The sequence below is a fragment of the Dama dama genome, chromosome 33 (assembly GCF_033118175.1).
Source record: "Dama dama isolate Ldn47 chromosome 33, ASM3311817v1, whole genome shotgun sequence".
In the NCBI taxonomy this organism is placed as follows: Eukaryota; Metazoa; Chordata; class Mammalia; order Artiodactyla; family Cervidae; genus Dama; species Dama dama.
The window spans coordinates 71671813-71815667 of record NC_083713.1 but is presented as its reverse complement, the minus strand read 5'-3'; the positions used below and the strand labels follow the sequence as shown (position 1 = coordinate 71815667).

Sequence of the window (143855 nt, the reverse complement as noted above, 5' to 3'; positions counted from 1 at the left end):
AAAGACACCCTATGGAATGGAAGGAAATGTTTGTAAACCACATATCCAGTTAGGCATGAATACCCAAGATACACAAGGATATCATACAACTCAATAACAAAACACCAAGATAACCCAACTTTGTCAAATGAGCAAAGGACCCAAACAGACACTTTTCCAAAGAAGATACACAAATGTCCAACAGGTACATGTTCAACATCACTAATCATCAGGAAAATGCAAATAAGATGAGACTATCACCTCACACCTGTTAGAATGGCTATTATCAAAGAGACAAGTCCTGGCAAGAAGGTAGAAAAAAGGAAACACTGTGCTGGAAATGCAAACTGGTGCAGTCACTATGGAAAACAGTACGGAGGTTTCCTCAAAACCTGAGGAATTATCACATGATCCAGCACTCTCACATCTGGGTATATACGCAAAGGGAATGAAATCATTATTTTGAAGAGTTAGATGTACTCCCATGTTCACTGCAGCTTTATTCACAATATCCAAGGGTATGAAAATACTCTGTGTCCACTGACAGATGAAAGGATAAAGAAGATGTGGCATATACATACATACATACATAATGCAATATTATTCAGTGTTAAAGAAGAAGGTAATCCTGCCAATTTGTGACAACATGTATGAACTTGGATGGCACTATGTTAAGTAAAATAAGCCAAAGATAGATACTGCAAGGTATCATTTACATACACATTCAGAAGGAAAAAAAGTCCAATTCTGAGAAATAGAGAGTTGAAAAACGGTTTTTCAGGGGCTGGGGGTGGGGGGTGGTGGTGGTAAGGAGAAGTTGGTAAAAGGGTACAAACTTTCAATTATAGAATGAATAAGGTCTGAGGCTTTAACGTAAAATAAGGTGATTATACTTGAAATTTGCTGAGAGAGCAGAACTTAAATGTTTCACCAATAAAAAAGGCAGCTCTGTGAAGTGATGGATATTAATTAACTCAATGACAGAATCCTTTCACGATGTGTACACACGTCAAATCATCACATTATGTACTTTAAAAGCTTATAATTTTATGTATAAAATTATATCCATATCATATACATGTCAATTATGCCTCAATAAATCTGAAAAAAACACAAAACAAAAACAAAGCTATTTTAGGATTCACAGCAGGCCACAATGGGTGGATATTTAAATTCCAAACCTAAACATCAAGAGAGAAACTGGGAAGCAGAAGTCAGTTCAGATGGAGATTTCATTCTCAGAGGTCCTGAGCATCTTTGGGATCTACATCCTTTGGGGCATGCAAAGACAGATAGGTCCATGCCACATGTGAGATAAATTCCTTAGACCCTTCACTAAGATTCTGAAGGCTTGAGTAGATATAATATTCCCATTTTATTTGAACCTGAATTAAAGGTGACAATGAAACCATTTAAGTACCAGGAGTCAAAACTAGAATTAGAATGGATTAACTCCTGATTGCAAGTTTTGACTCTGGGGGGATTGACCTGAACATAAACTATAAACTATCTGCATCAGGTTATCTCAAACTGTGTTTACTCCCAAGTTTCTGGTTCTGATTTAATTTATCAAGTATGTAAAGTCTGTTACTGTTACACATTTGAAAATAACACACTCAAATGTGGCTTATTCTCTTTCATAACTGGAGACCTACTTTCCAAGCCATCTTCAATCTGAGAACTCTCAGGAAATTGGCAACTTGAGAATTAATTCTCCTTACCTGATGTTGGCTCCACAGTAAAGGCCTGATGAGGATGGACCACAGTGACATGAAATTCAAAATCCACAGGGCAACTGCACCACAAAGGAATCACGTAGCTTTTGCTGCAAAAAAAGAAGAAGAAAACCGTATAATATTATTTTTCTTTATAACTAGCTCTTTTGGTATCAAAGAATACTCAGGTTATGTAATAAACAACCACAACCACGAGGAGAGTCAACCCTCACACACTCATTCCCTGGTGACAGCTAGCCGATAGCACCTTCTGGGTGCTATGGCAGGGTCATGTTTCAGAGAGCCTGAGCCTATCCTGATGGCAAAGTGAAATGACCCTTTTGCAGTAGTAGTTTTGGGGATACAGTAGATTTCAAATACGGTTTGAAAAATGATGCCAGGAGTATTTTTACTTGGCTTTAAATTCATTATTTGGAAATATTCCAAATATAAAGAAAATATTGAAAATAATAAAAGAAAGATCCCTTTAGCCACTACCAAGCTCTATAAAATCTGCTTTGGGCAAACCAATGTCTTACTTTAACAGATATAAAACATGCAGAACAGTTGAAGCTCCCTGTCTACCCCTCCTTGGTCCTCTGCTCCTTCTTGCCTCCCCAGGGGTGACCTTTACCTGCATTCACCATCATTCCCATGGATTTTAGAAATATCACCACATACGTATGTGCCCATAAAATGTATCCTATTTATCACTTGTTTTCAATTATACTGTTCTAAAACATGCTAGTTTTGCCCAGCATTACGCTTTTGAGATTGATCCATGATGACACTTGAAGTTCTGTTCATTTGTTTTAACCAGCGATAAGTAGTTGGTTGTTGGCCGACATCACCTTTCTCTGCTCTCGTGCTGAGAGGTGTATAGGTTGCTCGTGCCTTTTCACTGCTTCAGTGTGGTGATGACAGCCCTTCAGGGGACCCCTTATGCGTGTGGGCCAGAGCTGCTAAGCTGCTCTAGCTGTGACTGAGAAATGGAATTACTGGCTAGCAGTAAAGTGAAACCATCAGCTTTGCAAGGTACGGCCTAAGTGCCCTCCGAAGCACTTGAACCAATTGATCCTCCCATGAGCAGCATCTAATTACCAACACAGGATTCTCAGACTTCTTCCAGCTTGATGGGGGTGAAATAGTATGTCACTTTATTTTCATTTCTTTGAGGTTGATCCCACTCATTTTACCCATTGGGTTTCCTCTTCTATGAATTGCTTGGGTGTATTCTTTGCCCATTTTTCTACTGGATTGTTCTATTCTCTTATTAACTTGGAAATTTTAGATACTAATGTTTTCAATTACATCTATTGATATAAATTCAAGATAAGGGTCATTATACAGAGCAATCACTTCAGCCAACAGTGAGATGAATACTTCATAGCTTTTTTATTTTTTAAACCAATTCATAAATTCTATCCTAAATCAGGCTCTACTAGAAGTATCAGTCCATCCATCTTAACTGTATGAGATGCTTTCTAATTCTGAAATACAGAGTACCTAAAAGTCATGATGTTTTTCGGGGTAATTCAACCTAACCACCCTCAGGCCCCACTGAGCATCAGGTATTTTACAGCACTGGGCAGATAAAACTAACATTACAAATTACATGTCTCTCAAGATGATAAATGACACTGCCCAAACCTGGTCCCTGAAGATGAGGTCAGTGACTTACAAAGTACCTGGGCTGTGTGGGCCTCCAGTCCGTATCCCCAGGGGTCTGCTCAGAGTTACCCCAGCAGCTGCTCAGGGATCCTCTGCTAAAAGTTGAATGTTTACATTTTCCTGAACTAAAACAAACAAACAGAGACTGGCAGTGCTTTTTATATTTACCCAATCTGTAGCTAACTTCAGAGCTCTGATAATTCCCATAGAAAAGGTGTCAGAGTATTTGTTTAATGATGATTACATGAAGCCAAGTTCCTGATGCATTAATCAGTCGGAAAAACAAACAATTCCTTAAGGGCACAAAATTCCAAGTGGCTTGATTCAGGAGACACAGCAGTGGCAGGAATAAGGCAGTGGAAAAACTGAACTTGGCTTTCATCGTTGCTGTTCATACTATGAATGTCAAATTATGTGACTGGTTTCCTTCATCATAAGCCAACGGCGATCTGCATTAATTTGGGTTAAGAGAAATTCTGGCAAATAGGAAGCTGAGTTTATTTAGAAGTTTTCCATATGTGAAGAAACAGAATCCCATTAGATTCTGGGGACTTTAAAAATTCTCAACTAAATTCCATTGCTAAAATACAATAAAAAGTGACCGGCAGTGAAGAAACATGAATAAATATACATATCCTATGCCTATGAATCCTCAGACACAAATAGGAGCCTGAATTAGAGTTCTTCTATGATTTATAGAAAGTAGCCAATTAAAATATTAAAGCAGAACTTTCCTGGTGGGACAGTGGTTGGGAGCTCTCCTGCCACCGCAGGGGGTCATAGGTTTGATCCCTGGTCCAGGAGGATTCCATACGCCACGGGGCAGCTGGGTCTGTATGTTGTGGGTGCTGAGGCCCGTGTGTCCAAGAGCTTGTATATCACAAAAGAGACTGCCCTCCCCATCCCCACCACCCATCCCTGCTCTCTGCAATTAGCAGGGGGCCTGCATGCAGTGGCGAGGGCCCAGCGCAGCCAAAATAAAGATAAATAAATAATATTTAAAAAAATTAAAGCAGATAGAAATTAATACTCTTCAAGTAATGACAACTTTTATCCCTGCTACTTTATTATTTACACATTTAATCAAATACACTAAGGCTATGTATAAAAATATATTAAGCACTTGAAAAGACTTGTGACTTATTTTTGATAAAATCCAACTCAAACTTTTTAAATACCAGTCTTATGATCATGTACAAACTCTGTGCCTGTTAGAAGAAAAGAGTACCCATTTGCCTCACAGAAAGTAAATATTATAAAATAATATAAACTCAAATTTCTTTCTTGTCCCTTTTCTAAATAAATGCTAGAAGAGGGCCAGACACTGCATTAATTTCCAGTAAATTATATAACATTTGTTTCTACTTTACTCTGATGTTATTTTCATCATTTACCCTAAAATCTACCACTGTTAGCCAGGAGTAATCAACAATTTCCTGAGAGAATGTACAATCTTGTGAACTTATTGGGGATGACATAAAAGCAAATTTCTTCTCTAATTAAAACCCTCCATGTTTAGAGAGTGGACTGAGTGAGCCATCTTGACATAAATAGTACTGGATCCCTTTTTGGAGAATGAAGGTTGACTGATAATGTCACCAACAGGGACTGTATGGGGCTTTCCTGGAACAGACTCCCCGCCCTGACCCCCATGTCCTCTACCCGCCTCTTCACTGCAGAAAAACTGTGGTCTCCTAGACCTCCCCTGAGTTCCAAAGAGTCAATTTAATCAGAGAATGAGAAAATCGAGAAAGAAAGGAAAACCATCAGACAAGACAAAATTCTAATACTTTAGCCATTAGACAAAGTCAAGGACCTTCAGTCCCTCCTCAAGGGCCATAGATAATATTCTGGGCCACATCCTTTGAGCTGTCTTGTAGCTACTGAGATTCCCACCAGGTGGGAGAAGTTGCCAGTATGCTACCCACAAGCATGTAGACTCCAGACTGGTTGGGACCAAAAGGTTGACGATGCTGACTACTGATAACCTCACCACAGTCCAATCAGAAGAATGTCCGTGAGCTGACCACACACCCCACTACCCTCTTTTCTCACTCTGCCTTTAAAAACCTTTCCCTGAAACCTTTCAAGGAGTACAGGCCCTTTAAGCACTAGGTGTCTAGACTCCTTCCTGGGTGCCTGCAGTTAACACTGCACTTTCCTTCACCACGACCTGCTGTCATTAGGATGGCTTTGCTGCAAACGGGCAAGCGGACCCAAGCATGATTCAGTAACAGTAAAAAGCAAGACAGACGCTAACTTATTACAAGATGCTGGATTCAGAGGGCACAATAAATTAATCATCAGCTATTACATGTCACTTGTAACCATCAAGATAAAGGGAAGCCTCTTCACAGAGACATATGTAAAATTTAAACCATAATGTAGACTATGTAAACATGTCAATTTAGCAGGACTTTTCCCTTGTCAATTACTCACTGATACAGGAATCACTGAGAGATCCAAAGCTGTGGACAGCAATGATGTATTTGCATGAGACCCACTCCTTTTCAAATGTACAGAAGATTCATGAGAAAATTGAATCTGAGTGAGCTCATCTATACTGGGACTTCCCTGGCGGTCCAGGGGTTAAGAATCTGCCTTCAATGCAGTAGACATGGGTTTGATTCTTGGCTGGGGAACTAAGATCCCACATGCTGGGGGCAGCTAAGCCCATGTGCTGCATCTGAGCCTGTGGGCCTCAACTACCGGGCCCATGCACTCTGGGGTCCCCGCACCATAACTAGAGAGAAGACTCTGTGCCGCAACTGAGAGCCTGAGTGTCTCAACCAAGAGCTGGCAAAAATAAATACATAGATATGAAAACAAACCCATTTTTTCCTACTGAGAGGTGGATCCCCGGACTCCTTCCCTGGGATCTGGGCTCTCTGGCCACTCAGCTCCCGGGGAGCAGTGGAAATAATGATGCTGCACTGCTTTCCTAAGGTCATACCCAGGAGACTGGCATCCCTCGGTCCTCCTGGGTGCTCACCGTGTTGCCAGGTTGGCAGGAAGTGCAAGCAGCCTTCGGAGAGACCCATGCAGAGAGAACTGAGGCTCCCAGCCCTGCACCCGGCTCAGCCCAGGAAACAGCCAGCATGCGAGTGGACCATCCTGGGAAGTGGATCCCTTGGCTTGGCTAAGCAGCCTCAGCTGACTTTGCACAAAGGAGGACAACTTTCTCCATCAAGGAACCTTCAAAATGTAGATCCGGGAGCAAAACAAATGAACTGCTGTTACTTTAAGCCGCTGCTTCTAGGGTGGTTTGTTAGACAGCAGGAAGGAAAAACCAGATCCAGACAGCACTCTCTCCTCCTCACCTCATTTCTCCTTTAGTGAATGACAGCCTTTACCCCATTCCCGGTGGGAATCTTAGCTTGGGCATTTTAAAGTCTTCACACGTCCCAGCCATGTGCTTGTGCCTCAGCCAGCCTGGGAGGTAAGCACTATTATTCTGCCCATTTCATAGATAAATAAACCGACCAGTGTGGGGCTGTCCAAGGACATACGGTTAATAAGAGATGAGGCTGGAATGGTGAGGATCAGAAGGTGGCAGAGCAGAAGGACATGCGCTCATCTTCTCCTGAGAACTCCAAAATTACAACTTGCTGCTGAACAACCACTGACAGGAGGATGTTGGATCACACCAAAAAAAGATACTCCATGTCCAAGGGCAAAGGAGAAGCCCCAGCAAGAAAGCAGGAGGGGCAAAATTGCATTTAGAATCAAACTCCATACCTGCCAGAGATGCTTGGACGGCTCAAACAAAACCTTGTGCACACCAGGAGACCCCACAGAGACTGAGCCAGACCTGCCTGCATGTCTGAGCGTCCCCTGCGGAGGGATGGGTCAGCAGTGGCCTGGCAGGTGCTCTGGGTACAGCAGACCTGAGTGTGGCATAAGCCCTCTTAGAGGAGGTTGCTATTAACCCCACCATAGAGCCACCAGAACTTACCCAGGACTAGGGAAACAGACTCTTGGAGGGCCCAGCCAAAACCTGTGTGCACCAGGACCCAGGAGAAAGCAGCAGTGACCCCACGAGAGACTGACCCAGACTTGCCTGTGAGTGTCCAGGAGTCTCCGGCAGGGGCGTGGGTTGGCGGTGACCTGCTGCAGGCTCAGAGGCACTGAGCGTGGCAGTGCACAGGACCTTTTCAAGGACGTCGCCATTATCTTCATTACCTCCGCCATAGTTTGATCCCAGGTCAAACAACAGGGAAGGAACATAGTCCCACCCATCCACAGAAAACTGGACTAAAGATTTACTGGGCATGGCTCCGCCCATCAGAACCAAGAACCAGTTTCCCCCAGAGTCAGTCTCCCCCATCAGGAAGCTTCCATAAGCCTCTTATCCTCATCCCTCAGAGGGCAGACAGAATGAAAACCACAATCACAGAAAACTGATCACATGGACCACAGCCTTGTCTGACTCAAGGAAACTATAAGCCATGCCGGGTAGGGCCACCCAAGACAGATGGGTCACGGTGGAGAGTTCTGACAAAATGTGCTCCACTGGAGAAGGGAATGGCAAACCATTTCAGCACTCTTGCCTTGAGAACCCCATGAACAGTATGAAAAGGCAAAAAGATATAACACTGAAAGATGAACTACCCAGGTCGGTAGGTACCCAATATGCTACTGGAGAAGAGTGGAGAAACAACTCCAGGAAGAATGAAGAGGTGGAGCCAAAGCAAAAACAACGCCCAGTTGTGGATGCGACTGGTGATGGAAGTAAAAATCCAATGCTGTAAAGAACAGTAATCCATAGGAACTGTTAGGTCCATGAATCAAGGCAAATTGGAAGTGGGCAAACAGGAGATGGCAAGAGTAAACACCGAAATTTTAGGAATCAGTGAACTAACATGGACTGGAATGGATGAATTTAACTCAGATGACCATTATATCTACTACTGTGGGCAAGAATCCCTTAGAAGAAATGGAGTAGTCAACCAAAGAGTCCAAAATGCAGTACTTGGGTGCAATCTCAAAAACAACAGAATGATCTCTATTTATTTCCGAGGCAAACCATTCAATATCACAGCAATCCAAGTCTATGCCCCAACCACTAATGCTGAAGAAGTGGAAGTTGAACGGTTCTATGAAGACCTACAAGACCTTTTAGAATTAACACCCAAAAAAGATGTCCTTTTCCTTATAGGGGACTGGAATGCAAAAGTAGAAAGTCAAGAGATACCTGGAGTAATAGGCAAGTTTGGCCTTGGAATACAGAATGAAGCAGGGCAAAGGCTAATAGAGTTTTGCCAAGAGAATGCACTGGTCATAGTAAACACCCTCTTCCAACAACACAAGAGAGGACTCTACAAACGGACATCACCAGATGGTCAATACCGAAATCAAGTTGATTATATCCTTTGCAGCCCAAAGATGGAGAAGCTCTATGCTGTCAGCAAAAACAAGACTGGGAGCTGACTGGGGTTAAGATCATGAACTCCTTATTGCCAAATTCAGACTTAAATTGTAGAAAGTAGGGAAAACCACTAGACCATTCAGGTATGACCTAATTCAAATCCCTTATGATTATACAGTGGAAGTGAGAAATAGATTCAAGGGATTAGATCTGATAGACAGAGTGCCTAAAGAACTACGGGTGTAGGTTTGTACCACTGTATAGGAAGCAGTGATCAAGACCATCCCCAAGAAAAAGAAATGCAAAAATGCAAAATGGTTGTCTGAGGAGGACTTACAAATAGCTGAGAAAAGAAGAGTAGCTAAAGGCAAAAGAGAAAAGGAAAGATATACCCATTTGAATGAAGAGTTCCACAGAATAGCAAGGAGAGATAAGAAAGCCTTCCTCAGTGATCAATGCAAAGAAATATAGAGGAAAATAATAGAATGGGAAAGACTAGAGATCTCTTCAAGAAAATTAGAGATACCAAGGGAATATTTCATGCAAAGATGGGCACAATAAAGGACAGAAACGGTATGGACCTAACAGAAGCAGAAGATATTAAGAAGAGGTGGCAAGAATACACAGAAAAACTACACTAAAAAGATCTTTATGACCCAGATAACCGTGATGGTGTGATCATTCACCTAGAGCCAGACATCCTGGGATGAGAAGTCAAGTGGGCCTTAGAAAGCATCACGGTGAACAAAGCTAGTGGAGGTGACGGAATTTCAGCTGAGCTATTTCAAATCCTAAAAGATGATGCTGTGAAAGTGCTGCACTCAATATGCCAGCAAATTTGGAAAATTCAGCAGTGGCCACAGGACTGAAAAAGGTCAGTTTTCATTCCAATCCCAAAGAAAGGCAATGCCAAAGAATGTTCAAACTATTGCACAATTGCACTCATCTCACACGCTAGCAAAGTAATGCTCAAAATTCTCCAAGCCAGGCTGCAACAGTATGTGAACCGTGAACTTCCAGATGTTCAAGCTAGATTTAGAAAAGGCAGAGGAACCAGAGATCAAATTGCCAACATCTGTTGGATCATCCAAAAAGCAAAAGAGTTCCAGAAAAACATCTGCTTTATTTACTATGCCAAAGCCTTTGACTGTGTGGATCACAACAAACTGTGGAAAATTCTTAAAGAGATCAGAATACCAGACCACCTGACCTGCCTCCTGAGAAATCTGTATGCAGGTCAAGAAGCATCAGTTAGAATAGGACATGGAACAACAGGCTGGTTCCAAATTGGGAAAGGAGTATGTCAAGGCTATATATTGTCACCCTGCTTATTTAACTTACATGCAAATGTCAGGCTGGATGAAGCACAAGCTGGAATCAAGACTGCCAGAAGAAATAGTAATAACCTCAGATACGCAGATAACACCACCCGTGGCAGAAAATGAAGAACTAAAGAGCCTCTTGATGAAAGTGAAAGAGGAGAGTGAAAAAATTGGCTTAAAACTCAACATTCAGAAAACTAAGATCACAGAATCAGTCCCATCACTTCATGGCAAATGGATGGGGAAACAATAGAAACAGTGAGAGACTTTATTTTCTTAGGCTCCAAAATCATTGCAGATGGTGACTGCAGCCATGAAATTAAAAGACACTTGCTCCTTGGAAAAAAAGCTGTGACCAACCTAGACAGCATATTAAAAAGCATAGACATTAATTTGCCAACAAAGGTCCATGTACTCAACGCTATGGTTTTTCCAGTAGCTTTGTATGGATGTGAGAGTTGGACTATAAAGAAAGTTGAGCACCAAAGAACTGATGCTTTTGAACTGTGGTGTTGGAGAAAACTCTTGAGTGTCCCCTGGACTGCAAGGAGATCCAACCAGTCCATCCTAAAGGAAATCAGTTCTGAATATTCATTGGAAGGACTGAGGCTGAAGCTAAAACTCTTAAGACATTGGCCACCTGATGCGAAGAACTGACTCCTTGGGAAAAGACCCTGATGCTGGGAAAGATTGAGGGCAGGAGGAGAAGGGGATGACAGGATAAGATGGTTGGATGGCATCACTGACACAGTGGACATGAGTTTGAGCAAGCGCCTCGAGTTGGTGATGGACAGGGAGGCCTGGCGTGCTGCAGGCCATGGGGTCACGACTGACTGATGAACTGACTGAGGGGGTAATGAAAGCAGGACCCCAGGACCCAAACTCTTCACTGCCATACTGTGTCCCGCTCCTCAGTCTCTAACAACCACAAAAAACTAAGACATCACACTGTTCACACCGACAGCTTCTTCCCCATGGATTTTCTCTTCAAAACTGATCCATCTGGGCTTTATTCGCTAAGCTTTTTGAAAGGCAAGTTCTTCAATTAGTTCATCATCAAGAAAGGCTTTTTCTCAATTGTTACCAACCTCCCCTCAAGTCCTGGCATGCATGTAGAGAGAAAGGGGTGGGGGTGTCTGAGGACTGCCCAGTTAGTTTCCTTCAAGCCTGAGGTGTAAATTGCTGTATTCAGAAGATGACCAACAAAAATAGAAAGAAATCAGACAAAATGATTAGTTTCTCAATAAGCCAGATCCCCAGATGAATGTGCCACAATTTGAAAAGATATGAAGAGTGCAGAGTAAATTATGTTTCCAATTTCAAAGTATGCCCTTGCATCTCAGATAATTTATGTTCCTGTGAACTTTCATATGCTGCTTATCTCACTTTCAAAGACACAATTAACTGGGCCTGGGGCCTCAAACCAGAAGCACAGTGGACCCAGGATCTTTAATGACATAGTCAAATAAGGACAAACATAAATTTACATAAAGAAATGGTCACTTAACAGGCATCTAATTTTTTTTTTTTTTTTTGCCTTTACAGAATTACACACCATCCTTACTTTAGACTCAGCTTAGACCAATATTGGGCTTCCCAGGTGGTGCTGGTGGTAAAGAAACCACTTGCCAATGCAGGAGACATAAGAGACATGGGTTCAAACCCTGGGTGGGGAAGATCCCCTGGAGGAGGGCATGACAACCCACTCCAGTATTCTTGCCTGGAGAATCCCATGGACAGAGGAGGCTGGTGGGGTCAGGGAGGTTTGGTGCTTTTTCTCTTGCTGCTGTGACGGTCAAGTTCCTTTCTTGCCCTTAATTCAGTTTCTTCCCCAACCCCACTTAGTTCTCCCCACTGGTAAAATTTCACATCCATCCCAGTAGTTTAGGAAAAGATGGAATTCTGAAAACACTAGGGGACAACAGAAATATTATTAAATGAGGTCCCCTTGCATACTTAGTTAAGGAAGTTAAGATATTTCTCTGGGGGTGGGGCGGGGAAGGGAACTGAATTTCGAAGAAGTTAGAGGTGACCTGATGACATGTTACCTGTCATCCACAGAGGCAATATGTACCCAATTCATATTTCTAAATACCTTTTTTAGAAAATGTATATACCATAAAATTTACCCATTCCTAAGGGTACAGTTTGGGCTTCCCCTGGTGGCTCAGTGGTAAAGAATCTGCCTGCAAAGTAGAAGACCCAGGTTTGATCCCTGGGTTGGGACGTTCCCAAGGAGGGCATGGCAACCCACTCCAGGACTCTTGCCTGGAGAATTCCATGGACAGAGGAGCATGCTGGGCTACAGGCCATGGGGTCGCACAGAGTTGGACACGCCTGAGGTGATGAAGCAGCAGAAAGGGCACAGTTGAGTGGAACTGGGGACATTCACACTGTTGTACAACCATCACCAACGTCCTTCTCCAGAACTTCTATCACTTGCAAAATTGGAACTCTGCCCCCATTAAACTGTAAGCCCATCCCCTAGCCTCTGGTACCCACCCTTCTGCTCTCTGTCCCTAAACATGATGAGTCTGAGTACCTGCTCTGAGTGGAATCACACAGTACGAAAGACCTTTTAAAAACTAAAGGATAACTTCACTTAAACATGAAAATAGTAATAGAAATAATACATTGTATAGAAAATAGCATCTACAACTCACTAGAGGTACAGATAATGTGGGGTAAGGGATGAAATTCAGGGCTGCTCATCCTAGTCACGGCAGGTCCCTGGTTGCTAGCTACTCTAAATATTTTGACAAGCATTGAATAATCACATTCTAGGGAATTCTCTGGTGGTCCAGTGCTTATGACTCTGTGCTCTCATAAGACACATGGCATGACCAAAAAAAAAATCACACTCTAGACACCATGCCATCCACAATATTTACCTTTGCCTCTTCCAGGAGTATACGCTGAAACTCTTTAGGCTGTATTCTTAAACACTAGAGCTGGGAGCTAATCTATGAATAGTTTTCATAACAATATTTTAAAGTTTCTTACTGTTAGTCCATGATACGAGGTTGGTAGTTTCATTTAAGCCATATAATGTATCTATTAAATTTAATGTATTATTCCAAGAATTTATACAAAAACTAGAAAGCCCTAAACAAAAAAAGTACTCCACCTTTTACCACTGCCCCTGATACACACATTCCTAAACTGACCATCTGTTGGTGTTGCTCCAATCCTTAGTACCGTGCAAACCAAGGGTAATTTTCCAAATCAAATTTGCACAAAATCCAAGGGAGAAAAGCAGAGTATTACAGTTTTCAAGCTAAGCTCTAATAAGGTCAATACTGCTTTCCTAAATTTTGTTTTTCAGCCTTTTGATGACTTTCTCCAGGAGTCAAAAGTCTGGGATTCAACATTTTGTGAGAAAAACTTGAAAAAAAAAAAAAAGAATGAAACAAAGTAATTTAGGCCTTCTATTGAAAGCTCTCTTTGGGACTTCCCTGGTGATCCAGTGGTTAAGAATCCACCTTCCAATGTAGGGGACACGGGCTCAATCCCTGGTCCAGGAACTAAGATCACACCTTCCTCAGGGCAACTAAGCCCACGCACCATGACTACTGAAGCCTGAGCGCCTACAGCCCGTGCTCGGCAACAAGAGAAGCCACTGCAGTGAGAAGCCCGTGTCCCACAACTAGAGAGGACCCTAGGAGACTCTCAGGTAAGCTCGTCTATAGCGCTCCAGCCAACTGGTCAACCGAATCAGCGTGGTGCTAGGAGGGTCAGGTGGTGCCACGTGGAGAGGACAGCTAGCCAGTCGACTGGACTTGCTCCAGATTTCAGCCAGTTACTCAGTGTGAGACAGGCACTGCCAGGGAAACTGCACAGTGAGATGATTTAAGGTGCATCTTTCTAGGGTCACGGAAACAGGGAAGATGTACCATTTCAATACCTCTCACAAGCATGTGTTCATTTACTATGTGTGCAGGAAGAGTAGCACTGTATCTGATCCACAACACTCCCTAAGAAACGAACTGATGGCTAGGGTTACCCAGTTATAGAGCAGTTTCAACATCTGAAGGCGAAAGACAGCTGAAAGGCCTCTGCATCCCATGGCTGGATGTTGGATAGAAACTGGAATGCTACTTTTTGCTATTTACAGAAGCTGTCAAAACACAGTTCACCAGATTTTAAACCACCACAGTTGTTTATAGGTAGCTGGCAAATGTCCATGTGGGATTTTATCTCAGCGAGGAAAATTTACAACTATCAAATCCAGCCCATGAGAACGTAGTTGATGAATAGATACAAGTCTGCCTCTTGACCTTCTGAAAAGTGGATTGAGGTGCCATCCAATCCTCAGAAAGGCTGGACCTAGACCACACCTGCTTCTGCCCAGAAGCAACCTCAGAGCAAACTTAGGATATTAAATGAAAATCCTACAACTTCTGGCAACTTGGTCTAAATTGATTATATATATATATATATATATATATATATAAAGAGAACATATATTCTTCTGAATCTACTTTCTGCTAAATTTTTGTCTTCCCATCACCTTTGACCTTCCCCATAATGTGCAGTATTTTTTTTTCTGTAGCTATAGAAAGAATTGTTTTACTCTGACATTTAAACACATAAATGTCATTGGAATATAGGCTCCTCTGTCCGTGGAATTCTCCAGGCAAGAACACTGGAGTGGGTAGCCATTCCTTTCTCCAGGAAATCCTCCTGACCCAGGAATTGAACCCCAGTACCCCACACTGCGGCAGATTCTCTACCGTCTGAGCCAGGGAAGCCCTATGTATAAAACAGATAACTAATATGGACCTGCTTTGTGGCCAGGAAACTACTCAATGCTCTGTGATGGCCTACATGGGAACAGAATCTAAAAGCGGATATATGTAGACATATAACTGATTCCCTTCACTGTACAGCTGAAACTAACACAATCGTGTAAATCAGGTGTACTCCAATACACTTTTTTAAAATAAAAATAAATAAATAAACATATAAATGATACTGGAACCCTCGGACATTGCTGATAAGAATGAAAAATGGTGCAGTCATTTGGAAGACAGTGTGGCAGCTTCTCAGAATGTTAAACATAGAGTTACTGTTACAGCCGAGCAATTCTGTTCCCAGGTGTGCAGCCAACAGAAATGAAAACACTCATCTGCATAAAAACAAATGCATGTTTATAGCTGCACTATTCAAACTGGCCAAAAAGCGGGAACAGCTCAGTGTCCACCAACTGATGAGCAGATAATAAAATACGGTTTGTCCGTATAGTAGAATATTATTTGGCACGAAAAAGGAATGAAGTCCTGATATGTGCTACAAGCTGGATGCAAACTGAAAACATTATGCTAAGTGAAAGACGTCAGTCACCAAAGGCCATAAGACATGTGATCCCATTTTTATGAGATGTCCAGAATAAGCACATTTATAGCAACAGAAAGTAAATCAGAGTTTACTTAAGGCTGTGAAGTTTGAGGGAGAAACGAGGAGGTGGAGGGTTCTTTTCAGGCAATAAAAATAGCCTAGAATTGTGGTGATGGCTGATACATACTAAAAACCGCTGAATTGTATGTTGTAAATTAGTACATTTTATGATATGCAAATTCTATCTCAATAAAACTTAAAAAAATATACACACCAAGAGAGGGTGGGGAGGATACATTAGGAATTTGGGGGTAAAAGATACACGCTACTATATATAAAATAGATAATGACAAAGATCTACTGTATAGTGCAGGGAACTATACTCAATATTTTATAATAACCCATATGGGGAAAGAATATATAAATATATATATGTATAACTGAATCACTTTCCTGTACACCTAAAACTAACACAACATTGTAAATCAACTATCATCTGATAAAAAAGAAAACAATTTAAAATACACACACACACACACACACACACACACAACATGCCAAGAGAAAGAAGCTCTTAGCCCTAGAACCTACAGCTACCCCTCACTCCTCCCTGCCTGCCCCACCCTGGCCCCTCTCCCCAGCTCACGCGTAGTTCCTGACAGGTTGTTTCGGGGGCTTCCCACAACCCCTCTGCCATCAGCCCAATCCCCGAGCCTTGGAAACCCACCTTCAGCTTGGCTGCCAGCCTCCCCACCCCAAGCCTCTCACAGCAATTTCTCTGTAAGTTGTCCACCTTTGTTAAAGCGTGAGCCAAACTGTCTGGTCTCATCTGCGCATCAGCTGGGCAAAAACCTCCTTGGCGATGACTGTCAACTTTCAGGGCTGCGCAGCCATTGCCAAGCAGAGCCTGCACGGTGCTGTCTCCTTCCCAGTTTCTTTACTGAGGGTCCCCACAGGCCGGGCAGGTGACACTGCGTGGAGAGGTGGCCGGGGTCGCAGCGGGGAGAGGTGGGGACTGTGGCACCTGGCAGAGGCACGGCCCCCGGGAGGGGCAGCGTCCATGCTGTCCCTGCTGGGCTGATGGCGATCAGGTAGGAATCTGTGCCTGGTACTGCTGGAGCTTCCTTTTTTAAAAACACACACACACACAAAACACCAAAAAGTGGAAATCTAAATTTCACGTGAAATCCTCTGATTTTTCAACACTGGCAACTAACTGAAATTTTTAAAATTTATGTTAAAGAAGGATAGTTGATATACTATGTTGTGTTAATTTCCACTCTACAGCAAACTGACTCAGTTAAACAGGAAAGTGAAAGTCACTCAGTTGTGTCTGACTCTTTGTGACCCCATGGACTGTATCCTGCCAGGTTCCTCTGTCCATGGAATTCTCCAGGCAGGAATACTACAGTGGGTTGCCGTGCCCTCTTCTGTCTATGTGTATACATATATCTGAATCACTTTGCTATGCCCCAAAAGTAAACACAGCATTATAACACAACTAAACTTCAATAAAATAAAGAATTGTCTATTTGTGAGATGAGATTCATGTATCCTCAGTACTACCATTGTGCCGGGCACCCAGTAGGCATTCTATAAAGGTTTGTTGAATGAATGAATGGATGTTGAATAAAGAACCTACCCAAATAATACCTTCAACCCTTCAGTTCAGTTCAGTTCAGTCGCTCAGTCGTGTCCAACTCTTTGCGACCCCATGAACCACAGTACGCCAGGCCTCCCTGTCCATCACCAATTCCCAGAGTCTACCTAAACCCATGTCCATTGAGTTAGTGATGCCATCCAACTACCTCATCGTCTGTCATCCCCTTCTCCTCCTGCCCTCAATCTTTCCCAGCATCACGGTCTTTTCAAATGAGTCAGCTCTTTGCATCAGGTGGCCAAAGTATTGGAGTTTCAGCTTCAACATCAGTCCTTTCAAAGAACACCCAGGACTGATCTCCTTTAGGATGGACTGGTTGGATCTCCTTGCAGTCCAAGGGACTCTCACGAGTCTTCTCCAACACCACAGTTCAAAAGCATCAATTCTTCCGCGCTCAGCTTTTTTTATAGACCAACTCTCACATCCATACATAACTACTAGAAAAACCATAGCCTTGACTAAACAGACCTTTGTTGGCAAAGTAATGTCTGCTTTTTAATATGCTGTCTAGGTTGGTCATAACTTTACTTCCAAGGAGTGTCTTTTAATTTCATGGCTGCAATCACCATCTGCAGTGATTTTGGAGCCCCCAAAAATAAAGTCAGCCACTGTTCCCCATCTATCTGCCATGAAGTGAAGGGACCAGATGCCATGACAGCATAAAATTAACAGAGGATATTTCAGGAGAAAATCCTTTCAAATACTCACCCTATCCTACCCTGGGCTGCTACCAGACAATATGGATTGAATGTGGTGTGGGCAGCTTGTGTCATTAAAAGTTGGGGGAAAGCCATTAAGTCAAAAGCATCAAGTCTGGGAAAGGTGTTGTTGGCTAGAAACAAAATAGCACTCTTATGTTTTGAAATATTTATGAAATTATCAAGGTGTTACACACAGTAACTCAAGTTTTATAAACTGTTTAGCTGAAATTTTCATTCTGATGACAAATGAAGGGCATGATGTATAAAGCTCCTTGAGAGAAGCCTCCAGGGAAGTAAGCAGATTTGTGTGTTTAGAACCAAGGCTGAGCTTCCCTGGTGGTCCAGGGGTTAAGACTCTACACTTCCACTGCAGGGGGTGCCAGTTCGATTCCTGGTCCAGGAAGTTCCACATGCAGTATGGTGTGGTCAAAAAAAAAAAAAAACCAAGGCTGAAGTCTGCATCCTTTCCTTCTGTCTATGCACCAGTGCTCTCAACCTGGATAGCCTGGCTTATGGTCCAAACAAGGAGTGATGTGTGGAGCGAGAGGGAGAGAGAGAGGGAGGAAGGCAGATGAACTAGGAAATCAGTTGTTTCCACCACTTTGGTTTTGGTTGAAAATTGCCATTCACCCATTTAAAAGAAATAGCTATGTTTGGCGTCAAAATGCATAGAGTGAGTGGGGGGTGAGCAGTCTTGCCAGGAGGGGGTTCACAAACTCTGTTAGCCCCTTAGGGTCCCTACATAGACCAATTAGTGATGAGGAGGGGCCAGTGAAGACAAAGTAGATGAGGGGAGGGAAGAAGTGCTGGGAAAAAGTTCTGGCTGAGCATTGTGGGGGAAAATGGAGACGAGAAGAGCCAGGGGCCAAGAATATACATCACCCAAATGTAAAGGTCTAATAACACCCACCATGGGCAATGACGCAGGAGAAAAGGGAGTGTGTCTAAGGGGCACACCCATATCGGAGAACAATTTGGCATTAAAAGGTGACACTGAAGCAATGTGGACTGGCAATTACGCATCTAGGTGCACAGTGTAGAAAACTCTGGAACACACCCCAGACCATGCACAAGGATATACAACAGCAGAGCTGGTCACAGCAAAAAAAAAAAAAAAAAAAAGACAAAAAAGTAGTGGCAATAATCCACAGGTCTGTTAGCAGTGAGAAGATTTTTAACATTGCCATAAACACACAGAGCAGTGAACTACGCCGGCTCTGGGTTAACGTGACTGGACCACGAGAACATAATGTTGGATCAAAAAAGCAAGTTACAAGAGAACTGATGCAGAGTATGACTTCATTTATATAAAGATCAGGGACATCCCCAGTGGTCCAGTGGCTAAGAGTCCGTGCTTTCATGGCAGGGGACCTGGGTTCGATCCCTGGTCAGGGAACTAGATCCCACATGCTGAAAGGAAGATCAAAGATCCTGTACAACACAATAAAGACCTGGCAGAGCCAAAAAGAAAAAAGATCAAACACTGGCAGAGCCATACCACTTGTTATGTAGGGGTGCCCGTGGATGTGTCGAAACTACTAAAATAAATCAGAAAAATGATTGCCACAAAATTCAGACCAGTGGTTATAAAGTTACTGGTAGTGCTTTATGTCTTAATGTCTTAAAATCAATTTTCAATATATTATCATTCTTCAAACTGTGCATATTATTATATATTCTTTTGTATGTGTTATTTATTGATACTTCTTAAAGAGTTGTTTTCAAAAAATAAGTAAAGCGAGATGGTGAGTCAGAAGCCCATGGGAAGCCTCTGGGCAGGGGGCAGGGTCTCACATCAGCTGAACCAAGGCAACTGTTCCGGATCTAAATGGTGAGTTTCACTCAAAGGGCCTGAAGCTCATACACCCTGGTCACCCCCTCCCACCACAAAAAGCCTCAGTTGCTGCCTCTTTCCTCTGCTACTGGGTCTTCAGCAACTTGTATCCCCTTGCTCAGTGCTGCCTATGGGCACCTGAACATGCTCTGACCCCCCCACACAGGCTGGAGCCCACAGTCTTTGCTTACTCTCTGTCCTTAGATCAAGAGGCGTCTAGGGGCCTCCCTGGTTATCCAGTGGCTGGGACTCCTCACTCCCAATGCAGGGAGCCCAGGTTCAATCCTTGGTAGGGGAACTAGATTCCACATGCATGCTGCTACTAGGAGTTCACAGGTCTCAACTAAAGATCCTGCATGCTGCAACAAAGACCAAGGATCCCACATGCCACAACTAAGACCAGTTGCAGCCAAAAAAGAAAAAAAAAAGAGGTGCCTAGTATCTGCTAGCTACAGGCTGGGTTCATCACCTGCAAGACATGATCCATGATCTGTTGCCACCATGCTTTTGTACACCTGGTTTCCCTGCCTGGACGCCATCCTCACGGCCTACCCCATGGTGTCCTCTGAGGATAACTGGATGCCCCCCACCTCATGCGGGAGGACTTTCCTCATCCCCCCAATCACTTCTGTACTCCCTCTTCTGGACCCACACAGAAGCCCTTGTGTGCCTCGATGACAACACTTAGCAAGTGGTGTAATTTCTTAATGACATGGTTCTGTCCCCGTTAGACTTTAAGACCTTCGGAATGAGAGCTTTTGTCTATCGGTCTTTTTACATAGGTGATACTCAAAACATCGCCCAAGCAGGACTTCACCGGCAGTACACAGCCAGCATGGATACAAAACTGGAGCCAGGACCGGCAGGTCTCACCGCATCCACACTGCTAGGTATTAACAACTTGGTTACTGCATTACTGGAGGTGAGGGGTGGCAGAAGGGGCGCCAGGCAGCTGAGCTGGGGGGACAGGGACAGGACAGTGTGCATTTCTCAACCAGTACAGGAATATTTCAACATTTAACAAATTTTAACAACTGGTGTGGCCATTATATCTCAATGTCTAACTGCTCGACATTCATCTTCTTTATGTCTCTAGAGACACATGGCACTGTGTCTGGTAGTAGGTATTCAATAAATATTTACTGGAAAAACAAGAAGCATCTTAAAGTACACCTAAGTCATCAACTACTTTCCCAGCAAGGAGAAAGGACTTGAGATTTGGCTTCCATTGCGACCGTCTACTGCCTTTGCCTTCTCTGCTGCCAATCTAGCTAAAAACAGGTAAATGTCTGGGCATGAGACGCAAGCTGGTCCAACAGCGTTCAATCCAGTCCTGAGACTCCCATGTGAACACTCACAGCCTCACGGCCCCTCCACCCGCCCCTGTTGTCCATAGTGTCTGGACCTCCTGGCAGCTGTCTTGCCCCATGCAGGGGAGCCTGTTGAGAAAGAAGCCTGCGCAGGGCAGTGAAACCAAGACATGGAAAGGCTCAGGTTTCCCCAGCCTTTGTTAAACCTCTAGACCCAGTCACCCCTGAAGATCCACCTTGTTCCTTGCAGGTTGATGACCTAATACACTCCTTTCCCGCTTAACGATATTTTGACTTGAGTGGGTTTGTTTGTTTCCTCTTTTTAATTTTGGTTTTTTGGTTTTTGAGGTTTTGTTTTTTTTTTTTTTTGTCGTTGCAACTACAAGTCCAGTCTAATTCATCTAGGAGGAAACCTTTCCATTAGGAAAAATAGAAATCTAAATTTTTACATATGTGAGTCTATCTTTTCACATCCCATGACACTTCGGTAATTCATTTTGATAACTTACCTTTCACCAAGTAGAACATTTGATAGATTTATAAATGAGGGAAAGTCCAGTGTGTTCATGACAGGATAGGCATGAATGGGAATAAGCAAAGTCTCATCTCCCTAAAATTAACAAGAAAAAAGTCAAGTTAACCACGCTTAAGACTATAATTTTCAAAGATGAATTCGTAGATCCTTTATTTCTTGTCCTGTTTTCTATCATTAAAAAATATTTCCAGAAAAAAAGGGAAAAAATTTCCTTAAAAAAAAAACCTGAGTGCTTAAATATAACATTTGAGATATTGGCTTTTCTTAGTTATAAACAAAGTAGAGAACATTTTAAGTATATTTCATTGAAATTACATTCAATATTATTCAGGAAAGCTAAAGATAATCATATGATGACTTCATATAGAGATGAAGACAGTAATGTGTTTCTATTTCAGAATATTATAGAGGAAACAGTCTTGCATGGCCTGAGATAAAGAAAAGCCAGCACAGAATCAGCTGATCCAGACAGCACTGAACAGCAAACTGGACCAGCCAGAGGCACAGAGCCCTGCTTCTAGACCCACACAGCGCACGTCCTTGAGTAAGACTTCTGACCTCCCCACAGCTCATGTCTTCTTTTGCTTTCAACTGGGGATAATTCCACCTTTCTTCAAAGGTACTTTTGAGAATGAGAGCAGATGATGGCCTTAAAAAGTTCAAAGAGCCATACAAGTAGGAGGCACTACTAGCTTTGCTACTAATGACATGGTTCTGTCCCCGTTAGACTTTAAGACCTTCGGAATGAGAGCTTTTGTCTATCGGTCTTTTTACATAGGTGATACTCAAAACATGGCCCAAGCAGGACTTAGGGACTTTTCTTCTTGGTACAGAATATTCCTTCTGAAAGCAATATTCTGGTCTCATCTTTAGTTCCCTCTCCCTTCTTAAAAGCTGAAATTTGCTTATTGCTAAAGCATACTCTTCCACTTTAGTTTTGCAAAGTTAAATTTCGTTACCCTTGGGGCTTCTCAACTTGTAAGGGCCAGGCATGGAAGTCAGAGCAGGGGGCAGGAGGTGGGGTGAGCGCCAGCTTTGAGGGGGGGACTGGACAGCATGTGGACCTGGGGCCTGGGGGCCAAGGATGAATTAGGTGACCTGGGAGAGGCTCACAGAGCACAGCCTCTGCGGTCGGGCCACACAGGCCCCCTTCTCCCTGCAGACCCCCAGGGCTGCCTCGGGGGACGTCAGCCGTTAGTCCTAGGTGTTCATAATCACAGCTCAGGGTTGTTGCTGATTTTCTCGCCTAGCACTTAAAGGATAATGTTTAAGTTATTTGAAAAGCGTTCAGTAACTCCCAGGGCCACAAGATAAATTAGGTTTTTAGGCCAGGAAAAGTGAGAACAAGCAGTATCTCTGGCTCTGCCCCAGTGCTCAGCAACCTGAGGCTTCCGCAGCTGGGACCCACATCACTGGACAAGGACCCCCAAGCCACTCAGGTCGCTGCCTGAGGCACTGGGCTGAGAAACTTTACACTTGTAATTCCATCTCTTTCTTCTACTCTTGAAGATATACGTTTTGATACCATCCCACCCCCCCAGAATTTAACTTTAAGGCACTTACCTTACAGTGGACGCGGATGCAATCATAATAGTATCGCCACTCATCTGGAGAAAACGTAACGGTGATCCTGAGAGATAAGCCAGGGACAAGGCGTTGCTCCTGGAAGACAAGGGGGCTCTTGTCGGGAGACCCCAGAGACCACAGGAGCAGCACCATGGGCAACACACCACGTACCGTCCCAGACAGACCCCCCACACGGAAAGTGACATCCAACAGTGAACATCGAGGGAGGACAGCTCACCCAGGGACACTTACCTTTTTCACATACTTGACCTGAAAGTATTTGGTTTGCGGGGGTAAAATATGAACATGTATGTCTTCATTGCAAATATTGACCAGATGCTGGAGATAAAAAGAAGCATTCACATGAACACACTGCTTTATCTACCTGCATAGATATTTATACCCCACCTTCTTCCTAAAGGGAGGTGGAGATACGGTATGCTTTTATTTTTATTATTAAAAATTATTTTTTAAATTTTACATTGAAATAGTTGACTTATAATGTTCTATTAGTTTCACATGTACAACAAAGCTATTGAGTTATACATATATCCATTCTTTTTCAGACTTCTTTTCCATTTAAGTTATTACAGAACATTGAGAAGCGTTTCCTATGCTCTACAGTAAGTCTCTGTTGATTATATATTTTATAGGAGTGCATATATGTCAATCTCAAACTCCTAATTTATCCCTTCCCCTCAACCTTCCCCTTTGATAACCATAAATTTGCTTTCTGAGCCTGTTTCTGTTTTGTAAATAAGTTCATTTGTATCATTTTTTAAGATTCCACATATACATGATATCATATGGTATTTGTCTCTCTATCCATCTTACTTCACTTAGTATGATACTAAGTTCATCCATATTGCTGCAAATGGCATTATTTCATTATTACTCTAGGAGGTGAGTCCAAAAAGATCTTGCTGCGACTTATGTCAAAGAATGTTCTGCCTACGTTTTCCTCTAAGAGTTTTTATAGTATCCAGTCTTACATTTAGATCTTTAACCCACTTTGAGTGTATTTTTTGCATATGGTATATGTTCTACTTTCATTCTTTTCAATGTAGCTCTCCGGTTTTCCTAGCACTACTTACTGAAGAGACTGTCCTTCCCTCCATTGTGTATTCTTGCCTCTTCTGTCATAGATTGACCATAAGTGTGTACGCTTATTTCTGGGCTTTCTCTCCTGTTTCATTGATTTGTGTGTCTGTTTTAGTGTCAGTACCATACTGTTTTGATTTCTGTAGCTTTGTAGTTTAGTCTGAAGTCAGGAAACCTGATTTGTCCCATTCTGTTTTTCCTTTCTTAAGATTGTTTTGGCTATGGTGCACTTTTAAACTTTTTAAGTGATTTAAAATCTATCATATACTACTTAGCAGCTCAATTCCAGAAAAATAAATGACCCAATCAAAAAATGGGCCAAAGAACTAAACAGACATTTCTCCAAAGAAGACATACAGATGGCTAACAAACACATGAAAAGATGCTCAACATCACTCATTATTAGAGAAATGCAAATCAAAACCACAATGAGGTACCATTACACGCCAGTCAGGATGGCTGCTATCCAAAAGTCAACAAGCAATAAATGCTGGAGAGGGTGTGGAGAAAAGGGAACCCTCTTACACTGTTGGTGGGAATGCAAACTAGTTCAGCCACTATGGAAAACAGTGTGGAGGTTTCTTAAAAAACTGGAAATAGAACTGCCATATGACCCAGCAATCCCACTTCTGGGCATACACACTGAGGAAACCAGATCTGAAAGAGACACGTGCACCCCAATGTTCATCGCAGCACTGTTTATAATAGCCAGGACATGGAAGCAACCTAGATGCCCATCAGCAGATGAATGGATAAGGAAGCTGTGGTACATATACACCATGGAATATTACTCAGCCATTAAAAAGAATTCATTTGAACCAGTCCTAATGAGATGGATGAAGCTGGAGCCCCTTATACAGAGCGAAGTAAGCCAGAAAGATAAAGAACATTACAGCATACTGACACATGTATATGGAATTTAGAAAGGTGATAACGATAACCCTATATGCAGAACAGAAAAAGAGACACAGAAATACAGAACAGACTTTTGAACTTTGTGGGAGAATGTGAGGGTGGGATATTTCAAAAGAACAGCATGTATACTATCTATGGTGAAACAGATCACCAGCCCAGGTGGGATGCACGAGACAAGTGCTCCGGCCTGGTGCACTGGGAAGACCCAGAGGAATCGGGTGGAGAGGGAGGTGGGAGGGGGGATCGGGATTGGGAATACATGTAAATCCATGGCTGATTCATATCAATGTATGACAAAACCCACTGGAAAAAAAAAATAATAATAATAAAAATTAAAAAAAAAAAAAACAAAAGTCTACAAGCAATAAATGCTGGAGAGGGTGTGGAGAAAAGGGAACCCTCTTACACTATTGGTGGGAATGCAAACTAGTTCAGCCACTATGGAAAACAGTGTGGAGATTTCTTAAAAAACTGGAAATAGAACTGCCATATGACCCAGCAATCCCACTTCTGGGCATACACACTGAGGAAACCAGATCTGAAAGAGACACGTGCACCCCAGTGTTCATCGCAGCACTGTTTATAATAGCCAGGACATGGAAGCAACCTAGATGCCCATCAGCAGATGAATGGATAAGGAAGCTGTGGTACATATACACCATGGAATATTACTCAGCCATTAAAAAGAATTCATTTGAACCAGTCCTAATGAGATGGATGAAGCTGGAGCCCCTTATACAGAGTGAAGTAAGCCAGAAAGATAAAGAACATTACAGCATACTAACACATATATATGGAATTTAGAAAGATGGTAACGATAACCCTATATGCAAAACAGAAAAAGAGACACAGAAATACAGAACAGACTTTTGAACTCTGTGGGAGAATGTGAGGGTGGGATGTTTCAAAAGAACAGCATGTATACTATCTATGGTGAAACAGATCACCAGCCCAGGTGGGATGCATGAGACAAGTGGTCCGGCCTGGTGCACTGGGAAGACCCAGAGGAATCAGGTGGAGAGGGAGGTGGGAGCGGGGATCGGGATGGGGAATACGTGTAAATCCATGGCTGATTCATATCAATGTATGACAAAACCCACTGAAATGTTAAGTGATTGGCCTCCAACTAATAAAAAAAATAAATAAATAAATAAATAGAAAAAAAAATAAAAAATAAAAAAAATCTATCATATACTACTTAGAGAATCATGAAATAGATACAACAAATACCATTGATAGAATAATGAAATATGCCCATGTGAATCAGCCCAGCCTAAGACTTTTCCAGAGCTGCAACCCCAGGTGCCCCTGTGTGTGACCTAGCACACTCCCCTCCTCCCATCCTGACCAGTCACTATGTACCTTTTTGTTGAACTCAACTCACTCCTGTGATTCAGCTAAGCTAAGAAGCCAGTCACCTGCTCATCCTCAGTTTCTCTAATTACATGCCACTTGTCCTGGGGACCTGGTGACACTTATGCTTGACTGCATAAGTCAAAACATCAGGAAGAGGAGTGTGGAGAGGATGGCCCTCCATTCATCCCTGGGGTTAATAAAACAGAACACAAAGTCAGGAGTTCTCTCCTGGAGTCAGGAGCAGGCCCTCCTTTGAGACAGGACAACCTGCTTGGTAAGTTAAGTGGGTGTCTGAGTAGGGATGTTTTTCCTTTCTCTACATGAAAGGGGAGCAAGGACTCTAGGTTCTGGGATCTGGCCTTCACTTGGGCAAGAGAACAGTTAAGAGGCCCTTGATTTTCAATGTCCAGACCAGAGGCTGGGTGTACCACATGGCCCACTGTCCAATGCCTCAAATTCACTGAGTCTCTAAGTTAGACTTAAGATATAATCTCTTGATGAAACGACATCAAGGCTTGCATCGGTTAAAAGTTCTCATTGGTCATCTGTGAATATTCTTAAAGTGACTCTGTTTTGGCATATTTTTTTTGACTATAGTTGATTTACAATACTGTGTTAGTTTCAAGTGTCAAATTCAAGTTTCAGATTCTTTCCCAGCATAGGTTATTACAAGATACTAAATATAGTTCCCCATGCTATACAGTCAGCGCTGTTGTTTATCTGTTTTATATATAATAGTGTCTGTCTGTTAATCCCAAACTCCTAATTTATCTCTCGCCTCTTTCCCCTTTGGTTAAGTATAAGTTTGTTTTCTTGGTCTGTGAATCTGTTTCTGTTTTGTAAATAAGTTCATTTGCAGTATTTTTTTTTTTTGATTCCACATATAAGTGATATCATATAATATCTGTCTTTCTCTGTCTGACTTACTTCACTGAGTATGACAATCTCTGGTCCATCTCTGTCGCGGCAAACCTAAGTGTCCATCAATAGATGAATGGATAAAGAAAGTGTGGTACATACATACAACGGAATATTACTCAGCCATAAAAAGAATGATATATTGCCATGTGCAGCAACATGGCATATCGTTTTAATACAGGAGAAGCCTGAAAAAGAAAAAAAAAAGCTGCCAAGATCTCTCTTGACCTACAAGGAGCCTGGCAAACAAGAGTCTTGGTGAAGGTGTGGGCTCTGGAGTCTCCTGACCCCAAGAGTGGTCCTTCCAGGAGACTCTATGTACATATCGGGACAGTTCAATGCCCAAACTTCATTTCCTACCTTCTTTTATTTTTATAGTTTGTCAGCAGGTCAGTTTGATTTCTTGTCAAAACAAAAAAAAATTTATATATATATATATATATGCTTTCAGGGCTAAAATGGCATTCTGGCCTTTTCATTTATAACTAACACTGAGGGGAAAATAACCATCACTGAAAGGGGAAAAAAAGGACTTCCTTTGTGGTATAGTGGATGAATCTGCCTGTCAATGCAGGGGGCGGAGTCCAATTTCCTGGTCCGGGAGGATCCTACCTGCTGTGGAACAACAAAGCCTGCGTGCTCCAACCACTGAGCCCACGCACCAGAGCCCACAGGCCACGACGCCTGAGCCTGCAAGCTGCAACCACGAAGCCCTGGAGCCTGGACTGTGCTCCATCGCGGGAGAAGCCGCCGCGATGAGGGGCCGGGGCAGAGCAACTGCAGAGGAGCCCCTGCTCACCTTAGGAGAGAAAGCCCACACAGAACGACGGAGAGCCAGCACGGCCAAAAATACAACAAATAAGTAAAGTTTAAAAAAAAAGAAAAGGGAAATAATGGTGTCTCCTCAGGCCCATATTGACTCTAGGGTGAGACTCAGCCCTTGCTTCAGTGTTTCAGAATGGGCCCCCACGACCAACACACAGGGAACCAGCCACCGGGTACCAGGCAGTCACAGGCTGAAGAGCTGTTACTCTCGGGTCAGGGGGGACTTCGCAGGGACTGCTCACGGCTCCCCCACGTACACACTGCTCCTCACAGTCTCCCTTCCATCCCCTCCACGGGGCAGAGCAAACCCAGCCTCCAGTGAAGCGCTGGCTTTGGCGGGTAGGGTCCATAATCTTCAGTCCCAAGCGCTTACAGTATTTTCTAAACACATGTCGGCCTTCCCAAGTTGGGGTCCTTTTAATCCTTCCCCTCAGGGACACAGCTTCTCAGAGGTAAATACCTAACCACAGGCATCTGGGGGCAAAACACAAGCAGCTCTGTAAGTTCTTTAAAGCCGTTTGAGACAGGCTGGGATCTGGGACCTGGGACTCTGCTTTAGTGCTTGAGCCTGGACAAACGTCTCCCTGAGCAACAAAATACAAAGGGACCATAAGGAAAAAAAATTACTGCGAGCACGTGTTCAGCTCAGCTCAGCTCAGTCGCTCGGTTGTGTTTGACTCTTTGCGACCCCATGGCCTGCAAAACGCCAGGCTTCCCTTGTCCGTCACCAACACCCAAGGCTTGTGAGCATGTGAAGCTTGCCAGAATGTGTAGCTGGGGCAAACTATCTACAAAAAGACAAAAAACAAAACAAAACAAAACCCCAAACCCAACTGGCACTTCTGAAGTGCAGTCGTCCGTGCCAAGTCGCTTCAGTCCTGTCCGACTCTGTGGGACCCTATGGGCTGTAGCCCAGGCTCTTCTGTCCATGGGATTCTCCAGGCAAGAATACTGGAGTGGGTAGCCATTCTCTTCTGCAGGGGATCTTCCCGACCCAGGGATGGAACCCTGCTGCAGCAGGAGCCCCAGTAAAGCCCTGCCTGAATTTCTTGTGTGGCCTCAGATGGATAATGCATTTTACTTTAAAATTTTGCTCAGTAATGCATTTCTCCAAAATGGGAGAGTAAAATTGATGCTCCAGAAAGATATACTATGTTTACACTGGAGCTTCAGGTCCTGACCCTCACACACTGACTTGAAGCCATTGAGATATGTGGCCCTAGTTTGAGAAGCAAGATCCTGGGGCAGAGGGGTCTCTGAAAGCTGCGACAGGGAGTTGAAAACTAATACAATTATTTCAGAAAGCTGGGAAGGACTGTGACTCTACATAAGGCTGTGTATGCTGACAACTTTGTTTTGGGCTGGTCACAGTAACACTGATTGTCTCATCGGAAAATTGATTAATTATTTACTTAATAAACATAGTTTCCCAGACAAAATCTCTCCTCAGAGGGAAAGAGAACTTAAGAGGTCTTGGTTTGGAGAAAACTGGGAACCATTATTTCAACTTTTAAAGTAAATCGAAACATTGATTTCTATGTGAATCTAAGTAAAAGGTTTTAAAGCATTTAACCAGATCTGGATCAATCTCAAATGTTAATGAACAATTTATTGTGGTTTTAAACACACATTCAATCATTCCATTCTTGTGCAATTTGTACCATTTCCTATAACAAAACCAAGATAAAGTGCAGAGTTGAATTTCCCCCCTTGTTTGGCAAGAATCTCAAGGTAACTGCCTTAGGCTTCTGCTTAACTTTGCTGATAGAAATAGGAGGCTGGGTCTCCCAGAATGTTATTAAGATGAAATAATTTTGTACTTTTAACTGTTTGTTTTAATGTCTGATAGAAGCAGTGTGACTATTCAGACTTTACCTTGTATTTACTTGGAACTAGTGAGACTCCGCCAAGTCACTCTCTTCCAATAAAGTGAGTTCAATATCTTGACAAGTGTTTACTGAGTGTGTTCTGTGTGATAGGTATTGTGTTGTACATAAGACAGAGATGGATGTTCTTCAGCAGAATGAAGCTTTTACCCCCTCCCCAAACCCGAGGATCCAGGTAAAGCAGCCTGCACCCTGGACACCAAACCTGCCACATGCTTGCCCCCCGAGCCTCTCTCTGCGTCTCCCTCCACTCCCCGAGTGCCTGCTCCCCACCTCCCACTTTGCTTGGGCTATCCCAGATGGCTTCTTCGACATAAATCTTTGATGCAGTGTGACCAGTAAGCTCATGAAAAGATGCTGAACGCTATCAGTCACTAAGGAAATGCAAAAAGAACAACAGTGAGTGGTGAACTCAAAAAGACATAGCCACACCCCAACAACTGGAACATGTGAGTGTGACTTTATTTGGGAAAACAGTGACTGCAGGTGCTATTAAGTTAAGGACCTTGAGACGAGATCATCCTGGATTACCCGGCTGGTCCCTCAGTCCAATGACAAGCTTCCTTTCAGAGACAGAAGAGGAGACAAAGGGAGTGGGAGGAGAAGCCAGGTGAAGACGGAGGCCAAGGTTTCAGGTCATTAAGCCTCAAGACAAAGAGCACCCAGTGCCGCCAGAGCTGGGGAGAAGCGAGGAAAGAGTCCTCCCTAGAGCCTGTGAAAGGAGGGGGGCCCGGCTGACACCTTCAGTTTGGACTCCAGCCTCCAGAATGCGTTTCTGGTTTTCTAAGCCCCTAAATTCATGGTAATTTGTAAGGCAGCCACAGAAAACCAACATACCATACAACCTAATTCCACTTCTTAATACATACCCAAGAGAAATGAAAATATATCCACGCAAAAACATGTACACAAAGGTCCATGATGACATTATTCCTAATAGCCCCAAAGATAAAATCCAAATGTTCATCAACTGGCAGAACAGGGAAAATGTGAATGGTGTGAAGGTTCCTTAAAAAAAACTAAAACTAGAGCTACCATATGATCCTGCAATCCCACTCCTGTGAATATACCCAGAGAAAACCATAATCCAAAAGATACATGCACCCAATGTTCACAGCAGCACTGTCTACAATACAGAAGCTCTACACAGTCAGCAAAAACAAGACCGGGAGCTGACTGCGGCTCCGATCACGAATTCCTTATTGCCACATTCAGACTTAGATTGAAGAAAGTAGGGAAAACCACTAGGCCATTCACGTATGACCTAAATCAAATCCCTAATGATTATACAGTGGAAGTAACAAATTCAAGGGATTACATCTGATACACAGAGTCCCTGAAGAACTATGGACGGAGGTTCATGACACTGTACAGGAGGCGGTGGTCAAAACTATCCCCAAGAAAAAGAAATTAAAAAAGGCAAAATGGGTGTCTGAGGAGGCCTTACAAAGAGCTGTGAAAAGAGAAGTAAAAGGCAAAGGAGAAAAGGAAACATATATCCTTCTGAATGCAGAGTTTCAAAGAATAGCAAGGAGAGGTAAGATAGCTTTCCTAAGTGATCAATGCAAAGAAATAGAGGAAAACAATAGGATGGAAAAGACTAGAGATCTCTTCAAGAAAATTAGAGGTACCAAGGGAACATTTCACGCAAAGAAGAGCAAAATAAAGCAGAGAAATGCTATGGACCTAACAGAAGCAGAAAATAATAAGAGGTGGCAAGAATACACGGAAGAACTATACAAAAAAGATCTTAATGACCCAGATAACCATGATGGTGTGATCATTCACCTAGAGCCAGACATCCTGGAATGGGAAATCAAGTGGGCCTTAGAAAGCATCACAGTGAACAAAGCTAGTGGAGGTGATGGAATTTCAGCTGAGCTATTTCAAATCCTAAAATATGATGCTGTTAAAGTGCTGCACTCAATATACCAGCAAATTTGGAAAACTCAGCAGTGGTCAGAGGACTGAAAAAAGTCAGTTTTCATTCCAATCCCAAAGAAAGGCAATGCCAAAGAATGTTCAAACTACAATTGTGTACAAATGAGTACAAACACAATTGTACTCATCTCACATACCAGCAAAGTAATGCTCAAAATTCTCTAAGACAGGCTTCAACAGTACATGAACCGAGAACTTCCAGATATTCAAGCTGGATTTAGAAAAGGCAGAGGAACCAGAGATCAAATTGCCAATATCTGTTGGAGCATAGAAATTTAGATCATAGCAAGAAATTCGGATCAAAGAAAGAGAATTCCAGATAAACATCTACTTCTGCTTCATTGACTATGCTAAAGCCTTTGACGATGCAGATCACAACAAACTGCGGAAAATTCTTCAAGAGATGAGAATACCAGACCACCTTACCTGCCTCCTGAGAAATCTGTATGCAGGTCAAGAAGCATCAGTTAGAACTGAACATGGAACAATGGACTGGCTCCAAATTGAGAAAGGAGTAGGTCAAGGCTGTATATTGTCACCCTGCTTATTTAACTTATATACAGAGTACATCATGCAAAATGCTGAGCTGGATGAAGCACAAGCTGGAATCAAGATTGCTGGGAGAAATATCAATAACCTCAGATATGCAGATGACACCACCCTTATGGCAGAAAGCGAAGAGGAACTAGAGAGCCTCTTGATGAAAGTGAAAGAGGAGAGTGAAAAAGCTGGCTTAAAACTCAGCATTCAAAAAACAAAGATCATGGCATCCGGTCCCATCACTTCATGGCAAATAGATGGGGAGACAATGGAAACATTGAGAGACTTTATTTTTTTGGGCTCCAAAATCACTGCAGATGGTGACTGCAGGCATGAAATTAAAGGACCCTTGCTCCTTGGAAGAAAAGCTATGACCAATCTAGAAAGCATATTAAAAAGCAGAGACGTTACTTTGCTGACAAAGGTCCATTTAGCCAAAACTATGGATTTTCCAGTAATCATATATAGACATGAGAGTTGGACCATAAAGAAGGCCGAGTGCCAAAGAATTGATGCTTCTGAACTGTGGTGTTGGAGAAGACTCTTGAGAGTCCCTTGGAAAGCAAGGAAATCAAACCAGTCAATCCTAAAGGAAATCAGTCCTGAATATTCATTGGAAGTACTGATGTTGAAGCTGAAGCTCCAATACTTCGTCCACCTGATGCAAAGATCTGACTCACTAGAAAAGACCCTGATGCTGGGAAAGATTGAAGGCAGTTAAAGGCAGAAGGTGACGACAGAGGATGAGATGGTTGGATGGCATCACCGACTCAATGGACATGTGTTTGACAAAGTTCCAGAAGATGGCGAAGGGCAGGGAAGCCTGGTGTGCTGCCGTCTATGGGGTTGCAGAGTCAGATGTGACTGACTGAACAACAATAACAAAGGACATGAAGTAATCTGTCCATTGACAGAGGACTGAATAAAGACGTGGTACATCTACACAATGGAGTGTTTCTTAGTTATAAAAAAGCATTAATGCCACATAAATAGTGCCATATAAAATGCCATATAAAAAAGCACAGTGCCACATAAAAGGTGGCATTATGAAATGCCATTTCCAGCAACATGGATGGACCTAGAAATCATCATACTGAGTGAAGAAAGCCAGACAAAGAAAGAGAAATATTGGGTTGGCCATAAGTTCGTCTGAGTTCTTCTATAATGTATTCTGAAAAATTCAAATGAACTTTTTGGCCAGCTCAATATCATATGATATCATTTTTATGTGGAATCTAAAACACAAGTGAACTTATTTACAAAACAGAAATAGACTCACAGACACAGAATACAAATTTATGTTTACCAGAGAGAAAAAGCAGGGAGGGATAAATTAAATGTTTGGGATTAAAAGATACACACCACTGTGTATAACATAGATAACCAACCGGGACCTACTGCGTAGCACAGGGGAGTATACTCAGTATCTTGTAATAACCTATAATGGAAGAGAATGTAAATGAAGAATATACATATTTATATACAAAAATATACACATATAATTGAATCACTTTGCTGTACATTTGAAACTAATACAGCATTTTAAATCAATTATATGTCAATAAAAATTTAAAAAAATTTTTGAAAAGTGATATAACCATACAACAGAACATTATTTGCCCATAAAAAGGAATGAAGTACCTATTCATGCTACAAATTCAATGAGCCTGGGAAACATGCCGAATGAAAGAAGCCAGTTGCCAAAGACCACATGTTGTGTGATTCTATTTACCTGCAATGTTCAGAACAGGCAAATCTGTAACAATAGAATGTGGATCTGGCTGCTTAGGGTGGAGGTGGGGTGAGCAAAGGAATGAGAGTGAAGAGGGTTGGGAACAGGCAGTTAACTGTTCATTCATTGCAAACAACAATTATTTTAGATCCATTCTATCATCATCTAGGGGCTTCCCTGGTGGCTCAGTGGTAAAGAACCTGCCTGCCAATGCAGGAGGTGTGGGTTCGATCCCTGGGTCGAGTATTTCCCCTGGAGAAAGAAATGGCTACCCACTCCGGTATTCTTGCCTGGAAAAATCTCGTGGACTCCTCCCATGGAGGAGCATGGTGGGCTACTGTTCATGGGGCTGCAAGAGTGGGACATGACTAAACAACCCCAGCATCTAGACAGCAAACCTAATAACCAGGAAATGCAAGTTCCAAAATGAATGGTTAACCTTGGTCTGTGATGCTGTGTTCTAAGAAATGTGTCCTCGCAGACTGAGGGGTAAAGTTCCTAATCACAGTTTTAAATCCTGACCCTTTTCCTAAGAGGAGGTACTCGGCCCCTAACAGCTTCCTCCACTGATCCCTTCTCTCTCCTCCCTCTTCAATGCGTAAGGACTCAAGGAAGCTGCATTGTCTGTTGGCCGGGGCCTTGCTTTCTGACAGTTTTACCATCTGTCAGTCTCCCCACTCTGAGAATGAGTCTAATATGATCCACTTTAAGACACAGTTTTGGGGGCTGGGAGAAATAAGGCATTTGGGATTACCATATACTCATCACTATATATGAAACAGATAATCAAAAAGACCTACTGTATAGCACAGGGAGCTGTACTCAATATTTTGTAATAACCTATATAGGAAAAGAATCTCAAAAGGAATGCACTATATCTAAATGCAGTCTTGTAGTGGGAGGGGACATCACACACAAGCCAGTCTCAGGGCCTGTGTGAGACATCCCACATCCATCGACCTCACTCCAACACGTGCCCAGAGGCTGGCCTGGCTCGGTCCCTCGACGAGCTGGAGTAGTTCTAACATCTTACTCAGTGTGACTTTGGGGGATCACAGTGGGGGTCACCGAGATTGTGGAGCAGGTTTAAATGGTCAGGTCCCTTTTAACGGTGGGTTAGGAGTCCTGTAGTCAACCAAGCCCTCCCTAGTTGGGATATCTCAATCAAAAAAGGGGACCCAGCAAGGCCGGGACCTCTGTGATGGACAGCTGTCCCCACAGCTGCAGCCAGTCTGCAGGGCAGCCTTCACCTGTCCCTTCTGTGGAGGTCGGTGGAGCCGCCGTCCCAGCTCTGGCTGGAGTCTCTGGCCACAATGACTGATGTAGGCCTGGCCATCTGACCCAAGCAGGTGGAATGGAAGCCTTGCTGGACTGTCCTAAGAAAGGGACATCTCTCCCGCTGGTGCTGTTGGCTGGAGCAGGAGGGCACTGGTTGGGAGGAAGGCAGCCTAGAGTGAGTCTGTCTCATCACTGTGCTCTGGAGGCGAGTCTTTAACCTTACCGAATCACGGTTTTCTCATCTCTACAAAAAGAGTGACAATACAACCGCCACAAAGCTGGTGTAAGGACCAAACTGAAACACGTGAGACATGAGGCGTAGTTCCTGGCCCTCGAGGACCCCTGAGAAACAGCACCAGTTTGGAAAGAGTATTGGGAGGTGCCTTTGGCAGAGGGAGGAAACCTGTCCACGGAAACTGATGCAACTTTAAAATTTCTCCTCCTAGAACTACTGCCTTCACTATGGAAAACAGTGTGGAGATTTCTTAAAAACTGGAAATAGAACTGCCATATGACCCAGCAATCCCACTTCTGGGCATACACACTGAGGAAACCAGATCTGAAAGAGACACGTGCACCCCAATGTTCATCGCAGCACTGTTTATAATAGCCAGGACATGGAACCTAGATGGGCAACCTAGATGCCCATCAGCAGATGAATGGATAAGGAAGCTGTGGTACATATACACCATGGAATATTACTCAGCCATTAAAAAGAATTCATTTGAACCAGTCCTAATGAGATGGATGAAGCTGGAGCCCCTTATACAGAGTGAAGTAAGCCAGAACGATAAAGAACATTACAGCATACTAACACATATATATGGAATTTAGAAAGATGGTAATGATAACCCTATATGCAAAACAGAAAAAGAGACACAGAAGTACAGAATAGACTTTTGAACTCTGTGGGAGAAGGTGAGGGTGGGATGTTTCGAAAGAACAGCATGTATATTATCTATGGTGAAACAGATCACCAGCCCAGGTGAGATGCACGAGACAAGTGCTCGGGCCTGGTGCACTGGGAAGACCCAGAGGAATCAGGTGGAGAGGGAGGTGGGAGGGGGGATCGGGATGGGGAATACGTGTAAATCCATGGCTGATTCATATCAATGTATGACAAAACCCACTGAAAAAATAAATAAATAAATAAATAAAGGAGAAACTGGGGGAAAAAAAAAGAAAATAAATAAATAAATAAAAGGATTTGATGGGGTTAAAACTCAAAAAAAAAAAAAAAAGAACTACTGCCTTTCCTGGTCAAATTTACATCTTCTGTTGATTATGCTGCTCTTTAGATGAATGAGTACCATAAATGAGAATATTCATGTCATTTCATTATTGTAATTATCCCACTATCTACACAGGGGTTGGGGAGGGAAGGGTTGGGAATTTGGGATTAGCAGATGCAAACTATTACACATAAAATGGATACACAACAAGGTCCTACTATAGAACACAAAGAACTATATGCAATATTCTGTGACAAACCATAATGGAAAAGAATATAAAAAAGAATGTATATATGTATGTACGGGGCTTCCCTAGTGGCTCAGATGATAAAGAATCCACCTGCAATGCAGGACATCTGGATTTGATCCCTGGGTTGGGAAGATCCCCTGGAGAAGGAAATGGCTACCCATTCCAGTATTCTTGCCTGGAGAATCCCATGACCAGAGAAGCCTGGCGGGCTACAGTCCATGGGGTTGTAAAGAGCTGGACATGACTGAATGACTAAGCACGCACATATATAGGTATAACGGAAACACTCTGCTGTATACTTAAAACTAACACAACATTGTTATTCAACTATACTTCAAAGAAATTTTTAAATTAAAAAACAAAAAGGACCTACCAATATCTGCTGGTGTTGTTTTTCTACTTGATAGCCTCCAAAATGTAATATGCCAGGTTTTGCCTGTATGACCTTATTATTCAGAAGATTTGCAAAAACCTCTGTAAAAGCAATGCAGATAAGTATACCACAAGATGAGACAAAAAAATATTAAGCGAAAGAAGATCCTATCAACATGGACTCCCTTTAATTTAGGGTGTTTTATGCACATGAAAGTTTCAGACAGAGGATACAGCTGTCAACAATTAATGACTGTTCCACATGAACTGGACTGCTTCTCCCACTATTTTAACATTTTGCTTGGGAGATATTACCATCACGAGACAAATTCACATTTGTTTTTTATTATCTATTAAAATAACTTGCTCTGTACACATTGTGTAAAAGTCTTCATAATAAAACAAGCCTGTAAAGGACACACACTGTATAATACTGTGATTGTTATGTAATGAATGTCCACTTCAAAGAATGCAAACACCAAGTGTTTCATTTTATTGCTATGTATTTAACTGTTACTATTTGCTTTCCTCTGCATTGAATTATAGTGTGATACTGAGTAATCCTAAAGCTCTGAATAATTATCACTCTGGATGGTAATGTCTCAATTTGCTCTTGACATGTGAGTGTCTTTTTTTTTTTTTTTCCCCTAGTTTTGAGAACAAAGTGAGGACAGCTGGGCTCATAGAAGTGTCCAGGTCTACAAAACTCACCCCAGCTCCGCTGGGCTTCAAGCCCCTAGCTCTGCTGTGCTTCATGCCTGGCATTTGTTTATAATCTTCCATTGTTTCCATTTTGTAAAAATCAAGCCCAGGCCTGATTCTGACCAGCAAACTGCCTCCTCTGAAGTGAATGCACTGTCTAGTTTCTTACAGATGACAGCCTTTTCCCTTCAGCTGTACCCAGACCTCGTGAGTCACAGACACCCTGACCCCAGCCTCCACCCTCTGTGACTTTGTGTCCACTGAAGTGGGTGTGAAATGTTTGCTGTTTTTGTTCCTCCAGGGACGAGCAGTTACTGTTGTCAGCTTTGGGCCAAACTGAAGGGCTAGACTAGGGTAAGGATGGTGTCTCAGGGGGTTGTCTGGTAAATTTTTAAGTATTTTTTAAAATTTTATTTTTGTTTATTTGGCTGTGCCAGGGCTTAGTTGCAGCATGTGGGATCTAGCTCCTTGACCGGGGATCAAACCTGGGTTACCTGCACTGAGAGCTTTGAGTCTTAGCAACTGGACCACAGGGAAGTCCAATTTTTAAGTATTAAAATGAACATTACTTGGTAATGTTTTTTAATGCTGAGAGTTTTGGTTTTAGGCCCACAATACAGATGTAAAATGGGCATTGCCCTGTTAATACCCAGAAATGGTCAAGTACACTGATTTGCATTCAACGTGCTCTAAAGTAACAACAGAGCCACACCAAATGCTGCATGCCCCTCGTTTGCGATGGGCCTTGGATGGTGAGCAGGAAACAAGCTGGCTGAGACACAGAGATCTGGACGCCGGGTGGCTACAGCTGAGCGCCAACCCACCACTCAGCTGAGTCACCCTGGTGGATTCATCTGAGCTTTTGGAGTCTCAGCTTCCCCAGGAGTAAAATGGAAATAGACAGGATTGTGATGTTAAGGTGGATTCAGTGAGAATATAGGCAAAATGATTAGCCTTCTACACAAAAGCTATAGGATTTACCAGGCTTTCTAGGCTAAGGATGTGCACAGAAAAAGGCAAGAAGGTGTAAACGCAAGTGGCCTTGAAGGAACAGGAGTAACAGGTGTGGCTGGAAGTGGGGGACGGGAGGGGTGAGAATGGACAGTTTCAGATCCAGGCAAAGGGGGCCAAACGACAAGCAAAGGAACCGAAACTTTATTCTTTACACAAGAGGATCCCCTGAGAACATTCAAACAGGGTGGGGATAAGAGCCAGCCTGGATTCTAGAACAGAAAATGCTGGGGGGTGAAGGGTGGATGGGAGGAGAGCTAGGACTACAGTAGTCCTGGTGACCTTCTGAGGACAAAGTATGGCCATAGAGCAAAGACACTTGAGGAAGTGGAAGAAACAGAACTTGGCGATTAATTTTCGCCACAAAAGTCTACCAGTTAAGCGAATGGATCTAAATAGAACCATTGTTCATAATAATAAAAACTCTTACAAGCCTGTAAAACAATATAGATAAATCAGCACCCAAAATTCCATTATGCTTTCTGGACTTTGGATCCTCTGGGAAGACCTGAGTTATAAAGCAAACCTGTTTTCTAACCACTTACTTGACTCTAGGAGATGATTGGGTACTTCTTTTGGTCTCTTGGGTTCCTCCACTAGGTTCCTTAAAAGGAGGGGCGACACATTTTGAAATGGTTCTTCAGCATTCTTTACTTCTCTGCTGGGGGTTTTCACCGCTGCCATTTTATCATGAAAAATGGAGTCTTCTTTTTAAAGCCAAAGGTCATTTCCTGGGAAGAAAGCAGCAGTAGTATAATCATCCACAGAAAACCACACACCGTTGACAAATGTACCTCTTGCCACTGTGTGGTCTACTGTGGCTCAGGTCTTCCCCACCTCTCATCTCACTCCCGGCCACTCTGTGCCCACACAGGTTGTCCTGTTCATCTTGCGTCACACATCAACCGCAATGCCATGTTGTAACCGAAAGTCGGGTCCAGCTGTTCACTATTCAAAAGCCAATAAAGAGGCAAGGCTGGTGGAAAGGAAAGTTTCCTTTATTTTGGATGCCAGCAAACACGGGGTGCTGGACTTCTGTCGAAAGGATGACTTACCACCCCCCACAACTGACAACCAATGGACAAGACAAAGGAAGGGGGCTACAGACAGAAATAGCACAGTCAGCTCTAACAGTCATCTTGAAATTGGTCATGCAGTGATCTGACCAGTGTCATCCTGATTGGTGTAAGTAACAGTCAATCTTCAGTTCTAGTCGACTTGTTCCCTTTCTTTGAGGCCACTTCTCTGGAGGTGGCAGCTTATGTCACAGTCATGTACGGATGTGAAAGTTGAACCATAAAGAAGGCTGAGCCCTGAAGAACCGATGCTTTCAAATTGTCTGGAGAAGACTCTTGAGAGTCCCTTGGACAGCAAAGAGATCAAACCAATGAACCCTGAAGGAAATCAAGCCTGAATATTCATTGGAAGGACTGATGTTGAAGCTGAAACTCCAATACTATGGCCACCTGATGCAAAGAGCTGACTCATTAGAAAAGATTCTGATGCTGGGAAAGATTGAGGGCAGGAAGAGAAGGAGGTGATAGAGGATGAGATGGTTGGATGGTGTCATCAACTCAATAGATACGAGTTTGAGCAAACTCTGGGAGATGGTGAAGGACAGGGGAGCCTGGTGTGCTGCAGTCCATGGGGTCATGAAGAGCTGGACATGACTGAGCAACTGAACAATGAATGTCATAGCTACAGTCTGGTCGTCATAGAGCTAACTTCTTCCACCCGGTGGTGGTTTCAGTCTCTCTATCACAACTCCGAGGATATGGCTCAGATTACCTATAGCCCTCAAGAAGGAACTAAAGGTCCTTGACTTTGCTTACGGACTAAACTCTTATTATCTTGTCCTATTTAACTGCTCTCCTCTACTTTTGCGTTTTCTCACTTCTCTGATTGGACTTATTCTTTGGCTAAGTTTTCCCAGAGACAAAAGGCAGGCTGAGGACATGGAAGGAAGGATACAGGGTCCTGCTCTGTTTCAGCGTCACAGCTCAAAACTCTGCTGTGGTCCTTAATTCTCCTTAAAAGCTTTTCTCAAAATGTAGTCCTGATGCTTTCTGAGGCTCTCGTGGCCAGTGAAGTTTGCAAAATGTTGAAGTCAGCAGTTAAACAGGACTGTTTTTTTTTTTTTTCAAATTTGCTTGTGCTGGGTCTTCATTGTGGCTTGAAGCCTTCTCCAGTTACTGCATCTGGGCTTGGTTGCCCTGTAGCATATGGGGTCTTAGCTCCCTGATAAGAGATCAAACCCAAATCCCCTGCATTGGAAAGCAGACTCTTAAGCCCTGGACCACCAGGGAAGTCCCAAACCGGACTCTTCTTTATAAGATCTCTCCGAATCAGTTTCTTAGATGAATGTGACCATGAAACCCTTTAACACTGGGAGATACTGGCATAATGAGTCATCTTCCTGGGCCCCTCTGTGGGGAGAGGATGTGGAAAGCCACAGACCTCCTCCCCCGCCACTGGGGGCCTTCCTAAGAGCTCTGTTCTAGGACACCGGGTCCCAGCTCATGTCACACCTTTTGGCAGACTTGCCTTGGGAGTCTGATCCTGCCCTTCGATGTTCTTTAGCAATTGCTGTCTTTACTGCTCCTCTGGTGTTAATCACTTATTGCCTTGTGATGACACTTTACAAATCCCACAGGACTATATGTTCCAGAGCTAAGTCTCTAAACTTGGCGGCTGCTCTGTGAAGCCCCTGAAATTGGATGTAAAATCATATGTGGATTTTTACGTGCCTTTTTGTGTGTTTGAGAAGACTCATAGTTTTAGATTCCTTAAAGACTACAATATCAAGCAAAATACACTGACCATACCGAAGAAATGCTTAATAATCACTTTCTGAAACGAGTTTCTCCTTTCCCCTCACGGCCCAACCCCCTTCACTTGCACGGCTGAGGGTGCCCACTCCTCAGAACAGCCTCCATCTCGCCCGCCAACCCTTCCTTCAGCCTTCCTTCCTCCAGCCTTCCTTCCCCTCCAACCGTTCAACATCTACCCCGGTTCACTCTCCAGCCCTCTTCCTTCAACTTCCCTGCCTCTACTTCAGGGCGGCACATAGCTAAACGGTTGTCACCCGACTCCTATCCCAGGTCACTCACCTCCAAGGTGAACTGTCCCCCTCCGTCCCTGCTCCCCACCCCCTCCCCAGGTAACCTTGGTTTCGGGCCCCAAGCTCTGCGGAACAGTCCCTTCCACCCCTGCAAACGCCGGCTCCCCTCAGCGCCCATTTTTACTCCAGCCCCTGGCCGGAGCACGGTCTACCCCTGACCCAGGCGCCACCCCCATCCTCATTTCACCCCTTGGGCCCTACCTCCCCTCCGCCCCCGCCCAGGTTGACCTGCGGCTGGACACCCTCCGGGGGTTCAATTCGCTCCCTGCCCGCCTCCGCCCCGCCCCGCCCCAGCCTTAGGTCCCAGGCCGCTCAGCCCAGAGCGGCTTCCCCGGGCGGGAATCCCTTCCCGGAGCGTCGCCATGACGACGCGGACGCTCCCGGGGTCGCGGCCGGACGCGACCAAACCGCCTGGGACGGGGGGGGGACCCGGGCAGAGGTCTGAAAGTGGTGGGTCAGTTCTGGGGACTCAGAGCAGCCTCTGGAGTCTCTAGACATTATAATGTCATCCCAGACACCAATCCCAGTATCAGTCACAAATATTTCAGAATGTACCGCCAAAAGATAAGGAGCCCTTTTAAAAATATAACTGCAATCAGTACCTAAAACATTACGTAATTTCTTAGCAACTTCAAATACTTGGTACTCAATTTTCGTAAACGTCGTATTTTTTTTGAGTTTGAATCACAGTTCAAATAAAATCCACACATTATAATAAACTGATATGTCCTTTAGGCCCCTTTTTATGGGTAGATTCTCCCGCCATATCTTTTCGTTGTTGTTACAATTTGTTCATTGAAGAAACGGTTTCTGTCCTGATAATATGTGGGGATGATAAACCACAAAACCGGACCGGCTCCCCAGACCTGCTGCTCCGTTTCCTTCGGTCTGCTCACCCTCGGACATGATTCCTTACACTGATAGCCCAGGTTCCTCTTCCCAGGATCTGTCCTCGCCTCGCTCCCTCCATGCTTGAGGGGTCACTTGCGCGATGTTATTTGTTGCTTCATGTTGATAAGAGATTGCCATAGGAATCCAATAAGGATACCTGCCTTTCCCACACCTTCGTCACCTGTGCTGCATGTGTTGTTGTCCTGACCTCCAATATTCACCTTTCCCATCTTCCCATTCTTCAACTCCTCCTTTCTACCTTCCATCATCCCTGATTAAAAATAAAACATCTACCCATCTTTCAAGGCTCCCACTAGAGATGGTGTGTCCGCTATTGGCCCCTTAACCCTCCAGACCAGAAGGGTTGTTTCCTTTCTCTGGGCTCCCATTCAGTTTGTTCTGTCATCTTTGTCGCATTTTTTATATGATAAACCCATCATTATATGTGTGTTTTAAGCTCCAAAATTCTTTTTTTTTTCATTTATTTTTATTAGTTGGAGGCTGATTACTTTACAATATTGTAGTGGGTTTTGTCATACATTGACATGAATCAGCCATGGAGTCCAAAATTCTTAAGAGGCGAAGACTATGCCTTATCTTTGCATCTCCCACAGCCCTTGGAGCAGGCCTTTGTTCATAGTGATTACCCAGTAACTGTTGGCTAAGTGGGTAAAAGAAATTCACTTGTTTATGTTGTAGATTGCTTTAGTTCTTTCTGTTTTGTTGCCCCCAAAAGGTTGTCGGTTTCAGAACAAGTATTGTTTCCCATATCCTTCACTTTTCCACCTGAGCTCATGAAATGCTTATCTTCATACACTTTAAAAAATATGTATTTATTTATTTGGCTATGTCGGGTTTTAGTTGTGGCCCACGGCATCTTTCATTTTAGCCGGTGGGCTCCTCTCCCACTGTGGCGCACAGGCTTAGTTGCCCTGTGGTGTGTGGGATCGTAGTTCCCCACCAGGGATTGTACCTTCATCCCTTGCATTGGAAGGCAGATTCTTAACCACTGAGCCACCAGGGAAGTCCCTCTATACACTTTTTAATGGGTATTGGATAACATTTTTAAAATTTCCCCTTGTTTTTAAATAAATTTGCCAAATCCTCTATTTTATATGTTAAGATAGCTAGATATGGATATAGATATAACATGTAGGCCTATGTACAGTCAATTGGCCAAAAAATATTATTGTGCATATTTTTGTGCATATTATTATGCATGTTATTATGCATATTTTGTGCATATTATCTGCATATTATTGTGTAGTATTTACTATTGGTCATCTGCCTCCACCATCCTACAATCAGAACCCCAGCTTTGCTAAGGTTTCTCCCTAATCCCTCCTTCCCTAGATCCCACTTAGATTCTGATAAGTCTACACCAATCATGGAATTCCCAGTCCTCTTGCCCACGATTGATTTACGGTTGAGACTGTAACTCAATTCTGGCCACAGAGACATCAGTGGAGGGCTTCTGGGGGACCTTGGGAAAAGGCTTCCTTTCTCCTAAGAAAAGTGACAGACAGCACCTTTCTCTTGCCGGACAGTGTGGTGTTCAGAAGTGATTCCTTGGAAGTGCAGCAGCCTCAGGGCCATATGGAACCCTCATGAGAGGGTGACAGTGAAGGTGGTGAGGAGGATAGCAGAATAAGAAGAATTGAATGAGACCCCATTCTAGGACATAATCTCATCTCTTGACTGTTTGGCAACCAAATCACACTACTTTCTTTCCTTTGTTTTAAAAAGTTAATTAATTCATTTATTTTTGGCCATGCTGGATCTTCCTTGCTGCACGCAGGCTTTCTCCAGCTGTGGCGAGCAGGGGCTACTCTTTAGGCATAGTTGCGCAGGCTTCTCACTGGGGTAGCTTCTCTTGTGGTGCAGTGTGAGCTCAATAGTTGTGAGGCATGGGCTTAGTTGCCTTGCAGCATGTTGAATCTTTCTGGACCAGGGATCAAACCAGCGTTTCCTGCATAGACAGGCAGATAACCACTGGACCACCAGGGAGATCCCCATTACCTTTCAGCTAAAAACATTCTGACATACAATGATTCCTAAACACTCACTATTCAAAAGTGTAAACAGTAGCACAGAAACTTATTAGAAATGCAGAATTTCAGGTCACCTCAGAACTTCCAAATCAGAATCTGCATTTTAATAAGACCCCCCCCCCCCACCCCGACTCTGTGCCAAGAGATTCATGGACACATTCAAGTCTGGGAATCACTGAACTGATGCCCTACAATTCTAGCACTTCTAGATCATCAATTATATAGTCAATTCATTTATGTATTTCAGATTTATTTCACTTAGCATTTGCATTGAGCAGAATACAAGGGTATCCCAGCCTCTGCCCAACTTGTTGTTCAGTCGTTCAGTGGTTTAGCTGTGTCTGACTCTGTGACCCCATGGACTGCAAAACACCAGGCCTCCCTGTCCTTCACAATCTCCTGGAGCTTGCTCAAACTCTTGCAATGGAATAGGTATGACAGGAGGCATGGACGATTTTGCACAGGGGAGCCATAAATTTTCTTTCCTGAAATTCCTTGGTGGCTTGACATTGTACAGAAAACAAAACTCAGAATCCTTAACACAAACTTCAAGGTTCTGCAGGCCCTAACTGCCCAGTCCAGTCCTGCCTGAATTTCTGATCTCAAAGTTCATAAAAATAGAATAAAATGGCTATTGTTTCAAGCCTGCAAGCTCTGGAACAGATCTGGCTGCAGCAATAAATAATCGAAAACTTGGCTCAGTCCTGCTCAGCCCGAGAATCCCTTCCTTAGAGGGAGCTAAGCCAGCTTTTCCTGGCCTCCCTCACTTAATCAGGTCCCACCCCACCATCCTGTCTTCCAGCCCAGGGTTCTCTCCCTTTAGTGCATTTTTCATAGTGTGTGATTCTAAGACTGATGGCTTTCCACTTCTGACATCTGTCTTCCTAGACCATAAGTTCAATGAAGTTTGACTTGTTCATGACTGTATACGCATCACTTTGCACACTACCTGGTACAAGGTGGGACCTCCAATATATTCAGAGGATTAAGTAATTAATGAGTTATGCCAAGAGAGTTCTAAATTTATATATAATATCCATTTAGAGCATACATGTATGTTTGGAATATAGGCAATATATTCTTATGGTTCAAAATTCAAAAAGTAAAAAATGTCCCTCTTACTCCTATTCTTAAGCCACCAGTTTCCCTTTTCTAGAGGTAATCCATATTGCCAGATTCTATTTATCTGTCAAGGCATACACAGTGCACGCATGCATGCTTTGTCACTCAGTTGTGTCTGACCTTTTGCTACCCTATGGACTTAATCTGTCAGGCTCCTCAGTCTATGGAATTTTCCAGGCAAGAATACTGGTGCAGGTTGCCATTTCCTACTCCAGGGGATCTTCTTGACCCAGGGATCGAACACGCGTCTCCTGAGTCTCCTGCATTAGCAGGCAGATTCTTTTCCACTGAGCCACCTGGGAAGCCCATGCTATGCATACACAAGCAGTTATATGTATGCTTGTATTTGGAAGCAGTTCATCCCCTACTGAGAAGCCAAATTACTCATTCTTCTGTTTCCTTTTTTCCCCATTTACAAATAAATCTGAGTGATCATGAAACTATGCCACAGAGTTCACAGAAGTTGATAAGTAACAGAAATCCTTGAACTTGTCTCACAGAACAGATAAGGGAACAGTCTGTTAAAACACCTTGCTTCTGCCTTCATTGTAATCAGCCTTCATTGATTCTGTTTACTTTAGTTTCTTTTTTTCTTCCTCCTCCTCTTTCCTCCTTCCTTCCCTTCTTCCCTCCCTCGCTCCCTCTTCCTTCCTTCCTTCCTCCCTCCCTTCCTCTCTTTAATCACATGCGTTCCCAGTGTCACTGCCACAGTTACTTTACAAGACCCTGGAGTCAGCTCCTGTCCTGTGCGAGCCAGCTGGGGTTGCTTGGGACCACTGACCCTAAAACTGGGCCTGTGCAGATGTCCTATGAGTGGCCTTTTGTTTCTTGATAAGTGTTGCAAAAAATTTTCAGCCACTTGTCATTTGACTTTGCTGTTAATGGTTTTTGGCTTGAAGAATTAAAAAAAAATTTTTTTTATCTTGTATTCATTATGTACTGTGCATGAGTGCTAAGTCACCTCAGAAGTGTTAGAAGTGTTAGTCACTTAGTTGCGTCCAACTCTTTGCGACCCCATGGACTGCAGTCTGCCAGGCTCCTCTGTCCATGGGGTTCTCCAGGCAAGAATACTGAAGTGGGTGGCTATGCCCTCCTCCAGGGGATCTTCCCAACTCAGTGATTGAAGCTGTGTCTCTTATAGCTCCTGTATTGGCTGGAGGGTTTTTTACCATTAGCGCCACCTGGGAAGCCCACCATTAGGTATTGTTCCATAACAAATTACTCCCAAACTTAGTGACTTAAAATAACCACAATCACTTACTATCTCTCATGATTTCTGTGGGATAGGAGTTCAGACAGGGCATAGCAGAGATGGCTTGTTTTTTTGCTCCACAAAGTCTGGGACTTTAGTTGGAAGACCCCGAAACTGGGGAGGTGGAGCAGTTGGAAGGCATCAGCTGGCAGTTGCTGCTAAAGCTGCCAGCTGCAAGTGTAGATGAGGATCTTGGCCAGTATACCCACAAGTGGCCTTAACTTCCTCATGATATGGTCTCTGGATTCCAAGGGCAAGTATCCCAAGAGAAAGCCGGGTTTAAGCTGTATTTCCTTTTAAAAACTTTTAAAATTGAAGTATAGTTAATTTACATGTGTTAATTCAAGTATACAGCACAGTGACTCAGATATATGTGTGTATATATTATATACATACAGGCTTCCCAGGTTTCCCTGGTAGCTCAGCTGGTAAAGAATCCGCTTGCAATGCAGGAGACCCCAGTTCAATTCCTGGGTTGGGAAGACCCCCTGGAGAAGGGATAGGCTACCCACTCCAGTATTCTTGGGCTTCCCTGATGGCTCAGACAGTAAAAAAAATCCGCCTACAATGCGAGAGACCTGGATCCAATCCCTGGGTTGGGAAGATCCCCTGGAGGAGGGCAACCCACTCTAGTATTCTTGCCTGGAGTATCCCCATGGACAGAGGAGCCTGATGGGCTACAGTCCACTGGGTTGCAAAGAGTTGGACATGACTGAGCTACTAAGCGCAGCACAGTATAGGCTTCCCAGGAGGTGCTAGTGGTAAAGAGCCCACCTGCCAGGGCAGCAGATGTAAGAGACCCAGTTTCGATCCCTAGGTCAGGAAGATCCCTGGAGGAGGGCATGACAACCCACTCCAGAAGTCTTTTCCGGAGAACCCCATGGACAGAGGAACCTGGCAGGCTATGGTCCATAGGGTTGCAAAGAGTCAGACATGACTGAAGCAACTTAGCACGCATATATAAAGAATATATATATATATATATACTTTTTCAGATTTTTTTCCTTATAGGTTATTACAAGATATTGAATATACTTCTCTGTACTATACAGTAGGTTCTTGTTGGTTATCTGTTTTATATTTAGTAGCATATTTACTTTAATCTCAAACTCCTCATTTATCTATCCCCCACTCACTAGCCTTTTTGGCTACTATGTTTTCTATGTGGGTTTGTTTCTCTTTTGTAAATATATTCATTTGTATCATTATTTCACGTTCCACATATAAGTGATATCATATGATATTTGTTTTTCTCTGACTCACTTCGTTTAGCATGATTGTCTCTAGGTCCATCCATATTGCTGTAAATGGCATTATTTCATTCTTTTTTATGGCTAAATAATATTCCTCTATGTGTATATGTGTGTGTATATTTCACATCTTTCTTCATTCATCTGTCAATGGATATTTAGATGGCTTCCATGTCTTGGCTATCATAAACAGTGCTGCTATGAACATAGGGGAACATGTATATTTTCATTTTAATTTTGTCCAGATATATGCAAGGAGTGGAATTTCTTGATCAAATGGCAACTCTATTTTTAGTTTTTAAAGGAACCTTCATACTGTTCTCCACAGTAGCTGCATCAATTTACATTCTCATCAACCATGTAGGAGGGTTCCCTTTTCTCCACACCCTCTCCAACATTTTTTATTAATAGATGTTTTAATGCTGGCTGTTCTGACTGGTGTGAGGTGGTACCTCAAGTAGTTTTGATTTGCATTTCTCCAACAATTAGCCACATTGTATTTCCTTTTATGACCCAGCCTTGAAAGTTGTTCAGCATCACCTCCTTATTCTGTTGAGTCCATTACCAAGGTGCATTCAGGTGTAAGAAGAGGGAACATAGGTCCCACCTTTCCATGGAGATGGGCCAGCTTCTTAAGATCATTCTCTGTTCCTCTGGCCTCAACTGTGAATATTAGCCTATAGAACTACTGCTGCTGGCTTGCTATTGTGAGGCGAGCAGAAGTAACGCAGCTTAGATTAGGAATAGGCCTTCCTACTTGGTAAGATTATCAGGCCACCTGGATACAACCAATTAGCCAATTAGGACCAATTAGCTTTCACTTAATACTGACCGCTGGTTGTCAATTAGGAAATTAGGAACGGGGCGGAAACCCCCAGGAAAGTCCCGCGCGTGCGAAAGTATTGACCAATGAAATTGCTTTGCAAACGTGTAACCAATCTGCTTCTCACCCTATAAATTTGTGTAACAGCTTGGGCTCGGGGCTCTCTGACTCGCACCACTGTGTTGGTTGCGGGCGGAGAGCTGGCTCGAGTCAGTAATAAACTTCCCTTCCTGCAAGTTGCATTGTCTTGGAGGCCTTCTCTCTTCCCGCTCGGGGATTCGGACATCGGGCATAACATTTGGGGGCTCATCCGGGATCCCTTTACCAGGGGAAGAGAACACTTCCAGGACAGAGGGGAAGGATAGATAATAGCACCGGTGCTCAGGAAAACTCAGGGGACCCGAAAACCCAGCGCTGTGTTGTCAGCTGTCCGTGTGTTTGTCTTTGGCTCTCCGTGTTTGTGTGTGTGCCGGCATTGTCTCAGGCAGGACAGGAAGTCCAGAGTAATTCCGGGGCCCTGATGCAAAGCAGGAAGGTATCTGGCACAGGAAAAGCCCAGAGTAATTCCGGGGCCCTGCTATAAAGCAGGGAGGTATCTGGCACAGGAGAAAGCTTTCTCTAGCCGGCGTAAGGCTGAGGCCAGCGAGCGCGCTGGAAGGCAGCCGGCTCTGTGGGAAGGAGAGTTCCTCTCCTGATCCCGAGTCTGGTCTGGTCAGGGGGCCCGAAAACCCAGCGCTGTGTTGTCGGCCGACGTTTGTCTGTCTGTGTGTTTGTCTTCGGCTCTCCGTGTTTGTCCGTGTTTGTGTGTGTGCCGGCACTGTTTCTGGTCTCGTTCCTACTCTGACTCGAGTTTCAGTGAACAGGCGAATGGTTGTGGGTGCAACTGATGAGTCCTGGCCAGGGCTACACTCTGGCGGACTCTGAAGGCCCTACAATAAGTGAGCCTCAGTGACTAGAACCCAACCAGGTGAAACTCTCCTTTCACTATGATTGTCAGCAGCTGTTGCAGGAGCGAATTCTGGCAGAAGTGCGGAAACGCGTCCCAGGGGTCAACGGGAGGCCAACCGCCCAGCCTCATCTCGTGGACGAGGGGTTTCCTCTGTTGCGGTCTAACTGGGATTTTGAGCGAGCGGAAGGTAGGGAGCGTCTCCGAGTGTACCGCCAGACTCTGATGGCAGGCCTGTGGGCCGCAGCAAGAAAGCCGACAAATCTGGCAAAGGTAAATTTAGCAAGGCAAGAGCCCACTGAAAGCCCGGCAGCCTTCCTAGAGAGGCTGATGGAAGCTTTCAGGCAATATACACCTGTGGACCCCCAGGCTGAGGAGTCACGCGCTGCAGTTCTGTTAGCGTTTGTGAATCAGGCAGCCCCAGATATTAGGAGGAAATTACAAAAGATAGAGGGATTGGGAGAACAGATGACACAGGATTTATTGAAAACAGCTGAAAAGGTATTTAATAATAGGGAGACCCCAGAAGAAAGGGAAGAATGAATTCGACTGGAGGAAAGAGAATTAGCTGAGAAGATCAGGAAGGAAGATAGAGAATATAGAACAAGGGAAAACCGGAAGAACCAGAGGGAGCTAGCCCAGATTCTTTTTGCGGGGATAAGAGACGGAACAGAAGTGAGGGAACCTCAAGACCCCTGGACGGGAGAAAAACAGAAACCAAAAAGGCAGGCCCTAAAGAAAGATCAGTGCGCCTACTGCAAAGAACAGGGGCACTGGAAAAACGAGTGCCCTAAGAGGGACACGAGGAGAGGAACGACCCAGAGAGAGAAAATCTCCCCTAGAACTCGAGTTCTATATGCAGGGGGAAGACAGTGATTGGGGGAGTCAAGACTCGGCACCCCTCCCCGAGTCCTGGGTAACCATACATGTGGAGGGGAAACCCGTTGGCTTCATGGTAGATACTGGCGCCCAACACTCTGTTTTAAATAAAAAACTGGGACCAATGTCTAAGAAAACCAGCTTGGTGCAAGGAGCCACGGGGACAAAAAGATATTATTGGACCACAGAACGAAAAGTAGATCTGGGGACCCACCAGGTGTCCCATTCGTTTTTGGTGATACCAGAATGCCCAGCCCCTCTACTCGGAAGAGACTTGTTGACTAAAGTTAATGCTCAGATTCATTTTGACCCCGGGGGAATGTCAGTCATGGATGGACTTGGACAACCGATACATGTCTTGTCCCTAGCCTTAAGAGATGAATACAGACTTTTTGCGCCAAAGCCCTCAGAGACTATAGCACTAGATGTACAACCGTGGGTCCATAAATACCCATTGGCCTGGGCAGAAACGGCAGGAATGGGACTAGCCAAACAGAGACATCTGGTCGTCATTGGGCTAAAGGCCGGGGCAACTCCTGTGAGGGTGAGACAGTATCCCATGAGCCAGGAAGCTCGGCGGGAGATCACTCCCCACATTCGACGTCTCATGGATGCGGAATTCTCAAGCGGTGCCAATCCCCTTGGAACACACCCTTACTGCCGGTGAAGAAGCCAGGGGGGACAGATTACAGACCTGTCCAAGACCTGCGAGAAGTCAACAAACGGGTGAGTGACATACACCCCACTGTCCCTAACCCTTATACCCTCTTGAGCAATTTGCTGCCTGAGTACACTTGGTATACTGTGTTGGACTTGAAAGATGCCTTTTTCAGCCTACCCCTGGCGGCCCAGAGCCAGGAGATATTTGCTTTTGAGTGGACCGAGGGGGAAGGCCAACCGGTAATACAATTAACTTGGACCCACCTCCCACAGTCGTTCAAGAACTCCCCTACCTTGTTTAATTAGGCTCTGAGTGAGGACCTCTACGAATGTCGGACTCGCCATCCAGAGGTCATCCTGCTACAATATGTAGACGACCTTATGTTGGCTGGAACCACCGAGGAGGCATGCAACCATGCCACTGGGGACCTCTTACAGACCCTAGGCATCTTGGGGTATCGCGCTAGCACAAAGAAGGCACAAATAGCCTGGCAAGAGGTCACCTATTTGGGGTATAAGATCAGGCAGGGGAAAAGGTGGCTAACTCAGGCCATGAAGGAAACGATATTGCAGATACCAGAGCCCAAGACCCCCCGCCAGGTGAGAGAGTTTCTGGGGACTGTTGGATATTGCAGACTGTGGATCATGGGGTTTGCTGAGAAGGCCCGGCCCTTGTATGAGGGAAGTAAAGAGACCCCAAACTGGACTTGGACTGAGCCAATGAAACAGGCTTTCCAGACATTCAGACGGGCCCTACTAGAAGCCTCAGCCCTTGCCCTGCCTAACCCAAATAAGCCATTCCAGCTGTTTGTAGATGAAAAGCAAGGAATAGGAAAGGGGGTCTTGACCCAACAATGGGGACCGTGGAAACGGCCGGTGGCATACCTTTCGAAGCGATTAGACCCGGTGGCCTCTGGGTGGCCCCCTTGCCTCTGCATCATTGCAGCCACTGCCCTCCTCGTCTGCGATGCTGACAAGTTGACGTATGGACAGCAGCTCCTGGTTCACACCCCCCACACCACTGAAGGGGTTTTGAAGCAGCCACTGGGTAAGTGGATCTCCAATGCCCGCTTGACACATTACCAGGCTTTGCTGCTTGATGCCCCACGGGTGCGTTTTCAGACCCCTTGCTTCCTGAATCCGACCACGCTCCTACCCAACCCAGAGAAAGACCGTCCTCTCCATGATTGCAGTGAGATACTGGCTGAGGCCCTGGCGGCACGAAAAGACTTAACTGATGTACCCTTAGACAACAGTGAGCTAGTATGGTTCACGGATGGGAGTAGCTAAGTAAAAGATGGGCAAAGGAAAGTGGGAGCCGCTATAGTTGATGACTCAGGACAGACAATATGGGCTGAGACACTTCCCCCAAACACTTCTGCGCAAAAAGCAGAATTGATTGCCCTAATACAGGCTCTGGAGCTAGCCAAAGAGAAGAGAGTTACCATTTTTACTGACAGCTGATATGCTTTCAGCACTGCCCATATTCAAGGTCCTATATACCAAGAAAGGGGATTTCGGACAGCTGAGGGAAAGGAGGTCAAAAATTTGCCAGAGATTCACAGGCTCCTGGAAGCTGTCCAACTGCCCCTGGCAGTAGCAATAGTGCATGTCCCCGGTCACCAGAAGGGAGAAGACCCTAAGGCGCGGGGCAATCGTGCCGCTGATGCGGCCGCTCGAGAAGCGGCTACCCAGGACTATGCTGCCCCCATATTAGCCGTGGGACTTCCACCTCCTGGTATGGGGACCTTGCCACCAGTTCCCGAATATTCCCTCCCTGATCTCGCCTGGATCAACAAGGATACCACCCTCCAGAAAGATAACCAAGATGGATGGTACCGAGACCAAAACAACAACCTGATATTGCCTGCCACCCTGGGTGGTCACCTGTGTGAACACCTGCACACAACTACACACTTGGGAGAAAAAAAGACCCTAACACTTCTCCAGACAGCCTGCCTGAGGTTCCCTTGACAAAATGCAACTGTACGAGAGATAATTCGGGCTTGCAAAGCGTGCCAGCTAATGAGGGCAGAGAAGAAGCAGCACACGGGAACGAGGTACCGAGGGGAAGAGCCAGGGCAACACTGGGAGATAGATTTCACTGAGGTAAGGCCAGGCAAGTACGGGTATCGCTATCTGTTGGTTCTGGTAGATACCTTCTCGGGGTGAGTGGAAGGGAGATCTTAGAGGAGATGGTGCCTAGGTACGGGCTGCCGGTGACTATGGGCTCTGATAACGGACCTGCCTTTGCGAGCCAGATTGTACAAGGGCTGGCCCAAGCTCTGGGGACGAAATGGAAGTTACATTGTGAATATAATCCCCAGAGCTCAGGACAGGTTGAGAGAATGAATTGGACTCTAAAAGAAACTTTGACCAAGTTGGCAATAGAGACTGGCGGGGACTGGGTGACCCTCCTTCCCTTTGCACTCTTTCAGGCACGTAACACCCCTTATAAGCTGCCCTTTTGAGATTCTGTATGGAAGACCCCCTCCTGTGTGTCCTACATAACCATGTTTGGATGGAAAGGCCCTTATGTTGTTCTCCTTACCACTCCTACTGCTGTCAAGGTCGACGCGATTGGACCCTGGGTTCACTGCAATCAATGCAGCAAGCCACACCGGAAGAACAGGAAAAAGCGCGCCTTTGAAACTGAAACTCGTCTGCCGGGAGGTCTCCTAATTCTCCTGCTGATTATTGCAGGAGCTGAAGCTGCATAACCTCTTGTGATGGGCCCCGGGAATGGGACGTAGGAAACAGAGATTTGGTAGCCCTGAGTGTGGTGCAATCCCCAGGGCCAAGTACCTCAGATACGGGGGGAATTTAACCAAGCTTCACTATCTCTGCAAGGCCAAGGGCTTTCCTTCCTACGAGCTCAAAGAGAGAATGGGAAGCCCAGCAGAGATGGTTTGAATCTTGGTTTCAAACACTCCCCCTGGCTGACTACCTTAATTTCCACCCTCCTGGGTCCACTTATAGTGTCAGTGGCCCAAGATGGAAAAGAGGAAGATTCCTCTACTTGAACAACAGACAGGGGGGAATGTAAGGGGAGCAGAAGTAACGCAGCTTAGATTAGGAATAGGCCTTCCTATTTAGCTTTCACTTAAGACTGACCGCTGGTTGCCAATTAGGAAATTAGGAACGGGGCGGAAACCCCCAGGAAAGTCCCGCACGCTCGAAAGTATTGACCAATGAAATTGCTTTGCAAACATGTAACCAATCCGCTTTTCACCCTATAAATTTGTGTAACAGCTTGGGCTCCGGGCTCTCTGACTCGCACCACTGCGTTGGTTGCGGGCGGAGAGTCCTGGCTTAAGTCAGTAATAAACTTCCCTTCCTGCAAGTTGCATTGTCTTGGAAGCCTTCTCTCTTCCCGCTCAGGGATTCGGACACCGGGCATAACAGCTATCAGCCTGAGGTTCTCCAGATTAGAAGAGGGCAAAGCCAAGAGAACCACATGCAAACAGAACCCGAACTAGATTTGGTCCACCCTGAAGCAGGCTCTGTCTCTGAACTCAGTCATGGGAGCCAATACCCAGCCTTATTGCTGCTTTTTAGCCCCTTTGACCTGGTTTGACTATTATCTGCAGCCACATACATCTTAATTGGTTGGTACATCTAGACAATTTAATTGTGCTGAACTATTTTCAACCTCATGGCAATGCTGAAAGATTGGTATTATTTTTTCCATGATAAAAATGAGGAAATTGAGGCTTAAAGTGCTCGAGTAACTTGCCCAAGGTCACCCAGCTAATTGATGACTAAGTCAGGATTTGAATCCAATTTGCCTGTGGCCAACATTTTTTTTCTGTGTGCCAAGCCAAACTGCCTTAGTAGGCAGAAAAGTGGGGAAGCCTCTGGGAGGCCAGGGTGTACCTGACCTTTCTCTATTCCATCCAGTGAAGATAAGGCTTGAAGAGCACTAGCAACACTGTCTTTCAGATGTGGTTTTATTTGCTCTCTTTTATTTGATCTGTTTTAATGCTAATATTTCATACAAATATTTAAAAGGATGCTGACAAATGGAGGAGCAAAACAAAAGTAAAGTAAAAACAGCTTTCTTGAAAAAGCCAGCCCCCATTTCCAGAGTAAACAGTGAACCTGAGTCATAAAAACCTCATTAAAAAGTCAGTGTTATACCTTTGTACTTCAGCACTGAATAGGAAATCATGCTGGCCCCATTATTTATGGCTCATCAATAATGCATTAGCTTGACTCTCAGAAGCGCTCACACGCAGAAGAGAACAGACCTTTTTGTTTGGTTTATTGAGCAGCTGAAGGGGCAGAGCAAGTTCGTTTCATTGGTGTAGTCATTAGGGAAGGCTTAAACCTGGACCCCCAGGCATAGTCAACTCCTCACCCTCTCATCCCACCCTCAACCCCACCCCCAAAGCAGTCCTTGCAACTCAGGCATCACATCCCTGGGAAGCTTCCATAAGTCCATGCAGGGCTCTTTTTGTTACAAGTGGCAGAAAAGAATTCAAAGGTTAAAGAAACATTTTAAAAAAGTATCCATCTAAGAGAACTACACTCAATATCCTGTGACAAACCAAAATGGAGAAGAATATGGAAAAGAAACTGAGTCACTTTGTTGTATAGCAGAGATGAACACAATATAAGTCAACTATATTTCAATAAAATTTTAAAAATTAATGAAAATTATCTATGTAGCTATCTGCCGATCTGTTCATCTCTCTCTCCAGCTACCTGTCTATCTATCTATAATATTTATCTGCCTGCCTATCTATCTATGTATCTATTTATCCATCTGCATATCTGTCTATCCATCGAGGCTCCTGTCACGGCTACAAGCACGCACAACAGGATGGTTTCTCTGTCCTTGGATCTCTTCACAACATTTGAAAGCCTGCCATCATGCCATGAGCTTCAGCATCATCCACCATCATGTAGGTTTTTTTGGTGCCACTCCTAGGGCCCCGCTTCAGTTGTGTGCCCATCTGCCAACCACTCACTGTGGTCCGTTGGTGGGGGTGACTCTCCTTGCCTGGGTCTGGGTCATGTGCTCACACCTGAGCTGTTGGTGATGAAAGTCCCACCCAAACCACATGGTCTGAGAGTGGGGATGGATAAGGGAGCTCTTTGTCTCAGAAGAAGAGGTAATGTTGGCTGACCATATACAACCACAGGTTGAACCTTGTAAAATCATCAATATCCAAATGTATTGATAACTTACCTACAAAAACTATGACTGAAGGACTCGGCCTAATACATTAATCCTCAGGGCTTACTCTGATCCCTTAGTACAGGCTCCCATAGAATTTATCCCAATAGACCATACCTACCACACATACGGACACAGCTAAGTGACTAACAACAACCATACATTCTATGGTCGCTTACTCCAGTCAACCAGTAGGTTTGTTAAATGTGTGCTTGGGCGAACTTCTGAAGTCTTGACCACCTCAGTTGTCTTTCTGGGCCTCCTGGGAGGGGTGCAATCACAGGGCTTCATGCAAGCAATTTCCACAGGCCTGTATGGGTCTGGCATAGCATCTGAAACAGAGCAGATGCTCAATAAATAAGCACTGAATGGATGTGCTTAATTACTTTCTCCAACAAGTGTTTATTGCTATTGAAAACATGCAGGAGATTTTATATATATATATATATATATTCTAATTTCTTGTTGAAGTAGTTAACAATGTCTCCAGCCAAACAGGTAACCCTTCTCCACAAAATGAAGAAACTAATAAATCAGTGTTTTTACTGAGTGCACATGAAACCAGACTCTGATGTACATCACTGGCTTCTGAAGGCAAAGACAAGTAGAAATCTTACCCTTTCAGCCAGACAGACACAATCCATCACACACATGCTAATTGTCTTTACCAAAGGAAAAACAAAACTTCTCTAATCTTTTTGACAAGCTGGAAAATTACAACTTGGAGTCAAGCATGTAGGCTGAACTCCCACAGTATAAGGAAGACAGGGCACCATTCTCCTGGACAATCACGTTTCAAAGAGAAGGTTTCAAGATCTTCAAGAAAGATGGTCCTGGGATGCAAAACTGGCAAGAGGCTTATTTAGCTTTTATAAAGATTTACATACATCTCAGAGACAGAGGGGATTTATAAGTTTTCTAAGGGAAATGCTGGAGGAAAAGGGAGAGAAGAAAAGCTTTCTTTCTCTTTCAACACTAGGGAAATTTTTATATTTCATTTTGGTGGGTGGGGGGGGGGAGAGCGGGGAGAGAAATCTTATTCTTTCTCCCCTCCCAGATTCAATGACTGAAGCCTGAAATCAATCTGACAAGACAGATTAACAAGAGAAAAAGTTTTAATTGCCCAGATAGGCACAGAATTCCACAAGGAAACCAGAGTCCAGGAGGCAGCAGATGACTGAAGTATCTACACTGTCTTAGGCTAACAAAGAAGTGGTTTGGGGGTTTCTGGGTGGGGGAGGCGAGCTGGGAAGGAGATGGGGGAGCTGGATGGTAAAAGGGCTCCTCTTGTGTCCTGCTGTGCAGATTAGACTCTCACAGGTACAAAGAGCGGTTCTCTCCCTCTCCTCTCCTGTACAAATGAGTCCTTTTGTAAAGGAAATTTCCATTTCTTAAAAGCCTCCTATACAATGGGGCGCTTTTGTACTTTACATTTTGGCATCTCTGGGGAGGTGAAGAGCTTGTCCTGTACCTGCTGGTTCTCATTGCCTTTGGCTCAAAACAATACTTATGCCAAAGTGGCATCTTTTGGCTAACATTCAGTATTTAGCCATACATTCTGCCTCCCTGGGGTGATAAAGACTATCTGTATGCAGCAGTAGAGAACAAGTTACCCTGGAACCAAATACATGATCTCCCATCCTCAGGGTAACTTAAAATTTTTTACTGAAGTATAGTCCTGAATATTCATTGGAAGGACTGATGCTGAAGCTGAAGCTCCAATACTTTGGCCACTTGATGCAAAGAACTGACTCATAGGGAAGACCCTGATGCTGGGAAAGATTGAAGGCAGGAAGAGAAGGGGACGACAGAGGATGAGATAGTTGGATGGCATCACCAACATGAGCTTGAGCAAGCTCTGGGAGTTGGTGATGGACAGGGAAGCCTGGCATGCTGCAGTCTATGGGGTCACAAAGAGTTAGACATGACTGAGCGACTGAACTGAACTGACTGTTGATTTACAATGTTGTGCTATTAAACAGTTGCAAGTGTATACAAGGAGATTCAGTTGCATACATATAAACATATATATATATATATATATATATATATATATATATATATATATATATAGTAGTTTGTATTTGCTAACCCCAAACTCCTAATTTATCTCTCTACCACCCCTCCTCCCTTTTAGTAATCTTAAATTTGATCTCTGTGTCTGTGAGTCTTGTTTCTGTTTTGTAAATAAGTTCATTTGTTTCATTTTGTTAGATTCCACATATAGTGATATCATATGATATTTGTCTTTCTCTGTTTGACTTATTTCACTTATCATGATCATCTCTACGTTCATCCATGTTTCTGCAAATGGCATTATTTCATTCTTTTTATGGTTGAGTAATATTCCATTGTGTACATATACCATATCTTCTTTATCCAATCCTTTGTTGATGGACATTTAGGATGCTCTCACATCTTAGCTATTGTGACTGTGTGTTGCTGTGAGCATTAGGGTGCATTATCTTTTTGAATTAAAGTTTCAGGGTAACTTTTAAGTTACTGTTGTGAGAACATGACTTAGAGTGTTCGGGGTAGTCATGACTTAGTTTCCTATGCCCCACTACACCTACCTCTCCAGTGTAACTTGGAGAAAGGAATGAGGCTCAAGACCTGGGAAAGCATCAAAGTCAAAGAGACACCCCTCTCTCTTGCTCCTGGGAGTTATAATGAATTCAGAGGGTGGACATAGGTATTTCCCCACAGCCCCGCTAACAGTACTGGTATTAGTACTAGTACTAGGGGTCTCACGTGCTCCTCCAGGACCTTCCCACTCTCCCTCAAGAGTCAGAGTCTCTGTTGCCTCCCCTAGAACCGGGACTGGCTTTTATGATTATCTGGACAACAAAAAGCAGTAGAAAGCAGAACTGTATGCCCTTGAGGCTGGGTCATAAATCACGGTACACCTTCCACCTGCTCTCTCTTAGGACAAACACCTTTGGGATCACAGTTTAAGAAGCCCAGGCACCCTGAAGCTGCCTGGAGCTGGGGCCACGTGGAGCAAGCCCAGCCCCAGTCATCCAAGCGAGCACGTCTCCGGGTGACTCTGTCTGACTGCCACCACGTGAGATGCGCTAAACCAGGGAACTGTCGGCCGAGCCCAGCCAGCCCCCAGGACTGTGAAGTGATAGTAAATCATTGCTCTGATTTTCCATCACCAGTTTCAGGTGTAACGGACATAAGCGTGATGGAGAACTCAGGCTGGGAATCAAGAGACCAGAGTTTCAGTGCAAACAATCCTGTGTGATCTGCATTTCAGGCCCCACCCATCTTCATCTGTTCAGGTTTCTTCATCTGTTAAATGGGTAGAATGATATATCCTAGTGGGGTTATTCTCCTTTTGCCTCATCCCTCTCAAATCTCTTTTCTGCCTTCTCCACCCGGGAGGGAGGGTAAACTCTATGGACATAGAGAAATGCTATGGACAGTTTCTCCCCAATCTGTCTGTCTTGTCTCTGGCTTTGGGTTGGGTTCAGACAATGGAAGACATAGCCAGGAGATTCAGAGGGCAGAAGAGAGGTCAGGGTATTTATCCCAACACCTGACAGTTTTTCCATTTGTCTGTTTTTGGTTGTGCTATGCAGCATGTGGAATCTTGGTTCCTAAAGCAGGGATGGAACCTGCACCCCCTGCAGTGGAAACACAGAGTCTTAACCACTGGACCACCAGGGAAGTCCCAGACCGCGGTTTTGACAGAGGCTGCATTCCCCTCTGGTTAAGATCCTGTGGGTGGCTTCACTCCCAAGGATAACTCTTGCCTGCTTCAGGAGACACTGCTTTCTCTCTTTGTTCCTTGTTAAAGGAAAATTATCCTGACACTTATTAAAATGGTAAAGAAACCTTCATTCAAGACTGTTACAATAGGGGTGTTACAATAGAGGAGAGAACCAGGGCTCAACTCAGAATATAACAAGAAATAAAGGGGATTCGTAGCTATGGAGCAGGATGAGGGTGGCCGTGGATGGATGATGACTAAGAGGAGACATCAAGACAGGGAATTTTCTGCTAAACTGACTTAACACCCTTCTTGCTGAAGGCAGGACTGGATTAGACATCAAAGGCGGGAGACAAGGAACTTGAGATATCAAGGGAGAAGATTCTCACTAACCCATGTCAGGAGTGTTGCTGGGGCAGGCCAAAGACAGATGGGGCCAAGGTCAAAGCAGAAGAGGCGCAGAGGAGTCTGACCAGGCCTACTGCTGCTGACCCAGGCACCCACATGTCCCCTGCTGGTTCCCTGAGCCCCACCCATACCTCTGCATGGCATCTTCTCATTAAACTGTCAATGAAACCATGTGAGCAATGGAATCTTCCTCTCCTGCAGCCCCTGATCGCTGGTCCTACAGACCCCACGGAGCTGTTTCAAGGATCAAATGAAATGCTGCATGGAAAAGAGCTTTGGAGACACCGAGAGTAAGAAAGTCATCTTCAGGATTGAGAGACGTTCTAGCGCCATGCAAAGGACATGGGCCCGGGCTTTGGACTCAGTCCTGGGTTCAATCCAGGCCCGGCCCTTGTTGGCTGCATTGTGGAGGCAAATGGTTACCTTCCCCAAGCCTCAAGTTCCCATCTGGTTCATCAAGGAAAGTCAGTGTCTCTCAGACAGTCTTGGAGGATTAACTATGATGATACACCCAATTATTTAAAAACTCCCCAGCACATGGTGGGTATTAAATACATGGTTAGTTCCCCACATGCTTCCTTCCACCCTCTGAAATTGTGTTCTCAGGCAGGTTCTACAAAGCCACAGACAGCATCGATGGCTTCCCAACAGAGCATTTCAGATCCTTTTCTCAATATTCTGAGAGAGCCTCCTACTTAAGGAACAATGGCTTCCCACAGGCCAGAAATTGATTGAATTGCCCGGAACAGATGTCGTTTTGCTTTTTTCACTGGTGATCACAAGGCTCTGGTATAGAACACAGAATCCTTGATGCATTATTTTCTTTTTTTGTCTTTCCATCAAAAAGGCAATACATCCAGTCATTACAGAAACTATTCATGCAACACGAAAGTCTATATAGTAAAAATGGCATATCCTTACCACATGCACTTTTTCTAACGCACATTTAGGATGTCAGAGAAACTAGTTCATAACATTTTTCCAGCCTGAATCTTGAACCGATTGAGAAATACGAGGAAGACAGTGGGACCCAATATCACTTTTGTCGGTGATAATGGTCTCAGAGAATGTGGTTTATATTTGTGGACCAGAGGGGAGAAACCACCACTTGTCACTGACCATGCTTGATCAAGGCAGTCAGAACCTTGACTTCCAAGACAGCCTGGGCTGGGGCAATCCAGTTACAGGCTCTCTGCTGGTGGGAACGCTATGAAAAGAAAGGGTGAGTGTGTGTGTGTGTGTGTGTGTGTGTGTGTGTGTGTGTGTGCGCGCGCGCGCGCGCGTACATAAGGACTCATGTCAGTCCTTATGCCAAAGACAGCATTTAGGTAGAGCTCACTTCACTTCCATGTGTGGGGAAGAGGGTGAGGGAGAGGAGACATCAATGAGCTAATGAACTTCAAGTGCCTGAGAAAAAGATCCAGATAGAAGGAGACACAAAAGGAAAGGGGACCAGAGCAGAAAAAGAAAAAACTGGGTCTACAAAACCCTCTGAGGGTGCCTTGTACTGTACTGAGAAGCCAAAAGCCAACCTTCAGGAAATCCGATGAAGAAGGAAATGGCAACCCTCGCCAGTATTCTTGCCTGGAGAATCCCATGAACTGAGGAGCCAGGTGGGCTACTGTCCATGGCGTCGCAAGCTGTTGAGCGACTAAACAAGGAGATCTGAGCCCTAAGACTCAGGATGAGCAGCTGCTGGGCGCACTTGCCTAATACTGAAATAGCTTCCCGGGGAACCAGAAAGCACAAAAGCTCCAGCACAGCCCCAAACGCTGGGATGCACCGATGGTCCTCCTTGGTCTCACCTGATCATCAAAGGCTTCTCAGTGTGATGGAGCTCATGTGTGTGCAACTTTCTGGAAGGAGCGTAAATATCTAATAAGAAAGGGGAAAAAAAGTGAAAATCGGAAATGGAGCAGCTGCCCCCCCACCCCCCCCAATAGCGCCGTAGGGATTTAGCGAGCACCGGCTGTCACAGGGCACCGGTACAAACTTTTCACCCAGAAGGTGGGCATTATCAGATGTACTGTTCGGATGAGGACGCTGAGGTTCCAAAAGGTGGCCTCCTGCCCATCCTCACGCAGCGCAGCGGTGGCGGCGCTGCCCCGGGCCTTGGGGAGGGCTGTTTTAGTCCGCCGGGGTGTGGCAGTGGGGCCTGCCGAGCCTAGCCTGCGGGAGCCGCTCTAGGCCGCGCGTCCTCCCTCCACCTCCTCCGCAGCCGGCCTCCGCGCCGGCCCCCGCCAGCCGGCCAGCCCGCCGGGGTGGGTGGAGGAGCGCACGCCGAGCCGCGTCCTTGCCAACCCGCGGGGCGGCGTGGTGCGGGGCACGCGGTCAGAGGAGGCGCAGTCCCGGGCCCGCGCGGGTGGGGCCATGGCTCCCCCGGGCGCGGCGGCCAGCCGGGGTCCGAGAGGCGGCAGGGAGCGCTGAGTCCCGAGCGGCGGTGCGCGCGGGCAGGCGGCCGTCGGGGCGCCAGGGGAGCGCACGCGGCACCATGCGCCCCAGCCTGCCGCCACTGCCGGGGCTGCTGCTGCTCGCCTGCGCCGCGCACGCGGTGAGTACGCGCCCTTCCGCGGGTCCCCCTGGGGGTGAGGGGTGGAGGGGGCCCCCCAGATCTTCTGCTGGGCAGTGGGAGGCGTTCCTCCCCGTCCTTTCCCCACCACTATGATTTCTGTCTGCTCCTCTCCGGAGGGTCCTCTCCTCCGAAATAAAATCTGTATGTGCCCGGGCGCAGGCAGCGCTGAGATAACCCGCCTTGCCCTTCACCCCACCCGGGCGCTCCTGGGCGGAAATTCGGGAGCCGCTCCCGGTCAAGCCGTTTGTGTGCGGGCACTTTGCCTGCAGTGTTTCCTTGAAACCTCATCATCGACTTTCGAAGTTGCTATTTTCACCCTCACTTTGCGGACAAGGAAAGCGAGACTTGGAAAGACCAAAAAACTTGCCCCGAGAAAAGACAGCTGGAGCCCAGGCGGTCTGCCCCAGAGCCTTGCCATTTGCACGGACAGCGGCTGCGGATGGGGAGACCTCCGAAAGCTTTGGCTGTAACTGCCGCTTCCTCGTTGGTCTTGTGGGTTTGGCTCGGCAATGTCGGTGGGTCTGAGGACTTCTGGGAGCAGCTGGTCTCCCCAAAACAGGTCCAGGGAGGAACTGGCAGAGAAAAGGAAGGCAGCAGAGTGAGTGGCTTATGTTGCTTTCTCAGAAACTCCAGGGAGTCCTGGCCTCTGCCTGTGGGGTTTGTGAAAGAGGGCGGCTGCGCCCAGTGGGGAGAAGGAGCGGTGAGGAAGGGGCGCACAGATTCCAGAGCTTCCCCTTTCCACCAGCATTCCAAACAGGACCCCACCGCCTCAGTCCCAAGAAACTCCCCAGGGAAAGCACTTGGGAACTCAATTCTGAGCCTGAAGTCTCTGTCCTGGGCAAACCCTTCCTGCAAACCTGTCAGTGGCCCTCCAGTGGTCCTGGTTGGCTGTAAGAAAGACCTGCTTCCGGAGCTGGTGGGAGTGTTGGCACCAGGAGGCACAGCTCCTGTGTATCCAGGGTGGGCTTTGCGGCTCTCCTGTGCAGCTCACTGGTGTTAATAACTTGGAGCCTCCTGTCCTCAGCGCTGCAGTTGGAAGGTGCTAGGACAATAGCACCTGCTGGCAAGTCTGAGCTGCCACTTTGGGGAAATGCCACCTGAGACATGGGTACAGTTCAAAGCCAAATTCAGCCTCCAAGTGTGTTGTTATTTGGTGCCCAGAGCCAGGAGGCAGCCCTCTTAGTGACCTCGCCCCCCCACCCCCACCCCACCCTCCGCCAGCCTCCTTTTTAAGTATCTGCAGTAACACTGCGGTTGTCAGAAGAAATCACCAAGTGGCTGGGTCTTCAGGACTAAGGTTCAAAGTACATTTTAACCTCCAGCGTCATCTTAGGACTAAACCCAGGGGAAAATGAGAACCTTCCCTTGGTTCAGGTCTTCCATGTGCCTTGGAAGGATGCTTTATTATGCCCTGGTCCACTTTCCTCCTTTTACAGGGGAGCAAACTGGTACCCACAGAGAGCAGGGACCTGCTCCTTATCAGTAAGTTTGTGGCAGCTCCGGGACTGGAGCCCAGATCTCGCCATTCTCAACTGCCCAGGGCTCTGTCCGGGTTGTGGCTTGTCTTTGCTCGCATCTTCATCTACTCACGGACCACTTTATGTTCCTGCCAGGTGGTTTCCTGTGTGTAAGTCTTGGCTCTCTGGTGATTTTATGGGCTTATCCAGATCTGAGGTTCACACTTCTTGGCAGAGAACTCCTTCAACAAATAGGGATGGAATTGCCCTGCTTCGGTTGGAGGATTTCCCAGACTATGGAACCCTGCTTTTTTTCTGTTTGAGTGGTCAGACATTTGATCTTGAAACTGAAGGGCGTTCACACAATTCTGTATTTATTCTGTGCTTCCTCTTGAGGGAAATCATAGGCAGATTCCTAATTGGTGGTGGTGGGGGATCACTAAGGCCAAATTGCTTATTACTACTCTCCCCAACTCCCCACCTTTCCATACAGAGAGATGTAGGGAGGGTCCCTTGAAAGCGGACCAAAAAGTGCTGATGGCTGCTGGGGCAGGTTTTTGAGACCCCCATGAGAAGCTCTGGCCTCACCTCCCCTTCCTGTCCCCACCCATGTCTCTCATGAGGATTTTTACCTGGAACAGTATTGTCATTATTTCCCAGGGCACCTGTCCTTCCCGTCTTCCCCAATATGTTCACTTAGAGCTTGAACCTTGAGACTTAGTCGCACTCATCCTTCATCCTTAGAACCTGTCATATCAGAAGAAAGAGTCAATGACGTGTGTGTGGGCTGAATGAATGAATGAAGTGATGGTGCTATCCTTAGTGGCTGCCCTCAGCTGGGGCACTTTCATATAACAACAGGTAGTGAAGAATGACATCTTGCCAGCAATCATTGCTTACAAAATGGTACATAAATGTGCCAGGCAAAGTTGTAGTCTCTCAGGGGTGGGCTTTTAAATCCAGGGCATCTGGCCAACTGCCCGCCTGAGAACCTGAGTGAGTTAAGTGGGGTCCAAGGGGCTACTTTTTCCTTCAAGCAGGGTTTCTTAACTTTGACACTGTAATTCTGGGTATTAAATCTGAGCTTTCCACAAGGGATGCTGGGACAAGAGCTAGGCCCTCCCCTGGCATGGGAGGGAGCAAGAGGGTGGAGACAGTGGTTAGAGAGAGGGGAGCAGGGGGTGGGGGTGCCCAGTGCATTATATCTTCTCTCCAAGTTGTGCCAACAGAAAGTGTCTCCAGACATTGCCAACTGTCCTCTGGGAACAAAACTGCCCTGGTTGAGATCTACTGCCTTAAAAGTTATTATGTCTCAGGGGAAGTGTGTGAACAAGTTTTGTAATAGGTATCACTGGATGTTGGATTCAGGGTAGTGGGGTTGGTGACAGGGAATCTGAGCTGGAGACAGAAGCAGGTGTACCAGTGAAAACCCATCTCCGGATGAGACCTCTGTAGGGCATGGGTTCCTTTGGCTTCTCCACCCTCCCTTCCCACTTCCCCGTGTCCCTCTTCATTTCTTCTCGGTTGATGGCTCAGAAACACAAAAACTCTAAGGAGGGGCTCTGGCATGTGGTGGTCCCCACCCCTTTCTGGACTGCATCTGGACCCAGAGGTTGACAAGCTGAGTGAGCAGAATTTTAGGAAGGCCTGCAAGGTCACCAGAGGATCTGACTACTGATGCCTCTTAGAGAAAAGTCACTGGGAGCTTTGTATCCCTGAACAATATTCTGAGGTAGTATTGTGGATTTCTTTTTTGAGTTTTTGCTATTCCTAAAATTCATGTGACTGATGACCATGATGATGATGATGATGGTGGTGAAGGCTTCCCTCACTGAGTGCCTACTTCACACCAGATACTCTGCTAAGCTGTGCCTGGCATTACGTGACTTCTCTCACCAACAGTCATCATCCCCACTGTGCATGTGAAGAAACTGAGAGTCAGAAAGAGGTGAAACCGTTGGTCAAGTCACCCAGCTGGACATGATGGTGTGAGGACCCAAACCCAGCTGTTCTTAACCAGCACGTGCATCTGCTTCCAAAGAGAGGCCGCTCTGGTTTCTGGCTCCCAAGGCGCTGTCATGAAATCTCTCCCAAACCACAAAATGACAATAACTACAGTTTAATCTAATCACTTTATAAAAGACAAACCAAATACGGAATTACACACAGCATTTTATTGAGGGTGGCCAGAGATGAGCTTAGGGCCACAAATTCAAACAAACAGGAGAGATGCTTCCCACACTGTTTAGGGGAGTCCTTTAGACTTTGGCTCCCCCTTTAGGAGTTGCTACAGAGCTCCCCTCCTGTCCTGTCCCCCAGATCCCCTCCCTTGGCACTGGAGGGCACAGATCTCTTCCTGGCACCCCTTGTTGAAAGCCCAGACTCCACAACCAGGATTAGAGCTCTGCCCCTGGAGTGGCCCCTGGTTTGGCCCCTGCATCCCTGCCCTTAGCAAGCTGAGGTCACCACTGACCTTTGCTCGGGCTCTGGAACAGCCTGCAGCCCAAGGTAAGACCCACAACACTCAGATTCTATCTACTTGCTTACATGACAGAGTATGTAAGTATTCATGAGGATATGAGAAAGCAGGGATCTCTTGGGGCCCACTCAGCTTCAATATTCCATGTCTGAGAGAGTCCAAGGGGCGTCTGGGGAAGGGACCTCCCTGGTGGGTCATCTCCTGCTGGTTATGCTGCCAGGATTCCCGAGTTTTCCAGTCTTCTCCAGAATCACCGCATGCCCGACATCAACTTCCGTCTCTCTTGGCTCCCCGAGGCTCCCCTTGGAGTCTTCTGAGATTTCTGACCTTACCCCATCCTTTCATTTTCAATAGATGGGTTTACCTCCCATATCCCGAGAGTCGGAGAATGAACATCCCCTGAGCAGCCTCTTGCCCTCATAGATGAATCTAAGTTGTGCCCTCTTGTTCCTGGCATCCTGCCCTTCCCTTAACGTCGCTCGTAAGCCTGGAGGCTGGGTATCCCAGATCATGGTTGGCTGCCTGCTCCTCACCTTTCCTCTGACTTCTGAGAGAGTAAGTTCACTGACATCTCTTGTAAGGACCTTAATCCCATCAGATTTGGGCCCCACCCTGTGACCTCGTTTGACCTTAATGAACTCCTTCTGGGCACTGTCTGCTAACAGAGCCACACCCGAGGTTAGGGAGTCAATGTATTCTTTGAGGGACACAGGTATTCAGTCTGCATCACACCTGAATGGAACAGAGGCTTTGCTCCAGCCCCCTGCTCCTGACCTCTTCCCCCCACCATGCTCAGTGGCTTTTGTCCTGAGATGACACAGAGGTAGCCTTCTACCTCCTCCTCTTAACTGGGTTTTCCATCAGCTGGTCAACCGGCCCAAGCCCATCCAGCCAAGTGACAGAGGAACTCTACAGCTCTGGCCGTGGTTCCTCCGCTATCGCTCATGGCCAGCATTTTGGAAGATGCATCTATGATCCCTGCCTCCACCTCTGTCCGTTCCTCAGCCTGCAGCACCCTGGCTCCCACCCGTTCCCCACTCGCATCAGTCTCAACAGGCCCTGCGTTGTCCCACTTTCCCTAGACACCACGTGATCTCAGTCCCACCCAAGGGGACCACATGGTTGATGAGAGGTTGGACGTTATGACTAATGACATCAAGGCAGCGAGCACACATCGTGAGTGTTCTGGGCAAGGTGGGCAGGGCACCCACGGGACTCCAGCCTCTTAGAGACACTGGGTGCTGGGACACTCTGTCCCTTCCCCTCTTCCTCACCTGGGCGCCTGCCTTTCACAGGCTCGTGGTTCCCATTGCGCCTCAAACGAGGTTTTCACTCTTTCGTGGCTTCCCCGTGTCGCATGGGCCCTTCCTCTTGTGTGACCCCCTCCTTTTGCGTGGTCCCTCCTGCTCATCTTCCCAGCCTGCGCGGGGCGCTGTCTCAGGCACTGTCTCTGGCTCTTGCTCTCGTTAGCTGCTCCCTCTTCCCATGTGAGTTTCCTTGGCCATCTTAAGGTGACATAAATCCAACCTTAACCATGCTCATCTTGCTTCAGCTGCTGCCCAGCTCACACCTCTGGTCCCTGTTTTCCCTGCTGTTGGAGTTGTTGAGGTACCCAGAGCAGACACAGGAGCCACCCTGGCCCCTGTCCCATCTGCGCACCTCCCCTCTGCCAAGGGGATGACGTCGCGCCTACGCGGTGCAGTGCCTACCAGGGGTTTCTTGCCACTGCTTGTGGTCCGTGGTGACCTGGCCACTACCTTCCCCGCGTGCTCCCGCCACAGGCGCCTCTGGACCCCGTGGAGCCTGTGAGCTGCGGCAATAAGATCCGTGTCCGCTCACCTTCGATTGCAGGGCATCCTAGGGACCCAGTAAGTGTTAGATGACATTCTGGGTTTGGAACTGGTTGTAGGATTGAGTTCCCTCTTTATTTCTCACTGTGTAAACTTGACTAGTATCTCTCTTTTTTCCCCTGTGAAACTATTCCTTTCCAGTCTCAGATGGGCAGTTGACGAGCAAAGTGTGTTGAGTTTCTTCCCTTCCTTTGGAATATTCAGTAGTTTTTCATTGGAGAAGGCAATGGCAACCCACTCCAGTGCTCTTGTCTGGAAAATCCCATGGATGGAGGAGCCTGGTAGGCTGCAGTCCTTGGGGTCGCTAGGAGTTGGACACGACTGAGCGACTTCACATTCACTTTTCACTTTTATGCATTGGAGAAGGAAATGGCAACCCACTCCAGTGTTCTTGCCTGGAGAATCCTGGGGACGGGGGAGCCTGGTGGGCTGCCGGCTATGGGGTCCCACAGAGTCGGATACGGCTGAAGCAACTTAGCAACAGCAGCAGGTGAATAAAAGCTTTTTCACTCCTGAAAAGATTCAGAAGTTGACCTCCTTATATGTGCTTTCTCAGGAAGTTACTGTAGAATGTGCTTCTGAAGAACAAGGAAGCAAAGCCAAGAAAAAGACAGGGAATATAGGAAATGGAACTGTGACTGGGGGGGTGGGTGCTGGAGAGAGGCCCCCTAAAAGCACAGTCAGGTATCAGGCCCCATTGGCAGAGGTCTGTGGGAGAGAGGGATCCAGGGATAGAAAGAATAGACCTCTTGATAAATGTCTGTCAGGGCTGTTGGAGCATTTGGATAAATTAACCCGATCTACCTAGATAAACTAATCAAATGAAAACGCAAAGTAAATTGTTGACCACAGGAAAAACAAAATGTACAAGAAGAGACATAATCGTTTTACATGGCTAGACTCAGCAGTGAACGATATTTCATAGTCAAAGTAAGTCATTATAAATACAGACCATTCATTTAACTAAAAATTAAGAGAAGGATATATCAATATATTATATGGGGGGAGGGAAGTATATGTAGGGAGGTTTAAAAACATCTAAATCTTTCTCTTCCATAATAGAGAGTTTTGGATAATGTCTCAAATTGATAAACCAAGAAATAACAGTCTGAGATAATTTTGAAATACAGAGATAAAATGAAAATATACATCTAAAAAAAAAGAAAGTGGTTTTCTTTGGAGAGCAGGAAAAGGCTAGGCAAGGGAACTGCTGTTTTTCGCTGTAAGCACTTTAGTATTAGGAACAGTAAAAGAAAAAAAAAAGTACCTATCCAAATTTGATTTTTAAAAACTATTAAAAGGGACCTTTTCAAGACTAATAGCTCTTGCTTTGAGGAGTATTTTATATAAATTTTAGCAGCACCTTCACTTGTTTCTCCTGGGAATTTAGAGGAAAATTTTCAAGGGGTGAACTATAGAGCTTAGTCCGTTTTTGTCTTAAAAAGGTTTTTTTGGCTGTGCTGTCCAGCTTGTTCAATCTCTGACTAGGGATTGAACCTGCCCATGCCCTCGGCGGTGAAAACACAGAGTTCTAAGCACTGGATTGCCAGGAAATTCCCAATATTTCTAAATTTATTGATTATATAGAAACATGCACAAGCATACATACATTTGACTTCTAAATATCAGCTTCTTCTTTCCTCTAGGAAAACGTAGGTGATAAGGGGGCTTTTTTCCCCTTCATTCTCCCTCTGAGGCATCTAACAAGCTGTTGCTCCGTGAACACAATCTTCCCAGCCACTCCCAGCTACACTGATGGCCCCACTCTGTCACCGACACCACTGTCTGCAGGCCGCAGACACATCCGCAGACTCAGCCCTTTCAACAGAATGCTGTTGCTGTCACACAAACGGGGTGCACACGTTTATGCAGTTGACATGCCACCACACAAAATAATCTTGGTTTATTCAGTTTTAATGAAAGGATTAAGGGTAAACGAAATGTGGAATGACCTACTTCACACCCACTAAGATAGATATTGGAGCTTGCCAGGTTATGCTAGTGATAAAGAACCTGCCTGCCAAGGAAGGAGATGGAAAAGGCTCAGGTTTGATCCCTGGGATGGTAAGATCCCCGGAAGGAGGAAAAGGCAACCCCCTCCAGTATTCTTGCCTGGAAAATCTCACGGACAGAGGAGCCTGGCAGGCTACAGTCCATGGGGTCACAGAGAGTCATGACTAAAATGACTTAACACAGCACAGCACAGCACAATAGATATTATTAAAACAGGAGAATAAGGGTTGAGGATGACGACGTAGAGAAATTAGAACTCTGTGCATTGTTGGCAGGAAGGTAAAATGGTACAGGCTCATGTGGAAAACAGTGTGGTGGTCCCTTAAAAAAGTAAACATAGAATTACCATATGATCCAGCCATTTCGCTTCTGGATATGTACCTAGAAGAACTGAAAGCAGGGACTCAAAGAGATACGTGTACACCTCTGTTCTTGGCTGCATTATTCACAATAGCCAAGAGGTGGAAACACCCAAGTGATGAGTAGATGAACAAAGTGTGATCTGTCCATACAATGGAATAGTATTCATCCATATAAACCAATGAAATTCCAACAGATGCTACAACATGGATGTGAAATGAGACACAGAAGAGCAAATATTGTATAATGCCACTTACATGAAGTATCTAGAACAGACATATTCACAGAGTCAGAAAGTAGAAAAGAGGTTGCTGTTTAATTGGTACAGAGTTTCTGTTGGGCTGTACAAGTCCTGGAAATGGATAGGAGTGATCACTGTACAACTTTTCATTTAATACCACCGAATTGTACACTTAAACATGATCGAAATGGCCAATGGTATGTGTATTTTGCTACAACTTAAGAAATTTAGAACTAAAAGAAGCTGAACTATCCTCTAATGATTATTTTTCCATTGTTGTTGTTTAGTCGCTAAGTCACATCTGACTCTTTGTGACCCTAATAACTGCAGTGTGCCAGGCTTCCCTGTCCTTCACTATCTCCTGGAGTTTGCTCAAGCTTATGTCCATTGAGTCAATGGTGCTATTCACCCATCTCATCTTCTGTCACCCCCTTCTCCTCCTTCCCGCAATCTTTCACAGCATCAGGATCTTTTCCAGTGAGTCGACTCTTCCAATCAGATGGCCAAAGCATTGGAGCTTGATCATCAGTCCTTCTGATGAATATTCAAGGTTGATTTCCTTTAGGGTTGACTGGTTTGATCTCTTTGCTGTCCAAGAGACTCTCAAGAATCTTCTCCAGTACCACAATTCAAGGCCCCAGCCTTTGGCACTCAGTATTCTTTATGGTCCAATTCTCACATCTCACCTCTAGTCAAAAACCATAGCTTTGACTAGACAGACCTTTGTTGGCAAAGTGATGTCTCTGCTTTTTAATACACTGTCTAGGTTTGCCATAGCTTTCCTTCTAAGGAGCAAGGATCTTTTAACTTCATGGCTGCAGTCACCATCTGCAATGATTTTGGAGCCCAAGAAAAAACAAAATCTGTCACCACTTCTGCTTTTTCCCCATCTATTTGCCATGAAATAATGGAACTGGATGCCATGATCTTAGTTTTTTGAATGTTAAGTTTAAAGCCAGCATTTTCACTCTTCTCTTTCACCCTCATCAAGAAGCTCTTTAGTTCCTCTTCACTTTCGGTCATTAGAGTGGCATCACCTCCATATCTGAGATTGTTGATATTTCTCCCTGCAATCTTGATTCCAGTTTGTGATTCATTCATCCCAGCATTGTGAGTGATGTACTCTGCATAGAAGTTAAAAATAAGCAGGGTGACAATATACAGCCTTGATGCACTCCTTTCCCAATTTGGAATCAGTCTATTGTTCCCGAATGTCCAGTTCTAAGTTGCTTCTTGACCTGCATGTAGGTTTCTCAGGAAACTGGTATGGTGGTCTGGTATTCCCATCTCTAAGAATTTTCCAGTTTGTTGTGATCCACACAGTCAAAGGCTTTATTGTAGTCAGTGAAACAGAAATAGATGTTTTTCTGGAATTCCCTTGCTTTTTCGATGATCCAGTGAATGTTGGCAATTTGATCTCTGGTTCCTCTGCCTTTTCTAAATCCAGCTTATGCATCTGGAAGTTCTTGGTTCACGTACTGCTGAAGCCTAGCTTGAAAGATTTTGAGCATAACCTTGCTAGCATGTGAAATGAGTGCATATTTTTCCATAATCCTAGGGAAAAACATGAAGGAAGTTGAACCTTTCTTGGAGAGGATTCCCACCATAGGTGTTCCCTCATTCCTCATCTTGCTCCATCGCTTACAAGAGCCCTCTGTGCTAGAATGCCCCTTTCTTCAACCTCCAAGAATGCACTTTCAGGAAACACCACCCCCCACCCAGTCATCTATGCTGCATAACAATCACAAAAACTCAGTGGCATGTAGCAATGCATGTTTCTTTCTTTCTTGGTGTTTGCAAGTGAGCTAGGGCTTGACTGACCAACTATGATACTGACATTGATCCAGGCACTGTGCAGAACAAGTCTGCGACCCCGAAGACCCATCATGGTGCACTGTTACAGTCATGCCTTTCTCCCTCCCACCCTCAGCTTTCCTTCTCAGCTGACACATTAAGGTCCCAATCTCTATGATTTTACCACGGCAAGAATGTCATGTAAATGATGTGGAATCTAAAAAATGATACAAGTGAATGTATTTACAGGACAGAAACAGGCTCACAGGCATAGAAAACAAACATAGGGCTACCAGAGGGGAAATGTCGGTGGCAGTGGGGGTGATAGGTAAGACTTTGGGGTTAAAATATGCACACTACTGTATATAAAACAGGTAATCAGTGAGGACCCACTGTGGAGCGCCGGGAACTGTATTTAATACTGTGCTGTGGTAACCATGTGGGAAAAGAATCGGAAAAATGATGGATATGTGTATATGGGTAACGGAATCACTTTGCTATACACCCGAAACTCACACAACACTGTAAATCAGCTACACTCCAATATAAGATAAAAATTAAACTAAAAAAGAGCATTATATAAAGGAAATCATACTCTAACTGTTTGGGGTTGGCTTTTTTCATTGAGCATGCTTCTCTGGAGATTCATATAGGTTGGTCCATGTGTCACCACTTTGTTCCTTTTTATTGCTGAGGGCTTCCCTGTTGGCTCAGATGGTAAAAGAATCCTCCTGCGATGTGGGAGACCTGGGTTTGATCCCTGGGTTCCCTTAGAGGAGGGCATGGCAGACCCACTCCAGTATTCTTGCTTTGAGAATCCTCAGGGACAGAGGAGCCTGGCGGGCTACAGTCCATGGGGTCCCAAAGAGTCGGACTGGACTGAGAGACTAAACGCAGAATTTCATAGTATGGATGGTCCATGGTTCACCACTTACTCATTGAAAGGCATCTGGCTTGTTTGAGTTTTGACGTATTAGGAATAAAGCTGCTGTAAATATTAGTATACATATATTTTTGTGTGTGTGTGTGTGAACATAAGCTTTTACTTCTCCAGGATAAATGCCCAGGAGTGCAATGGTTGGATCACGTAATATTAATAGTTGCATGTTTAGCTTTTCTTTAAGACCCTGACAGCTTGTTTTCCAGAGTGGTTTTCTCATTTTACAATCCCACCAGGAATATGTGAGTGACCTAGTTTCACCACAGCCTTGCCAATGTTGTTGTGATTTTTTAATTTTAGATCTTCTAATAAGCATGTAGTGATATCACATTGCGATTTCACTTTGCATTTACCTAATAGCTAATAATGTTGAACATCATTTCATGTTCTTGTTTGCCATCTGTATATCTTCTGTGAAATGTCTCTTCATGCATTTTGCCTATCTTCTAGTTAGATTTTTAAAATTTGCTTACTATTGGGTTTTGAATGTTTTTTATATATTCTAGATATTAATCCTAATTTGTTAATTACAGATATTTTCTCCTAGTCTATAGCTTGTCTTTTCATCCTCTTAACAGGCTTTTCATGGAGCAAAAGTTTTTAGTTTCGATAAAGTCCAGTTTATCAGTTTTTCTTTTTATGGATCTTGCTTTTGGTGTCAAGTATAAAGCATCTTTTCCTTGCTCTGCATTTTGAAGATGTTCTCCTGTGCTTTTTTCTAAAAGTTTTAGTTGAATTTTTTGCACTCAAGTCCATCATTATTTTTAGGTAACTTTTATATAAGGTATGAGTCTTAGGTTTGTTTTGTTATCTATAGCTGTCCAATTACTGCAACACTGTTGCCTATTCTTCTGCTAATACCAAGTTCTTTTGACTACTATAGCTATGCAGCAAGTCTTTAAATTAGGTGAACTGATTTCTCCCAGTTATTTTTTTTTAATTAATAGAACTTATTTTGTTGAGAGGACCTAAGTTTATAGAAAAATTGTGCAGAAAGTGCAAAGAATGACCATATACCCCTCTCAACCCCTCCTCCCCAGTGTCTCTTGTTATTAATGTTTTGCATTAAAGTGGTGCATTGGTTATGGTTGGTGTACTAATATTGATACATTAATTAAAGTCTATAGCTTAAATTACTTTTTCTTACAAGTCTATTGCTATTGAAGTATGGTTGATGTATAATATCATATAGGTTACATATGTGTTACATATTATATGTTACATATAATATCATATAGGTTAGTGACTCACAATTTTTGAAGGTTATACTCCACTTATAGTTATTATAAAATATGGGCTGTATTCCCTGTGTTGTACAATGTATCCTTGCAGCTTATTTTATACCTAACAATTTGTGCCCCTTACTCCCTGGCCCTATTTTGTCCTTCTCCCGTTCCTCTTCCCGCTGGTAACTACAAGTTTGTTTCTGTATCTGTGGGACTTCCCTGATAGCTCAGTTGGTAAAGAACCCACCTGCAATGCAGGATACCCGGGTTCAATTCCTGGGTGGGGGAGATCCCCTGGAGAAGGGATAGAAGTCCGCTTCTTTTTTGCTACATTCACTATTCTGTTTTCCTCCTTTGGAATCTCTGTTGTCTGGCCCCATTCTTGCTCTCAGCGAGGCCTTACGTGCTAGAGTCAGCTTTGTGGTGCTGACTAGCGCTCTTGGTTTTGGGTTTTCAGGTTGGTACCCCGCCTCGACTGTGTGATGTGCTGCAGGTGCTGCGGGCGGAGAGGGACCAGTGCCTGCAGGAGCTCTCCCGGGAGAGCGTGGAGCATCCAGCCCCAGGTGCGTGCCTACCTGCATCCACTCTGGGATGTGCGCGTGTCCAGTTCCACTGGGTTGGTGGGAGGTAGGGGCTGGACCAGCTGTATTCCTTCAGAGAATGAGCAGAGGAGAAGGGTCTAGAGTGACCCTGGTGAGCTGTCTACACATGCTGAAAAGCCACATCATCACCCCTCTTTGTTTCTCTGAGTTTATGGGTACAACCAAGGTTTTTGACCCATTAGCTTCTGCATGATGACTTCACCCAGGTGAGTGTTTTGGTGAGAGTTACTTGTCATGGTGGTGTACCTCTTATCCATTCTCTCACCTCCATTGCTAGTTTGATGGGGGAGGTAACAGAAAGTCAGTGTGGGGTCTGGGAAACTCAGGGTCCATTGCTGGCTGACCCTCACTGGCTGTGTGAATGTGAACAAATTATTTAATGTTCTGAGCCTCACTTTGCTGATCTATAAAACAGAGGTGATAAAGTATGTTAGAATTATAAACATATGTAAGATAAAGATGTTAAATATAGGTGCTTCTTAAAGATTATTAATTTAAATATTAACTATTATTATTAGTCAAGACAGTCAATATTATTAATTTGCTCTTTACATATTAATTTTATTTCTACTCCCTTCCTTCACTTATCTTCTTAGCTTTTACTCATCTAAAGGCAGTGGAGGATGTGGCATTAAGAAAATAACCCTTCACAAATAGTCAAACAAAGGCTTGTACAGACAAGGTCTTCACTGTACTAGCTATAGTAGCCGACAGGTAGAAGCAACCCAAGTGTCTGTCAGCTGATGAAAGATGAAGATGCGGTCTGTACATACAACAGAATAGTATTCAACCTTAAAAAGGAGTGAAGTACTGGTACATGCCGCAATGTGGATAAGTCTTAGGTGGTGCTATTGGTAAAGAATCTGCCTGCCAATACAGGAGATGCAGGAGACAAGGGGTTTGATCCCTGAGTTGGAAGATCCCTTGGAGTAGGAAATGGCAACCAACTCCAGTATGCTTGCCTGGGAAATTCCAAGTACAGAGGAACCTGGTGGGCTACAGTCCAGGGGCTCCAAAGAGTCAGACGACCAAGTGACCAAGCACACAAGCACATGATGTGATTCTGCTTATATGAAATGCCTGGATTAGACAGTTCACAGAGACAGAAGTCAGATTAGCGGCTGTCAGGGGCCCTGGGGGAAGGGCCTGTGGAGCACCCATGTAGGAACTGCCTCTTGGTGGTAGAAGGTGTAGAACTAGGTAGAGGTGCTGGTCACACAATACCCTGTCCTAAATGCCACTGACTCTACACTTTAAAATGGCTATTGGTTAATTTCATGTCATATGAATTTCTTTTCAATAGACTTTACTAAAAATTCTCTTCTAAGTGGCTGCACCATTTAAATTTCTGCCAGCAATGAATGATCATTCCTGTTGTTCTATATCCTCGCCAGCATTTGATGTTGTCAGAGTTCTGTTTTTTTAATTGTAATAAAATACCTGCAACAAATTTTACTCTCTTAACCATTTTCATTTATTTATTTTTCTTCCAGTTTTATTGAGATATAGTTGACATACAGCGTTGCATAAGTTTAAGGTATATAGGATAATGATCTGACTTACATACATAATGAAAGTATTATCACAGTAAGTTTAGTGAACATCTATCATCTCATATAGGTACAAAGTTAAGAAATGGAATAAAATTGTATGATGTGAACTCTTAGGATTATTCTCTTAAGGACTTTCTTACATACCATACAGCAGTGTTAATTGTCTTTATCATGGTATACATTTCATCCCTAGTCCTTATAACTGGAAGTTTGTACCTTTTGACTACTTTCATCCAATTCCCCCTAACCCTGCCTCTGGTAACTGCAAATCTGATCTCTTTTTCTATGAATTTGTTTTTGACGTATAATTGACCTATAAAACTGTTTAATTTCTGTTACACAATTAGTGATTTAACATTCTATACATTTCAGAATGATCACCACTGATGAATCTAGTTATGATATGTGACCATACAAAGATACTACATAGTTATTAACTATATTCCCCTCTCTGTATATTTCATACCTGTAGCTCATATATTTTGCATCTGGAACCTTTGTATCTCTTAATGTCCCTCATCTATTTCTTTCTTCCTCCACCCAACTTCCCTCTGGCAACTACCTATTTGTTCTCTCTATCTGTAACTCTGTTTCTGTTTAGTTTGGTTTTCTCATTTGTTTTGTTTTAGAGATTTCATATGTAAGTGAAGTCATATAGTATTTATCTTTATCTGACTTATTTCACTTATCATAATACCCTCTAGGTTCATGCATGTCGCCACAACTGTTAAGATTTCATCCTTTTTTATGATTGAGTAATATTCCCTTATATATATATATATATATATATATATATATATATATATATATATATATATATATATACACACCACATCTTCTTTATCCATTCATCTACTGATGGGTGCTTGGGTTGCTTCCATATCCTGACTATTGTAAGTAATGCTGCAATGAACATCTCTTTTCTAATTAGTGTTTTTGTTTTCTTTGGATAAATACCCAGGAGTGGAATTGCTGGATCACATGATAATTCTATTTTTAACTTTTTGAGGACTCTCCATAGTTTTTCCAGAGTGGCTGTACCAATCTACATTCCCAGCAGCAGTGCATGAGGGTTCCCTTTTCTCCACATCTTTGTGGAGACTCCTGCATTGCAAGCAGATTCTTTACTGTCTGAGCCACCAGGGAAGGCTGATAATATTAAATAAATTCTAAATAAATAAATATTAAATAAACTATTTCTGTCATTTGGATTTTTTTTTTTTTTTATGGCCATGCCATGTGGCTTGTAGGATCTCAGTTCCCTGACCAGGGATGGAACCTGCGCCCCTGAAGTGAAAGCGCTGTGTCCTTACCACTGGGCCTCTGGGGAGCTCCTTGTCATTGGAATTTTAATACAGATTGCATTAAATCTGTAGATCACTTTGGGTAGTATTGATATCTTAAAAATAGTAAGTCATCCAATCCATGAAAGCAGAATGTCTTTCCATTTATTTGTGTTTTTAATTTCTTTCAGCAACATTTGGTAGTTTTCAATGTGCAAGTCTTTCATCTTGTTGGTTAGGTTTATTCCTAAGTATTTTATTCTTTTTAATGCTATCATAAATGGGTTTGTTTCTTAATTTCCTTTGTAGGTTATTTCTCATTAGTGTATAGGAATGCAACTAATTTTTGTGTGTTGATTTTTAAAAATTTTTTTACAGTCTTGTGTTCGCTTCCACTGCACAACGCAATCAACTACAACTACACACATATCCCCTCTCTCTTGAGCCTCCCAACCCCACCCTGCCTGTCTAGATCATCACAGAGCACTGGACTGGACTCCGTGTGTTATATAGGAGCTTCTCGCCAGCTATCCATTTTACACATGATAGTGTACATATGTTGATGCTAGTTTCTGCATTCACCCCCCTCTCCCCTTCCCCCGCTGTGTCCACAAGTTCATTCTCTGCATCTGCACCTCCATTCCTTCCCTGCAAATAGGTTCATCAGTACCATGTTTCTAGATTCCATATGTGTGTATTAATATACAATATTTGTTTTCTCTTTCTGACTTACTTCATTCTATATAACAGGCTCTAGGTTCATCCAGCTCATTAGAACTGACTTAAATTCACTCTTTTTATGGCTGAGTGATATTCCACTGTGTATATGTACCACATCTTCTTTATCCATTCATCTGTTGATGGACATCTAATTTGCTTCCATGTCTCGGCTATTGTAAATAGTGCTGCAGTAAACACTGGGATACATGTGTGTTTTAGAATTGTGGTTTTCTCAGGATATATGCCCAGTAGTAGGTTTGCTAGATCATATAGTAGATTTATTCCTAGTTTTTTAGGGAATCTCCATACTGTTCTCCATAATGGCTATATCAGTTTATATTCCTACTAACAGTGTAGGAGGGTCTCCTTTTCCTCACACCCTCTCCAGCATTTATTGTTTGTAGATTTTTTTGATGATGGCCATTCTGACTGGTGTGAGATGATGCCTCATTATAGTTTTGATTTGCATTTCTCTGATAATTAGAAATGTTTGTGTATTGATTTTATATCTGCCCTGTCACTTTGCTGAATCCACTTCAGAAATCATTAGGGCTTTCTACATGTAAGATCACATTGTCTAAAAACAGATAATTTTATACCTTTCCTCCAATTTAGACACCTTTTATTTTTTTCTTGCCTAATTGCTGTAGACTAGGGCTTCCAGTGGGCTTCCCTGGTAGCTTAGCTGGTAAAGAATCTGCCTGCAATACAGGAGACCCTGTTCGATTCCTGGGTTCAGGAAGATCCCCTGGAGAAGGGATAGACTTCCCACTCCAGATTCTTGGGCTTCCCTGGTGGCTCAGATGGTAAAGAATCCGACTGCAATGCAGGAGACCTGGGTTCAATCGCTGGGTTTGGAAGACCTCCTGGAGGAGGCCATGGCAACCCACTCCAGTATTCTTGCCTGGAGAATCGCCATGGACAGAGGATCCGGACGGGCTATAGTCCATGGGGTCGCAAAGAGTCGGACATGACTGAGCAATTAAGCACAGCAGAGTACAGAGCTTCCAGTACTACGCTGAATATAAGTGGCAAAGGTGGGCATCCTTGTCTTGTTCCTGATCTTACACGAAAAGCTTTCAGGCTTCATCACTGAATGTGATGTTCACGGTGGCCTTTACATATATGACCTTTATTTTATTGCGATAGTTTCCTCCTATTTCTAGTTTAAGTGTTTCTATCATGAAAGGATGTTGATTCTTATCAAATACTTTATCTGCATCTGTTGAGATGATAATGTGTTTTTTGTTCTTTTGTTATTGTGGTGCATCACACAAAGCATCTTTACATGTTGAACCATCCTTGCATCCCAAAGATAGATCCCACTTGGTTATGGTGTATAATTCTTTTAATGTGCTGTTCAATTCAGTTGCTAGTATTTTATTGAGAATTTTTATATCATTGTTCATCAGGGATATTGGTCTGTAGTTTTCTTTTCTTGTAGAGTGTTTATGTGTGTTTGGTATCGGACAATGCCGGCCTCATAGAATGATTTTACAAGTGCTTCCTCCTTTACAGTATTTTGGGAGTGTTTGATGAGGCTTGGTGTTAATTATTCTTTAAATGTTTGGTAGACTGTATGAGGGTGGCCATCTGGCCTTTCCTTTGTCGGGAGATTTTTTGTTACAGATTAAATCTCCTGACTAGTTAGAGGTCTGTTCTGATTTTTGCTTGCTCCTACCTCCATCTTGGTAGTTTGAGTGTTTCTGGAAAATGATCCTTTTCATCTAACTTAACCACCAGGCTTATTCTCTTGCAGTCCTGTTCTCTCCAGGTCATGGCTTTTGCTCATGAAATTCTTGAGCTGTTGGTTATCTACTTTCTTGTTGTCCCCCATGGTGGGGGGACAACAGGCCCGTGACTCCTTTCCCACCCCGCCCCACACACTCCCAGGAACCCAGCCACCGCCCGAGCCGCTGTTCCCGCTGGGTCGCTGCCTCCTGTCCTCGGAGCTGTGTCTGCGGGGCTGTCCTCTCTTCTCCCTTCCCATCTGCTCCCTCGCTCCAGGGAAGACAACTGTTTGACCTCTAGTCTAGTCGTGATGGTGGCTGTAAGGCAGAGGCAATCCCATCTCTGTATGTGAATTTCATTTCAGTTTTTAAAATGAAAGAAAAAGGAAGAGGAGTGGAGGTGAGGAGAGGGGAAAGGAGAGGCCCAGGCTTTTAAATTAGGCTGTGTGATCTTGAACAAGTCCTTAATGTCTCTGGACCTCAATCTCCACATCTGTTTTATGGGATTGGTGTGAAATTAAAAGCATTCATTCAAAAATATTTAACACTTCTTGTTTTGAGATGAAAATGGTAAGATTGATGTCACGTAGACTCCTCTCTTATGGCTTAGGAATATGTTTTTGTACACATGGCAGAGACTTGATATGTGAGCTTCATCATGTAGGGGTTGCTTTTTCACACATCATGAAAGATCCAGAGCTCGTGCAAAGTTCCTAGGTGTCATCAGATCCCATATTCCTCCTCTCTTTCTGCTCAATGTGTGACGTGCACCTCCGGGTCATAAGTTAGCTGCAGCAGCTTGGGAGGAAGGGAGAGTATTTTGGGTGAAGAGAGATGAAAATCATGAGTTCAGATCAAGACACACATAATGGAGACTTCAGAGGAGGATTAGGCTGGGGAACACTTTTGTTTGGGTGGCAACTGAGACTGAGGTTGTAGGGGGAGTGGCCTTGAGATCCCTGCCAGGTGCAGCCAGAGGCAGGAGGAAGAAGGTGCATGGCAAGCAGAGGCCAAGCAGTGCGGATGCTGTGATGTGCTCTGGCCAAGTTACTAGCCCCTGCGTGAGGGATGGGCAGGATGAGAACTTCCTTCCCCTTTGCTGGCTGTGGAAGGTGCTTCCGGAGAACCAAGCTGGGACGTTATGGCTCAGAGGGGGCCCACCACTGAGTCACAGTCTCCTGAACTCCAGGGCGCCCCCTGCCGCCCCAGGAACAGCAGCTGCCCTCATGTCCCCAAGGAAAATGTCTAAAATTCCAGTGACAGAGTGTGGGACTTGTATTCAGGCCTTAGGGGTAAAGCCCAGAATGTCAGACCCCTGGGAGAGATGATGGTAAACTTCAGCTCACATCAAGAAGTTATAGATGGTTATTTTAAACATTATCATCTGAAGTGCTTAAATGTTCCATTGTTCCCCAGGGCTCCAGGATGAGGTTCAGCTCCTGACTTGGCCCTTGTTCACTCATCCTCTCCAAATGTTTCCACTTGGCTCAACCAAACTGCTTACAACTTTCTGACTGTCAGTTCTCTTGTGCCTCTGGGCCTTTGCACATATTGAGCCCTCTGCTTTGGCTCCATTTCTTCTTCTCCAGTCCTGTCAGCCTCTCCTCCAGGAAATGATTTCTGCTGGCATAGCTGGCCACCCTGACTTCTGCAGGACCACCCCACCTCCACGCCCAACACTTCTTTCCCTCCTGGCACATCTGCACTGCATCGTGGAGATGTGTTTGCTGGACTGGGACAGACTGTGTCACATTCCTCTAAGACCGAGCACTTGGTGTGTGTTTGTTGATTGACTTATAAGGGGAATGAGTGCAGACCCTTGACTGAGAGTGGAAAGGGGAGGCCTGAAGGAGACAGGGGGAGAAGAGGCAGAACCTCTGTGGTAGAGGACGCGGATGCTCCCAGCTGCCCAGCTCGTCACAGACCAGCCAAGGTGAGTGGTGTGGCCACGTTGCCCATGGCAGGTGCTTCCCAGAGTCATGCCCATCACCCTGTGGGCACTGACCTCAGACTGCAGGACTGGGGAGGCTGTGAATATGCCCAGGTTGACTGACTTGCAGCAGGTCTGACTGTCCTCTGTCCCCAGAGTCCTACTTGTGCATCCAGGGCTGAGAGGGCTCATTAGGGACTCCCGTCGGGTTCTCCTATGAGCTTTTGGGGAGACCTCACTCTCCCCGTGCAGTGAGGCCATCCATCACTCGCAGTGTTTGCCGCTGTGTCCTGCCAGGCCGGTAAGCGAAGGGGGCCAGGTTGACCCCACCCCAGCACAAAGGCTCAGACCTCTTTGGTCTCTTTTGCATTTTGGCCTTCTGCAGCTTTTATTTAGAAAAAAGTATCTGTTGCTTGGAAAACCTGGTTTAAAAGCCCCTGAGACAGAAGATGTGTGAGGACCCAGCCTCCTGGGAAAGTCTTCAGGCCTGTTCTGCTCAGAGGTTGAGAAAGCTGAACCAGAAAAGCCATCATGGAATTTAGAATGGATGTGGTGGCTGCAGGGGAAGATTCCCTCAAATAAAGAAATCAGGAGAAACAGCAAAGCCATGGAGCCCTTGAGCAGGCTCAGCCCCGGCATCCCCATCAGAAACTGGCGGGTGGAGGGGCTGGGCTGAGGCTGCCTGGATGTGGGTCCAAGCCCGTAACTCCACTCAGGAGCATGACTCCTGAAGGCCCTCCCTTCCCCCAGGAAGGTTCTGTCTGGTGCCCGAGGCCAGGAGGGGCTGGCAGACTCTCTGTTGGGGGTACAGAGTTAATGGTTAAGCTGCCTGGTCTTCCCTGGGGAGGAGGTTAATGTTTGAATGCTAAGAGAGGCCCAGGAAATGCCACTCACCAGGCTGTCACCAAACTTGGCACACTTATCACAGATGAAAAATTAACTCTTCAGCTATTCCGGGCTAGGTGACCAAGGCCTTCCCAGCGTTTCCTGGGAGCATTTCAGGGTCACCCTAATAGCTGCATGGCCTGCCCTACTGGGCCATTTATTACTGTTTTCAGAAGCCGATAGCCCCTCAGAGCTGGCTGGTGGAAGGGCTCTGCCTCACCCTAGGGAGGAGTGTTCCAGAGACAGGGTGGTCGGACAGACCTGGGCAGGTGCATGCTGTGTCACTTGGGGGCTGTGTGACCTCGGGCAAGAGCCCGGTCCTCTCTGGGTCTTCACGTCCTGGCCTTCAGAGTGGGGACTCACCATCCCCTTTTCCTCGTCTCTTTGCCAGTGGGCTCCCCACTCCCAAAGAACATGGGCTGCCTTCTAAGGGGCTGGGGGGGGGGGGTCAGTGTGCCTTTTTATTGAGGTGAAATTCACATGATATTAACCATCTTATTGAACAAGTCAATAGCATTTGATGCATTCACAGGGCAACCACCACCTCTATATAGCCCAAAGCATGCTCTTCTCATCACCCCAAGAAAAAACCTGTGCCCATTGCTCCTCATCTCCCTCCTTCCTCTGCCCCACCCTGGCAACCATACATCCACTCCCTGTCTCTCTGCATTCACTGACTCTGTTCGTTTCGTATGAATGGAGTCACAATGCGTGACCTTTGAGTCCATCTCCTTCCACTAATGTTTCCAAGGTTCACCCATGTAGTGGCACATATCAGTATGTCTTACATGCTGGCCTTTAATGCATTTTCTCTAACAAACATTCCAGGTCCTTTTCTGGATTCTCCTGGCCCGTGATGGCCTCTGGCAGACAGACACCCTGGGACAACCCTCACCTTATCCAGAGCTCACCTCTCCCTAAACTTTCCTTGCCACAGCTGACCCTGGCTCATTTTTCAGAAACAAGAAATTTACGTTTATGGAACACTTTGGACATTTTTTCTTTAGCAACCTATGCAGTTAAGTACTATTACCATCCCACCTCACAGATGAGGAAGTTGAGGCTCTTAGAGGTGCAGGATCACCCAGTGCTGAAAGAGGACTCTCAGCCCATATCTTTTGACTGCAAATCCTGAGAATTGTTTGTTTTGCGATCCAGACTGAACTGTGAGTGACTGATATTCTCATTCTCCCCAAGAAGATTTGCATTTGAAAAAAGAAAAAAATAAAGGAAGAGAGAGACTGTTGGTGCCAATGAATATCTAATTAGAGTGAGAGACAGCGTGAAAGGAAGCATTTCAGCTGGAGGAGGGAGAGCTTGTGGGTGGTTGAGGAGGCCTCTGCGGGGCCAGTGCAGTTTGTACAGTCTGGGAAGGAGGAGGCTCAAGATCAGTGCTCACAAGCTCAGAAGCATTTGCCTTGGGCAAGCCTCTTGGAGGGAGAAGAACCGACCTACCCCAGGGAAGCGGCACCCAGCCTCCACTCAGAGGGTCTGTATCTCATCCATTGCAGCCTCCTGACTGCACGACCCTCTCTGCTTGGATTCTCTCAGTAGTGGAGAGCTCACTACTCCCCAAGATAGTTCATCCCAAGGAATAGCTTGTGCTTCTCAGTTTAAAGAGAAGCACCTCAGACTCTGTTGTGCCTGCCTCCTGTGCTGTGCTTGTTAAGGCCTTTGCCCCCTGGGCCTCCAGTTCCTCTGACCCCACCCTGACCACCTCTGTGTGTGGTCCAGCCATCACAAGCAGGGCAACATGGTCCCGACCTAAATACTGTAGGTCAGGTCATTCACACAGCCAAGGAGACCTCCTTAGGGTGCCCTTGGGGTGGGCTGAGGAAGGCAGAGGAGGCTTGATGAAGCCAGGAAACTGGCTGTTGGTTATGCTTGCCTGGATGTGTCCCCATAGCCGTTTCCCCTCTGGGTTTTCCCACTGTCTGGGGCAAATGGGCAGCAGGGCCCTTGAGCCTCTTTCAGGAACCTTCTGTTCCCTGCTTATCACATCACTCTTGTCTCCCTAGTCTGAGTGAAGTCTTGCTCTGTATCTGTTTTTTCAGAATTATGATTGCAAGATTTTTTTGCAATCAAGAAAATAAAAATTATGATTTTCTTAAGAATTATGATTGCACTAGAATTCCTCTTTATCCCCCTGCCCCAGGGGCCCTTTGGAAACAGGTCATGGAGATTGTAAGTTTTCCTGCCTTCTTGGAGGCTGTGAACCAGTAATCTGAGAAGGAAGGGGAGAAAAAAGGGAAAAAAAATACCAGGAGGAAAAAAAGATCCACTGCACACACATGTCATTTACTTCCCACCAAAATTCTGGGTGGCATTATTTTATAGAAGAAGGAGGGGCTCATACATGTAAGTGGTGTGTTCAGAGCTCACTCTTTCCCCACCACACTTCACCTCTGCCCAGGACCCCACACTCTGCCGCAGGCACTGGGCAGGCACCCCCTGCTGCCCACGTGGCATTAGTGGCCCGATGGTGTGTCTTTTCTCGTTTCCCTAGTTGAACTTCCCCCCCGTCTTCCCTCCCACCCCCTCCAGCAAGGTGGTCAGTGTTGACAGGTGACCTCAGAGATGGTAGAGGGGCAGGGGAGGCCCTGGGCCCTGCTTGCCTCGCCGCAGCCCTGCCCTCCCATCTGGCTCAGTAACAGTAGATCTGCTTACAAAACTCCTCCATCTCTTACCTTGTGGGTCCCCTCAACCCCGACGCAGGCACTGAGCTCTGCAGCTCTGGGTCTAAAACTCCCAGCCCTCCCCTAACCCGGTAACCTGAGTACCGTGCCCGGGCCCCCGGGGAGGCCAGACCAGGACGCCATGCCACCTCTCTCATGCTCCGCCTGTGCAGCCGTCCCTCACTCAGGGCAGGAGCCTGTAGGGAGTGGGGCCCACGGCCCTCCGTTCACACCCTGGGGCAGTGCAAAGGGGGTCCCTGCAGGTAGTCAGCAGGCCAGTCTGCTCCCTGCTCCCCCGGCCATAGACCTCCCAGCCCACCTGCACCATGCACCATCTGTACTGTGGTCTCCATAGTGTTTTTCCCTTTATATCAATGGGTTGACTCTTTTTTTTCATCATGCTGTACATTAGATCTTAGACTTCGTCATCATATATGGCTTCCCTGGTGGCTCAGTCAATAAAGAATCTGCCTGCAATTCAGGAGACCCGGGTTCAATCCCTGGGTCAGGAAGATCCCCTGGAGAGGGAAATGGCAACCCACTCCAGTATTCTTGCCCGGAGAACTCCATAGATAGAAGAGCCTGGTAGGCTACGGTCCATGGGGTCGCAAGAGTCAGACACGACTTAGCAACTAAACCACCACCATCAGATATAACTCCAACTCTGTAATCTTTGACCAAGCTCTCTGTCTTTCCCCCAACACCCGCCCCTGGTAACCACCGGTTCTATTCTCTGCTTCTCTGAGGTTAACTTTTTTGGATTCCACACACCAGTGAGACGATAACAGTGTTTGTCTTTCTGTGTCTAGCTTTTTTCACTGAGCATAATGTTGTCTAAGTTCATCCATGTTTTCACACATGGCAGGATTTCCTTTTTAAAAAATTAAAAAATTTTTAGGCTGAATGATACTTCATCATGATTTTCTTTATCCGATTCATCCTTTGATGGACACTAAAGTTGTTTCCATACTTTGGCTATGGCAGTAATGCTGCAGTGAACATGGGGCTGCAGATAGCTCTGGAGACAGTGATTTCATTTCCTTCGGATGTGTGTCCAGTAGTGAGATTGCTGGATCATTTGGTGGCTCTATTTTAATTTTTTGGGGAAGCTCCACTGTTTTCGCCAGTGGCTGCACCAACTTGCATTCCCACCAACAGTGCATGAAGGTTCTCTTTTTTAAACTGACTTTTTTTTTTTTAAACTTAGCCTCATCCTAAACAGCAGTAACTACAGAATCACGGCTGTGATATACCTCTTGTATAACCTTTTAATGCATAGTAAATTCTTTTTAAAAAGGTGTAACTATTAAAATTAAAAGTGTTCAACCATGTACCAGCCACCCAAGCCTACCAGTGCTCCTCGCATGCTGGGCCAGGTCTGGTCCAGTGCTGAACCTGTCCTGACAGCGAGGCCACAGCTGGGGGAGGCTGGCCGTGTCTCAGGGCTTGGGACATGCGCAGTACCGTGTGGAGTTGGTGTCCAGGCCTGCTGCCGCCAGTGGTCCGCCTGGAGGTGGGATCCTAGCTCCCCCAGCCTGGAGGTGGGATCCGAGCTCCCCCAGCCTGGAGGTGGGATCCTAGCTCCCCCAGCCTGGAGGTGGGATCCGAGCTCCCCCAGTGCTCCACCAGCACTTTGCCTCTTGGGGCCTGGGTTCCTCATCTCTGCTTGGGGGCAGTGACTCTACTCGACGCCTGCATTGTACAGCGCCAGCCTGGACAGCCCCTTCCCAGCCTTTTCTTCCCCCTGGCCAATAGGAAGGATATGGGCATGAGCCAGCTGTGGGGGAAATGGTCCCTCTCACTCTCATCCCCGGTCAGCTCCTCCCTTGCTTTCTGCCAGCACCAGGCCATTGTCCCTTTGGGCCAGACCTGATATGACCCAGCTCAGGAAGCCTGCCAGATGCCCTGGCACCCTTCCCATCTGTCTGGCTGGCCGGACGTGGGTTGGGTTGTCCGGCCTCAGGGACTCAGGCCAGTGCCCTGGCTGACCTGACCAGCCTCTGTCCTGAAGCCACGGCTCCCAAAGTGAGGGAAGAGGCTCCTTCGTGTGCCCGCAGCGGGCAGCGCCCCCAGCGCTTCTAGGAGGAAGGGCGGCTGCATTGTAAACGGGGCTTCTGCGGAAGGAGGCAGGATGTGGGGTGCTGTGCCAGAGAGGAGGCACCCTGTGCCCCTCTGCCCGGGGCCTCTCGGGACCACGTCACTGTCCCAAGGGCATCTGGGGAGGCGAGAGTCACCCAGGGGCCTGGCGAGCCACGCCCATGGCGGGAACCTGGAGGACCAGTGCCTGGACAGTGCAGAACCTTCCCGTGTGCCCTGGGGAGGTTCCAGAAGAAAGAAGGTCCAGCCCGCCCTCTTTCGGTGCACACGGTGAGAGTTGGGGTGAAGGCTCTGGAACATCCAAGGGGGTTCTCATGCCCCACTTTCCTCAAAGAACTCAGACCCTGGTCCTTGGCCCCCTGGAAGCTTCCACTGTCATTGTAGGAGTGCCATCAGGCCCCACTCTGAGTCCCCGTGGCATTCTCCTCCTCTGTCCTCTCCCCCATTGCTCAGGGCCACAACCTCCCGGGGCTGCTCTGCCCCAGCCAGGCATCTTTCCCTAAGAAACTGGGGCTGGTGCCTCTGGAGACAAGCAGGTGGGCAGAGCCCATGAGGTGGCACCCAGGAGCCTGGCTGGACAGTTACCTCACAGCCCTTCCGTTTCCTGGCTGGGTGACTCTAGGTACGCACCTCCTTGCTTTATTGCTTCATTTGTAAATGAGGGCAGAGTCGGGTGCCTTGCAGCACTGCTGTGGGTGGAATGCCCTCCTGTGTGGGAAGCACAGAGCGACTCCTGCTGGCATCAAGCAGAGCTGGCAAGCAGAGGACGTGGGATTCAGAAATCATGTGTGGCATCACAGCGAAAGCCCATTTACAAGGAGTGGGTGATGAGGAGGGGAACAGGGGCCGGAGGCTCGGGCATCCATCCTTTCCTTAGGCGCTTGTTGAGTGCTTGTGCCATGCCCAGTTCTGTGGGCACAGGCCTCCAGTGGTCATGAATCAGACTGGTTCCTGCTCTTTAGATCCACTGCCCGGGGCGGGGAGCCGTTTGCACCCAGGCACCAGGAGGAGCCCTGCCCCCTCCAGCCATGACCTCCCCTGGCCTCTCACAATCATCTTGGATGGGCTCCTGGAGCCCAAGGCTGGTGTGAGCCCAGAAGAAGGGGCCTCTGCGGTGGGAAGGGAGGGATGCAGTATGAAGATTCTCAAAGCAAAGCCTAATGAACACATAGAGAACACCTGTAGGCAGGTCTTAGCCTGCAGATTCCTTGGGCTCAGGACAACAGAATCAGAATCTCCCCAGTGACACAGATGTCCACTGCAGGATGAGTACCTCTAAAGTGGGACAGATCGCCAGGGAGACTTCACGTGGAGGGGATAAAAGTGTCCAGGAGGATGCTAAAACTTTGAGCCTGGTTTTATTCATGCCTGAAAAGAGACTCTTACTCTTTAAAAAAACTGGGAATTAACCAGCTGGGTAATCCAGGGACCCCTTCAGACTGCACCTATCCACCAGTCCCTGGAGCTAAAAATTGCCCTGCAGGTCAGAGGACCCAGCTGGGTTCGCCCCCCCTCCCCCAATGCCAGGGTAAAACAGAAAAGGACTTGGTGACGAAGAGGATTGGGGAGGATGGCAGGAGGGAGCTGCCATTCCCTGGCACCCAGTGAGTGCCAGGCTTTCCACGTGGAGGTGATCTCTTCCCCTGGACAACCTCAGGAGGGCTTGGGCAGCAAGGTGTGGTGGGGAGGATTGGAACCCAGGTCTCTGGGACTCAAGAATCTTGAGTTCTTTCTGAAGGCTGTGGGCTCCAGGGTGCTGTGGTCTGCTTTATGTTCCCCAGACGGGATGCAAGGTGACTGCGGGCCTCACGGTATCACCTCTATTTCCAGGGTGCTCCAGATCTTCCTGGGTGATGTCCTCCCAGGTGGCATGGGCCCGCAGAAGTCTGTCACAGGACCAGTTTCTCTGGTTTTCCTCCCCCGGGATCCACTGTGGGAGAATTGGTGGCTGGTTCTGTTAAATGATAATTTTTAACATTGTACTTAAGTAATGAGAGAATCAGTAATACATTAACCACTGGTTCACAGGAGAATTCAAAGTACTGTACATATAAGGCAAATAGATGCAAAACTGGCTGAAAACGATTTTGTATAAATTCTAGATAATTGATAGTCATGCAAATGCAAAGAAAGTGACAGAAATGTGGATCCCACAATTCTCTGGACAGGAATCATTAGCACGGCCATCAGTTATCTACAATTTATAGAGTTGCGAAATAGCTCAAAGACACAAAAGGCCAGAGAACCTCAGAATCAGGTAAACCAGAAGGCCGTGCTTAAGACAGTGCCTAGTTTTGCACTGTGGACACCCAATCATTTTTTCATGTCAAAGTCTTTCAGTTACCCGAAGTGGGCCACTGATCTGGCTCTGAGCTTCCTAGCAGCCAAACAAAACAAACAGGAAGCAACCTCAAATTCAGTGTCCATAAGGACAGTTTTATACTAGCTGTTCACAGTAAGTGCAGCTTTGCGTTGCGTTGAGACCAGATTATCCTTGGGAGGGATGTGGGGGGCAACACCAGGCAGAGGTGCTGGGGATGTGCTAGGCTGTGGCGGGGGGGGGGTGGGGTGGGCGGCGTCCACGTTGAGATCCTGTCTGATGCTGCTGCTCTTCTTGGCAGGCTGCCAGGGGCTGTGGGACAACACCAGCTGCTGGCCATCCTCTGCGCTGGGACAGACAGTGGAAGTGGCATGCCCGCGGTTCCTCTGGATGCTCGTGGGCAGGAATGGTAACAACTCAGCCCGGGGGGGCCGACTGGGCAGCTGTGGGGCAACCCTCCGGGTGGGTCTTGGCCTGGAGGCACGCGGCCAAGACTTCTCTGGGGACAGGGAATGAATGGGAGGATGGGAGTGGTCCCTGCTGGCGACTGGAAGCCTCGCTTGGGGGTGTGTGGGGTGGGCTGAGTTGTTGGTGCCAAGCAAGGGGCCAGGGGGCTAAGTACCAGGGAAGGGGTGAAGGAGGCCAGGCCTGCTCCTCTCTGCCTTGTGTTCCCACTGAGGGGCTCCCCTCCTCCCTTCCACATTTCTGGCCCCTTAGCACCCGGGGCCCTTGCTCCAGCCCTTGTGTCTGGGTCCCGCTTAGCCTGGACTGGCCTTCCGGGACACTCACTTCCTCTGTGCCCTCTCTACTAGGCCCTGCGGATGAACTCTGCCCTCTCTGGAAGCTTCTGGTCTCCTGAGCGATCTCTCACCCGAGCAAAGCTGCAGTTTATAAGGATTTCCTTAATTTTAGACGAGGAAGTGAGGAAGTTGTCTCAGACATGGAACACTTAGGGACTAACAGGGGCTAATGCTGGACCAAACCCTGTCATGTACTAGGCATTTTTACAGATTTAAACTTTAGTTGTCACAAAACCCCTGCAAACCACAGACCTTTTCTCTCCACTTGGCCCAGTTAAAGAGCAAAAATAACAAGGTCTGAGAGAGGTTTAGCCTTGGCTTCAGATTCACAGCTGGGAGGTAGGGAGACAGGGGCTGCAGTTTCCTCTCTCGGCCACCTGGTGTCACTGTGGGGCTGCAGGATCCGCCCACCTGCCTGGTCTCACGGAGGCGCTGCCCTCTGGGGTCCATGCTAGGGATCCAGGGCATGGTTGGGGGATGAGGGTCGGTGGGGATCATCTCAGCCTGGGGCCTACTGTGCTCATACCCAGCTGCGGGCCCAGGGGATTGGCCAGCCCAGGAGCATAGGTCAGGACCAGTCCAGCCTCAAGTTGCTGAGAACCATCTGTCCTCTATCTGCTCTCTCCCTATAAATCCACCTTGGGTCTGGAGTCTGAAGAAAGGCTCCTCAATAGCATCCCAAGGGTTCCAGGGCTTCCCACCCCAAGAAAGGAAGGTGTGTCCAGTGAGAACAAGCTGGTGCTCCAGACTCATCCCTTTGAAAGAAGAAAAAAAGTAGAATGAACTAACTCTTTCTCAGGGCACCCACTACATGGGCCCAGGCAGAATGTCTGTGTGGCTGGGAAACCACAGATTCTGTACCCAGATACTTGTGTGTCTGTGCTGGAGCCTAGAATATTCCGTCTAGGGTGCATTCCTTTGATTCTTAAGAGGGCCCTGGTCTTCCAGTATTTCTTCTTTAAAAAATACACTTCCTGAGTGGGGTCAGACCTTGGCTTTCTTTCCCTTCTGTCTTGGTGGGGGATGGGAGCCTTGCAGCAGCAGAGATTCCTAACCTGTTGAGGCTTTAGAGAGTCAGATAAAAGCTTTGACCTGGCTCTTCCCCTGGACTGCTTGCGTGTGCATGCTCACACAAACACACATATGCACAAAAGTACTGACCGTACTTTTGGGGACCCTTGAAGTGGTCACTGACCTGAACCTAGGTCAGAACGCCTGACGTATTAGGAATTAAACCCAGGGGGAGTGGATGGGGGCCCATGAGAGGCCACCCCTGGTCTCCTCTGTGGTTCTACTAAGCGCCATGTCAGCAGGGGGCTCCGCCTTATTCACTGCCCTGGGCACCTGGCCTGCATCTTATGCAGCATTGTCGTGGGAATCCTGCTGGGTTGGTGAGGAGAGGCGTCCAGACAGACAGCCCAGCCTCCAGGGATACACTGTCTGATAACAGCTTCTGGATTCCAGGGAGTGTATGTGCTTTTATTTCAGTTTCTTGTCCAACCAGCCGCCCTTTGACCACCATTCTTTCCTCTCTGACAGCCTAGCTTGCTTGATTTAATAACAGAAAGCTTCCACTCATCTCCTAAATTCCAAGACCCCAGGCCCCACCATTTGTGGTCTAGTTCAGAAAGGCCAGAGGCAGAAGGGAAGTAGCCCTATGGCTCCCTCTCTGTGTCCAGCACCAGCCTGGGTTTCCTGCCCCGTCCTGCAGTGTAGGTGATTATCCCCATTTGGTACAGAGAAGTGATGCACCTCAGGGCACGCAGCAGCCAAGAGCCCGTGCTGGGTTTCGAACTCAGATCTGGCTGGTTCTTGACCCGTGCGCCAGATCTCCTGAGCTGTCATAGGCCTGGCATGCCTAGAGCCCAAAGGCCACGGTCTCCTGCTGGAGTTGCCTCTGGGATCTCAGGGACGGGGCAGGCAGGAGGGTGGGACGATGACGGGCCACGTCGTGGCTGGCTCTGCTGCCCAATTCTGGGCCTTGGTTTTCTTGTCTGTGAGACAGGCCAGCAAAACCTCCCTCAGAGGAGTGCCGTTAGGATCAGCGTGTTAACACAGTGGCTGGTTCTAGAAATGGCCACCATGTTTCTCCAGCTGAGTGGAATCTGTTTGGTCCTAAACCCCCAGAGACGGTGGCCTAGGCCATGGGGCCAGTCAGCGAGAAACACACCAGGCCCAGCTCTGGTGGCTGGGGAGCCTTGACAGGATACTGGTTGGAGCCAAAGGAGCAGCAGGGCTCCTTTGTATAGAGCTGGGGTCAGCCCCCTGCGGCCTCGACAGCAGCCAGACCTAGGGACCGGAACTCGGCCCCCCTGGCAGCCCAGGGTGGGGGATGCAGCCGAGCTGAGCCAGTCACTGCAGGCGGGGAAGCCCCCGCACGGCTTTCCCAACTTCTGTCTTGGCCTGGCAGCTCCTTTACCCCAGTCTTCGGGCTCTCGCTCTAAAAAGCTCCACCTGGGTAAGCTCTTCCCTCTTCCCTTGTGAAAACGCTTAGAGCGGGCCCTTCCTCCTCCCTCATTTGTTTTCCTAGCCAGCCAGCCCACAGATGTTTGATGAGCAAGGGCTCTGGGGAGCAGGCCCTAGGGCGCCCCTGGGGTCTCTGGGAGGGGAGGCAGGGGAGCCACAGTCCCTTCCGTGTGAGAGGGGCACACTAGCCTTGAGAGACAGAGGGCTGCAGTGATCTTGTGGTTTATAGTACAGAGCGGCGCCGAAGGGCGGCTCCCTGGGAGGGTATGCGTGTTAGCTCCGCTGATTTTCAGACACTGGGGAGCAGAGTGTGAAGTTATGTATAAAGTAGGACTTCCGGGACTTCCCTGGTGGTCCTATGGCTAAGACGCCACACTCCCAGTGCGGGCGGAACGGGTTTGATCCCTGGTCAGGGAACTAAGATCCTGCATGCTGCAAGGCCAGATAAATAAATAGAACTTGTTAGTGCAGGAGTAGAACCAGGAGCCTGTGAAAAGTTAATTATGGGCGTGGCCAGGTCCTCACCAACCAGGCAGATTTCTCTGGGGCACTCACCCATTAGATGGCTGTCCCTCAGTTGGTAAAGAATCCGCCTGCAATGCAGGAGACCTGGGTTCAATCCCTGGGTTGGGAAGATCCCCTGGAGAAGGGAAAGGCTACCCACTCCAGTATTCTATCCTGGAGAATTCCAGCCCATGGGGTCCCAAAGAGTCAGACACGACTGAGTGACTTTCACTTTTCAGGGCCTGGGAGCAGGAAGAGCAGAGTAAGAAAGGGGGTTAGTACAAAGCCTGTGGGTAAGAATATAGGCCTGAGCCCTGGGGTTCCAAGCTCATGTTCTGCATCAACTGGAATGTGGTCTTGAGCAAGTTCTTGAACCACCGTGTGCCTCAGTTCTCCTAGCTGTAAAATGGGTGTAGTATTTTCATGTTACAATACATTTTACTATAAAAGTAACAGTGCCGACCTCATAGTCTTGTTAGGATTGAATGAGTTGATACCTCTCACATGCTTAGAACAGTGCCTGGCACATAGCAATCACTGTGTATTGTTATAGTAGAGCGTGAGGTTTTGTAACTGAATAAACACACGGTCATTAGTGTGAGGCCAGTGTTGTTTGGCTTGGGGAGTGTACCTGCCGTTCTTAAGCACTGCATACGGCCTCTCTCATCATCGAGGCGCTGCCATGCCTGCCAGAGGAAGGTCTTACTGTTCTCTGAGGGGCACCCAGCTAGCTGAGCAGTGACCCTGGAAGTTGTGCTGGGCCTGGGGCCTGGGACACGTGTTGGTCACCTCCCTCGTGGTGGAGCCTGGTGCCTGGCCCAGGGGGTGTGGGGTGTGGGTGTGGGTGAGGCCGTGAGGGCCCAGGGGGAGATGGGCAGTGCTCAGAGGCTGGGTGGGGTGCTCACGGCTCAGCGCCCACCAGGTGTGTAGGTCAAGGGATCCAGAACCGCGGCTCCGTCCCTCACACATACACGCGCATCCCCACTAGGGCTGTCTGCCCACACGCCTTTCCTATCTTTTCCGGACTGACTCTCACAAAGCCTTCAAGGGTCAGCTGAGCAGTTGGAGCTGCCCTGTGGGGTTTGGAGAAAGGGAAAGGGTGACAGAAGGAAGCCCCCTCCGCCGGCAACTAAGGCGGACAAGGGCGCCCAGAAACCTGGCCATCTGTCCCTCCCCCCGCTCACCCCAGGATGCTTGGTCCCCCACAGGTTCCATGTTCCGGAACTGCACACAGGGCGGCTGGTCAGAAACCTTCCCCAGACCTGACCTGGCCTGCGGGGTCAACGTGAATGACTCCTCCAATGAGAAGCGGGTAAGCCTGCCCCGCCTTCCTGCGGGGTGGAGGGGCCTGGGGAGGTAGAGTGAAGCCGGCTCAGGGCTTGGTCGGCTGACCTGGGGCTGCCCACCTCGGCCCACACCCTCCCAGCTCTCTGTCCTGGCCCACCAGCCTGGATGGGGCGGTGGGGGGGAGGGGACCCTGAGGGCCGCGGCACAGTGAGAACGGCCACGTGCCGTGAGGATGCCGGGGCCAGGTTGGCCTGAAACCCAAAACGCAGTGATGGGGCTAACTGCTCGGGCCAGTGTGAGTCTGAACCTGCCCTGTGGCCTTGGTGGGGGGTGGGGAGGATGCAACCTCTCTGTGCCTCAGTTTCTCCATCTGGGAAATGGGGTGAGTAATGGTCCTGAGCTCGTCAGGAGGAGCAGAGTGAACCCTGGAAGTGCTGGGGAGGGTGAGGGGCCGCAGCGCCTGCTCCCAAAGGCCCCTTCTCAGAGGAGACTCAGGCTCCAGGAGGCAGGAGCACCCAGCTGCAGGCAAGCCTGGTTTGAGAGAAGATGCTGGCGTGTGGGCGCCCTGAAGAGGCCATTCTGCTCAGAGTCCTTCCTGAAGGAGATTGGGTGGGGGACTGTAGTGGAGGACGGAGTTCCTTCTCTCCCAGGGCTTATCATCCAATTAGGGAAGATACGTGAGGTCTTCAGATCCAGGTGGAATAATTTAATAGGGATTACGCGTGGTTTTGAAGGGCCAGTGAATGGGCCCTGACCTCTGTAGAGTTCCGTTTCTGTCTCTGACCTATGTGAGGACAGGAGGCTTATGTGGATCACATTTGTAAAGTCTGTAAGATTCAGAAGGATCACGTGTATAATGGATGGCAGGATGGAGGTTCAGAAGGATGCATGGGCTGCAAGTGACAGAAACTTCCAAGGGGCTTCATAAGCTAACTCGGCTCTTGTAACTAGGATGCAGAGGACAGGCGTCGGGCGCTTGTCATGAAGCAGTACCACTCAGGACGAGGTTTTCTTCAATCTCTCTTCCTGATAGCCTGGTGACTTATCCCGGGGCTGGCATCCTGTTGTCAGGTGTGTGCCATTGGTGACGGCAGCCGCAGACTCCCAGACCTGCTTGGCCAGGAGGGAGGACAGCCTGACCTCTCTTGCTAACCACAGGAAAGCTTCATATGCAAACAGCCAGTAAGCCCGTCCTCACATCTCACTGACCCAACGTGGCTTGGGCCAGTCCACCTCTGCACCTTTCCTGGCAGAGGGATGGGACACATGCATGGCTTGGACCAGCAGTTCTCAAAACTTTTTGGCCTCAGAAAACTTTTATACCCTTAGGAATTACTGAGGACCCTAAAGAGCTTTTGGTTTTGTGAGTTATATCTGTTGAAGCCACACTTAAGAACTGTTGGCTAACATTAGTCAGCTGGATAAGAACAAAGGCCAGGGCCTGAACCATGATATCCATGGCTGGGTTGAAACTCTAAAATGCCAGAGAAGGCGCAGAGATTTAACAAAGATAAATGCAGAGTTCTGGACTTAACTGAGAAAATTAATTGCCCAAAAATAGTAAAAAAAAAAAAAAAAAAAAAGACCTACTGTAACTTCAGCTCATGTAAAAAATATTAGAATCCCTAAGACTGGTGGAAGTTTTTCCAGACCATGGGATACACTGGTCCCTGATGCCAGACCACAGACAAGCACAGGCTTTGTCTTTTTAATTTTTTTCATTTTGGCTGTGTGGCTTGTGGGATCTTAGTTCCTCAACCAGGAATTGAACCTGAGCCCTTGGCAGTGAACGTGTGGAGTCCTAACCACTGCCCTGCCAAGGAATTCCCCACAAACTTAGTCTTTTATTCTGAGAACTGAATCATCCTTTCTGAGTGTTAAAATGTCTTTTCTTCTTTTAATCAAATGATTGTGAAAGTACGTATTTACTGATTGTCTTTCTGCAACTTCCTGACTTAGCACGCACCAGTTGCCAACAGTGGACTCAGATGAGCAGAAAGGCCAGGCAAAGCTGCCACATGGGTACATAAAGCTGACTTTGTTTACCCGGAGCAGAGCTTAGAAAACAAGGGCCGTTGGGCCAAATCCAGCCTACCACCTGCTTTTGCAAATAAAATTTTATTGAAACACAGCCACATCCATTTGCATGGCAGGGGCTAAATTGAGTAGTTGCAAAAGAGACGGAATGTTTAAGCTTACATGTTTGCTGTGTGCCCCTTTATGGAAAATGTCTGCTGTCCCCTAACGTAGAGGATGGAGAAGGAAGGGGCCCAGTCAGGACGCACAGCAGAGAGACAGGTAGCCTCATCCAGGACCGACGGCATTGAGACTTCCTTCTGGACCCCTAGCCCTCCGGGGGCAGGTGTCGCAGAGGCTGAGGTCACTGAGCTCACGTCTGGCTTCGGGGGAACAGGGCTCTTTTGGGGTCAGATCTCGAAGACAAAGGCAGAGCTGGCTGGGATGTCCTGAGGGTCACCTGGCAGACGGTAACCCAGCCACAGGACAGCATGCGGTACTCAGCCTGGGCCCTCCACACTTGTCATCCATATGCCTCCTCGCGCTGCCACAGGTGGACCCACTGCTTCTGACCCAGGGCTGCAAAACCAGGTGTCTGCTGAGTGAGCTGATGCCCTCAGCTCTCGGGTGCATCCTGCACATGGCAAGATCCTAGGGGTGACACCTCAGTCTCCAGACTTTTGACATTTCACTGCTCTTTGAAGTCCTAAAGGCTAGGAACCATTAACCCAATGCAACCTGCTGCCCTCTTGGTTCCCTGCACTCATTCCTGAGAGGTGGCTCCTGGCTTCTGGAATTGCAGTCACCTCAGTGGGGAAGGGCAGTGTCCCATGGCAGCTAACCTGTAAAAAGTCCCCTCTGCTGTCAGAAGAATTTTGGTCCCTCTGAGTCAAATCTACTTTCTGATAACTTCTGCCCTGTCTGGAGCTTACAATTCAGTCTTACTCTTTTAGACATCAGTCATTTTAATACCCTTCTTCCCTAACTTTGTTTCCTTCAGGATGTGGTGCACTCAAGTATTTTAATGCACTCTTCAGATGACATGGCCACCCCCCTCCGGAAATGCCCCAGTTCATTAATGTTCCTCTTAAAATAACACACCCAGGCCTGGAACACTCCAGACATTCCAGCGTGGCTTGCTCCTCCACAGCACTCCATTAATGAAGCCGAGAAGAGGCCTAATTGTTCTAGCAGCTACCTCATGCCTCATACTTCATACCACAGTCTTAGACTGCTGACTCAGACTTAACAGTGGATAGTGGGGCAGAGGGTGAAGATGGAGAAAATTAACACAGACTGAGGTCTTCTAAGGGCCAGGCATTGTCTAGATACTCTATCCGATGCCGTAACTGTTCTTCCAAAAAGCCTGCATGGTGGATATTATCCCCATTTTACAGATGAGGAATCTGAGGCTCCCAGAGACGTTTAGTGACTTGCCCAGGGTCACACAGAAGTTAAGTGATTTGCCCAGGACTGCTGAATAGTGGCAGTCCCAGGTTTGGAACCCTTGTCTCTTGACTCTGAAGCCTTTCCGTGTTCCCTCTGCATACATTTCTTTAACACCATGGAGCGTGGGCCACTCAAACCTCAAGGTCGTTTTCATATAAACGCCTGTCAGATTTCCTCAGTAGTATCTGTGTGGTGGTGTTTTCTTGTTACCCTTTTCTTCTGGTTACAAAACAATACTTACCACTGAAGAAAAGTGAAAAGTACAGAAAAAAGTACAAATGAAAATAATGACTGTATCCACCAGTTTATAATCTAATCACTAATAATATCTAACACAACTCCTTACGATCTTGTTTCTATGAATGTGTGAGATTGAACCGCCTGAGATGATCGATATTCAATCTTTTTGATCTTCAAAAAAGGGAAGAGTCATACAATTCAACCTAACACTTTTCTTTGCATAAAGCAGAAATCACACTGTACATGTAAAAGTTGTATTCTGCCTTTTCACGTAGCATTATATTATGTCCTGACGTCTTTTGAAACTCTTGATAAGTAGCATTTTAATATAGCCTAATTTTGAAATAATTTGAACTTAAAAGAATTTGGTTAACTATTCTGTTGTTGGGCATTTGCATGTTTTTCGTAAAAAATAGTTCTGTGATAAACATCTTTATATATAAATGTGCTTTTATATTTCTGATAATTCTTAGAATTAATTCTTGGAGGTAGACGGGAAGTCAGAAGGAATGTGTGTGGTTTTTGATCTGTGCTACTTTCCAGAGAGACTGAGCCAATTTTCACTCCCCCTGTACCCTCACCTGAGGCTTCCCTTGTGGCTCAGTAGTAAAGAATCTGCCTGCAATGCAGGAGACCAACTGCAATGCAGAAGTCATGGGTTTGATCCCTGGATCAGGAAGATGCCCTGGAGGAGGAAATAGCAATCTACTCCAGTATTCCTGCCTGGGAATGGGCAGAGGAGGCTGGTGGGCTACAGTCCATGGGGTCACAAAGAGTTGGACATGACTTAGCAACTAAACCACCACCACCACATAACCTCACCTACATAGAATATTAGTACTTTTAAATATTAGTTAATTTGGTTGGTTAAAAAAAAAAAAAAGGTATGGCATTATTGCTTTACTGTTTATTTCTTTGATTCTTTTAGAGACTGTTGTACAATTTATTTTTTGAACCTAAAAAATACAGGTCTTTACATTTATTTCTGTATACACTATTCCACTCCATCGAGCTGTTGAGTCAAACCTGAGCCAGGAGTGTGTAGTGGGTGCTGAATAAGCCAATGACTGCCTGGCTGCATTAATAGGGGTACCGTGTATAGAACAGGGATTGCCGTGTATAAACCAGGGCCCCCTGCTTCTCCCTGGTCAGAGAGTACATCTGTAGCTTCTCAAGTGTCTGGTTAGGGGTGTCTTGTTTAAGAAAGACATTCACAAACTGTAGCATGTTAACTGAGGAAAATGGTGGTGGGTAATGGAAAGAGATTAAAGACAGGGGATGCTGAATGCTGAGTGAGTGGGGAGCAGCTGGGCAGAAGGACTTGTTCAGAGGACAGATCTCTCTGTAGCGTCTTTGCCACTCGTCTGTAAGTCTAAAGCTATTCTACTGCGGAGAAGTTATTTTAAAAATAATGATGAAATAAAAGGGATTTCCCTGGTGGGTTAGTGGTTAAGACTCTGCACTTCCACTGCAGGGGGCACAGGTTCGATCCCTGGCCTGGGAACTAAGATCCCACATGCCGTGCAGTACAATCTGAATAAATTAAATACTTAAAAAAATAATGATGAAAAAAATAAAATAATGATAGGCTTTAGGTATAAGAGAGATTCACTTTATTTTCAGTGACTCCAGAAGCAGAAAAGGGACCAATAGGTACAATTTAAATGTAATAGGTTTTAGATTCATTTGAGGAAAAATATCTAATACTTTGCACTGTTGTACACCCAGTGAGTTCCTCAGACACCAGTGAAGACGCCATCCCTGGAGGTATTCAAGCAAAGACTTGAATTCAGGGTGGCGATCAGGGGCCTTGTGTATGGGGTAGAAATTTGAACTGGCATCAGATGATGCCCAAGGCCTTTTCCCAAACCAAGATATCATGAGTCTATGAATTTGTGTGCTTTGGGTGTGAACAGAATAGCAGTCAGAGTTGAAGGGGCTCAAGCCTCCTGGAGCAGGTAAAAAAAAGGGCAGATGCAGACGGTGGGCAGGCGAGCTGACATGGGCCTCTCTCTCTGCAGTATCAGTACCTGCTGAAGCTGAAGGTCATGTACACCGTGGGCTACAGCTCCTCCCTGGTGATGCTCCTGGTTGCCCTCAGCGTCCTCTGTGCCTTTCGGTAAGAACAGGGACCAGCTCTCCATCTCCCTAGCCTTCCCCAGGCACAGCACTTTGGGTCTCTTTTATTTGCTCAGACCAGAGAAGGGAAGGTCTGGGTGGGCCACTTTGTCTTCTCTAAATCTCAGGCTTACCTGTGGCAAAACACTGAAGTTTCTGTGGCCTCCTTCCTTCCTTCATTCATTTGACATTTACTGAACATCACTAAGAACTTACTGTGCTGGTTGCTTTAAATGTGTTATTTCTGATGTTCACACAATGTTAAGAGATAGGTATCACCCTCATTTCACAGATATCCTAGCCAGACTGATGTTTGCAAGAAACAGAAATCCATCTTAAAACATCTTAAGAAAAGCAAAGGTGACCTGAAGCACTTAACTGACAATTTCAGGGGCATCTGGCTTTAGGTGTGGCTGAATCTAGGTGTTCAAAGGTATGAGCAGACCTAGGTCTGTCTCCTACCATTGCTTTGCCCTGCATTGGCCTCAGGCAGGCTTTAGGCAGGGACAGTAGAGACACCCCCAGCAGCTGCAGAGGCACATTCTGCTAGCTCAGCAGCACCAGGGCAGGGAGACCCCTTTCTCCATCAGTTGCCCTGAAAGTCCTGGGGGAATTCTTATGGGAGAGCAGGCTTGGGTCACGTGCCCAGCCCTGAGCCAATCACCACAGCCAGGTGTGGGGTGCTCTCATTAGTCAGGTCTCTCAGGAGGGTGGGGGTGGAGTTGTCCGCACCCAGAGCTGGGATGGGTCCCCCATATGAAAGCCTGGTTCCTGTAGCGAAGGAGGGGAACAGGTGGCAGACTTCTGCCCCTACGGCGAGGAGGACACCTAGGCTCTGGTTGGTGAAAGGCTTGCTTTAGGCCGCGTAGCTGAAAAGAGGTGGAGCCTGGATCTGATTCCTCCCCACCGCCTGTGTACTTTCTCTGCCCATCTTCCCCACCCTCCCTTCTCACAGTTCTGGGAGCTGCAGGTGGTGGTCGAGGCAGAATCGAATCCCACTCTTATAATCTCAGCATTTTTGTTTTCAATTGCAGCGTGACACAGTAGCCTGGCCACTGGGGGTCTGGGCTCGCATTCGGGTCCTGCCAACAAGGAGATTCATAGAGGTGTCATGTCCAGTATCTGGGTTGCCCTGGCGCGTGGGGTAGGGGGTGGGGGCGCTGAGCTGGACCCTCCGGCTCTGCCACCCGTGGCCCTGCATTCTCTTTCTCCAGAAGGCTCCACTGCACCCGCAACTACATCCACATGCACCTGTTTGTGTCCTTCATCCTGCGTGCCCTGTCCAACTTCATCAAGGATGCCGTGCTCTTCTCCGACGATGCCACCCACTGCGATGCCCACAGGGTAACATGGCCCATGGTGTGGCCAGGCCTGCTTCCCCCCAACCCCATTCACTGAGGCTGGATTTAATGCCTAGAGCAAAGGGGCCGGCACTGGGGCTGGAATAGGAGGTTCAAGGAGCCCCATGTCCCCACACGTGCAGCCTGGGGCTCCTATGAAGGCAGTTTGTTGAGAAGCCGATGGGGCTACTATTCAACGCCCAGTGTCCCGGAGTGGATCAGCCTCTCTGGGAATTAGACACATAGCAAGGCTCCTCCTTCCTCTATTCCTGCCAAGCCCCAAATGTAGACAGATGGCCACGTCTAGAGATGGTTGGGATTGGAGAAAGAAAAAGGTGAGCGCACCCTGGGCAGGTCTGCATCTGCATGCCCAGATGTGCAGCGGAGCATAATCTCACCGTCTTCCTCCTTCTGAATGCACAGAGGAGTCTTCATTCATTGCAATGTCACTCTGTGTATCGGTTGAGTATCTCTTCTGCTGGACATAACACAAAGCTATACATCAGTGGCTTAAACGGCTGGGGGTTGTGCCCCGCAGAGGCGGTCCACAGATGGGCAACCCAGAGGTGGCACAGTGGCTCCTTGCCACAGTGAACACAGTCTTTTTCCCTTTCTGCTCTGCCAGCTTTGATCCCATGCTTTATACTGCATGTTAGCAACATGGCTGCTGCAGCCCCACACCTCACATCTATGTTTCGGGCAAAAAGGAGGGAAGTCAAGGTTAAACATTTTTCTCTTTGGGAGGCTTTGGCTTTTCATTTGGAAAAGAATGTGCTTCCCAAGACTGTGTTCACATCTCACTGGCTAGAACTACGTCATGTGACTACATCTAACTACAGAGGAAGCTGGGAAGTTGAGTTTTTTACTATCGTAGTCTTCATAGTGTAGGCAAGCAAGGGTAAAAGGGACTGGAAATTGAGATTGGTTTAATCAGCCTGCCTGTTGCTTCCCACCACTCACATCTGTAATTGCTTATAGTTCTGTTAAGTTTGTATATTGCTTATAGTTTTTCACATGCATGTGTACATGTGTGTATTTTCTGATTCAAACTGAGACGTCCCTCAAGCTGGGCCCCTGTGCTCAGGGAGATTTCCAGGATGAAAGAAGAGTACAGCGTGGAGTCAGAAGATTCTGACCCCACCTCATCACTGACCAGTGAAGTCCAGCAATGCCCAGCAGGGAACCTTTTCAGGTTCTTCTAAACTGTAGACTCACCAGCCAGCCGTGGGCCGTGCCTGGAATGAGTCTCCAGGAGACCACAGGCAGGATGCATGCCTGGCCAGCAGGTGGCCCTGGGCCCTCTGTGGCCGTGACCCTCCTGTATTTTGTCATCAGCCCTCTGGCCATCCCAGGAGCTGTCCTCTCTTCAGGGAAACACTAGGGAGAGAGGATGAAAGGAAGGGAGACCCTCACAGGGTGTCAGTGGGAGCCGTGAGGGCATGGGAGCCTCGTGCCCCACAGTCCTGCAGGCATGGCTTCCTGGGATCTCGACAGGGGACACGGCTGTCCCCCAAGCCATGGCGGCAGGCAAGGCCACCCCGTGGCACCCCCTGGAATGTTTCAAGGTCTGCAGTCCAGATGCAGCGCAGGCGGGGGTCCTGTGTACTCTCATCAGTATTGGCTTGTCCCTTCTCCATCTATCTCTAGGAAACTTAACCAGGAAAGCGTTTTATTAACCTTTTGCTCAGAAATCCATTTCCCTCTCTAGGCCTCAGGTTCCTCCTCTGGAAAATGCCCTCGTCTGCTGTTGGGAGTTGGGCAATGTCTGACACAGTTTGCCAACTGGCGGCCAGTTCCAGAATTTGAATCTGCACTTGCTGCTGCAGCAGCCCATTGGCTGTGCTGACAGAGCCTGCTGGCCTATGCACTTCCAGCCTAGAGACATCTACAAGCCTGGTCTTCTGATACGGAAGGCCAGGGGGGATGGCCGTGGGCCTGAGAGATGCTCTCTGTGGCCTGGCTGCTGACTCCTCCTGCGCCCCTCGTCTGCTGGAGGGAAGCCCAGGGTGGTGGCCTGTGACTCAGCTGCCTCTCTTTGTAGGTGGGCTGCAAGCTGGTCATGGTCTTCTTCCAGTACTGCATCATGGCCAACTACTCCTGGCTGCTGGTGGAAGGCCTCTATCTTCACACGCTCCTTGTCATCTCCTTCTTCTCAGAACGGAAGTGGCTCCAGGGATTTGTGGCCCTTGGCTGGGGTATGTTCTCCAGGGCACGGTGACTGCGTCACAGGTGGGAAAGGATACGGAGGCAGTAAGCGCTTGGGTTCCAGTTTCAGCTCCACGCTTAGTGAAGTTAGTGAACTTGTGTGATCTTAGACAGATTGCTTGGTGGTTAACTCTCTGGCCTCAGTTTGTCTGTCAAATGGGAAATAATAGCTAAAACCTAGCCCTGATTTCTGGCATCCAAAGCCTTTTATGATTTGATACCCCCAACACCTGTTGCCTTATCTTCCCTAGACATTCCATTCATACGTCCTCGTTTTCACTTCCTTTCTGTATCAGGTAGGGTACTTTTAACTATAGCTATCAGAAAACCTGACTGAGATAGGCTTTAAACTTAAAAGGAGTTCATTGGTTCATATAACTGATGAGTCCAGGGATCACCATTCAGGTGAGGCTGAATCCAGCAGCACAACATCATTTCTTTTTGTTTTTCTACTTCACCTCCTGTAACATCAGTGTTATCATTAGGCAGGTGTTCCCTGTGTAACTGTCAGCAGCTTCTGGGCTTCCTCCTGGCTTCCTTGCTACATCTAATGAAAGAAAGAGGCTGTGTCCCAGCATTCCGGCAAATACTCAGATTCACTCTGATTGTGTTATACACCTCCTTGAACCAATCACAGGGGCCTGAGGGAGTGGAATCCTCTGACTGGCTTAAGCTACCCAAACCACAGAGCTTCTCAAAGGAAATTCAGGATTCAGTCCAGGAAGGAGAGGAAATGGTGGTAAGACAGCCAACTGCAGGTCCCATTGCTTCTCTTGCCCCCTTTCCTTTCTGGTCAGTGAAGGTGACAACAATTCCGATTTCTTGAGCACCTACTGTATGCCAGGCATTGAGCTGAGTACTTTAATCATCACAACAACCTCCAGAGGCCTCTTAGGAACCTTGGCTCAGAGACATGATATAACATGCTCACACTGTGGACAAGGACAGAGTCAAGATTCAAACCAAGGCCTGTCTCTTTGCAAAGCCCCTTAACTCTTACTCTGCCACAAACAAACATTCATCCATCCTTGCAGTCACACACACGTCCATCAATCTGTCCATCTGCCACCCATCCATCCATCCTTCCTTCAACTGTTCCTTTGATAAACCTATGTAAGCTACCCACTGGGTTCTAGACAGAGTCAGATTTCTGTGAGTGACTCACAGGCTTACAGAGGTAGTCATGTGTACCAGTCATTAGCTTCATTTACTCTCTTCTTGGTGCCTTTAATTAAGAAGTGCCCCTGCTAGGAATGCCCGCCACTGTCTTTTCTGCTTGTCTAAATCATGTGCAAGGGTTCTGCCTCTATCAGACAGTCAGGGAAGTTGCCTGAACTGGCAGAGTTTGCCAAGCCCTCCTGCTTCTGAACTCTTGACAGTCTGATTAACACATGACCCTCGGCCAGCAGAAGCTGTAGGGCCCTGCTGATCTGGATTTCCACGCTGGCCAGTCGTCCCAGAGGGCCTGGGACAAGGGCCTTGCCTTATACAGCCAACTCTGCCCCGAACATCCCCAGTATGGGACCAGCTCCCTGGGCCTTGATTCCCACATCTGGCAGCATTTCCCTGGATGAACATGCACGGTTTCATCATCTATAATGTCAGGGTCATAATTTATTCAGCTTTCTTTGAGCACTTCTTTGTGCTCAGAAGGGCTTATGGAGATTCCAAAAATAAAAACGGTTCCACCAGTCAAGGGATTTATAGTCTAGCAAGGAGAAAAAATTGCACTGTGATAATATCTCCATCACAGATTCTTAGGAGGTTTAATGAGATGAGAGCCTTCTTTTCTTCCTCAAATATTTATTAAGCATCTACTATATGCCAAGGGTTAGAGCCGCACATAAAAGAGCACCAGTTCCTTCTCTCCAGGCCTCTGTGCCTGCACAACCCCAAGGGGACATGAAGGGACTCAGGAAGGTTTAAAGCTTTCCAACTGTGAGAGACTTTTCTCTTGCAAAAGCAGCAGCCCCTGCCTCAATTTGTACTTATTCCCTGCCCCAGGCCCCGAGATAAGTTGCTTAAATGAGTACTTGGTCAAGCATAAAACTTTGCAAAAAAGTTTTTTTTTTTTTTTCAAATTAGAAAAAAAAAAAATTACCATAGTCTCATCTATTGAACATTTTCTGGGGTCTCTTTTTAGACTTTTTTATACTCCTACTATTTTGCACTTGATTACAATCATCCTGTTTGTAGAATTTTGAATCTTGCCTCTTTCCTTGAACAGAAGCATGCTCTGTATTCTTTCAAATCTTCAATAAACATTTTTAATACTCTGTGGATGTATATAACCAAATACCTATCTTTTTTGACATTAAGATTCTTTCTCATTTTTCACTGTGACAAATAACACAGTGAGGAGTGCTTTTGTGGGCAAAGCTTATTCCATGTGGAATAGAGAATCCTGGAATTGGGACCCCTGAGTCAGAAGGCATAGGCATCTAAACTTTTTAATACTTATCCAAAGCTTTTACTTTTTCAAGGTGGCTTGAATGTCGGTCTGTGCCCAGAAAAGTGTGACACCTCTGGCTTTCGTAGGAGATGCATGAAGCTCCCTCCCACTCACGGAGGGAACACAAGCCAGTGCTTCTCCAGCTGGAGCTGCACTGGAATCATGCAGAGGGCACGTCCACCCGCCCGGCCCGGGGCCCCTTCCCCGGCCAGAGTCTTGGTCTGGTGGGCAGGGGTGGAGCCTGAGACTCTGCATTTCTCACTGGGCCCCTGGTGATGCTGACACCCCTGTCCCAAGGGCCACACTTAAAACCATAATTTATGCAGTTATCAGGTCTTCTAACTTTTCCACTGACTCACTGTTAAAGGTGTAAAACAATAATAAACAAGTGGCCCTCAGAGTCCATATTTGCCCAAAGTACCCAGAATTTAGGTAAAGAAATTTTTTATCAATGTCATACATGCACTTGTTTTAAAGAATTACATAGAAGTACACATCTAGGACTTCCCTGGTGGCACAGGGGTAAGAATCTGCCTGCCCATGCAGCGGACATGGGTTTGATCCTTGGTCTGGGAAGATTCCACAGACCATGGAGCAGTTGAGCCTGTGTGCCACAACCTCTGAGTCTAAGCTCTGGGGCCCCCGAGCCGCACCTACGGAGCCTGTGTGCTGCGACTGCTGCAGCCCGTGCGCCTGGAACAAGAGGAGGCACCGCGGCGAGAAGCCCTTGCACCACTGCAAAGAGTCACCCCAGCTCTCTGCCACTCGAGACAGTCTGCACAAAGCAACAAAGACCCAGCACGGCCGGAAGTTTAAAAAGTAAATTAGAATTTTTAAAAAGAGGATATCTTTATCTTCGACAAAGGAGGCAAGAATATACAATGGAAAAAAGACAACCTCTTTAACAAGTGGTGCTGGGAAAACTGGTCAACCACTTGTAAAAGAATGAAACTAGAATACTTTCTAACACCATCCACGAAAATAAACTCAAAATGGATTAAAGATCTAAATGTAAGACCAGAAACTATAAAACTCCTAGAGGAGAACATAGGCAAAACACTCTCTGACATATATCACAGCAAGATCCTCTATGACCCACCTCCCAGAATATTGGAAATAAAAGCAAAAATAAACAAATGGGACCTAATGAAACTTAAAAGCTTTTGCACTACAAAGGAAACTATAAGCAAGGTGGAAAGACAGCCCTCAGATTGGGAGAAAATAATAGCAAATGAAGAAACAGACAAAGGATTAATCTCAAAAATATACAAGCAACTCCTGCAGCTCAATTCCAGAAAAATAAATGACCCAATCAAAAAATGGGCCAAAGATCTAAACAGACATTTCTCCAAAGAAGACATACAGATGGCTAACGAACACATGAAAAGATGCTCAACATCGCTCATTATCAGAGAAATGCAAATCAAAACCACAATGAGGTACCATTACACGCCAGTCAGGATGGCTGCTATCTAAAAGTCTACAAGCAATAAATGCTGGAGAGGGTGTGGAGAAAAGGGAACCCTCTTACACTGTTGGTGGGAATGCAAACTAGTACAGCCACTATGGAGAACAGGGTGGAGATTCCTTAAAAAACTGGAAATAGAACTGCCATATGACCCAGCAATCCCACTTCTCGGCTTACACTCCGAGGAAACCAGATCTGAAAGAGACACGTGCACCCCAGTGTTCATCGCAGCACTGTTTATAATAGCCAGGACATGGAAGCAACCTAGATGCCCATCAGCAGATAAATGGATAAGGAAGCTGTGGTACATACACACCATGGAATATTACTCAGCCATTAAAAAGAATTCATTTGAAGCAGTTCTAATGAGATGGATGAAATTGGAGCCCATCATACAGAGTGAAGTAAGCCAGAAAGATAAAGACCAATACAGTATACTAATGCATATATATGGAATTTAAAAAGATGGTAATGATAACCCTATATGCAAAACAGAAAAAGAGACACAGATGTACAGAACAGACTTTTGGACTCTGTGGGAGAAGGTGAGGGTGGGATGTTCTGAGAGAATAGCATTGAAACAAGTATACTATCAAGGGTGAAACAGATCACCAGCCCAGGTTGGATGCATGAGACAAGTGCTCGGGGCTGGTGCACTGGGAAGACGCAGAGGGATGGGATGGGGAGGGAGGTGGGAGGGGGGATCGGGAGGGGGAACACAAGTAAATCCATGGCTGATTCATGTCAATGTATGGCAAAAACCATTACAATATTGTAAAGTAATTAGCCTCCAACTAATAAAAATAAATGGAAAAAAAAAAGAGGATAAACTTCCTTAAAAAATAAAATGTAAGCCTAAAATGAAAAAAAAAAAAAAAAAGTCCCCTGAAAAGGCTCTCACTTCTGCCTCTCAGGGGTAATACCCTCCCATTTTTCAGTTCTTCCTCTTAATATTTACTCTCATATTTCTAAACAATATTCTACTATTTTTTGATTTGTCCATCTGAGATATTATTGGTTGACTCCTTGTGATGGAAGGGAAGGATGTAAAATTCTTCATCTACCACCTCCATCTTCCCACTAGAGTTGTTAACATTTTGGGGCTAGATCATATTCAATGTATACATCATTATGTCTATATAAATATTCCCTAGAGCTCAGATGGTAGAGCAACTGCCTGTAATGTAGGAGATCCAGGTTCAATCCCTGGGTCTGGAAGACCCCCTGGAGAAGGAAATGGCAACCCACTCCAGTACTCTTGCCTGGGAAATCCCATGGACAGAGGAGCCTGGTGGGCCACATTCCACAAGGTCACAAAGAGTCAGACACGACTGAGCGACTAACACACACACAAATCATATTCAATGTATATATCATTCAGTTCAGTTCAGTCGCTCAGTTGTGTCCGACTCTTTGCGGCCCCATGGACTGCAGCATGCCAGGCTTTCCTGTCCTTCACCGTCTCCCAGAGCTTGCTCAAACTCATATCCATTGAGTTGGTGATGCCATCCAAGCATCTGGTCCTCTGTCACCCCCTTCTCCTCCTGTCTTCTATCTTTCCCAGCATCAGGGTCTTTTCAAATGAGTCAGCTCTTCGCATGAGGTGGCCAAAGTATTGGAGTTTCAGCTTCAGCATCAGTCCTTCCAATGAATATTCAGGACTGATTTATTTTAGGATGGACTGGTTGGATCTCCTTGCAGTCTAAGGAACTCTCAAGAGTCTTCTCCAAAACCACAGTTTGAAAGCATCAATTGTGTGGCACTCAGCCTTCTTTATGGCCCTATTCTCACATCCATACATGACTACTAGAAAGACAGATAGTCAGCAAAGTAATGTCTCTGCATTTTAATATGCTGTCTTGGTTGCTCATAGCTTTTCTTCCAAGGAGCAAGCATCTTTTAATTTCATAGCTGCAGACACCATCTGCAGTGATTTTGGATCCCAAGAAAATAAAGTCTGTCACTGTTTCCATTGTTTCCCCATCTATTTGCCACGGAGTGATGGGACCGGATGCCACGATCCTAGTTTTTTAAATGTTGAGTTTTAAGCCAGCTTTTTCACTCTTCTCTTTCACCTTCATTAAGAGGCTCTTTAATGCCTCTTTGTTTTCTGCCATAAGGGTGGTACCACCTGCATATCTGAGGTTATTGATATTTCTTCCTGCAATCTTGATTCCAGCTTGTGCTTCATCCAACCCAGCATTTGCATGATATACTCTGCAAATAAGTTAAACATGTAGGGTGACAATATATAGTAGTATGTATATGTTAATCCTAAAATTATGGAGTCATTTTTAATTGACTGATTTTATGTTGCTGTCATTAATTCTCCCAAATTCTCAACAGAACTGGAAAACCCTCCAGTGCTAGGTTTCCCGTCATCAAAGGCAACAGCGTGTAATCTCAGTCCTATTTGTTTGGTTTATTCCTGCTCTCTTAGTGTCCTAGGGCTGCTGTAACAAGTTGCCACTGGCTTAAAACAACAGAAATGTATTCTTTCCCACTGTGGGGAACCAAAAGTTCAAAGTCAGGCTTTGGCAGGGCCAATTCCTTCTAAGGTCTCCGAGGGACAATATGCTCCATGCCTTTGCCCCAGTTTCTGGCCATCCTTGGTCTTCTTTGCCTGGTAGGAGCTTCACTCCAATTTCTGCCTCCATCTCTACATAGTCTTCTTTCCTCTGTGTCTCCTATCTTTGTGTGGGTCTCGATGCCTTCTTAAAAAAATAACAGTCATTTTGGATTAAGGCCCCTATAAATGACCTCATCTTAACTAATGACACCTTAAAAGACCTTGTTTCCAGGAAAGGGAAAGGTCACACCTAAGGTTCTATGGATATGAACCTTTGGGTGGGGGGTGGGGGATATGCCATTTAACATAATCTACTCACCCATGTTCTTCCTAAAGGAGCTTTCTGCCCTCTTGCTCTGCCCTCTGGTCATTCTCTAGACTCACTCACTCCCTTAACCTTCATGCTGAGTTTTTCTTCATTTACTCCACAAATCCTATACCTTGACTTCTTGTTTCCCTATCTTTGCTTTACTGTTTGGTTGTGTTGGAGTTCATCCTCTAGTATCTAACAGAGAGTGCATGGAAGGTACATTCTTTTGCACTCCATATCTAAACATATCTTTTTTATTTTAAGTATATTTATTTATTTGGCTGCACCAGGTCTTAGCTGTGGCATGTGGGATCCAGTTCCCTGACCAGGGATCGAAGCCTGGCCCCTTGCATTGGGAGTGAGAGTCAGCGCCTGGACCACCAGGGAAGTCCCTAAACATATCTTTGTTCAGCTTTCACACCTAATTATATAGTTTTCCTGGGCATAGAAGTTAGGTTGAAAATTGTTTCCCCCGAATTTTGAAGCTCTTCTATTTTGGCATCTGGCGTTATGGGACTTGCCATGTCATCCTGTTCCCCAAGCTTTTACTCACCTCTCTGTATAAGCTGCAGAATCTTCTTTCTGTCCCCTGTGATTTTTTGTTTTTCTTACTTTTTGGCTGTGCCATGCAGCATGTGGGATCTTAGTTCCTCAACCAGGAATGGAACCTGTACCCCTTGCAGTGTAAGTGCAGCGTCTTTTTTTTAAACCCTTGCCTGAGACTGACGTGAACACACCGCTTTATTTATTTGTCTTTGGCTGGGCTGGGTCTTCGCTGCACACAGGCGTTCTCTGGTCGTGGAGAACTGGGGCTCCTCTAATTGCCATCCGCAGGCTTCTCACTGTGGCGGCGTCTCTTGTTGTGGAGCACAGGTTCTAGGCACACGAGCTTCAGTAGTTTCATTAGTTCTAGGCTTGAGGGCCCTCGAGCGTGCAGGCTTCAGTGGTTGTGGCTCTCGGGGTCTAGAGCGCGGGCTCCGTTTGCAGCTCTCAGGCTTAGTTGCTCCTCAGCAGGTGGAATCTTTCTGGACCAGGGATCAAACCCAGGGCCCCTGCACTGGCAGGCGGATTCTTATCCACTGCACCACCGGGAGAGTCCGGAAGCATGGAGTCTTAATCGCTGGACTGTCAGGGAAGTCCCTGTCCCTTGCGTTTTGAAATGTCATAGGGATGTGCCCCCATGCAAGTCTGTTTTCATCCTTTTTGCTGGTGAGCGGTGGTCCTTTCATCTGGAGACTCACATCTGTCATTTCTTGGACAGTCTTCTTACACTGTCCCTTTGATCTTTTTTTTTCCCCTCTGGTTTTTATCCTCGCTTTCTGAAACTTTTAATCAGATGGTTCACATCCTGGAATTGACTTCTAATTTTCTCCTTTCTTTCCTCCTATTAATACTTTTCATTCCACACTTTGTGTTCTGGGCAATTCCTGGTCTTTATCTTCCAGACAGTCTATGGAATTTTTTTTAAGTCTTGATCATCATATATTTAGTTTCCAAGCCGTCTTCCTTGTTCTCTGAATGCTGCGTTTTCAACATCCTGTTTGTGTCTTGTAGAGGTAATCTTCCCTCTAATCTCTCTGATGATATTCCTTAGAATTGTTTTGTTCAAGTTCCTCCTACAGCCTGTATGGTCTATTTCCTCTGAGTTCCTTTTCTCTGCTTGTTTTGGTCTTTGTCTTTTATGTAATCAGCCTTCCTCAGATGTCGGTGACCTTGACCATTCATAATTGAGAGTGAGTCACTTCAGGGTTGACTGAAGGCTGTCTCTGTGTGTGTGTGTGTGTGTCTGTGTGTCTGTGTGTGTCTGTGTGGGGTAGTGGTGCTTGCGGGTTGGGTCACATCTCTCGCGGGAGACTGGGCTATGGCCACTGTGTTGGGGTCCTCAGCATGGCTATTACAGGCCCTTTCCCTAAGGCTGTTTGCCTTCCTCCAGGGAGGACTCCTTTCATCTCCTGCCTGGGGTGGAGGTTGGAGGGCTGGAGCAGCCTGGAATCCTGGCTGCTGGAGGTCTGAAAACTGAGCAGCCTGGGGGTGGGGCTCTTCTCAGTTAGGGGATAGATAGGCATGTCCATTAGAAATAGAATCTGAGTTATGTTTTATATAACTTAAAATTTTCTAGTAACCACAGTAAAAAGAAACTAGTTTCACTAATTAGTGAAGTTCAATAGTATATGTTATGTAACCCAATATAACCAAAATATCAACCTTTTAATGTATAATTTTAAAAATTGTTAATAATGTATTTTACGTGCTTTTATTCATGCCAGATCTTCCAAATCTGCCATCTTGTGCTTTCAGCACATCTCATCTGAGAGCAGCCACGTGGCAAGGGCGCAGAAGCCACACGTGGTGGGAGACGGCAGTACCGGGCAGCTCAGGTGTAGACCAGCTCAGCTGAGAACCCCTCCCACCCTCTGCGGGGCCAGAGCCCCAGTCCTTGGCTCAGTTGCCCCCAAGAATACATTTCTGTCGGAGATGAACAGCTGACCATTTGGCTGTGGGAGGGTGGTTCTGACCACCTGGAGTGGTTACCTGCTTCCTGTCCAGACTTCCAAACCATCCTGCTGCCCACCCCCAGGCGCAGAACGAGCGCCTTCTCAGTGGCGCCCCATGCAACACTCACGCTTCAGCTTTCTCTGCTCTGGGACATCAGTCAGTTATTGCTCCTCTGCCAGCTGCCAGCTTCCTAAGAATGTTGACATCTCTCATCTACTGTACCCTCCTTTTCCATTCTTTGGGCTTATAGGCTTGTAGCATTTTAATTTTTTACTATCATTTTGAAGGGGTTTCAGTGAGAAACAGATAAATGTGTAACTTCAACTTAACATGTTCAACTAGAAGTCAGGAAATGTTCTTGTATTTTGTCTTTAAAATTCTTGTGCATTACAAGTCTCTAGTCTAAAATCTATTTTTGTTTAAGTGACGTCGATAGGTTACATTACCAGTCAAATGGCTAAAGTTCTTACATCAATATTCAAATAGAACTGATTGCTCTCCTGTGGTCTTGTATCCCCTCCCCAAATATCCCAGTTTGATAAAGGGGCTCCACCAGTGGCCTCCACAAGCTCCTGGTCCCTTCCCTTCCCCCCTGCAGCAGTCCTTCAGAGTCTGGCCCAAGCTTCCAGGAGACCCCTGCCTCCAAGTGGCCTTCGGGATCTATTTGATCCTGCGTCAGTTCCCAGGGATTCCTTGGCATCCTTGAAGCATGAAGTTGCACATTTACACAGGATGGCAAGGGGGTTTCCATGGCAACTAGACCTCAGCATCTGCTTACTGTCTGGCCTAGAGTCACTGATTGTCCTGTTTCTTATAAGGGTGTGGAAAATTGAGTCATCTACCTTCTGTCCCCCCGCCCCCTTATTTTTAACCCTCAGGTTCCCCAGCCATCTTTGTTGCTTCGTGGGCTGTCACCAGGCACTTTCTGGAAGATGTTGGGTAAGCTGTTGGATGGAGAGGTAACAAGAATATATTTTAGATTGTCCAGTTCTTTCAATAGGATGGACCCCTCTCTGAAGCTGTTATCTAGGAGAGGCCTATGTCTCAGACCTGGAGCCCCAGGCGGGTTCTCTGCAGTGCAGGCTGCTGAGTGCCCAGCCCTCCTGGATGTGTTTGCAGACATGCCGAGCCACCTCCTGCTGCCCGATCAGCTCTGTGCTTGGGTCAGGTGCCTGACGAGAGCTGCGCTGCTCAGGGAGGAAGCTCTAAGGGCCAACCTAGCTTTTCTCTTCCTGGCAGCTCCCTCCTCCACTCCTCCTGACATGGGATGTTTGAGTCCTGCAGACTCAGGAGAGCAGGAGGGTAGAAGCAGCCTTCAAATCCCCAGTGGGTGCGAAGAGATCTAGCCTCCTTCTCTAAAGATTTGGGCTTAGGGACGGGGTGAGCCTGGGGGCTACCGCAAGTGGGCTCGTGGAAGGAAAGCTTGAAAGAAGCTGGGGAGGTGTGAGGCAGCATGGCTACGTGGGAGGCCGTGTTTCATCCATGGAATGACACAGGCAGGCTATGGCGGATGAGGTGTAGACGTGTCTTGCAGTCCAAATTCAGTCTAAAATAATGCTTTTAATTGAATTAATTCCCTCTTTTAAAAAAAAAAATCTGGATTTTTAATTTCTCTAGAACAAATGAAAAGTTCTGTCCACATTCCCTAGGTCCCTTGTGGCAAAAATGAGCTGGACAGAGCTGTGGCCACCTTGGACCAAGTGCAGTCTGTCCATTTGTCAAGTCGCCCACGCCCCCAGCCCTGAGCCTGATGTCCCCAGGGCGGAGGTCACGACCCTCACCCGACACTTCGCTCCCTGGCACTTCACCTGCCGGGCTGCTGTTGGCCACCACGCTCCCCAGTGATCTTGACCATGCGCTTGGCTCTGGGGTCCAGAGTCTTCCATCTCAGATCTGTGTGCCTTTGCTCCCTAGACACTCACTGGGCTTGCCTAGAGCCTGGAGGCTCCCCAGCCCTGGCAGTGCTCTTGGCAGCAGAAGACTGTCAGTCCTAAGGGTGTTAAGCCCACAGTCTCCAGGGGGTAGGACCACACCATGGTGCTTCCTGCAAAGGGCACCTCTGAGAACAGGTCTCTTCGGGTCAGCCCAGCTCCCCACTCCTAGTGATGCCTGGCTGTCCCTCCCTAGGTGCTGGGACATCAATGCCAACGCGTCCATCTGGTGGGTCATCCGAGGGCCTGTGATCCTCTCCATCCTGGTAAGTGGCTAGCTCCCCTGATCTGGGCTCCCATGGGAAAGACCAGAACAGTGATAGGCTTGCAGGGAGGAGGGCCTTGGCAAGGCCAGCACTGCCGCCTCCAGGTGTGTGGAGGAATAAACCAGAGTGTCCAGAGGCTGGGCAGCAGCAGGAGGGTCTAGGAGCCCTGCCCCCAGAGACTGCCAGAGGGGAGGGAAGCGAGGCCAGAGCAAAAGCTTGCCTTGGCCTTGTCCATTGGGAACAGCTTCCATGTTCCGAGCAGAGCTCCTTACCTGGAGTGGCTGGCTCAGGTCGCTTGGGATTCTGCCTCCACTGGCTCAGATGGTTGGATCTTGATCACTTTTCTAAACATTGTCTGGTTGAACTGGGCAGACTCACTGAGCCAGGATCACGGAGCGGGCAGCACCTGGGGAAAGCCAAGGCTGCTGTGGTCTTGGCCTCTGTGGTGATGTGACGTGGGCGGGAGGGCAGGCCTGGAGGACTGGCCCCAGGGGCGAGATTCAGGAGTGGCTCTTAGACAGGGCAGTTCAGGGTGTCTCAACCTTTGCTCTCCTGTCAACCTCGGAGCCTTTTAAAAAATACCAATGTCAGAGATTCAGGCTCTCCTTGTCCTGGGGAGGGGCCTGGGCACTCGGCTTGGTTTTAAGTTCCCAGGTGATTCTGCTCTGCAGTCCAGAGCCCTGTCGCTGAGCCTGCGGGTGTGGCTAAGGGTAAGGAAGATCCATGGCGGGGCGCCCTGGGGCAGCCCTTTTCCTGAGTAATGTGCAGTCTCAGAGGGATGCCAAGACTGCAGACCCGGTGACAGGAAGTGCCCTTCCTAGGCTCCCAGGAGGGGCAGACGGGCCAGCAGCTGCCTCTCTACTAGCTGGCTGGCTTGCCTTGTGTGGCTGGTTGAGGGGCCCATCCCATAACCAGTTTCCTTCTTTTTTTTTTTTATAGTAGAATTTGGGACTTCCCTCGTGGTCCAGTGGTTAAGACTTGGCGCTCCAAACGCAGGGGTCATGGGTTCAGTCCCTGGTCGGGGAACCTAATATCCTGCATGCTGCATATGGTGTGGCCAAAAAACACAAACAGAGGAGAATTTACACCATCCTCCCTATTGTCTCAACTCACAACAGGAGAGCTGGAAATTGTAGAGAAATCTGAGTAGCAGCCATGATAGGCTGCTGAGTAGCCCAGGGGAGCATGATGACTTCTCCCTATTTCTGCTTCTCTTAGAGGGTGTGAAGGTCATTCATTAATCTGGAACCACTCAGGGTAGGAGTTAGGGTTAGAAACATATGTTGCATATGTAGTCGTAATGTAGTTATCACCAGTACAGAGGGTGTCTAGTGCTTTAAACACAACTTTATTTCTGCTGCCCTGAGACATTGCTACCCAAAGTCACTTTATGTTAATAAATAAATAATTTGATTATAATTTTGACTTGGCCAACTTTAGCATAGTGTTTTCTAATCTGACTAAATTAAAATTTAAGGGATAGTGAAGGATATTAAGCTTTCATTTCCTACTACAGTCTTAATACACTGAAAACTGTATACTGAAATCTGCTATTATTTATCAAAAGTTGTTTTTTGTCAGCTTGTTACATTTAAATCATGTCTGAATATTTTTTATTAGCATGATAATATGGCAGAAAAATATTGATTATTCTATCACTAATTATGTTATACGAAGAATGTACTTGTTCTATGTTAGATCAAAACATATTCTCACTTCTAAAATAATAATAATAGAATTCATGTAAAAATGGAAAAATACAAAATGTATTTTTAAAAAGGGAACAAAATCACTCATATTTGTAGCACCTAGATGGACATTATGATGCTATGCTTTTCTGTCCTGTAATTTTCTTTGAGTGCGTGTACTTTTTCAAAATGCTTATTATAGTTTTGTGTCCTAGTTTGTTTTTACCCTTAGCAGTAGATGTAAGCTTTCCAATGTCACTTGAAATTATTTGATCAACTGCTGTGCTATAGCTGCTAAATACTGAGCCAGTTTCCTTGCTATAATTCTGGAACTTGGACAGACCAGCCCAGGAGAGCCCCAGGGCCCAGGCTGATTTCACAAAACCTTGGTCTCTCTAGTGATTGAGGATATTGATGGAGGAGGGGGCACTCCTGATGCCAAGTATCTCTCTCCCAGCCTATCACGGGGCCCAGAATTCCACTATTTAAGATTCATTCTTGGGATAGTTAAAGTTTTCCCTTTTGCTTTCAAGTGCTTCCTATTAAATACAACTCAAAGGCAAAAAATAAAAGAGCCTTTGTTAGCTTACACCATGTACAACTTAGAGCAAGATGCACAAAGAGTGAGCTGAGAAGTGTCCTGACCAGGGGTGCTGAGCTGGGGTCCTAGACACGCCACTAATCCTGTGTCTTCCGGCAAGCGGCCCTAGGCCCCCAGGCTACTTGTCTGAACAATGAGGGTGCCTGCCTAGTCAGTTCCACTGATCCCTGCTTCTGCAAAATGATTCTGGAGGTGGTGGGTGAGGGGAGGAGAGAGGGTGCTATATGGGCAACCTCATAGTGTGGCTGGCACTGGGCACTGGAATGGGGGAAAGGGCACCAAAAGACACAGACTCTGGTCCCTGTCCTTTAGAAGGGCAGGATTGAATTGGCAGTTAATGGACACACACAGATGCTTGCACTTGGCCCCTTGCAAGTATTTCAAGTGCCCTTACAAGTAGCGTCATCCCTAACTACAATAAATCAGGAAAAGGAGGTGATCAAGAAGGCTTCCTGGAGCTGGTAATTGAGCTGCTGAGTGACTGTAAGTTTCTGAAGCAGTGGTTCTCAAAATGTGGTCCCTAAACTGGCAGCTTCACCGGGGAGCTTGCGAAGAATGCAAATTCCCCTGTGGTCCGGTGGTTAGGACTCTGGGCCTTCACTGCCGAGGGCCTGATCCCTGGTGGGGGAACTAAGATTCTGCAAGCTGCAGCTAAAAGAAAGAGAGAAAGAAAGGAAGGAAGGAAAGGAAGGAAAGGAAAGGAAGAAAAAGCAAATTAAACCATAACTTTTGGGGGCGGAGCCTAGCAACCTGCACCTTAAACTTTGAGATCCTCTGCTTGTAAAGCATTTGCTACTTGGGTGTAGTCCAAGGCCCAGCTTTGGCATTCATTCCCTGGAGCTTGCTAGAAATGCTGAATCTCAGGCCTGCATTTTAATGAGATTCCAAAACATTCCAGTTGTGAGTGATCCACCCTGCAGCTGAGCAGACCTCAGAGCTCCTGCAGCCCAGGAGTAGGGGCTGAGCCACTGTAGACAGCGTGTTTCTCCAGGGCTGGGTGTGCTGGAGACGAGACGTGCGTTCCTGCTGTGGTTGCCCTGCCTTCCCTGCCCGGGCCCTGGGCCCTGGGCCAGCAGAGGTGGCCCGAAAGCAGATCATCTTTAGCCCGACCTCTGTCTTGTGTTTTACAGATTAATTTCATCCTTTTTATAAACATTCTAAGAATCCTGATGAGAAAACTTAGAACTCAAGAAACAAGAGGAAATGAAGTGAACCATTATAAGTAAGTGGAAGGCAAAGACGGGCACTCAGTCAGTCAGCAGGCATTTACGGAACACCTACTGTTTACCCAGCTGGTGCTCGGCACTTTAGAGGTAGAGGAGTAGGAAGAATTGGGACCTCATCCCAGGGAGTTTACAGTGGGGTGGAGGGAAGGAGGAGTGGGTCCTTTCCTCTCCATAGAACTGCCCTGGAGGTGGGGAGAAAAGAAATCTAAGCAGGACCCCTGTAGGCAGATATCTCACCCTTGGGACAAGGCTAGGGAGTCAGGGGCCCAAATTCAAGTTTTTATGGGGACAGTGGCCCTCCTTATCTGAGGGTTTTGCATCCAAGGATTCAACCAACCTTGGATTGCAGATTGCATATATTTGGGGAAAAAAATCCAAATCAAAACATTTTCATTGTATGAAGTATTATAAGTAATCTAGAGATTATTTAAATATTTGGGGACATGTGCATAGGTTTAAGTAAATACCCCATTTCATATAAGCGACTTGAGCATCCAAGGATTTCTTTGTCTGCGGAGGGTCTGGAGCCAATCCCCATGGGTGCCGAGGGTCGACTGTATGTACAAACTAGAAAATACACACTAGAAAATAATAAATACACACTAGAAAAATAGAAATACATACACACTATAAAAAATAAATACACACTAGAAAATAGTGTGTATTTTCTAGCTCACTAGACCTTCACCAGATTTTCAAGATAATGTAATTAAAAAATACTTTAAAACCTTTAAGATGGTCAAGAAAGATGCTGTATTAGTCTGCTCAGGCTGCCATAGCAAGACACCACAGATTGGCTGACTTAAGTAAGAGAAACTTAATTCCTCACTCTTCTGGAGGCTAGAAGCCTAGGAATAAGGTGTTGGCGGATTTCAATTCTCCTGAGGCCTCACTCCTTGGCTTGTATACAGCCGCTTTCTTGATGGGTCCTCACATGGCCTTTTTTCTATACATGTGCCACTCCCATATCTCTTCTTAAAAGGACACCAGTTGATTAGACCACAGTCCCACCCTGATGGCCCCATTTAAACTTAATCACCTCTTCATAGTCCCTATCTGCTAATACACTCACATTCTGAGGTATTAGGGGTTACTTAGAGCTTCAGCTTAAAATTTTTTTTTGTGGGGAGGGGGATACCGTTCAGCCCATGACAAATGTTAAAGACAAATCAGTGTCCACCAGAGGCTTTCTCTGTGATGTTCTGGGTTCTCAGAATCTGGCAGAGGCCTGGGTGACTTGGTGACAGATTTTCCCAGGGTATCTTTAGAGCAGTGGCTCTAAAGTAGGGTCATGCTGGGGATCCAGAATAAAGTTGCCAGATAAAATACAGGATGCCCAGTTTAATCCAAGTCTTAGATAAACAGCTAATAGTTTTTTTGGTACCTACACCAAAAAAAAAAACAAAACACAAAAAAACAACTATCTGTTGTTTTTCTGAAATTCACATTGAACTGGGCATCCTGTATTTTTGTTTGCTAAATTTGGCAACCTACCCTGGGAAGAAAACAAAAGAGCTTCTCCTTACAGATATTCATTATCCAACAAATGAGAATGGTGGCTTTGCTAATAATATGTCAGACAGTGTGGGATATTTTAATAGTAACACATGCACATACGTTATAGCATTATTCCTGTGGCTATGGGTTCAAAGCATCTTACTGACAGGGTTGCATAATCCAAGAGTTTGGAGAGTGGCCATGGACTGGTGAGTACTGAATCCAGATACTGCGTATGCGGGAGCTGGAGGTTTTCCAAAATGAAAATAAACAAACCAGCAGTGGGGACACCGGCAGAGCCTCCACAGTCAGGCAAGGTGGGGGTGCTTGTGGGCGTGGGCTTGCCTGAGACTGCGGTGCCTCTGTGTCCCCAGGCGTCTGGCCAAGTCCACCCTCCTGCTGATCCCCCTCTTCGGGATCCACTACATCATCTTCGCCTTCTCCCCTGAGGATGCCATGGAGATCCAGCTGTTTTTTGAATTGGCCCTTGGCTCATTCCAGGTAAGCTCCAGGGACCCCGACTTTAAGGTGAAAGGAGGCATTCTGTCTCTCCTTAAAGAGGCCAAAACCCAGATCTTCCCGAGGGCAGAGGAGCGCCTCATCCGGCAGAGACCCAGAAGAGGCAGGGGCAGGACCTCACTGCGCTGTGTGACCCTCAATGGATCCCAAGTTCCCCCGACCAGTCACGTGTCACATGGGGGTGGGAGACGCAGCTCAGGAGAGAGACTGACCCCAGGGAGGACAGAAGGGAATGTAACCCTGGTGAGCTAGATCACACAGCTCTCAGTAGTTAGAGACAATGCAAGCACTGAGGGCTTGAGCTGAGCCATCAAGGAGTGGAAGGGGGCAAGAAGATGAGCATAGCGGGAGAGGAGGGTTGGGTGGAAGGCTGTTTAGAAGAATATGCTCATCTGCACACTGGGAAGTCCATAAAAACGCCCCAAGCTGAAAAATCCAGAAGTAACCACATCAGCATATTTTGCAGAATCAGTCAGGAGAGTTCCAAGTCTGAGGAACAGGAAACAGGGGCAAGGAGGTCAGGAGGCTACTGTTTTTTTCTTTTCTTTCTTTTTGTTTTGGTGACAAGAGACATTTGACTCTTTGAAACAAATTACATACACAATTTACTAAAAATAAAAACCAACTTTAAAAAAAGGAAAAAAAGGGGAGAGGAGAAAGGACCTACCTACTAATTCAACTAGATGTTGTAGTTAAAAAATATAGTAAACCTATTTGGCCAGAAGAGACTTTTAACATGAATCCCAAACTTCACAATGTTATTTGTTTATTTACTCATAACTATCTCCTTCCAAAAATAATATGATGTAGTTTTCAGGGAAAACATATAAAGGACAAAAAATAAGCAGATGAGGCATCAGTGAATAAAGAAAATAAAGCCAAAATTGAGTTCATACACAGAAACAAATTTGGTGAAGTTCTGTAAAGAGGGGAGAAGTGTGTCATAAACTTTGGTTTGGAGCTTCCCAGTAGCCAAAGCAAAGACAGAAACACACTGTTTCAAGACTTAGATGCAAGCAGCCTGGTTCCCAGGGAAAGCCTAGGATTATAGTTTTGGGGCCTGAGAGAAATCTCTCCCAGTGGGTTTTCCTGAAGAAGCCAGCTTGTCATCAACACACAGACCATCCACAGAGACTTCCTCACCTGGGCAGGCCTTGGCCTCAGGGTGAGGCTGGGTGCCTCCCTCATTCCTGGAGTTCTATTCGGGACAGGGTGTGCCCAGAGTCATCTCCCTCTGTCCTGCTCAGGTTCCAGGCAAGACACATCACTGGGAATGCATTCCTGAGTGCGGTCTGGCCCTAACCCATGCCTGCAGACCCCACCCCAGGGCTGTCCCGGCTGCACTCTTCTGAGCCTCTTCTCTGCCCAGAGACTTTCGCCGGCACCCCAGGTCCCTGGGGAACTGGTCTCTGTGTATAATCCCTGGGCTTTTTCTCTGGATCAGGAAGCTTCTACGTAACATGGGGGAAGGTTGGGCTCACCATGGCCTTTTTTATCAGGTGGGCGGGGCTGTCCACAGATGGGTGGAAGGTCTTGACCCAGCTGACAGAAGTGGGTAGTGACCCCGATGAGAACCTGGAGACCCAGGACTGCATAGATGGGGACTTCCTGTCTCTGGAACTAGGCTTGTGGCTAGGGTTGCAGACTACACCAATGGAAGGCCATTTGGCTCCTCTCTGGGGACGTGTTTATTAAAACCAAAAGCACTTTCCTAAATGTTCCCATAGGAATGTTTTAGTTCAATTCAGTTCAGTCGCTCAGTCATGTCCGACTATTTGCGACCCCATGGACTGCAGCATGCCAGGCTTCCCTGTCCATCACCAACTCCCAGAGCTTATTCAGACTCATGTCTATCGAGTCGGTGATGCCATCCAACCATCTCATCCTCTGTCATCCCCTTCTCCTCCTGCTTCAACCTTTTCCAGCATCAGGGTCTTTTCCAGTGAGTCAGTTCTTCGCATCAGGTGGCCAATGTCTTAGAGTTTCAGCTTCATCATCAGTCCTTCCAATGAATATTCAGGGCTGATTTCCTTTAGGATTGACTGGTTGAATCTCCTTGCTGTCCAAGGGACTCTCAAGAGTCTTCAACACCACAGTTCAAAAGCATCAATTCTTCGACGCTCAGCTTTCTTTATAGTTCAACTCTCACATCCACACATGACTACTGGAAAAACCATAACTTTGACTAGACAGACCTTTGTTAGAAAAGTAATATTTCTGCTTTTTAATATGCTGTTTAGGTTGGTCATAGCTTTTTTCCCAAGGGGCAAACGTCTTTTAATTTCATGGCTACAGTCACCACCTGCAGTGATTTTGGATCCCCCCAAAATAAAGTCTGTCACTGTTTCCATTGTTTTCCCATTTATTTGCCATGAAGTGATGGGACAGGATGCCATTATCTCAGTTTTCTGAATGTTGAGTTTTAAGCCAGCTTTTAAACTCCCTGTATGCAAGTCAGGAAGCAACAGTTAAAACTGGACATGGAACAACAGACTGGTTTCAAATAGGAAAAGGAGTACGTCAAGGCTGTATATTGTCACTTTGCTTATTTAACTTATATGCAGAGCACATCATGAGAAACGCTGGGCTGAAGGAAGCACAAGCTGGAATCAAGATTGCTGGGAGAAATATCAATAACCTCAGATACGCAGATGACACCACCCTTATGGCAGAAAGTGAAGAAGAACTAAAGAGCTTCTTGATGAACGTGAAAGAGGAGAGTGAAAAAGTTGGCTTAAAGCTCAACATTCAGAAAACTAAGATCATGGCATCTGGTCCCATCACTTCATGGCAAATAGATGGGGAAACAGTGTCAGACTTTATTTTTTGGGGCTCCAAAATCACTGCAGATGGTGACTGCAGTCATGATATTAAAAGATGCTTGCTCCTTGGAAGGAAAGTTATGACCAATCTAGATAGCATATTAAAAAGCAAAGACATTACTTTTCTAACAAAGGTCCATCTAGTCAAGGCTATGGTTTTTCCAGTAGTCATGTATGGATGTGAAAGTTGGACTATAAAGAAAGCTGAGCACAGAAGAATTGATGCTTTTGAACTGTGGTGTTGGAGAAGACTCTTGAGAGTCTCTTGGATTGCAAGGAGATCCAACCAGTCCATCCTAAGAGATCAGTCCTGGGTGTTCATTGGATGGACTGATGTTGAAGCTGAAACTCCATTACTTTGGCCACTTGATGCAAAGAGCTGACTCATTTGAATAGACCCTGACACTGGGAAAGATTGAAGGCAGGAGGAGAAGGGGACGACAGAGGATAAGATGGTTGGATGGCATCACTGACTCAATGGACATGGGTTTGGGTGGACTCTGTGAGTTGATGATGAATAGGGAGGCCTGGTGTGCTACAGTTCATGGGGTCGCAAAGAGTCGGACACGACTGAGCAACTGAACTGAACTGACTGAAACTCTCCACTTTCACTTTTATCAAGAGGCTGTTTAGTTCTTCGCTTTCTGACAAAAGGGTGGTGTCATCTGCATATCTGAGGTTATTGATATTTTTTCTAGCAATCTTGATTCCAGCTTGTGCTTCATTCAGCCCATAGGGATGTTTACAAAGAAAATGAATGATCTTTAAGGGTGTTTTTTTAAAAAAAGAACCATTGTTCAAATACAAACATATATATCATTTTATTATATTTTATACATATATATAGTGATATAATAAATATTTTAAAAATTCTATATTATGGAAATTTTTTCCATATCTAAAATTCAAATGAGCAATATAATGAACCTGCATATAGCCCTTATCCTCTGTGACCTGTCCTATTTCACCTCCATCCACTCCCCATCTCTCATCATTTTATACAAACTCAAGTCATCATGTTATTTCAAATGTAAACATTTTAGTATATATTTTCTGAAAGATAAGAACATAAAGAAGGACACACGTGGAACCACAATACCATTATCACTGTCACATATTCCTAAAGACTGAAGTTTATTAGGGCCTTCCCTGGTGGCTGACAGTAAAAAATCCGCCTGTAGTACAGTAGATCTGGGTTCGTTCTCTGAGTTGGGAAGATCTCCTGGAGAAGGGAATGGCTACCCACTCTAATAGTGTTGCCTGGAGAATCCCATGGACGGAGGAAACAGGCTACAGTCCACGGGGTTGCAGAGTCAGCTCCTCCTAATTTTAGAAATACTTGCTTACTGGGGAAAATTTGGAAGTAAGGAGAAGTTAAAATAGAAAGGCAAATTCATCCAAACTCTCATAACCCAATGTAATAACCTCTGTTAAAATGATGTGTTTACTTCTAAGTCTCCTTTCTATCCAAGAAGACATACACATGTACACACACTTACACACATGTAATTGAGATCATTATGTATGGTTTTTTTAACCCCCCTTGTTATATTTAATTCTCTATCATTCCTTCATGAACATTTTTCCAGCTTACTAAAATTCTTCAGAGACTGCATTTTTAATGACTGTATAAAAACTGGTATTTCCTAAACTTGTTGGCTGTGGGAGGCCACCCTCTACTTACTTGGGGCACATCTAACCCACTCTCACCCAGGGCTCCTGCCCTCACTCAACAGAGAGACTGTGTCTCCGCATCTCTGAGGCCGGGTAACCCCTGTCCACTGAGGGGCATCAGGCTGACCTCCAGCTCCAGGCCCACCGAAACTTGTGACTCAGGTCCCTCACCTGGAAGCAGGGATCCTCCCTGCCTACCTTCCAGAGCTCTGGCAAGGATTAAGTGAAGCACCTGGAACCCAGAAGCCACGATTACATAGGCTGAGCTGTGGCCCAAATCCAGCTCTGGATTATTGCAAAGCCTGCCCTTCACTCTCTCTGACAGCAACTCCTAATCAATGATGCCCTTTTGAACCACCTAGGGATCTTTCAGAGCTGCTGCTGGTCCTACCCCAGACATTCAGATTCGGGGCACAGAGTGCACCTGGGCCAGAGCTCCCAAGAGATCCTCATGTGCGGCCAAATTTGGAAACCGCTGCCCTGAGTACCTGTTCCTGCCCCACCCCCATAGTCCCCGTTTTGTGTGACATCATCCACGTCTGAGACTCCAGAGCAGATCCTTCTAGTTTGTCTCTAAAACTCTTGTTAGAATGCCGGGATCCCAGAGCAGTTACGTGTATGAAGCCCACTGTAAACGGGCTGGTTCATCCCTCTTTGGAGTCCTGTCCATGTCTTAAGTAGCCAGGAGCAGGCCTGGTTGGCCCTGGGAGGAGGGGTTGGGCTACCTGCAGTCAGGGCCGTGGCACCCAAGCCTCTGTGGGGCAGGGTGCTCACCAGCCGAGGAGGCCTGAGGGCAGGGCCTGTTAGGAAGGGCAGGCTGGCCCTTGAGGCTGCTTAGGTGAGCTGGACATCCAGACTGCTGGACCCTGTTCAAAGCTCATGGTTCCATACAAGCCTTGGGCCTCAAATCCCGCATCTCAGCCTGGAGTCCCTGACTGGTGGGCTCCACGCCATGATTCTGGGGATACCATTGGGAAAAGAGGGGTCCAGATGCTGGAGAGGGAGGGTCCTGATAGGCACGACGCCCACCCCACCAGGGAACTTAAAAGCAAACGTGGCCCTGAGGCCTCTGACCTTGGAGATGTGAGTGGGGAGTCAGGCCCCCTGTTCGCTGGCTGAGACCTGCACTTGAGCTCTGCTCAGATTTCAGTTACATTAAGCAGAAGCTTCTAACTCAGCCGCAGGGACCAGGCAGGTCACTGGAATGAATAAGGGAGGCCTCCCGGGAGAAGCAGGGCTCAGTGGCCCCTGAGGCATGCCCATCCCACCAGGAGCTGAGCGGGTGGGGCAGCCATGTGAACCCCTGGGCCTGGGTGGGCTTGTTTGCAGGACCAGCTGGAAATCTGGAGAGGTTTAAACAGGGACAGCTACTCAGATAGAAAGACGAATGTGTGACTGTGTGGTCAGAGCAGAGACCTGGGCGGGATGGACTAGCCTCACGTGCCACCATTCCCTGCTTCTCCGGGATGGCCCACCTTACTAATTCCCATGACCTGCCTGGTCACCGAGCTTGAGGTGGCAGCCTCTATTTAATGTGACTGACACCACCCCGGTGCAGGGCACCTCCCTGGGCCCAGGCTCATTCTTGCCCCCAAGGGTCTCAGTCTGTGTGGGTGATGCCAGCACAGCTGGGCGCACTGCAGGGCCAGAGAGGAAGCCCCTATTCCCCCTGGGGAAGGACAGGCGTGGGAAGGCTCTGGAATAGTCATGAGGAGAAGTGAGCCTGGGGCTGGTGATGAAAGGACCCCAGGGGACTAGGAGGCCGAATGCTGGACCCCCTCACCGATCCCGTTGCCCCTGCTTCCTCCGCAGGGCCTGGTGGTGGCCGTCCTCTACTGCTTCCTCAACGGGGAGGTGAGTGTTGGGGGTTGCTCTGCTGCCTGGGGAGCTCCTTTGTCATTGGATTGTGGTTCAGAAGGGCTACCTGGAAGGGGTGGCGGGGAGCGGGGTGTGGTGTGGGTGGGGGAGACCAGGGCCTCCTGGCTCAGATCTGTCTTCCAGGAGTCTGAGCTCACTTAACGGGAGCAGCAGAATCACCCAGAGGCCTTGTTAAAACAACTGCTGGGTCCTCCCTTGTTTCTAAAACAGGCAAAAATGCGTCCCGTAGGTCTGGGCTGGAGGCTGAGAATGTTTTAACAAGCACTCAGGTGATTCTAGCCCTTAGGCAAATTCAGGAAATGGAAAGTGCAGGCACCCCAACCCTAACTGAGGCTGCTGACTGCTGGTTGCCTGATGAGTGACCTCAATCACTGCCCTGATCTGGGCCTCGGGCTTCCCATCAGTAAAGAGTGACTCAGGTGAAACCTCTGCCCCTCCATCCTCAGAGACCTCCAAAGTGTGTGACTGCTGAGCAGGGTTGGGGGAGCTGCATGCTTAACTTTCAGTCTCTGCGCTTGCCCAGAGCATCTGGGTTGGGACAGGAGGCTCCTGGCACAGAGGCCATGCAGTTGAAGTTAGTTGAATACGGTATTGCATGCAAATAAACCCTTCCTGTGTCTGTCAGTCATCTGGTTCGCCCCACTTGAATGGGAGTAGCGTCTGATACTTTTCCAAAAGTCAAGCATCATACCTGGCCTCAAATGCTTTGCTGCTGCAGCTGGGGGTTCTGAAGGAAATTCCAAAGAGTAGCCCCCTGGTCCCTAGATGAGTTCTGAGCTAGAGTGGCTTCATGGGGACGTGTCCAATTGTCCCAGGTGACCATCTGGAGATTGTGAAATGTTCACAGGCCCCTTCTTCAGGATAGGTTTGCTGAGGTTGCTGGTGAAAGGTCCCAAGGGAAAGGGGCCCCTCAGTACCTATGGATGTCAGGGCTGAAAATGGTAAATCTGAGTGAAGGGGAGGGCATGCCCTCTGGGCAGGAGTGGCAGAGCCTGTGCTGAGGCCCCAGGGGAAAAAGCAGGACCCGGGCAAAGATCGCCCTTCCCTCCTGGCTGACTCCTGATCTCTGGGGGCAGGTGCAGCTGGAAGTTCAGAAGAAGTGGCGTCAGTGGCACCTGCGTGAGCTCCCGTTGCGGCCCGCGGCCCCCAGCTCCTCCTCCAGCAACGGCATCAAGGCCAGCCCCTCGGAGCAGAGTCGGGCCACCCGCGGGACCAGTGTCATCTGAGGCTGGCCAGCCCAGGTCATAGGAGAGCCTGCCTTCCTGCCAGATGCTGTGTGGTCTCTCAGTGACTATTGCACCCCTCCTCCTGGCCTTGGGGTGGGGTTGTGGTGATGCTTCCTCAGAACTGATGGGGCCTGGGACAGCAAGAGGGCCTGGGATTCAGATCTGTTGCGTTTCCTGGAAAGAGTAGTTCAGGGGTCCCAGGAGCGGGCAGGGGAATAAATGGTAACTGGGATGAGACTTGGTATTTGTCGGTCCTCTTGTCCTTGAGGCACAAGGTGGAGGATGCTGACCCCTGCTACCTTCTGGAGAAGGGGGCTTCCCTGACCTCCCTGCTCCAGTTTTCAGGGATAAGCTTAGAAGCCCAGTGAACCGGAAGATAGTGAAGAATAATGAAGCCTGGCGTGCTGCAGTCCATGGAGTCACAAAGAATCAGACACGACTTAGCAATTGAACAATAGCCAGTGAACCAGAGAAGTTGCCCTTGGCCTTGGGTGGACCCCCCCCAGCCCTCATTGCAACTCACCCATCCAGCTCTTCCCCTGGAGCCTTCAAGACAACTCAATCAAGTTACAGGGAACCTTTTAATGACCCTAACATGGGATGGGGCACCCTGTTATTCCTGCTAAGTTATCTGTGGTGGTGGTGGTTTAGACACTAAGTCGTGTCCTACTCTTGTGACCCCGTGGACGGTAGCTTGCCAGGCTCTTGTCCATGGGATTCTCCAGGCAAGAATACTGAAATGGGTTGTCATTTCCTTCTCGAGGATCTTCCTGATCCAGGGATCGAACCAGAGTCTCCTGCATTGCAGGCAGATTCTTTACCAACTGAGCTATGGGGGAAGCCCTCAGTTATGTGTAGTACTATAGAAAGTGGGGCAGAATCCATTTGACAGAAGAGATACCGGTTCACCAAGGTCCTGTCACTTGACCAAGATACCCAGCTGGAAGTGGCAGCTCAGTGCAGGACTTTTGATTTTAAACCCCCAGGCTTGCTCCAAGGCTGTCTGTCTCCACTGCTCCCAGGCCGGGATGAATGGGGGCCTGTCTCCCTGTCCCACTGGGGATTTTCATCTTATCTTTAACTGTCTGCGGGATCTCAGTTCCCGCACATATCAGCATTCTTTCCCTGCTGACCATGTGAAGATTAAAGGACTAAATATTTGAAACTTTTTACCAAACACTGCCTACGTGCTCAAGGAAAGCATTCTGGACAGGAGCAGAGGCAACCCCGCCCCCCAGAGTGGAGGGAAGGGCATCTTGCTGGTGGGTGGGCCCAGCTCTAGTCCTGGCTTTGGGTGACCTGGACAAGTGGCCCTGGCCCCCAACTTCTGCATCTCACCCCTGCAGACAAGGAAGTCACCCTCTCTCACCTCATAGACTGCCCCTGGGGTGAAAAGGCCAGCTTGTCCATTTCCCAAGGCTAAGACTACAGCCTGTATGGTTGATATAACTTGCTCCAGAGACCCCCATGAACTCTGTGCATCTTCGAATCAAGAAAAGTTAAAAAAAAAAAAATCACCCGGTATAGGCACCCAGAAAGAGGATCTGGCAGGGCAGAAACCTAAACCTCATGAGGCCAGAATGAACCAGGGAAATCCTGAGTTCATCAGGTCAGGGAGGGACATGGCGCTAGTATAGAATAAAATAGGCTGAGGGCGGAAAAAAACCCCACCTACTGGGCAGAAAAGGGACTGGAAAGGGGGCAGTTTAATGCACAAAAATATAAAGTGGCTGGCAAGGGTGGAAATCTCCATTGGTTCCTGTCTCCTTCACCTGCAGGCCTCTGTATCTAGGCTGGTTGTTAATCATTATCCAAGGTTTGGCCAGTTCCCTGTACCCCGTGGAGTCCAGATACGTGCTCTCTGGAGTGTGTTCTAGGATCAAAAATGGTACCCTGAGGCTATCTGGCCCTGACCAAAGATGGATGCACACGCTATGTCAGAGATCCATTCATCCCATGCTCAGTTGTGTCCAACTCTTTGCAACACCATGGACTGTAGCCCGCCAGGCTCCTCTGTCCGTGAGGATTTTCCAGGCAAGAATACTGGAGCGGTTTACCATTTCTTCCTCCAGGGGATTTTCCCGACCCAGAAATCTCCTGAGGCAGAAGTCTCCTGCCTTGGTAGGTGGATTTTTTACTGCTTGAGCCATCCGGGAAGTCCCTACATCAAGAGGACAATATTGTAAGTTAGGCAGCTCTCCTGGAAGGGCTTCAGGCAGTACTCACAAGGAGAGTCCTCAGAGGGACAGCCAGCTGCTGGAAGCAGGGGTTATCCTGGGGAGGTACCCCAAAGGGCAGGGTTCAAATAAAGTCAAATGGTCTGAAAGTCATATGCAAGCAATCCTGAACTCTGCTTCCCTGGCGTGACCAAAGGGAAAATGCAAAGGCCCTTTGAGCTGGTGGAAGTCTTAGGCACTAACTGGACATCCTTTGCTGGAAGGATGATTCACTCTTAGTCTCCCAGGAGGCCCAGGGACCCTACAGCCCACATTCCAGCAGGGTCAATAAAACAGGTGTCAACTGTGCTTCCCTGTGCAGCCGGCCTGGGCACCAGTGACCCGAGCTGCTTCCAGGTCTATTCCCATCCCAGGAAGGGTTCAAGTAAAGGTTTTAAAATATGTTTATTCTCGTAAAATCAGCATCCTATATAACATGGCTGTGGGTAAACTGGTGCAGCTGGTGGCATGGAGGCTCCCACCTGACCTCTGGGCTGCAGACCAGCTGCACAGACCCCTGGGCCACTGGCCCAAACACACCAAGGCCAAGAGGCATCAATTTGAATGTCACATGTTGGAATTAGAAAAGTCTCATCTTTTCCACCCTGCACGGCATGTGGGACTCAGTTCCCCAGCCAGGGATCTAACCCGTGCCCCCTGCATTGGAAGCCCAGAGAGTCTTAACCACTGGACCACCAGGGAAGTCTGGAAAAGTCCCATCACAGGCAGGCTTTCCGGTAGAACTGGATGTCCTTGGAGGAGGGTCCTAAACTTTTGTAGGCAGGCTCCAGGGATGCATGTTGTTGTGGGTGATGCTGTTGATGTGCAGGCCACTGATAGCATTCAGGAAGAGAAGGAAGGAAGCTGTGAAGTCGCTCCAGAACATCAGGGTGAGGCCCCAGAGCGTGACCTGGCTCCTGAGGAGGACCAGGAAGCTCAGGAGGCCCCCGAAGGAGAGGATGAATGAGATGAGTAGGAGGGCGGAGCCCACGGCCCACTTCCGCCAAGCGAGGGAGTCCTCGCACACCTGGGACACTATGAGAAACTCCAGGCCAAAGATGGCGACCACCACGGCCAAGCTGGCCACGATGCGGGCCACGACCATGCCCGAGGCCAGCCAGGGCACCTGGGCCTGACTCAGGTCTCGGAGGCAGTGCAGCTCCGTCTGGTTGGAGGCAGTGCAGAAGCGCCACAGTCCGAAGAGGCGGTCATCCGCCAGGAGCCACTGGCCATCGCAGATGGAGATGGAGGAGAGGACCACAGCCAGAGAGGCACACAGGATGATGAGGCCTCGGGTGAAGGACTCAAAGAAGGACCGGGGGGGCCTCCTCTGGCCCAGCAGCCTCTGTGCCTGGAAGATAGCATGGGGCAGCACGTCAGGGCGGGCCCCCTGCCACACCTGGCCAGCCTCTTCAGGGAGGACCCACAACATGCGGTTCAGCTTCCCACTGCCACTGGAACCCTTCTCCCATCCTGCCTGTTCCTGGCCCATCCTCCATTCAAGACCTATAAGCATAGCATTGGCTGTGGATCCAGTTATTTATCAGGCAAAGAGTTCCCTGCCCTTTCTTTAATGGTCTTATAATGAAAAAAACCCCAAATTCCATTTGCCTGTCTATACTCTTTAGTCCATTCTGAAGTCAGAAAACCTGTTTGACCTGGCTGTTGTGACCTTGAGCCAGCAGGCAGCCTTGGTTTCTTTATATACAAAACAAGAACACTACACAGAGTTATTATTAGCACATCAGTGAGGGTTTCCTCCCCTGGCTCCAGGTCTCCCCCAGTTTCATCCTAATCTGTACCTTCGGAACTTGCCAGGACCCAGGTGCTCAGTGATGTTTGCACTTTACCCTTCAGTCTGACTTAGCCTGTACCCCACCCAGAACAGGCCACCACTAGGGTTCCAGCAGCTTCTGGGGTTGGAAGGGGAGTCCCTGAGGTGCCCGTTCAGTCTCTGGTTTCTGGAAAAGTGCACTGCCCTTTCTCCTGGAAACCTGGGCCAAGCGTCCAGTGAGGTGTCTCTTGTTACAACCCTGGGGCACCCTCCAGCCACGGTCCCCCAACCCAGAAGCAAAAGGAATGCTTCAAAGTGTAGAACGCCTTAGATGGCCCACAAGCCCTCCCAGAGCACCCTCCCCACCACCCTGCTCAGGCACACGGTCCCCTTCGCATGCGGGGGACAAGCCTAGAACTTTCTTCCTCACCTACTGGCTCCTCTACTTGAAAGACTCTTCTGGCTGCCCCCCTTTCTCCATTCCTCATGTCTCGACTGAAACACCGCCTCCGTACCCACCCAACCCAGAAGGGACTCCCTCTGGCCACTCTCAGAGGAACCGTTCTGACAAGTTACCTATTTCTGTCTGAATAGTGGTGAATGTTATTGTCTGTCTCACTTGGAGACTGAGGTCTCCAGGAGGCCAGGGCCTTACCCTAGAACCTGGCACCATGCTCAAGAGCCACGAGATAATGAATGTCAAGCTTGCAACCACTGCCACTTTCACCTGAAGCTACCTTTAAACCATCTCCTGCCAGTCCTAGATTATGCCCTTTTCAGTGAGTGTGGAAGCAGCCCAGGTTACACCTTGGTTTGGGAGGTAAGCAAAGCAGAAAACTCAAGCGTGATGATCACTGCTAGGGAAACCAACCAAAAGGGGACTCTAGGGTCAGCCCTACCCACGTGCAAACGGAGGCTTCCAGAGGCAGGCCTGGGCCACCCCCTCAGTGAGGGGCAGAAAACAGGGCCACACTCCCGGGAGACCCTGTGGTCAGAGCCCCAGCAGGAACATCAGGCTGCCTGCTAACCTGCTCACCTTAGCAGCCCCAGGGATACAGGAAAGAATCTTGTTTGCTTGCAGCACTTCTGCCTAAGTTAGGATCCCATTTCACCCTTAAACCCGAGTCTGGACTTCCCTGATGGTACAGTGGATAAGAATCTGCTTGCCAATGCAGGGGACAAGCATTCAATCCCCGGTCTTGGACGATTCCACATGCCAGAAGAACTAAGCCCGAGTGCCACAGTTACTGCAGTGAAGCCTAGAACCCATGCTCCACAACAAGAGAAGTCACTGCAATAAGATGCCTGGGCACCGCAATAAAGACTAGCCTCTAGGCTCGCCACCACTTTAAAAAAAAGAAGAAAAGAAATAGCTGCTTTTTCATTAAAAAGAAGAAGAAGAAGCCAGTCTGGTGGAGTAGGAAACTTCATGGGGGTATGCAAAGACGGCAACTGTCAGAGGCCAAGGGACCTGCCCAAGAGCGTTTACTTCACAGTAAAGCTGGCACAGCGGCTCAACAGCTGTATTGTGTGCGGGGGTAGGGGTGGGGATGCCAATAAATACTGACTTGGACCATCGTGTGAGGGGCTCAGTATGGTGGTGAGGAACAGGAGTGGAGGGGACTGAGGGACCCCCAAGGACACTGATGCAGATCCAGACACAAAGGCAGCCTGGTGCACGGTAAAGAGCATTCAGGCGGGAGTCTAGGCTGTGGTTCTCAAACCATGTCCCCTTGTCTCCTGGCAGGGGAAGGGACCCCCTCACTTCAACCCATCAGATCCCTTTTTCCTGCCAGAGCCACTGGGAATCTGAGTTTGTACTGAATTTCAATAGAAAAAATAGCTCTACTGCTAAGAAACCAAGGGAGCTTTGAAACCTCTGATTACAAACCATAAAGGTGTTTGTCTTTGCACGAGGTTTCTTAACCCCCTTGACTCTTGTTTCTCATCTACATTCTGTAGGAGTTAGTGACCCCTGCAGGAAAGCATAGCCATGAAGGCACCTCACCCCTAGTTATAACACCCCTAGAGGTTGTTAAGTTTCTAGTATGGGAAAACCTCAGACACAGGCAACAAGTCACAAGAATACAGCACCCAGAGGCCTTTTGACCTTGGACATCACGCTGTCTGGAGAAAAAGCACATGCCGTCCTGCACTCAGCCCCACCTGTCCTGGGCACAAACTGAACTTTAATCTCCAGGCCCTCAGACATTCAGAAAGACAGCTGACATCAGGTCATTTTCCCCCTCCCATCCCAAAGTAGGGCATCATTCAAACTCTGACACCAATAAAACTCCCAAGGATTAAATGAGATTATGCATATAAAGATGCTTGGCACATGAGGAGCCCTGATTTACCACAGCTAGTCCTAACATCAGGAACAATAAGGTACCTTGAGTCCTCATTCCTCACCACTGCCCCTCACACCTGAGCTTTGAGCCATCTAAGAAATCCTCTCTTGGAGGGCAGTTGAGCCTCAGCATGGTCAGTGGAAGGTTTGTGGACCACCCAGGATGAGGGCAGTTGAGCCCTGTCCCTGATACTGCCCAGCCCAGCTCTGTGACCTTGGGCAAGTCACTTTAGTCTCTTAGGGCCTGGACTTTCTCCACTAAAAAAAAAAAAAAAAAAAATGGAAGAGGCATTTCCCTTTTCATCCAGCTCCCTGAATGATTTCTAGTGACCTGTAGAACAGTGTCACTTGACACTCCTGGGCCATTGAGTCCACTGCCAAGATCCTGTCTTCCTCTACAACCCAGGACCCCATGTGGTTCCATCACCCCCTAAGTAGACACTCTGGGCTGCTCACTACTCTTTCTCCACATCACCCCTCCCTCCTTATTTGCCCCAACCCCCCACTGCCCACTCAGCCCAAGCCAAGGTCAGGCCCTTCTCCTCATCAGCTGGAAATCCGTCTGTGCTCAGCCGCTGAGTCGCGGCTGAGTCGTGTCCCACTCTTTGGGACCTCAGATTGTAGCCAGGCTCCTCTGTCCCTGTGATTCTCCAGGCAAGAGTACTGGAATGGGTTGCCATTTCCTCCTCTGGAGGAGCTTCCTCCACCCGGGGATCAACCTGGTTCTCTGGCATTGGCAGGTGGATTTTTTTTTTAAACCACTGAGCATCCCAGAAAATCCCTTCTACAGCTTCCTAAACAGTAAACCCATTCACACCAGCATGACCCCAGGACACTGGTGAGAGAGGTACTGGAGTCAGTCTGCTTGGTTTTTAGCTCTTTGACCTCTGACAAGTTATTTATCCCCTGGAGATAACTAGTTCTGCCTCCTGCCCTCGTGGAGGAGCTGAACCGAGTTCTGAACACCCCAACTGCATAGAACAGTCCCAGGCCTGCGGTTAAGTGCTAAGCGACAGCGACTATCTTCAAGCACAGCCCGCGCCCCGCTCCCCGCCGCCACCGCCGCCGCCGCCGCCGCCAGTAGGGCTCCAGGGTTTTAACCTCATCTTTTCCGCCCACCATCCCCCAACCCCCTTCTCCTTCCTTCGCTAAAACTCAAGTCTTTCAACCTGGCTACTCCAGTCTTCCTGCCCCTCCCAGCCCGGTAAGAAGCCCTCCCCCACCCCTTAATTCTGTCGCAGTTTCTAATCTAGCACCCACTTCCCCCGACCGCATCTAAATCCTGTTTGCAAGTCTCTCCCCGATCACACCCGATCCCACCCTCCACGCAGAAGGTCCGGAGGCAGCCCGGTCGGGACTTCAGATAATGCCCAGAATGGTAGAGAGTAACTCGCAGCATCCCGCTCTCGGGCTGCAGAATCCCGGCCGCAGGATGTTTGCGGGCGGCTCGTGGGTGGAGTTTCTCCTGTTCGGGCCAAGTCTGGCTCTCACTCGATTCTGGGGCTGAGCTGGCCGCCACTCGCAGGTCACTTCACCTGAGCCTCAGCCTCCGCATCTGTAAACTGGGCGGAGCTCTGGGGTCAGTGCTGTGGCGCTCTGAACGCTCGCTGGCTGAGTCTGCGGGCCTCTGACCGTCAGGACCATCAGGTCGGGAGACTAGCCGGCGGCACGCGTCCGCTATGGAAGCTCGACTGCCGGGTAGGAGAATTGTACGCCCGAGGGGCAGAGGGAGACAGGCAAGTTGTCCAGCAAACGTCTCGCAACACTGAGAAACCTCATGTCTGCAATGCCGGCCCCTCACCTCACTACAGTCTGTTCCCAGGTTTCCGCGCGTCCCAGAGACTCCATCCCCGTCGCCGTCCCCCCAAAAGTCAGTTTTGCGAAGGAGAGATGGTATTTCTGGCCCCGGCTCAGGAAAGTTCTGGCTTCCCCAGACATGCCTCCTGCTCTGAGGAGCGAACCTCACTCTACAAGTGGATTCCGTCCATCCTCCGCCCCAGAATCGCCCCCCTTTTAAGAGGGACCCTTCTGTTGAACCTAACCGATGGAAGCAGAGGACCCCAAAGACAACCGCCCGACCCCGAGACTTTTGGGAGCCTAGGGTGCGCGAAGGACCAGAGCGACAAAACCGAGCCACAGAACAGCGCTGGGGTGAAGAGTGGCCCCAGGTGGCTTCCTGCCTGCCCCCCGGACCCTGGCAGGGCGCTCCTACCGCTCTCGTGGCGGCCGCTCGCTCACCTGGACGCCGAGGGCTGTCATCGTGCACCCGGGCTCTTCGCGAACTCCCGCCAGCTGCCTCCGCGATCCCAAGCGCAGCTCTGCTGAGCAGACCGTTGCTGCTCGGGAAATCTCTCCTCAGGGGCCGGGGGCGGGGCCGGAGCCGGGGGGCGGGGCTGAGGGCGGGGCGGGGACGGGAGCGGAGGGGCGGGGCGGGGAAGGGAGCGGAGGGGCGGGGCGGGGACGGGAGCGGAGGGGCGGGGCGGGGACGGGAGCGGAGGGGCGGGGCGGGGACGGGAGCGGAGGGGCGGGGCGGGGACGGGAGCGGAGGGGCGGGGAGGGGCGCTGGGCATCAGCAAACTTGGTGCTGCTGGCGGGGCTGCTCCCCGCCCGGGGCCGCTGGGGGGACGCTGAATCAGTGGGACCGCGGGAAGGAGCCACCGGGGAGGGGGAGGCCAGGACACGGCCAAGAAGTGTAGGCTCGGGCGGCGGACTCGCGAAGTCCAGGCCTGGAGTCATTCCCTCGCTCTGAGGACTGCTGTGCGCGCGACACCGATTCCCCAACGGCAGGACCGCGCAGGCGGAAGGCCAGCGACCCAGGACCCGATTCCGCCCCAGCGGGTCCACCCGAGCGTCAGGAGGGGCAGAGGCGTCTCCAGCACCCTGTACCGGGCTCTTGTTTTTCTCTCGTGTTGTTCAGTCGCTAAGCCGTGTTTGATTCCTTGAGACTGGACGGACTGCATCACGGCAGGCTTCCCTGTCCATCACCACCTCCCAGAGTTTGCTCAAACTCATGTCCATTGAGTGGATAAACGCCATCCAACCACCTCATCGTCTGTCGCTGCCTCCTTCTGCCTTCAATCTTTCTTAGCATCAGGATCTTTTCCAGCGAGTCGGCTTTTCTCATCAGATGGTCAAAGCATTGGAGCGTCCTCATCAGTCCTTCTAATGAATATTTAGGGTTGATTTCCTTTAAGATTTGGGCTTCCCTGGTAGCTCAGACGGTAAAGTGTCTGCCTACAATGCAGGAGACCTGGGTTTGATCCCTGGGCCGGGAAGATCCCCTGGAGAAGAAAATAGCAACCCACTCAAGTATTCTTGACTGGAAAATCCCATGGACAGAGTAGCCTGGTGGGATATGGTCCATGGGGTCACAAAGAGTTGGACAGGACTGAACGACTTCACTTTCACTTTTCTTTCCTTTAGGATTGACTGGTTTGATTTCTTTGCTGTCCAAGAAACTCTCAAGAGTTTTCTCCAGCACCACAATCTGAAAGCATCAATTCTTTGGCACTCAGCCTTCTTTATGGTCCAACTCTCACACCTGAATGTGACTGCTGGAAAAACCATAGCTTTGACAACACAGACTGTTGTTAGTAAAATGTTGTCTCTGCTTTTTAATATGCTGTCTAGGTTTTTCATAGCTTTTCTTCCAAGGAGCAAGCATCTCTGAGCCATGGTTAATAAATGAGATAATATTCATGAAAGATCAGAGTCTTGCCAGGCCCTCAGTTAAGTGTGAAAACAGTGGAATCTTCAGGGCAGTCTTTCCTGTGTCACTTTTCTCTCCCCCAAAGGGGGATGTACAACCCTAACACCCCCTCCCTCCCAAAGGGAGAATGTACAACCCTGCCCGCCTCCTTGCCACCTCCTGCGTGCATGCTAAGTTGCTTTAGTCATTTCCGACTCTTTGTGACCCTAGGGACAGTAGCCCACCAGGCTCCTCTGTGCATGGGATTCTCCAGGCAAGAATACTGGAGTGGGTTGCCATGCCTTCCTCCAAGGGATCTTCCTGACCCTAGGATCGAACCTGCACTTCTTTTGTCTCCTGCATTGGCAGGTGGGTTCTTTATCACTAGCACCACCTGGGAAGTCACCTTGTTGCCTCAGGGACCATCAGAAAGGCAAGTGACAGGGATTTCCCTGGTGGTCCAGTGGTTAAGATTCTGCACTTTCATTGCAGTGGGCATGGATCCCTGGTTGGGGAATTAAGATCCTGCACACCAGGTGGTGGTCAAAAAAGTATTAAAAGAAAACAGCAAACAGGACAAAACAAAACTCATTGTTTTTCCTGGACTTTTTTTTTTTTTAGTATAGTTTTGCTTTATTTTAAAAAGCATTTTATTATGATTTCCTGGACTTTTGACAAGGCCAGAGTTCTCAAGTCCCCACCCCCAAAGGGGTAAATTCCCACTAAGACCCTCCCCTCCCTTCTCAGTTGTAGGAAGGTGTGTGTTGATAAACAGGGAGGGGGTTTCTGCTTAAGGTAAAGCAAGATCTCCTTTCTCCTTAACTAAGTAGGGTGAATTAAATGATTTGGCTCATTCAGGCAGGCAGGTAGCTCCCCAGTGACTTCACTCACGTTTGTAGTTGTTGTTCATTCACTAAGTTGTGCCCATCTCTTTGTGACACCCCATGGGCTGTAGCCTGCCAGGGTCCTCTGTCCATTGAATTCTCGAGGCAAGAATACTGGAGTGGGTAGCCATTCCCTTCTCCAGGGGATCTTCCCAACCCAGGGATGGAACCCAGGTCTCCTACATTGCAGGCAGATTCTTTACCATCTGAGCCACCAGGGAAGCCCCTCACTTGAGTTTACCCAAGGATATTTTCACTTAATGCTCCCACCCCCTTCTCCCTGTCAGATGTTCATCTGGTTCCAGTACTGCCTAAGACACCTTGTCAAATCCCTGAACCCATCGCCTACTTACTTCTTCCTAAGATTCTGTGTGTGGTCAGGCACATTTGTGTGTATGCTGCCTGTTATGCTTTTTTGGTAAGAATAGAAAGTCTTGAATCAGTGGAATTTAGAGTGACATGTCTTGTCAGCAAGATCTCTGGAGAAGCAGAAATGACTTAGGAATAATCATGAGGAAGTGATGGTCCCCTTCCAGTCATTTTATGGTCATAAGAAAGCCCAGGTTCTTCACTGATGGTCCAGTGATTAAGGCTCCATGCTTCCACTGCAGGGGGCACCAGTTCAGTCCCTGGTTGGGGAACTAGAGCCCACATGCTGCATGTGGCCCAAGACACAGTCAAAGTCTAGGTGGAGTTTGTGCCAAGGACCAGGCATCCAGTCTGGTCACCTGGGCCAGCCCTTCCTTTGAATTATAGGGTACCAGGGTTTCCAAAGTCCCTCCATGGTGCCAGTGAAACAGAAGGGAAGAGGGTAGAGCAGTGTGAGAACACGACATAAACTGGTTAGAATTAAATGGGTCCAAGATGGTGGACAAGTCCAACTTCCACTAGACTTTGAGCCTAGTATATGTTCACTGTAACACATTAGATACATGGCTTACCCACAGGTGCCATGACAGTTCCAAAGCCAACCATCAAAGACTAAAGTGGATGATGATCCAATTTCTGGAAATCTCTTCTCCAAAGTAGTTGCAATAATCCTCCCACTCATTAGCCTGTGAAATTACTCAGTCCATGAAAGCTAGTTGCACATTTTGAGGCTGCTCTCACCTTCCGGGATGCCCCATACACTCTGTCTTTGGAATGTGTTTCTTTCTAAATAAATCCATTTCTAGAGGAAGAGATGTTTTGACAGAAGCAGAGGTCTGAGTGAGACCATTGCTGGCATTGAAGATGAAAGGGAGCCCTTAGCCAAGGAATGAGAGCAGCCTCTAGCAGCATCTTCCAGTTCAGGATGGTGGGGTAGAAAGACGCGTGCTCATCATCAGCGAGCACACCAAAATCGCAACCAGCTGCTGAACAACCAAGGACAGGAGAATGCTGGAACCCACCAACAAAAGATACCCCACGTCCAGGACAAAATAGAGGCTGCAGCAAGGTGGTAGGAGGGGCACAATTATGATCAAATAAAATCCCACACCCACCAGGTGGGTGACCAACAAACTAGAGAACGATAATACCAAAGAAGTTCTCCCACTGTTGTGAAGATTTTGAACCCCACGTCAGGCTTCCTGGTCTGGGGATCCAATATAGGGACTGGGAATCCCAGGGAATCTGACCTTGAATGCCAGAGGGATTTGAATATAGGACTTCCACAGGATTGGGAGAAACAGAGACTCCAGTCTTGGAGCACACAAACAAAACCTTGCTCACACCAAGATCCAGAGGAAGGGAGCAGTGATCCCACAGGAGACTGAACCAAAACTATCTGCTAGTGTTGGAGGGTCTCCTGTGGAGGCGTGGATCGGCAG

At 47.0% G+C, this 143855-nt stretch overlaps 3 protein-coding genes across 6 annotated transcripts in view; 1 reads left to right on the top strand and 2 right to left on the bottom strand.

Moving 5' to 3' along the window:
- The window catches only part of CFAP221 (cilia and flagella associated protein 221), a 121875-nt gene extending 79022 nt beyond the window's left edge, over positions 1-42853 (bottom strand). For 2 of the 4 annotated variants that reach the window (XM_061135236.1, XM_061135239.1), the window contains exons 1-7: positions 39895-40177; positions 39603-39788; positions 37346-37446; positions 23251-23337; positions 22996-23112; positions 21407-21507; positions 1701-1804 (exon numbers count right to left, since the gene is read on the bottom strand). In XM_061135236.1, coding sequence (XP_060991219.1) covers positions 1701-1804; positions 21407-21507; positions 22996-23112; positions 23251-23337; positions 37346-37446; positions 39603-39741 — 649 coding nt within the window. In that variant the 5' untranslated portion in view covers positions 39742-39788; positions 39895-40177. Of the gene's footprint in view, positions 1-1700; positions 1805-21406; positions 21508-22995; positions 23113-23250; positions 23338-37345; positions 37447-39602; positions 39789-39894; positions 40178-42780 lie in introns of those variants that run through there. The other 2 variants (XM_061135237.1, XM_061135238.1) reach the window with 2 other exon arrangements.
- Positions 42854-63775: 20922 nt separating this feature from the next.
- SCTR (secretin receptor) lies at positions 63776-133617 on the top strand. The gene is made up of 13 exons (XM_061135781.1): positions 63776-63908; positions 76747-76852; positions 92386-92493; positions 97063-97166; positions 102868-102965; positions 104179-104308; positions 106346-106499; positions 116683-116743; positions 117932-118001; positions 121421-121512; positions 123388-123514; positions 129841-129882; positions 130983-133617. The coding sequence occupies exons 1-13, from the start codon at positions 63849-63851 to the stop codon at positions 131130-131132; spliced, it is 1302 nt and encodes a 433-aa protein (XP_060991764.1). The 5' UTR covers positions 63776-63848; the 3' UTR covers positions 131133-133617.
- Positions 133618-133736: 119 nt separating this feature from the next.
- Positions 133737-139846, bottom strand: TMEM37 (transmembrane protein 37). Its single transcript, XM_061135783.1, has 2 exons — positions 139711-139846; positions 133737-134699 (listed from the first exon to the last, which is right to left on the bottom strand). The coding sequence occupies exons 1-2, from the start codon at positions 139729-139731 to the stop codon at positions 134115-134117; spliced, it is 606 nt and encodes a 201-aa protein (XP_060991766.1). The 5' UTR covers positions 139732-139846; the 3' UTR covers positions 133737-134114.
- Between the last annotated feature and the right edge of the window lie 4009 nt (positions 139847-143855).

Excerpts from the sequence above, each read along its gene's own strand:
- SCTR (XM_061135781.1), top strand. The coding sequence starts at position 63,849 with ATGCGCCCCAGCCTGCCGCCACTGCCGGGGCTGCTGCTGCTCGCCTGC. Across the intron at positions 63,909-76,746 it reads TCGCCTGCGCCGCGCACGCG|GTTGGTACCCCGCCTCGACT; the intron begins GTGAGTACGCGC and ends TTGGGTTTTCAG. Across the intron at positions 106,500-116,682 it reads ATTTGTGGCCCTTGGCTGGG|GTTCCCCAGCCATCTTTGTT; the intron begins GTATGTTCTCCA and ends TTTAACCCTCAG.
- TMEM37 (XM_061135783.1), bottom strand. The coding sequence starts at position 139,731 with ATGACAGCCCTCGGCGTCCAG. Across the intron at positions 134,700-139,710 it reads TGACAGCCCTCGGCGTCCAG|GCACAGAGGCTGCTGGGCCA; the intron begins GTGAGCGAGCGG and ends GCTATCTTCCAG.